The sequence below is a fragment of the Spermophilus citellus genome, assembly GCF_964194105.1.
Source record: "Spermophilus citellus genome assembly, chromosome: 7".
NCBI classification, from domain to species: Eukaryota; Metazoa; Chordata; class Mammalia; order Rodentia; family Sciuridae; genus Spermophilus; species Spermophilus citellus.
Genome location: NC_138188.1, coordinates 140,489,038 through 140,633,216, shown reverse-complemented (window position 1 = coordinate 140,633,216; position 144,179 = coordinate 140,489,038). Strand labels below are relative to the sequence as shown.

At 35.4% G+C, this 144,179-nt stretch overlaps 1 pseudogene across 1 annotated transcript; it reads right to left on the bottom strand.

Moving 5' to 3' along the window:
* Positions 1 to 57,200: 57,200 nt before the first annotated feature.
* On the bottom strand, positions 57,201 to 136,823 carry LOC308653416 (glutamate dehydrogenase 1, mitochondrial-like; annotated as a pseudogene). The gene is made up of 2 exons: positions 136,714 to 136,823; positions 57,201 to 58,861 (listed from the first exon to the last, which is right to left on the bottom strand). The product of its transcript is annotated as a glutamate dehydrogenase 1, mitochondrial-like (transcript).
* Between the last annotated feature and the right edge of the window lie 7,356 nt (positions 136,824 to 144,179).

Below are 144,179 nucleotides of genomic sequence, written 5' to 3'. Positions count from 1 at the left end.
GATAAAATAAAGGCTTAAAAACTGTTGCTTGGACTAAAAATAAATTCCTGTAACAAAAGGGTAACAACATGCTTTGTGAATTTGCTAATTATTCTATTTGTACTTAGGATGAGAATATCTTTTCTGTTTGTCTCAGAGGACTGATATTATCACCTCTCAGAACAATGAGTCATTTTCACGGGAAAGATTTCTCTAAGTATTTACTTCACCTTGTGTTCAAAATTGCCATCCATCTCCAGGGATGATTAATAATTTATGCCATCTGAATAGAAGAGGACTGATTTAGTCAACAATGCAGTTAATGGAAAGCTCAATTTTAAAAACGATCTCAACTTATCTTTTTTTGTTAATTTAAAACAACTGATTTTCATTTTTAGTTGTTTCTTAAAATCATGAGTCACAATTCATAATCGTTGAAGGTAGGTTGTAAATGTAGCAGATGAGGAATAGCTACATTCAGGACAACTTGGACACTTAGATTACATTGAAAGAAAATTTATATTTGTAGAGAAATTCAAGGCAGCCTTATTTAAACAAAGAGTGGATTTATTGCTCTGTGTAACTGGAGTGAGGAAGCTCGAGGCCCAGCTGGCTCAAAGACAAAACAGATTTATAGTAAGTTCTCTCCACACTGTTGCTACCCCATATTGACCAAATGGCCTGGTTTGGTTACAGTAAGAAACTTTGGACCCCAGGAGATATCTATTTTTTACTATTCCAAGTATTTTCCATGGGTCAGTCACATAGGCATCATCTTGTGAGTTTGTTACAAATACAGACTTTCAGATGTACCCCTGTCTACTGAATCATAATCTACACATTAAGAGATCCCTAGGTCATTGGTGTATACATTAATTTGTGATTCTCTATATTAGAAGGCTATGACCAGGCAAATGGTGCTTTTATAATTGTTTGGGCCTCAGTCTCATTGGCACTGAAATGATTATAGAAGCATGAGGGTAAGGGGTAGCAAGATCAGAGTCACATGATTGAAGTGAGAGAACATAATCTGGAAGAAACATACAAATGGACAGCAAAAAAGCAATTCCTTATTGCTGCAACTGGCAAATTACAATTTGGTTTAAGGTTACTTTTATCCCTGAGAAAATATTGAAAACAAGTTGGGGAGTTCCAAGATGGTTTCCAATGGAAAGAAAATGGAAAAAAGAGGGCACCTGTGTGCATCTTTTGTGTATTATACATGTCTGTTACTATCAGCATCTTCAGAGGATAAACTTGTGAATTTTAGGATAAAGATAATAAGTATGTCAAATGTCATTACTTTGATTTGTGCCTGAGAAAATTATTTTATTTTTCTAATGAAATTTGGCATCTTTTATGGCTGTCTAGAATATAACCCTCCTTATTTTGGGAAAATTTAATATTTTCTATGATGTACTGGCAGGTAGAGTCCTAGCAGAAGAGGACTGGCATAAGCACACGGCTTAGACTGTGTTCATCAGTTATCTGCCCTAGAAACTGAATCAGGAGCTGGTGATCCACAGAAATGTAGAAACTAGAGAAAACTTTCTCGTTAGCATTGATGGTAGATGCAATAAAAATTAAACTGTCAATTTATGGTGGCAGTAACTCCAACTATAGCTGGAAGTATTTCGAGGCAGTGGCTATGATGTCTTCAATAGGCTAATCCAGGGTTATTCTTGGCATAATGCTATTACTGTTTTGAAATTCCTAACAATTTTGATAAGAAGTCCACATTTTGGTTATACATCTGGTTCTTCTTGTACCTAACCCTGTTAACTGATTTAATATTTCTTTTTCTGAAGGACAAGTTATTCAGACCAGGAAGTTTGAATGGCTCAGCAGAAATGAGAAGAAATGCCCACCAAATGTCTTCCATGTACTATAGTCATTTGAGTATCTGTCCATTTTGGTCTCTATTCATTGGAAACTTCTGAAAATACAAATTATGTTCCCATAGCACCATGCCCCTCCCTATTGTTTGTCTGTCTCTCTGTCTGCAGCCATTCAGCCACATAATTATTACTGAGCAAATAATATCATCTCATGTGGTCCTCATTTAGCTCGTCAGTGTTGTCATTGCTATTATATTCCAATTATTGCTGAGGACTGTGGTTCAGGAAGATTGTATGTCCTGATTCGCTCATGGCTCTTTAAAACTTTTTAAAAATGGATGCTTTATGTTTTCTAAGGTGCGTTTATTGTCATTTCTGGAAAGATAACTTCCATTGCAAGATGAATAAACAGCCTCAGATTTTGACAGGTTGCCCATGTATAATCATCATGATTAGCAGGCTCAACGTATGATCCAAACCTAACTTTATAGAAAATTCTACAGGGGCAGAAACAAGTACACAAACAATCATTAATGTATATGTACATCAAAGGATTGTAGTTTATATTTCTGGAGTTTTTTTGAAAATGGTGTATTTATACTGGTAAATTTTCTTAAGAGAGAGAAGTAGATTATACCACCTGCTTCTTTTTCTCTTGAGATTTTACTTATTTTGAAAATGTTTCTTCAGGTGCATTCTGGCTGCCACAAAATATCTCCAAACATAGTTAAAATAGTTTTGGTTTCTCCTATAATACAAATGTTTTTAAAAACAAAACCAGCAGGTACGCTTAGTATCTTGAGAATTCATGGGAAACAAAGATAATTATAATAATTATATACATAAGTCAGTTTCTATAAGTATTTAAAAAATATTTGATTATTTCACTACTTTTAAGATAAATATTTCTGAATAATGATTATATTTTTATTTGAGAAATACTAATTTTGGGGAGAAGGAGAGATTTATATTGGAAGTAAACACTGACTCAGTGTCAATTTTTTGAAATTAAGATATAACTTGAAAATTTCTTTGCAATGTACAATGTGATTTACTACTCATTCATTCAGTCTCTACGTGAACGTAGGTAATTGGCTAGTTTCAGAATTCCTTCATAAAAATAACTTTTTTCTATTACCCAATAATGATATTCCCTAATTTCTTGAAATAATTTTGTTCTGTTAAATGAAGTGACTTTTGTTTTAAGAAATACTGTTAATTTTAAGAGTTTATATGCTATTATTACTATGGAGCAATCTGAAAAATAACTTTGGGATAATAAGAATGACTTGTTTATAAATATAACCAACATTTTCCTTTCTGGAAAGAAGAGAATATTTATTTTTTTATTCAGCTATAAAATCAAGAGATGGAAAACTGCATGCGATTAGATGGTGTTCCTCACTACCTGTTTATTCTTTTTTTCTCATGGAGAAAGATTCTGTTAGTAGGATGAATGAATAATCTGGAATGTTCAGGTTCAGGCCACTGCCAGTATAATTCTCTGCTTTCTAAAATTCACTGATTGAATTATTATATATGCATATATCAGCTTTCACAGAAACACAGACCCACAGAAGTGGCTTAGGCTTGGGGCCTTATGTGCCATTTTAACAGAGTGATAAACTGTGAAGACATAAGTAGACAAAGGACATGGGAGTTGGACTCAGGTTTCTAGGGAAGGTAACTTATGGAAAGGTAAATATACATGGGAAATTAATGGAAGATAAAGATTATCTTAGTTCATTCAGGTTGCTATTATGAAAAGATTATAAACCTAGTAGCTTGCAAGCAACAAAAATGTCCTTCTCACTATTCTGGAGACTGGGAAGTCCAAGAGCAAAGCACTGGAAGATCTGGTGTCTGAGGTAGGCCTGCTTCTGGGTTCAGGGACACTGTCTTCCATAACCTCTCTTGGAGGCGGATGTGGCGTAGATCCATCAGGGTACTAATCCCATTCATGAGGGCTCTGTCCTCATGACCTAACATTCTAAGGTCATCATCTTGGGGACCAGGATTTCAACAGATGAATTTGAGAGGGACACAAACACTCAGACCACAGCAGAATTATTTAGCAAAATTTGTGATGCAGATAAGTTGGTGCCTTCTCCATTGGTAAGGGCAGTTTCTGGCAATTAAGAGCATTCTCTTCCTTGTGTGGGACAGAGAGAAACATATATGAATGGTCATTCATGTGACCTTTTCAAAAGGGAGGTTTACACTCTACTTGTAGGCAGAAAGGGAATGTTTCCTGTATCTGCTTTCTCTCAATAGCCTTCAGTTCAGAATGATCCTGATGACACGGACACATATTTTGTGGTATCATCTCTGATCCCCTTTCCCATATTACTCATGACCTATGATCAGGCCAGCTTCATGGACCTGTCAATCTCACAAGATTCCATACTCAGAAAGGTCTGTGCTTCTAATTGTTTCAATGCTTGAGTTTTTGTTATCTTAAAATTCTTAAATATTTCTGAAGAACTCTGCATTTCAGTTTGCATTAGGTCTTAAACTTGTAGCTACAAGCCAAATGACCAGTCCTGCATGTGATGCTGCTGAACCTGTTTAGCAGTCTCTAAGTAGAAACAGAAATTCCAAACTTTCATCACCCCCAAACCACTCCTGACTTTTCACTTTGAGCACAGATTTTTCTTTCTGCTTCCAAAGGTGCAAATCACCCCATTGCCTAACATGCATTTAAAAAGTTACCTGCGTCCCTACCTCTTGTTACTTTCCCTAAGAAAACACTCTTTCATCTAGGTTATGAAAGCTTCATCTTGCTCTAAACCTTGTCCCATCAATGATTCTCCTATCCTCCATCTTTTACTTTCTCTCTTTCCTGGTTCCTTCTCCTAAACCTATAAACATATGTTTAGTGACCTGCCTTCTTAGTGGGTACGGCAGATTGGTATAACCCCAAGACAACTTGATATCTTTCTATTCCAGGGAAACACATCATTGCAGGGCTGAAGGGGGGGATGGTAGTGGTTATGATGGACACCACGGAGCCCACAGACACTTCCCTATTCCAGCTCTGCTAATTTACTGACTGTGTGACCTTGAGCAAGTTACTTCACCTCTCTTTGCCTCTGTTTCCATATGAACAATAAGAGTGTTTATGTCCCTGCATCAAAGTGTTGTTAGGGGAACAAATTCAAATGTGTTTAAAACAGCGTATGACATGTAACAGGCACTGAGTATTTCTACTTTTGTTCTTTCTTTCTCCGGCTCCACTCTCTCTCTTAAGCCCCCTTCTTCATATCAGAGTGACGTGAAGAGGAAAATAGAAGGTTCTATTTGTCAAAGAAATAGTTAGAAATTTGAAAAGAAGCAGAAAAGGTGAGCATTGTATCCTTTCTGGCATCAGACCTTTGGTCCTCAGCTGTGATCTTTAGTTGTTTAATCTGGAAAAAAGGAAGGATACTGAGCAGCATGCCAAACTCTCTTCTTAAGACTCATTACTAAATTAAAAACTAAAGCAACTGGTTTTAAATACTACCAATTACATACTTAACACATTGGTCTGCAGCATCTTCTCTGAGATCTTGGGAATGATTTTGTATCACCCAGAAGACATTCCTGCCCTCTCCCGCTCCACCCTCTGAAGAGATAAGGAAGGTAAGGAACTTTTAGCATACAAAATGCAGAATGTCAGCATTTTCCAAATTCTTAATCTCTCACCAAATAAAGTCAAGATTCCTTGGTTTTCTTCTTAAAACTACTTTTATTTATTTGTTTTTTGAGAAACATCCTACTCCTTGTGTAATGTCTTCCAAAACATCATTATTAAAATAAAAGCCATTAATTCAATGTCATTAAAATAAACCGAGTTGTCAAAGCCAGAAATCTTGTATATATCGGAATTCTACATACATTTCTAACCCTCACCCTTTCACTATCCATCCAACCACCACATGCCATTAACCTTGGTCTTCAGGTTCTCACATCTACCCCTTCTCCTATTCGGGCTTAAGTGTTTCCCTGTCTCAGTGGCTTTCAACACTAGTAAGGTATTAAAATGTTCCTGAACTTAACAGGCCAATTGCTGATCTTAAACCAGGCCAGCTGGACCAGAAACTCTAATAATGAGAACCTACATCAGTATTTTTAAAAACTGCCAAGGTTATTGTTCTCTTGTTCATCCAGGGTTGAGGCCTCTGACTCTTCTGACAATGCAGTGACTGCTTGGCCATCTCCCTGGGTCTGTCCACCCTCCCCAGTGGATTGCAATGTTGACTCAGAGTGAACTGATGATAGATAAATCTCATCACACCCTGCTCTGCTTAATTGCCTCCCTAGCTTCCTTTTCATGTAAGCTCCTTCATGATTCCACCAGAATCTGTGCATTCACTTTCACCCTCACTCCCCTATCAGTATCACTACTCATATTCCTCTCAGTACCAAGCATTCAAGCCTCTGGCTCCTTTTCTTTTGTTTCTTTTGCCTGGGATGCCTAGAACACTCATTCTTTTTAGGGCTATGCCTTCTATAAAGACTTCTTTTAGTTCTTTTTTCTTTTCTTTTCTTTCTTTCTTTCTTTTTTTTTTTTTTTTTTGGTATTGAGGATTAAACCCAGGGCACGTTATCACAGAACTACATCCCAAGTCCTTTTTATTTTGAAATGATCTTACTAAGCTGCTGAGGCTGGCCTCCTGAATAGGTGGGATTACAGGCATGAGCCACCTGCTGTGTTAAGTTTATAGGTACCCCTTCCCATATGCTATCGTTCCACCTTGTACACACACTTCTGAACCCCCACTAACACAATAAGGACAACACTAATTTGAGAATATTATGGATTGTCATGTTTAAATCTGACTATATGATTTGCTGCTCTTCAAGAATTCTTATTCATGCATAAGTGTAGCTAGCACATAACAGGTGCCAAAGCTTGTTGAATAATAGATGTACAAGAAATTACATCAGAAAACCAATTGTGAAAGATGATAATCATAAGGATGAAAAGAAAGACAATGAGCATTCAAAAGCTTCTGATCATTCTTCTAGTTTAGTCTGAAACCCATAAGGCCAAGCAAACCTTGAAAGGGATTTTGATAACAGACAAAGGGGAATGGTAAATATGGAGGCAGAGTAGGCAGGCCTTCTTTAACAAGGTACACTGCTAGTAGCTTTTCCCTTGGGCCCACAACTTCCCATCCAGGGTAGTGTCCAGATCCACCCGAATTTCAATGGCCACCTTGTCTACACATCAAGGATGTCCAGGACTCTCAGTTTATTATATATATTTATGATATAATTACTAATGGTGGTACCTTTTACTCTCAAATATGTCATGGTTTGATTGAAAATTATATATGTACTATAATTCAAATTTAGCTCCTAAAAAAGTTAATTTCCACACAATGTTGACGGCCTCATAATGTGAATGAATAAAAATACAATATTGTAAGTACAAATACTTTAGTCTTCCATCTCAGGGATCAAGAGAATGAATCAAGTTGCCACATAGCTAAATGTTTATACATTTTTTTTGTGGTGACAGTTATTATCATGTTCATGAATAGAGTAGAATAAACCAATAAAAATCAGAAATTAATTTCCTCCTTTTTTGTCCTCACGCCCCCACTCCACCCCCACCTCCATTTTTAGGATTGAACGAACTCAGGGCCTTACACATGCTAGGCAAACATGCTACCACTGACCAACATCCCCAGTCCTCTAATTGCTTTAGAGCTAGCAATAAATTATGTCCACACATACTGAACATTTGGCTTTTTTTCTCATATTTTTCTTCATATTTTAAAATCTTTAATTTATAATTTAAAGTTTATAATTTACAAAGGGGGGACTGAAAGGGGTTGTTTAAGTCATCCTTTATGATTTATTTATTAAGACGTGAGCCCTAGGATACATATTTTAGATTATATAAAGATCAGGAAGAAATACTTGGCCTTACTCAAGGGATCAGCTGAGAATAAGCTGGTAAAAATGCTTAGGACAAGAAAGAAGAATGTAATTGTATATTAAGGGTTTAGTTACTAAAGCTAAAGCATTATTGATTTTAGTATGTTCACCGAAGCCTGGCTTATTCATTTTAATAAAAAGATTTTTTTTCTTTTCTTTTCTGCATGGAATGGAGGGATTTAATGGTTAAGGTTCAATTTGGATGAGTTCAGGAGAGAGCTACCATTTTTAGCTCCAGGCAAATTTCAGCCTTTGAAGATCAGAGGGAGTGACCACAGCAAAATATACTAATCTGGTGGCAGGAAATTACAGGCACAGCTTTTGAAATTACAGAGGAAGTTTTCCAGTGTTTTTGGAGGGAAAATGCAAAAAACAAACAATAGTAGTAGTAGAAGCAGGCTGGTTGTAGCCAATATTAATACGAGCTGACCCTGTGTCAGGCATGGGGCTAAGTATTTTATATGAAATATTTCAGTGATTTCTCATAGCAATCTTATGATGTGAGTCTATGCTTAACTCCTTTTTATGAATGAGTTAGCAAATGGTACAGACTGGAAAGGAACACCTGTCTGAGGCTAGAGCCTGGAGCCCAGGCTTTTAACCAGAGCTGGGCTGCAGCTCTGACAATACAGTACCACAATGAGTGACATTTATTGAGTACATGCTAATGCTGGGTGCTTTAAAACTGTTTTTTAATCCTCACATTACAAATGTATTATTTTCCTTTTTCCCAGAAGAAAAAAAACTAAGAATCCAGGTACTTGGATTAATTTTCTATTATCACAGTAAAAAAGTTACCTCAATTTGGGTGATTTAAAACAACACAAATTTCTCAGCAGCTCAGGAGGCTAAGGCAGGAGGATTGCAAGTTCAAAGCCAGCAACTTAGTGGAGGCCTTAAGCAACTTAGTGAGACCCTGTCTCTAAATAAAATATAAAAAGGATATAAAAAGTTCTGGGGATATGGCTCAGTGGTTAAGCGCCTCTGGAGTCAATCACCGGTACCAAAAAAAAAAAAAAAAAAAAAAAAAAAAGAAAAACCAAAAAACCCAAAGCTCAAATTTGCCCTGTTAGAGTGTTACAGTTCTGGAAGGTCTGAGGGTGTAAAATGTCTTCAGCATGGCTGTGTTCCTCAGTCTCTGCTTGAATGACCATAACTCTTCCTTTGACTCTGACCTTCCTACCTTCCTCTTCTGAGGATCCTGATAATAACTTTGGGTTTAATGGACAATATCTCCATCTCAGGATCCTTAACTGAATTATATCTTCAAAGTCTCTTTTTCTATAGAAGGTAAAGCATTCACAGGTTCCAGGGTTTAGGATGAGGTCATCTTGGTGGGCCATTATTCAGACTATCATGGGGCCTCACTAATTTCCCTTAGTCACAGAGTTGGTAAGTATTCCAGGGGAGATTTGGATCTAGAGATTTCTTTTTTCTGAAGTTCACACTATTTCTGCTCTACCACTTGACTAATGATGTAAGACACCTTTACAACAATCCTGTCGGTCATTGTAAGAGATTTCTTGAGGCCATAAAGATGCCAGACACTGTGTAGGTACTGGGAACATATGAAGTTGTTGGTGATGAGTCGTCTTTGCACAGGTGCCTTATTAATCTCCATATTTTTCAGAAGTACAGGAAGGATTTATCAGCTTAAAAGATTAAGTAAGATAAATAATTCCAAGAATAGGTACTACTAAGCTTCATTGTTCTACATTATTTTTTTTCTTCTTATTTCCTTCCTTCCAGAGACTAACACTAGGATAAATTCTCAGCTACTGTACTTCTCAAAATTTTATTTTTGTTCTCAGGTCTATAAAACAGACATAATATAGATCTGAACGAAAAACATCTGTTTCTATTTTTCAATGTCTGTGAGATTTGCTTCATCCACAACTAAAAAGCAACACAAAGCATGGTGATCTTCTTTGAATTTTATTCCAAACCTTGAACCAAGTAGCTTGTGAGGCCACCAGGTAGCTCAGAGTAGGCTCCAGAGCAAAAGGAAGCACTTTAGTTAGTCCAACAGATCTGGCATGTTTTCTTAACACCCCAGTAGATCCACCTTTCTGGGGCAGATCTGGATGCTGTATAAAGGCTATGGCAGGTATTAGGGGAATTACAACTGAGGTACTCAAAAATTTGGAATAAAGTCACACTTCCTTTACTTTATTTTATTTTATTTTACTTTATTTTATGGCTTTTAAGAAGTAGTTCCAGGTTTTCTCCTTTTTCCTACTAGAGATTGAATTTCTGACCATGGCACCCTAAGGTGTGCCGAGGATCTGCACTGTCCACCAAGAATTGGGCGACATTCGAACCCAAACCATATACTTCGAAGGTTCATCAGTCTTTTAACGTGAAGTTGAAATGGTGTACTTTAACTAAGAAGGGCAAGATCAAGTTGAATAAGCAGGAGCTCCTCACCTACAAGATGCCTATTCTTGCTGCACAGGCTACTACTCTTTCCTGTGATGGAAGAAGGATTTTCCCTAGATCAGATGATTGGGAATGAGGAGAATGATGAGTGTGTTTATTGATGGTATATATCAGACTAAATTGGACTCTGGCTCAACCTTAGACCTTGGAAGTGGCTCTGAAGGAGAGTGAAGAAGCGAAACATCTCTGGTGGGCAAAACAAATACATTCATTTTTTACTTTGCCCTCCCCTGAATAATGTAGTACCTTCCTGTAGTTTTTTGAAGTCTTTAGGTTGAAGAAGTAGACTCTATTTAAACCAAGAGAAGGATTTTGTATGCAGGAACTGGACTGACACATCAAACCTCAGGCTGGTATAACAGGGTCTCAGGACATAGGTCTATAATTAAGGAACCGAAGACCGAAAGGTGTATACTTTGCCTCTTTTCTGATCATCTCACTCTACATTTGCTTAATTCTTTCTTTCTGCCTGCACTCTTGATTCCATTAGTTCTTTACTCTGGAAGAAAAAAAAATTGGTCTCCAGAGCTTAGAGTGCAACTTAGTAGGAGAACATTTGCCTAGCATGTGCAAGGCCTTGGCTTTGGTTCCCAACCCTGTAAGAAAAAAGAATTGGTCCCCCAGAGCTTTCAAATTATATATAAAGTTAAGTTTAGCTACCCAGAGAGAGGTTAAACAGTGTCTTACAATCATGTTAATAGTATATTCTTACAGCTCTGGGGCAACGAAAGCTGCCAATCGCCAAAGCTGGAACACTTGGAGCAATCACGTAATTACTGAATTATAATTCAAAGTATAAAATAAATATCCATTAATTCATGTTGATATAGATAAATAAATGATTAAGTAATAAATGAATGGGGGGGCTGGGGAGGTGGCTCAAGCGGTAGCGCGCTCGCCTAGCATGCGTGCGGCCCGGGTTCGATCCTCAGCACCACATACAAACTAACATGTTGTGTCTGCCGAGAACTAAAAAATAAATATTAAAAATTCTCTCTCTCTCTCTCTCTCTCTCTCTCTCCTCTCTCACTCTGTCTTTAAAAAAAAAAAAATAAATGAATGGGGGAGATAAATCTGTGCAGAAAAATATGAAATAATTTTTGTGGGTACTTTGTTGTGACAGAGATAGAACCTAACTCCCCACTTCTCTGTGTGGACTGCCCATAACATCTTCCTTTCAAATAATGCAGTATGGAAAGGGAGAAAAGAACAACTTTACAGTGAAAAAAACTGAGGAGCACTGTATCAACCATATGATAAAGGTTGACTAACATTAACAACAAGTCATGTTGAAAGTAAATACTCTTTGATAAGTGGTGATAAGAATGACAATTGATCCCTGTGGTATTTCTCCCAAACTCCAAAACCCCAGTCTAATCAGGGAAAAAAAATCTGATAAAGTCCAATTTTACAAAATACCTTATGAGCACTTAAATATCTCAGGGTCATCAAAAACAAAGAAAGTCTTGATATATTGGATCAATATTGGTTCCTTAATGGCAAGATATGTACTATGCTAATATGAAATTATTAATAATGGAGAAATTGGGTGTGGGTGGAGGGTATATATCTTCATAGATTTTCTGCGAATCTCTTACTATTCTAAAATCTTTAAAAAAAAGTTTATTTGGAAATATCATGGGGGAAGGAACTAATGAACTTGTTTTACTCTGATATTAACCTTAAATCAATCAACTGAGGTCAAGGGTGATGATACTAGGCTCCAAGAATATGGCAACTTATTGTGGTGGTAGTCACGTTAGGGAGGGATGGAGGAATGGAAGAGGGAATATGTATGTGTAGAGGAACAGAGAAATCAAAGAATATAGTGCTGTAGAGAAATCAAAGAAAATAGTGCTGGGCATGTAACTTAATATGTGCTTATTAAATTTGAATTCCTGCCTCACCCATCCCTCACATGTTTATTTTGTGTTTGTGGGATTGTATTCTGGTTTTACAAACAGGTCTTTCATTTTCCCACTCTGATTCTCCTTCCATCCTCATACTAGGTTGGTGTCTTTTATCCTCACCATGCAACAATGCTGCTGCGGCTATAGGATCTCTCCAAGGTACTGACCCATATGGTGCCAAAGTTTTGCTAGGAAACAGTTTGATAGAAATGTTGCCAGATAAAGATGAGAAATTCTATAAAGTAGAAAAAAAGCTAAAATGATGAATAATTTAAGAGATAACAGATAGGCTATCTAGAATTCCAGAAAGAGAGAACAAAGAAAATGGCATGGAGAATTAACAAATTAAAACACACACACACACACACACACACACACACACACACACAGTGATTTTTCAGTACTGAAATTCCCACTAAAAGACTACACTGAGTTCCTAGCTCAATGAATAAAGACACATCGTTAGACATATCATCGTGAACATTCAAATTACTAAAGGTAAAGACTCTCAATTTTTTCTTGAGGAAAAAAAGATGTGACCTCAAAAGAAAGAAAAAAAGAAGGCCAAGCCTGATATCACATTTTCTATCAGCAATGTTGAATGGTAGAAGGAAGTGAAAGCTGAATTCAGAAGTATTATGAATGATGTCAAAAGATTCACAAAACAGTTCTTGCAAACTTTCAAGAGAGGTTATTTCAGGTTGGGTGAAGAAGAAAATTAAGATAGAAAAAAATCTTGGCATCCTTGAAATAGTGCAGCCAATTTGTCTCTAAAAGTGCCATAAAGGGAATCCCTGAATTACAAAAATGCAACAGGCATGAAATGCAGCCACTCCAAACAGACATCTGAAGTGGCAAGTCAATAGAATATCTTCTAAATGAAACTGACAAAAAGACAAGGAAAAATGAGTATGATTAGAAAATTAAAGACAAGACTATTAAAACATTTCACAATAATTAACCCATGGGATCTGCAGGAAACCATGTTTATGTTCTTAATGTTTTTAATAACATTCAAATTTTACATCAACTTAAAGACAAAGCATGGAAGAATCGATCAAATATCAATATTATTTAACACTGCAAATATTATGTAGACAACAGAAATCTAGGAGAAGAGGACAGAATGATATTGACATGAAATCTATGGTCATTAACATCATCTTCAAAAGTGAGAAGAAAAATTAGGGTTGCAGCATGTATGGTTCTCTACCTGACAAACTTCTACCATTTTTCCATTGGTAAGGTGGGTGGGGAAAGGTGACAGTAAGATATTAAACAAAACAAAACAAAACAACAGTTGTGGATTTACCAAGGTTGGTGGTTGAGGGTGGGTTTCTAAGACTTTGACTACTGGTATCATGTAACAAAGATGACTGCCTCAGATTCACCAGATTTCAGAACTGACTTGTTGTGCCTACTTAAATTAATTGTCTAATCAATTACAATCAAATGTGGATGTTTTTGTTTCCTAAGAAGCTAGAAAATGACCACAGATTCTGCCATCCATTCTGGCACACTTACAGTAGAGAGATTCAAGGTACAACTTGTACTGGGGATGATGTCTTAGAGAACAAAGGAATTGGGACCTCACTTAATGGATTTACAAGATGGCCAATGCCTCAAACAGAAGATGCATTAACCTAGAAGTTAGTAGCAATCAAACTATCACATAGTCACTAAGTCCTATACCACAAGGATACATATTTGAAAGGAAAAAGACATGTAGAATCTCACCTTGTATGAAGGCTTTTGGATGGAGGGCATAGATAGCTTCAGGTAACCTTGCAAGAAGTACTCTATGGAAAAAAATATATTGACTTTATTCTACCATTTCCTTCAACTTTTTGAGGTCTTTCCATTGATAGGAGCCAAAAGACACAAGGTATAGGAATTTTGGCCTAGGTACACTTCCTGGGGCAAAAAGAAGGGTGGACTGTGGATTAAAAAGGGAATAATAGAAGATTTTTTTAATACATATATATTTTAAACTTTAGGTCCCTTAGAATTCACCCTTTTCCCTTAGGTGGTAAGTTTGTGTTTTAAATGTAATTAGACAAGTACTTTTTAATGGGTTATTATGTCATCACAGGATAATATTAACTTAGTCATACCCCTACTGAAACCTACCTTAGCCACCATGAATGTTACCTCTGTAAAGTAAATGCAGGTAAAGGAGAGAACAAAATATAAGCAAGATAAAATGTAATTGCTACATTCCTGCCTCATTTATAGATCACAATGAAACCTAAATTGACAATTTACATCTACTTTCTTTTACCTCTGATTTTGTTTATCTGCCATCTGCCAACATCTGTATAAGGTTTAGTTAGCTTTTTCACCACTGTCACCAAAAGATGTGACAAGAATAATTTTAGAGCAGGAAAAATTTATTTGGGGCTCACAGTTCCAGAGGTTTCAGTCCACAGACAGTCGACTCCATTGCTCTGGGCCTAAGGTGAGGCAAAATGTTATGGAGAAAAGGTGTGGTGGAGAAGAGCACCTCAGGACATGACAATCAGGAAGCAGAGAGACTCCCCTCACCAGGGACAAAACATATACCCCAAAGTCACACCTCCAATGACCCACCTCCTCTAGCCACACCCTACCTATGGTTACCACCCATTTAATCCACATCAGTGGAGTAACACACTGATTAGGTGAAGGTTCTCATAACCCAGTAATTGTACCTCTGAATGTTCTAGTATTTTCTCACACATGAGCTTTTGGGGTACATCTAATATCTAAACCATAATAGGATATGATTCTTTACCTAGTTCAAAATATCATTCTTGGAGGATTGGCATTCTTGGTGGTCTGATATTTATGGAGTTGTTGCAGTTCTCCATTGATCAGAACTATGAACATGAAATTATTGAGAGATATCCTAGTGTATCCCTGGGGTTTCAGATATTCTTTCTAGACCCTTATATGTATTTGCACCTCAATTTTCTTCAGTTAACTGATATCAATCACATCCTCCAATAAAATTAATTTTTTTTTCTGTCTGGTGGCTCAGAGTTATGAGTAATTCCAAGTTGTCAAGGGTCCAACTCAACAGAACCATTTCGTGTTCTGTGACAAAAGCATCCTTCTATTGGAATATAGACCTTCTAAACACATCAAACTCAAAATAACTTGATGGAAACCATTGGTCAGCTTTTTGTCACTGGGAAAAAATACCTATGATATGATAAACAACTTAGTAAAGGAAAAAAACTTATTTTGCACATCATTTTAGAAGTTTCAGTCCATAGTCAACCAGCTCCAAGGCAGAAAAATCGGTGCAGAATAAAGCTGTCAAATTACGAATCTATCAGTGAATCAACCCACTGCTGAGGTCTGAGCCCTCACTTACAATCACTTCCCCAATGTCCCACCTCTGAACATTGCTGCCTTGGGAATCAGTCCTTTCCTACACGAGCCTTTGGACATTTCCAATCCAAGCCTTAATGGAACCCAAATATTTCTAATATTTTATTTGAATACTTAATAGAATACAAATTTTAATTTATCTCCTAATTTTAAAACCACAACTCTTTGCATTACTGTTTCAGTGGTTGCTTGAGATATTATAACATATAGCATAACTTTTCATATTCTACTTAGAATTAATATTTATTACTTCAAATAAAATATAGACATTTCTACAATTGTATAGATACATTCTCTTCTACTATTCTTCATATTATTACATCTAATATATCTATATACCTTATAAATCTCACAAGACAATGGCATAATTTTGCTTTAAATAGCACATGTATTTAAAAATATTTATAAGGTAAAATAAGCTTTTTTATTTACTTGGATAGTTTACATTTCTGATGCTTTAATGTCTTCTGGAAAATTCAAGTTTCCCTCTAGTGACTGATCTTTTTAGTTTGCAGAAATTCCTTAAACTGTAATTTTTTTTTGGTCTGTAGTTCTACTGATGATAAATTGTTCTAGTTTTCTTTTACTTAAAAGTGTTTTTATTCATCTTTATTCTTTAGTGGTGTTTTCATTAGACATAAAGTTTTGTGTGGAAAGGTTTTTCCCCATCTTTAATCCCTTTGAAGAGGCTATTGCTCTATCTTATTGCCTCTACAGTTTTTGTTGACAAGTGTACAATTATTCTCATCATCTTTCCTTAGTATGCATTGTTTCCTTTTTTCTTGCTTCTTTCAAGATTTGGGATTTATTTATGCTTTTTAGATGTTTGACTATGAGGACTTAATTGTGGTTTTCTTTTCATATGTGTCTCATTTGGTGTTACTGGCATTTTTATGTATGCATATTTCACCCATTTGAGAAGCTTTGGGTTGTTATTATTTCAAATACATTCTTCCACCCATTTTCTCTCTCGTCTACTTATTTATTTATTTATTTATTTTTGGTTCATATTAGTTATGCACAACATTAGGATTTTGTATTAGTCAGAGTTCGATAGAGGAACAGAATCAACAGGAGATATGATTCTAAAAGGGGATTTATTAGATTGGCTTACACAACCAGAACCGAATAGCCCACAATGGCCGTCAGCAGGACGGAGAGCTGGAGAAATCAGTAGCTGTGCAGTCCAAGATGCAGAAGCCTCAGAACAAGAGGGATCAATGGTGCTACTTCTGTGAGAGACTGAAGGCTTCTAGAAACTCCATGGAGAATCACTGACAGAATCTGCTTTGGAAGAATGAAGGATGGAGAGTCTGATGTCCTCAGGTGATCACAGCAGCAATCAAGAACCCGGTCAAGAAGAATTGAACTTGTATCTACTGCTGCCTCCTTGTTCTTCCAACTTTTATTTCATCCAAGACTCTGACCTATTGGATGGTGCTGCCCACACTTATGGAGGGTCTCCAGTTTGTTATCCCACATGTTAATCATTCCTAGACACACCCTCATTGACATACGCAGAAACCTCTTAATCTTCAGCATCTTTTAATCCAATCAAGTTGACAATTCAAATGAACCATTTCAGATTCATTTTGACATAATTATAAAAGCATGAAATATAACATGCTCTAATTCAGTCACCAGTACGACCCCTTTCTATCCTCTCCTCCCACCCCCTATTTCCTTTCCTTTATTCTACTGATCTTTCTGCTATTTACTTATAGTTTTTTAAAAATTAGTGTCTTGTGGATATACATAAAGCTAAGAGTCACTGTGGTAAGAGTCACTGTGGTATAAGAGTCACTGTGGTATGTACATAGGAACATTAAGTTGCATTTATTCTGTTGTTCTTCCCTTATCCTTCCTCCCTCCCCCCTCTATTCCCTTCCTCTACTTCTAGTACTTCAGTAATATATTTCAATTTTTTGGTATTTTCATGAATATCCCCGAGTCTCCATTTATTTTCTGAAAACATTTCTTTCTTCTTTGGATTTTATTATTTATATTTATTTATTTCAAGCTAACTTATTCTTTCTTATGTCATTTGTATTCTGATATTAAACCTAATTCAGCTCACTTTTTTTTGTTATTTGTGTTATTTATTTTCTTTATCTGTTCTGGAATTATTCTTTTATTTTTTTTTAAAATATTTTCCATCTGGTTGCTGAAATCTCGTATATTTTCATTTAGTTAAAGCACATTCTTTATCTCCCTGAGTAGTATTACAATACATATTTCGAGCTCTTGGCTTGATAATAACATCAGGGTCATATTGGTGCTGAAAATTCAGATTGTTTTTGTTTAGGATGGATCTTATTTTCCTGAATTTTTTGATATGTCAACCCATTTCGAAATGTAACTTGTAATTGTTAATATTACTTTTTAGAGAGTCTAAATTTCATTATATTCTTCCAAAGTGCATTGATGATATTGTTTTATCAGGTAATTAGCTAGGTTAGATTAAAATTGTTGCTGTTTCCCCTGTAGTTGGTAAAAACTCAAAACCCAAATCTAAGTTAAATTTGTTTATCCTTAGCTGCAAGTTGCTTTGAATCTCCCCCACTCAAGCATGCCTAAGAGGATATATCTACATCTATATCTATATCTATATCTGTATCTATATCGATAGATATTTCCCTTAGTACTAAGGATTGAACCCAGGACCTCGTACACGCCTCAAAGTTTTGGTGTAAAGTTTTAAAATAATTTGTGACTAGTAGTCTTTGGTTTTCCTCTTTTGGGGATTGTCCTATCAATTTCCAGGGCTATGTTTTCTCCTGGACTCTCTCCTCAGGTTCTTCAGGCCAGAAAGATAGTTCTAGTAGTTTAAATTCTCTGGTCCCTTCTTCCAAATTTTAACTCCTTCTAAAATCCGACTGATATGTTTCTGTTATAATTTCTTCCAGTAGTTGATTTTAAAATTCTGTCTGAAGTTTATAGTTATCTTTAGGAGGGTTGTCAGTTAGAATCCTACTCCATGATACCCAAAGTCTCTTCCTTCAAGCTGTATTATTTTTTTCTTCTAAGTCATTATTATAAATTAACAGCTTGAAGGATAAGTGATAGGAACTGATGTGTCTTATATACTTTGGGCAAAAAAAAATCAACAGCAATTGCTTTAAAAAGTATACTCTAAGTATCAATACAAAGAAGGCATTATTTTAATAGATACTTAGATGCATACTCATATGATAAAATACAGTTTTTTTTTTAAAAAAAGGTTCAAGATACAGAGGAAAAAATTGCCTTTGTCATACCAGTTACATTTTCATTTTTGTTTTAAAATACGTTAGATTCTTTAAAAAATCGAATTATAGTTACTTAGTGAATTAAAACCATAGCTAAAGCCTGTAAGACTTCTGAAATATAATAATGGCATAAATTGAGGCTTGTTTTAGGAAATAAATTGAGATAGCAAAGTATTTTAAAAAGTTGAAAAACAACTTTAAGAGAAGAGTTATGGTTGTATAATGCAGATTTCCTCAACTGGTGTCCCCCAGAATCACTTGGCCTTTCATGAAGAACAAATTCTATGGTCAACAAGAAATTTGGACACAAGATATGGCTTTAGACACCTTTGTCACTTACTTGCTATTTGCACCTCTCCCCCTGGTTATTTTCTTGGTGCTACACCCCTAAGCTGTGTCCCCAGTTTATTTTATTTTTAATTTTGTGACAGGATCTCACTAAGTTGCTGAGGCTGGGCTTGAACTTGCAATTCTCTTTTCTCAGTCTCCAGTATAGATGGAATTTTTTTTTAACTGGTGTGTTCTATATACCTGCCTGCTCTTTTTTTTTCTTTTTACTGATGCATGATAGCTATACATAATAGTGGGATTTATTGTTATATATTCATTCATGCACACATGTATGCAGTATAACGAACAGTATAATTTGGCCAATTTTATTCCCTGGTACCTCCCCATTCTCTTCACTCCTTACTTCCCTTAGTCCTTTTTGTTTCTTCTACTCATTGCAATTTGTTCTTAAGAAAACTGATTAAATACCCTCTCATATTTTCTAATCTCTAAAATGAAATGAGTCAAAATCTTAAATATGAACAAAATCCAGGTAGCATCCTTGGGTGAATAAAGCATATGGCAAAAAATGGCACATTGTGGTAAGGACTTGGAGAGAAATGGAGAACATAGGTATCAGCAGCCATGAGGCTGCAGCTGTCATCGCTACATAGGATTACCAGCCTATTGTTGCCAGACCTTTAAATATTGAGTTGCAATCTCCACACTTTAAAACGCAGTAGATAATTCCATGTGTGGAAAAAGATTGCATGTGCAAACCACATTCACTCTATGGCTGAGCAGTTTGAAACCTCTGATTAGCTGATTTTTAACCAGTCTTCAAATACTGGTATGTTGTGATTCTACAGGGGTAGGTAACAAAGAAGAATGTGAATCATGGGATCCACTGCTAACAACTTTGGTATAATGCTGCTGTCCAAATGACATATTTTAGTACTTTAGTTCACAGCAGAAGTTAGTCATGTTCAGATTTTAAATTATTATTCAAGAATGACAACTATTTTCAGCTTTTGAGAAAGAAAAAGAGCTGTGAAGACTCTAGTCTATATCTGAGAAAGCTTTTAGGATACCTGTAAGCAGAGCTTTTGTGAAACACTAATGCACACGTGTGGCAAGTGGTTGGGGAACAGTAGCATAAACCCCAGTGGGATAGTAGTTCTGGACTAGATTTATTTATGGGCGTCAACTCAATCACCAAGTGTATTACTAAAAGGATGGTAAAAGCCCATGTAAGGATCCAGTTATTGGTCACATGACCTGATATAGGGAAGAGATAAAAGCTTATATGGATCTTATGGAAGCTTGCCAATACTCATCTCCATAATACATGATAAAGCCCTGACAGTAAACCACTCCTGGGAGTTTGGCATTAAATTAGAGAGGCGGCAGCTCTCCTTTCTGATGTTTTCAGACATCCAAGCATAGCTTTCTAATAAACTGCTAATTTAGAAGCCAAAAGATGAAAGCTCTATTTTAATGTCTCTCTAACACCTCATTTTTTCTATTTTTGCTGGAATATAGTTGGGACTTTGGGAACTATTAATGTGTGACATGCCCCATTCATATGCTACACTTTTATAGGATTCATATCACACATACACAGATTGAAGGATGTCTTTCTTAAGAAAGCATACCTCATTGTTTCTAGAAACTATGTGTATAAGTACTTGTGTTTTAGTAAGAAATAATTTTCGCCTCTTAAACTCATAAAGTTAGTCTATCTTGAATTAATAAGGAGGTAATTTTGTTGCAAAAAATCACCAGAATCATTTTTGCATAGAGGTGCCTTTACTTAGGAAAATCATTATCTCTGTAATATAAGAGGTGGAATTTACTGTGCCCCAGGCAATGGCAGAAGAGGGTGAGAGGACCAGAAGTGGAAGAGGGAGACAGAGGAAGGTAGAAGACTGAAATGGCATAAAGTGACTCCTCCTTGAAATCTTCCAAAATCTTCAATAAAACGTAATAAGCTAATGATTGTTTTTCAGATTTAAATTTAATTTGTTTATAATTGTGGTAAAATATATATAATATAAAATATTTTTGTACTGGAGTTTGAACCCAGAGGCACTTTACCACTGAGCTACATTCCATGTCCTTTTTATTTTTTATTTTGCTCTGTTGTTAAGGCTGGCCTTGAACTTATGATCCTCCTGTTCTAGGCTCTCAAGTCTTTGGGATTACAGTGTGTACCACAGTGCCTTGTTATATAACAAAATTTACCATTTAATCATTTTAAATGTTCAGTGGCATGATGGTCATTCATATTGTTGTTCAATTAGCACCATTTCCAGAAGTTTTTTTTTAATCTTTCCAAACTGTATCACCATGCTCATAAAACAATATCTCCTCATTTTCCTTCTCCTCATCCCTTGTTAATCATACATTCTCCTTTCTGTGAATTTGAGAACACTAGGTAACTCATATAAGTGGAATCATATGATATTTATCTTTTTTTAAATGAAAAATCCTTATTGAGATTGTGTTGGATTGAAGAAAGCAAAGAAATGGCTGAACTGCTTATGAAGGATGACATCATTGGGTCAGAGGATGCTTCAGGAAGCACAAAAGACTGGAGGCAGAAGTGGCTCCAGGAGAGTAAGACAGAGCTTCCACCCACTTCAGGATGACAATCTCTTGCCACAAATTTTTATTCTTTGCCCAGGAGCTCCTCTGATGCTAAGGGTGGAGTAGCAAGGGTTTGGGGGCTCACTTTGTCTATGTGTGTTGACTTGTAAGTGTGAGGAATCAACATCTAAGGAAGGTGACATCCAACAAGGACTGGGAGCTGATGCATAAATGCTCTGCTTTCCAAACTTCCAGCAGGTGATTTTAGGAGGTATTCTGTGTACTTTTCTGGAAGTTCAAGCAGAATCATGCCCTTGTGTCCATAGTGGTAATTACAATAAGATACTTTTATAGTGGCTCTTCCTGGTCTCACTCTTCTCTTTCCCTGACTTCTGCTCACTTGGTTTTCTTCCCCATATTTGATTTGCTCACAGGTTCTGCTTTTCAGGGATGCCATTTTGAGGCATTCTGGTTTATGTCAGGTGTTTTATTCTATTTGAATTGTGTTCCCTAAAAAGAAGTATTGAGGTCCTAACTTCTGGTATCTCAGAATGGGAGTTTATTTGGAAATTGGGCTGTTGCAGATGGAAACAGTTAAGATGAGGTTATATGATATTAGATTGGATCCCTAAACCAATATGACTCATGAGGGGTCAATGTTATGTGACCTTAGAGGTAGAAGTCAGAGTGCTATAGTTGTAAGCAAAGCCACAGTGAACTTGACAGCAATAAACAGAAGCTAGTAACAGTCAAGGAAGGGTTTCTGGCAGATTTTAGAGACAGCATGACCATTCCAAAACAAATTTATTTCAGACTTCGAACCTTTAGAGCTGTGAGACAATACATTTCTATTGTTTTAAGCCATCTAGTTTGTGGGTCTTTGTTATTTAGGCTCTAGGAAATGAATACACCCATTGTTACAGCTTGTTACCGGATGATGAACACACCTGTCCTATTGTTCTCTTTTAAAAATGTTTTTATTAGTGCATTATGATTATACATAATAATGGGATTCCTACAGTCCTCTTATTAAAACTTTAATATAGCAGATTCTTTAAAAAGGGGGATTGGGCTAGGGTGGAAACTACAGTTATCTAGAATGTGAGTGGAAATGTTTTAAAAAGGGTAGCATAATGATGATTAATTGAAAAAATGGGGAAACAATATGAATTTTATTTTAAAAAAATTAGCGGATTTTGGATTCTGCCACTTTTACTGAGTTCATTTATTAGTTCTAACAGTGTGTGTACGTGTGAGTGTGTGTGTGTGTGTGTGAATGAATTCTTTAGGATTTTCTATCCATAGGATCATGTCATCTGCAAATGATTATTTTTACTTTTTTCTTTCCAATCTAGATGGCTTTGATTTATCTCTTTTCTGGTTTATTTCATCTGATTGCTCTTGCTAGTCCTTCTAGCACCATGTTGAATAGAATTGGCAAAAACAGACGTCATTGTTTGCATCAGATCTTAGTGGAAAAGCTTTTAATTTCCCCCCATAGATTATGATGTGAACTGTAGACTTTTCAGAAGTGGTAGTATTATTGTAAGAAATTTCTTTTTACACCCATTTTTTGAGAGGTTTTGTTAAACTCTGTGAAATGCTTTTTTGTATCCATTGAGATGATCATGTGGCTTTGAACTTTCATTCTATTAATGTGGCCTATCACATTGATTGATTGGTAAATGTTAAATCAATCTTGCATCATAGAGACAAATTCCATTTGGTCATGGTGTATAATCTTTTTGATATGCTGTTGAATTTGGTTTGCTAGTTTTTATTTTTATTTTTGGGGGCAATGGGATTAAACCCAGGGGAGTTTAACCACTGAGCCACATTCGGAGCCCCTTTAAAAATATTTTATTTAGAGACAGAGTCTTGCTAAGTGCCTTGCTAAGTTGCTGAGGCTGGCTTTGAACTCACAATCCTCCTGCCTCAGCCTCTCAAGCCATGGGATTAAAGGCATGCACCACTGGTTTGCTAGTGTTTTATTAAAGAGTTTTGTCTCAGTGTTCATCAAAGACATTTGATTGTATTTTTTTGTTTGTTTTGTAGTGTCTTTGGCTGGCTTTGGTATCAGGGTGATGATAATCTCATCAAAGGAATTTAGAAGGATTTCCTGTACTTCTAATTTTTGGAAGAATTTTAGAAGCATTGGTATTCTTTTAAAATTTTTGTTAGAATTCAGCTGTGAAGCCATTAGGTCCTGGGTGTTTCTTCTTAGAAGATTTTTGATCAGAGGCATTTCTTTTTTTAAAATATATTTTTAGTTGTCAATGGGTATTTATTTATTTTTTAATTTATTTATATGTGGTGCTGAGATTGAACCCAGTGACTCATACATGCTAGTTAAGCACTCTACCACTGAGCTACAACCCCAGCCTGATCAGAGGCATTTCTTTTAAATTTTTTTTTTATTTCTTACATACATGACAGTAGTGGAATGCATTACAATCATAATTATCCATTCACAGCATAATTTTTCATAACTCTTTATATAAAGTATGTTCACACCAAATTATGCCATTATATATGAACTCTCTTATTATTTTTTTGCATTACAATTATTAATACACCTTTATACCACAATTTATCATATTTGTATATGAGATATGTTGACAAATTCACATCTTCATACATGTATTTTGTATAATGATGGCATTTCTCTTTTTTTTGTTGTTGTTATTGTTGTTTATTCATTCATTCCCCCCACCCTGTTCCAAATATATTTAAAGGGTCTTGCAGCTTTATAGATGACTTAATGTTTTATGCTGTCAGGAATTGAAACTCAATCTAGCAAAAGTTTAGCATTTTTTTTTATTATTAGTTGTTCAAAACATTACATAGCTCTTGACATATCATATTTCATACATTTGATTCAAGTGGGTTATGAACTCCCATTTTTACCCCATATACAGATTGCAGAATCACATTGGTTATACATCCACGTTTTTACATACTGCCATACTAGTGTCTGTTGTATTCTTCTGCCTTTCCTATCATCTACTATCCCCCCTCTCCTCCCCTCCCCTCCCCTCTCCTCCCTTCCCCTCCCCTCCCATCTTCTCTCTCTACCCCATCTATAGTAGTTCATTTCGATCCCTTGTTTTTTTCCCTTTCCCCTGATTTCCTCTTATATGTAAGTTTGTATAACAATGGGGGTCTCCTTCCATTTCCATGCAGTTTCCCTTCTCTCTCCCTTTCCCTCCCACCTCTCATCCCTGTTTAATGTTAATCTTCTCATGCTCTTCCTCCCTGCTCTGTTCTTAGTTGTTCTCCTTATATCAAAGAAGACATTTGGCATTTGTTTTTTAGGGATTGGCTAGCTTCACTTAGCATAATCTGTTCTAGTGATGATGGCATTTCTTTACAACAAAAGCAATCTATCTAAAAACAAACAAAACCAAATCTCATTTATCAGAGCATCACAAAGGATAAAATGATCAGAAATAAATTGAAACAAGGAAGTCAAAGATTTGTCTACCAAAAGCTATAAAGCCTTGATAAAAAAATTGAATGAGACACAAATAAATGCAAATATATCCCATGTTCATGAATTGAAAGAATTAATATTGTTAAAACATCCACATTACACAAAGATTCCTGGAAAAATTCCATTCATGCTTTCACAGAAGCTAGAAAAAAATATTAAAATTTGTGTGGAACTACAAAAGACCCCTAGTAGTTAAAACAATCATGAGAAAGAAAGACAAAGTTGGAGGCATAATACTTTTTGATTTCAAATTATATTACACAGTTATTGTCACCAAAACTATGTGGTGCTGAAAGAAAAATAGATACATATACTAAAGGAGCAGAAGAGAGAGGCCAGAAATAAACCTAGCATATATAGTCAACTGATTCGTGACAAGACAACCAAGAAGATATAATCAATGTGGGATGAATAGTCTTTTAAATATATAGTGTTGGGAAAATTGAATATCCACCTGTGAAAAAATGAAATCGAACCCTTATCTTACAATGTACAAAAAATTAGCATAAATGGATTAAACATCTAAGCATACATGTGAAATTGTAAGATTTATAGAAGCAATATAGGGGAAATTTGGGGGAAATATAGGGATATTGACTTTGGCATTGACTGCATGATTGTCACACAAAAAACTCAGGCAAAAAAGAAAAAAAAAAGAAAAAGAAAAAAGAAAAGAAAAAAAAGTGGAAATATACCACACTCAAAAGCATTTACAGCAAAGGAAGATTATAATCAACCATGCAATTCAGCATGGATTACTCCTGTAAACCCAGCAGCTCCGGAGGCTCAAGCAGGAGGATTGCATGTTCAAAGCCAGCCTCAGCAAAAGCAAGGCACTAAGCAACTCAGTGACACCCTGTATCTAAATAAAATACAAAATAGGGCTGGGGATGTGGCTTAATGGTTGAGTGTCCCTAGGTTCAATCCCCAGTACAGAGAGAGAGAGAGAGAGAGGAGTCAGCAAATATATTGGGAAAAATAATTACAATCATATATCTGGTAAGGGATTAGTATCCAAAATATATAAGAAATTCACTCAATTCAATGGCCAAAAAAGCTCCAAACAAGAAATAAAAATGGGCACTAGGATATGAAAAAGTGCCCAATATCACAAATTATCAGAGAATTACAAATCAAATCCATGATGAGATATCACCCCACACCTCCTAGGATGGTCATCATCAAAAAGATAAGAGATAACAAGTGTGGGTGAGGATGTGGAGAAAAGGAAACCTTATATATTGTTGGTGGGAATGGAAATTAGTACAGCATTATGAAAAACAACAGTATAGAGGTTTCTGAAAAATTTAAAATAGAGCTTCCATACAACTATTAATCCCTCCATGATTATATTTCCAAAGGAAATGAAATCAGTACCTTGTAGAGATATTGGTACTGCTATATTAATTGCAGCCATTATTCACAAAAACAAAATGTGGAATGACCTAGGTGTTCATGCATGAAGGAATGGTAAAGAAATTATGGCATCTATATCCCTATCTATCTATCATCTATGAATATTCATTAAATTTAAAAAAAGAGATTATGCTACTTGTGACAACAAGAACAAAACTAGAGAATGTTATGCTAAGTGAAATAACAGACATATATAGAAAAATACTGTACAATCTTATGTATATGTGGAATCTAAAACAATCAGATATGTAGAAGTAGCATGTAGCTTGGTGGTTAGCAGTGGCCGGGAGCAGGATGAAATGGGGAGAGGTGGATTAAAGTGTACAGACTTGCAGCAATGCAAGATGAATCAGCCTAAAGATCTAATGGACAACATGAATACTACAAAATAATGATGATGATGATGATATTGTAGAATAAACATTTGCTATAGAGCAAATTTTCAGTGCTTTTATCTCTCTCTCTCCCTCTCTCTCTCTCTCTCTCTCTCTCTCTCACACACACACACACACACAGAGAGAGAGAAAGAGAGAGAGAGAGAGAGAGAGAGAGAGAGAGAGAGAGAGAGAGAGCGCGAGAAACAACAAGTTAACTATAAAAAGGTGATGGGTATGTTAGTATGCTTGGTTGGGCTTCCTCAGATTGGCCCACATTATGGAATCACTGGCAAATGAGATCTTTAAAGGAATTTTAGTAGCTGAATTTTTAGGCATTTTAAGCACTCTTAAATTTAATAAGATGAATACAAGCCAAGATTTTGCAAATAATGAATAAGAACTATCACTCTTCATCTTAGATTTTTTTTTAAACAAATCCACAAAATAGTCTGGGATGTATAGAATCAGAAAACAAGATTTAAAAAACGTGGTTGGATAGCAAAAATGAAGAATTTGGTACTGATCAGAATTTATCTTTAAGAGAAATACCATAGTATTAGGCAAGATTAAAATTCCAAAGTCCATGTGGATGGAATTTTGGAATGTATATATGTATGTGTGTGTGTGTGTGTGTGTGTATAATGTATTATACTGGGAACTGAACCAAGGACTTTACCACTGAGTCACATCAATCCTTTTTATTTTTTTGAAACAAGGTCTCACTAAGTTACTTAAGGCCTTGCTAAGTTGCTGAGGCTGGTTTCGAACTTGTGATCTTCTTGCCTAAATCTCCTGAGTTGTTGGGATTATAGGTGTGCACCACAATGCCAGAAGAATTTTGGAATATTTGAGGTGAAATGTAAATTTTAATTTGGATGTCTTATTCTTTGAACTATGAAAAAGTTGTTATCAATGAAATTTTGTAAATAGTACTGAAAATAAAGAGGTTCCCTTAAAAAAGTCATGTTGTACACAATAAAATATATAATAAAAAATTTAAAAAACAAGTAGAGCAAAATTCTTAGTGTTTTATTGGCAATAATGCTGTATTTCCACCTCTCTCTTTTCCAAACATATAGGTAAGAGCTTTATTTAATAGGCTTCTCTCTAGATAAATGAAGTTGTATGACAAAATTTTGCTAGATATTGATTTAACTGAACAAAAGAATATTTCTGGCAAAGGATATAAGTCAATATTGGTAAGAAGGATCATGTTGCAAAAAAATTCAATCAAGTATCTTTAAGTTAATAAGAGCAGTTTCTCAGTCAGAATAAAGGCTCAGATCTTCTAAGGCATTTAACTCTCTTCTGATATTCAAGCCAACTAATCCTCTATGAATCTCAGGCTCAGACAAAGGCTTGTCTGTGGGGCTCGTTGACATTGCAGGATATGTGGAAGATGATGAGGCCTTCAATCATCAGGAAAAAAACCACATGAGCATTCACATAAGCAGGAAGAAGCTTAAAATGGATGCTGCTGTCTGTCTATAATCAAACTATTATTGATTGTTTCTCCACGGTTCCTTGAACAAAGCACTATTGTTTCCATTTAAAGTTTCTTCACAATAATCGTCAACTATAGACATCAGCAGAAGCAGTAAATACCTGTTGAAAAGTTGGGCAGGATGCTGTGCTAGGTATCTGAGTTACGAAGAAATATATTGCCTTCGAGGGTCCTAAAATCTTACAAACCCTGCCTTCAGTGTGGATAAAAATTAGAGAAAATGAAAATGTGGATTTGAGGAGTAAAACATGAATTTATTGCAAATAGTACAGGAGAGATTTTGACAATGTTGGTGGTTGTGGAAATAGAGATAAGTAGTAGACTTGGGAAATATTAGGATATAAAATCTAAGCATCTCAGTGAAGGATTGAATGATAGGAGGCTAGAATTAAAAGTGATTCCTAGGATTGTGGTTCTCTTGGATGGATAGGTGGTGAAACCTTTTGCTATGAGGTAGAGTATTGGGAAGGGATTTTGTTTGTTTTGGGATTGAATCTGGAGTGTATTTTGGCACAGTCTTCAGATCAGAGGAGTGGTCTAACTGGAGATAGAAATATAAGGCATTTGATTACAGCTGGTAATTGAAGCCATCCAATGTGGAAATAAATTTACTATGGTAAGATTGTACAGTGAGAAGACAATCTGCCCTAGAGACGATTTTGGAGAGTCTCTATACCTTAGTGATAGAAGAGAAGAGTGATCTTGCAACAAATTCCTAAACTTAAAACAAGTTCATAGACCTAAGGTCTCTTACATGAATGGGGTGGGGGAAGGCTGGGTCCCATTGAAAAGGAACCTTGCTACACAGCAAAAAGATGTAATGTAAATATCCCTTATAGCCCTCCTGAGAGAGGCCTGTGGCTGTTTATCATGATGATTATGTATGGGGGAAGAGTAATATCACATTTTTCAGGGACTGTTTGACACTGACTCTGGACTGCAGCTAATTTGTGAAGATCCTATTGGAAGATCCCAATCAGAGTTCGGGTTTTGACTTGTGTTCATTGAATAGGGGGTCCAGTGGTTCTCTGGATTCCTTTTATGGTCAGTCCTCAGTTTAGAATGTATAAGCAGCATGGACATATTCAGAAAATGGTAGAATTCTTGCATAGATTCCTTGACCTTTCCTTGACTATAGGTAGGGAAAGCTCTGTTCTGGTCATCTGAGCTGCCTCTTTCTATCAAAATAGTAAATCACAAACAATTCCATATTTCTGGAGGACTACAAAGATTAATACCATCATAAAAGACTTGAACAATGAAGGTGTGGTAATTCCTTCCCTATTCTCATTCAATTCACTTATTCAGCCTGTGCGGAAAATGGACAGAGAGATCTTGAAGAATGACAGTGATTACGCCAAACTTAGACAGGGGGTGATTTCAATTAAAGATGCTGTTCCAAACATAATTTATTGCTGAAACAAAGCAATCCACACTCTGGTACCCGATAAGCACTTGTTAACAGCAAAAGATTTCTCTAGACCTATAATTAAAGCTGTCACAAACTGCTCTCTCTTGACAGAATAACAATATACCTTCACTATCTTCATCCTTATGTCATAACTGGGTCTTCAGGGTTACCTCTCCATCTCACATTTTACTTAGAATCATCATATTAATGATAGCATGATGATTGGATAAAAATATCAGTATTGGATAAAATTATCAGTTTTATTAACCTATTTTCTGTTATATCACAAAATACTTGAGGTTATATAATTAATAAAGAAGAGAGGTTTTTTTAGCTGACAGTTCTGGAGGATTCTGGTAATGGCCTCTTGGCAAACCAGATCATGGTGGGTGCATGTGCAGGAAAGAATCATGACATTGCAAGAGAAGAAAGTGGGGAGGGAGGTGGGGAGGAGAGGGGGAAGGAGGGGGAGGGGAAAGGGAAGGAAAGGAAAGGGAAGAGAAGAGAAGTGAAGTGAGGTGAAGAGAGGGGAGAGAGGAGAGAGGAGAGAGAGACAGACCAGTGTCCCTGAAGAACAACATTAATTCCTTCCAAGGGCATACCTTCAATGATGTAATGTTTTCGCATGCTCCACCCCTTGAAGGTCCTACTGACCTCTTAACATTTTCATACTGGGGACCAATCTTCTGACACATGAACTTTTAGGAGACTAACTGCATCCAAACTATAGCATAAGTAATAATTCCAGACACCTTATTGAAACACATACATATCAGAGTATGGGGGGAAAATACCACAAAATTTAAGTTATCTATTATCACAGTAAAATTTGTAAGGGTCTAGAACTAGGGTATTTTCAGATTTTTCTTTTTTCTTTTTTGGCAGAGTGAAGGTCAAATTTCTGTATTTTGTCTTTTCTACCATGAAGGAAGTGGTACGATGCCTAGTGAGCACCGTTTAACTTGGGAGGTAATGTATACTTCATTCAGGTATGTTATTCTGGTTCATTTACTAGATAACTTGAAAAGCTCCCAGTATTTAAAAATGCCCAAAGTAAGAGAAAGTCCTATAACAAGGCCCGATTGTTATGCAAGCTATTCTGCCACTTGAGAAAATCCAGAGGATATGATGGTGGTTGAAGTGTCAGTGGTGGATAGGATTGCTACATAGTCTTTGGCAGGACCCCATAGTTAAATTATAGCACACTGACTTTTATGATTTTGAAGCAAAGCTACTATCACCTATAGGTAATATTTCTCCTATTGAAAACAGTGTAACTATGGACAGCTAAGTGAGAGTTCATTTATGATGGGAGCTCCCATTTATGATGGGAGCTCAGGTTCCATAGTAACTGGATGGTCCATGGTCAAGCTGATTTTCAAAAGAATAGTCACAAGTTAAACATGCACAGCAACACTCTGTCCTCCAACAGAAGTTTTATATATATATTGTAACTGGGCTTAAATCGGCCAGAGACTGTAAGTTGTATATGAAAGTACTCAGATGGCCATGGTTCAAACTCCTTCTATACTGCCTGTTGATGATCTCATGGAATTTTCCCATTACCAGTTAGCAGAGGAAGATAGTTCTACACATTATGCTGACACCAACCAAAGTAGATGGCCACAGTACTATAGCTCCCCTTTGGGATGGCACTAAATGTCACTAGAGAAGGAAAATATCCCAATTAGAGAACTCCAAGCAGCTTTGCCTAGAAGGGTAGATGGTTGGAGATAAAGACCTCTTAACTTTGCCATCCCTGATTTTGCTGGAGAGCTTATGAATAGAGTAACTATGGTGACAAGGACGGGGATTAAACATGGACTTCCCAGCATAGATTTCATTCACTAAAGTTCATCTGTCTTCAGACACTGTTAAGGGTCCAATTTGTTACAAGGAGGGACCCACTCTGAGCCTCCAATATGACACCTCTCCTGAGAGTTAATTAATTAACCAATTAATTACATGGCGGCAGGTTGGTTACCTAGGATTATATATCATGGAAGAGGTAGTGTTTGTTTTTATTGGAATGGATTTTTACAGTGGACACACATTTACTTTTTCTTCCTGGAATATTTGTGTCAAAACTACCCCCATGAACTTAACAACCCCCCATATTCCATACAATATTGCTTGGAACTCATTTTATACCAAACAAAGTGAGGTACTGAGCTCATGCTCATGTAATTCATTATTCATGTTGCATTCTCTCTCCTTAAAAAAGCTAGACTGGTACAATGGTGGAGTGGTTTTTTGAAGCTTGTTACGATGCTAGCTGGGTGATGATATCTTGTTGGACTATAATTTCCTTTAGGATGCAGTATATGTTTGCAATCAGTTGGTAATACATGGCCTTCATCCTCTCATTGTCAGTGTACACTGTTTAGGGAATCAAAGCATGGAAATGGGAGTGAGATGTACTAATAATTTATTTTTCCAAAACTTTGAGCTCTGCTATATGCGAATTTTTTTATTCCCAAGGGAGGAATGCTTCCACTAGAAAATACAGCAATGGTTCCCTTCACTTGAAAATTGAGCCTGATGCTTGACCACTGTTTAAATCAGTATTTTCACTGCTGTAACCAAAAGACCTGACCAGAACATTTTTTTTCTTGTATTGGGGATTAAACCCAGGGGCACTTAACCACTGAGCTACATTCCTTTTTATTTTGAGACATGACCTTGCTAAGTTGCTGAGGCTGGCCTTGAACTTGCAATTCTGCTTCAGCCTCCCAAGTTGCCTTCTTGAACACAGGCATGTGTCACAGTGCCTGGCCTGATAAGAACAATTTTAAGGAGTAAAAATTTATTTGGGGGCTTGTGGTTTTAGAGGTCTCCGTTCATAGACAGTCCTTTCTGTTCCTTGGGACCTGGTATGAGGCAGAACATCATGGCAGAAGTGTGTGGCAGAGGAAAGCAACTGGGAATAGGGTATCAGTAAGGAGAGAGAGAGAGAGAGAGAGAGAGAGAGAGAGAGAGAGAGAGAGAGAGGAGAGAAGAGAAGGGAGAGATAAAGAGAGTGCTCTGCTCAACAAGGACAAAATATAAACCCCAAAGGCATTCCTCCTGGTTCACCTCCTCCAGCCACACCCTCCTGCTCTTACTACCCAGTTAATCCCTAGCAGGGTATTACTTCACCAATTAGGGTTAAGACTCTTATAACCCAATCATTCCATTTCTAAACCTTCTTGCATTGTCTCAAGCATGAGCTTTTAGGGAACACTTCACATCTAAACCATAACACATCTTGTTTTTATTGGACTGGTAAATTCAACAGGTTAAGAAGGAGTCTCCCTACTGACCCCTTCACCTGGGATGATCGATCATTACCATAAGAGGAAACTAGGTTGTTTCTATCTAATATCAGGAGGGAGGAGTATTTTTGGAATGCAGGAGACCCACTGAAGGGCAACACATTATTCTTAAGTTCTTTGATTAAAGTCATGGAAAACTACCATCCAAAACAGAATGCCAGTTGATCTAGGCCTTTTAGGAATAAGGGTTTGGTAAATTTTCTAGGCAAAAAGCCATGACCATTTGGATATTTAAATATCAACACTCATGTAGGTTTAATATGGCTTATGAGAACAGAATCTGATGGAGCATAATAGAATTCTTTCAACAAACTGCAGGTGTTGGAAAGTTGGCTACTTTCCCCTTTTCCAGCAGTAAAAATAGTGCAATTTTCTCATTAAAAGAAAAAGGGAACAAGAAGATGAATGTGTCCATCATTCAATGAAAGGAAAGAATAATAAAACACTATGCTACATAGAGCCATAGCTGATTGTAGTAACCCTATATTAGAAAGAAAGAAATTTAGAAGAATTTTGTTTTCTTCTTCCAGTTAGAACTTCTTATGATACACTGTCTCAAACAAGTAAAACAGTTTTGATCAAATTATGTGTTTGCTTTTTAAAAAAATTTGAAGGCTTGATCATATAATATGGTAACATCCATATCAAGCAATAGAGTCTTTAAAAAGAACAAAAGACCTTAGAAATTAATCTATTGGACACCTTTTGCAATTTTAAAGGTGGTCTAGCTCCTAGCTTAGGAGGACTAGATGTGGGGCAATTGCAGATGCTACATTTTTAATACTTTTCTAGTAGTTAGTCTCAAATAAAACAGTCAACCAGTTGTTAGACCAGAGGATTCCGGAAAGTTACAGGTATTGATCTATAGCATTTTAGGAATTGAAAGTTAAGAAGGGAAAACCTCAAATATGTGTTGGGTAACACAAGAGTATATTTAAAAATATTTTAGGGCAGCCATGTGTAGCCTGGAATATAGACTCAATTATAGGAAGTCATGTCCAGATTCAGTTTTTATAGCATCACTATAAATACTCCTGGACAGCACTAATGGGATTGAAAATGCTTCCCTCCTGAGAGAGAGCAAAGTGGAGAGTTTCAGTTAGAACTATTGAAGGCAGAAGTGATGACATTAATTTGATATCCAAACTTAAGATGAGGCCTCTGCCTATGTGTATTCTTGTATATCTGTTTACTTTAAAAATAATTTAGAAGTGAGAAGGATGTCACATAAATATATATTTACAATCTGAATTGAAAATTTAGGTTAGATTTTTTGAGCTTAGTTTATTTATCATGTTACCTACTTACTGTACTAAAATTTATGGAGGCCACCAAGAACAAGTTGAAGAAGATAATATTGTATTTTTATGTAATCTAAACAGAATAAACTACTGTACTTTTCAATATCATGTGCTGGCTTCCATATTCTTTCATGTCTAGTAATTGCCATTCTTCTTATCTGGGTTCCTGAATATAGCAGCAATATTATTCTTTTTTTCTTAATCAAAAATTGTTGGGAATAAAGATTTATTAGAATTCTGGGGTAAAAAGAGTCCACAGTTTTTATATGAGGGTTCAAAGGGGCTTTCCTTTAAGTAAGATTAACATGACATATAGTTTCTTTTGGTGTTTTGGTTTTTACCGACCTTATTGAAATCTAATTTACGTAACATGAAACTCACAGTCCAGGTTTGAAACATTTCCATTGCCTCAAAGTTTCTTTGTGCTGTACTGGCGCCAACTCTCACTCATTTCTAACCCCAGGCAAAGTGAAATGGTTGGGTTCTATGGTAAATTTATATTTAATTTTCTTTTCAAAATGATTGCACCATTTTATATTCCTACCAGCAATATAAGAGGGTTCCAATTTCTCTCCATTCTTGCTAACATTTGTTAATTTTTTATCTTTTTGTTTTGTTTTATTTTGTACTGGTGACTGAACCCAGAACCTGGTGCATGCTAGGGAAAACACTCTACCACTAAGGTAGATACTTTGCCCTTTTTGTTGTTTATTTTGAGACTGGGTCTTGTCCAGGCTGGCCTCCAAAACAATAAATAGCCTAATTGATAAATGGGCAAATGAACTAAATACACATTTCTCAACAGAAGAAGCAGAAATGGCTCCATAGTATATGAAAAAGTATTCAACATCATAAGCTATTAGAGAACTGCTAATCAAAACTATACTAAGATTTTATCTTACTCCAGTTAGAATGGCAAGTCAAGAATAAAAATAATAATAAGTGGTGGCAAACACATGGGGGAAAAGGAACATTTACATGGTGTTGGTGGGACTAGAAATTAGTACAACCATTATGGAAATCAGTATGGAGGCTCCTCAATAGACGAATGGAACAACCACCATATGACAGAGTTATACCACTACTTAGCATTGCACCAACACCAAAGCCAGACAAAAACATTACAAAAAAACAAAACCAAAATAAAAAACTACAGATCAAAGTCTTTCATGAATATTAATGTGAAAATCCTAAATAAAACAATTACAGACCAGATTCAGCAACACATTAAAAATATTATACACCATGAAGAGGTAGGATATATTCCTGGAATGCAAGACAGGTCAGCATATGAAAATCAATCAAATATATATAGTTCACCACATTAACAGAACGAAAGCTAAAACCCAGCAATCCTCCTTCTGGGTATATTTACAAAGGAATTGAAATCATTATTGCAGACAGACATTTTCATTCCATGTTCCCTGTAGCAGTATTCACAATAGCCAAAGTCAAGAAACAACCTAAGTATCCATCAAGGGGTCAAAGGAAAAGGAAATGTTATATGCATGTTCATTCACTCATGCACACATACACGGATGTGTATTTGTGTGTGTGTGTGTATGTGTGTGTGTGTGTGTGTGTGTGTGTGTAACAGAAAGAAATTCAGTCCTAAAAAAAAGAGAAGGAAATCCAGCCATTCACAGACACAAGGATAAACCTAGAGGATATCATGCTAAGTGCAATAAGCCAGACACAGAAAGATAAAGACTGCATGATCTCTCTAATATGCATAGCCTGAAGATGTGGAACCCACAGAGACACAGAGTAGAACTGCCAGGAGTGACTGCCAGGGGCTGGGATGGAGGAAACAGGAGGCTTTTGGTCAAAGGGTACAAATTTTTTGTTATGAGATGAATAAGATCTGGAAGTTTAATGTACAATATGGTAACTGTAGTTAATAATAATGTATTGTATACTTGAAATTGCTAAGATGGATTTTAAATGTTCTCATAACAAAACAATAGCATCTATATAAGGTGATGGATGTTAATTTTGGTAATCATAATATATGCATGTATCAAAACACCACATTATACAACTTAGTTATATACAATTTTAGTTTTCAACAATATGAATATATATCTTGACACTGTTGTCAAGATCAGATGACTACATCTATATGGGTTTGTCTCTGTACTTTCCATTCTATCTTATTGGTCTATGGGTCTGTTTTGCCAGTACCATACTCCTTTTGTTACTGTAGCTCAGTAGTATAATTTAAAATTAGGTAGCATAATATCCCTAACATTGCTTTTTTTGGCTTAGAATTGCTTTAGTTATTGTTATGGTTTAGGTATGAGGTGTCCCTCAAAGCTCATAAGAAAAAATGCAAGAAGGTTTAGAGGTGAAATGATTGGGTTACGAAAGACTTAACCTGATCAGTGCATTAATCCCCTGGTAGGGATTAACTGGGTGATAACTGTAGGTAGGTAGAGTGTGGCTGCAGGAGGTGGGAATATATACCCTTTGAGGTATATATTGTCTATATTGTATCTGGCAAGTCGAGTTTTTCTCTCTTGCTTTTTGACCTTGAGCTGCTTTACTCCACCACACTCTTCTGCCACGATGTTCAGCCTCACCTTGATCCTGGAAAAATGGAGTTGGCTGTATGTGGACCGAGACCTCTGAAACTGTGAGCCCCCAAATAAACTTTTCCTCCTTAAAATTTTTCTTTTCAGGTAATTTGGTCACAGCAGTGAAAAAGCTGATTGAAACAGCTATTTTGGGTCTTTGATTCTTCTGTATGAATTTTGGGCTTTTTTTCTATAACTAGACACTTTAGATAATATATTGAAAAAACTCTGGATTCTTCTTTTTGTTTTTGCACATTGTTGGTGTTGATGTTGTTGTTGTTGGTGGTGGTGGTGGTGTGTGTGTGCTGTGTGTGTTTGTAGATGAATGTTTAGTAACTTGCTTGGACTAAATTCATGGAGTGTATTCTTTTGCACAGTGTTCATCCTCTGATATTTTTGCTATTTTTAAAAAACATTGTCTATGTTCTTAAAGATATTCTCCTAGGGATCACCTCTATGACACCATAGCTTAGAGCTCCGTAAATAATTGCTCAAAAAATTGTACTCAAATATCTTGGGCCAGTAAGACTCTCACCCTCTTTGTATTGATCTATGTGTCTGAATATTCAAAATCCAAGCAGTTTACAAGTCTGTCAGTTTTAGATTTCTTTCAGGCCTTCACATCTCTTCTGTGCATGTATAAGGATGAATCAGTGGCCACAGCCCTTTCTGGTTTCTCCTGCACATGTGCATATCTGTATAGCCTACCAAATTTCTAGACTCGAGGGAACGTATCAAGTCCCATTAAAGCCATCTCATTCACTAATCTTGTTAATTTTCTAACTAGTCTGATATTTTGTCACTTCCTTGGACCAGGAATGCCATCTTAGTGTAACTGTGTCATTGGCCTTTCCTTTTTCTTTGTCACAGGTTTGTGTCTGTTTGGGGCAATGTCCCCCTGGTCAGAGAGTTGTTCAATGCTCCACTCCAAACGTGAATCTACTCCAACAGCAAAGATGCTGTTTCTCACAGTTTGCTGTCCTCACAACTACCATGCCAATAAAGCTGAGGGACAGGGGGGAAGGAAGCAACCCCAGATAAAAATACTGCAGATATCACTGTTCTTCTTGAAGGTTTTTTTTAAAAATAATTTCCTCTCAATTTATTGAGTTCCTTTGGACAATTTCTGGAGTTCTGAAATCATTATTTTTGGCAATTTTTTTCTACATTTTTTTTCTGGGAGAGTATTTGCTGAGCTTCTTATATTGGTAGTTTCCTATCTGAAATAATTACAATTCACTTCCTTTTTAGTTTTCAATCATGTGTCAAGTGGTTGAGATGCCAGATAAAAAATAAGCATCTTTTACCTCTGGCTCCATCAATAGTATACAGATGCTCCTCATCTTAAAATGGGATTACATCATGAGTAAACCCACTACAAGTTCAAGATATAGTAATATATCTCACTTATTTAAAATCAATCTTAGCAACACAGTATTCTGCAGGGTATCGGTTGTTTACTCTCATGAGCACATGGCTTACTGGGAACTGCGGCTCTCTGCTGCTGCCCAGCATCATGAGGGAGTATAGTACTAAATGTTGATAGCATGGGATAGATCAACAGTCAGATTTGAAGCACAGGTCTGACAGAAAGCATATTGCTTTGGAATCATAATGTGACAAGCTTGAAAATTAAACCACCATAACTTTTGTACCATTTATATTCTGATTTCTAGAAATATATCTATAATACTGAGATATACCTGAACACAGGTGATTTTCTTCAGATACTGGAATGAATATTTTACATTATTTTAGCTACTTTGTCTTGGAGTATTTTGTGTTGCTATAACAAAAAACTGCAAATTGGATACTTTACATAGAATAGAAATTTATTTCTTGATCTGGAGTCTCCTGAGTCACTGAGATTATAGGTGTGTGCCACCATCCCTTCTTGGGGATTAAGTTTCTACATGAATTTTGGAGAAAACAAAACCATCCAAACCCTAACTCTTCATCTATCTCAGCTCCATGAAGGGGAATAATGGAACAGGAGATAAAACCGAAGGTGTTAGAAATGGTACAGAGAGTAGCATGGGTGTTTGTGACATCCTTTCCATTCTCTTTCTGGGTGAGTACAACATATAGGAGGTCAGACACGACCAACAAAACACATAAACCTGTTTGAAACCAAAAATCCCTGAAGCCTTCCGAGACCTGAACCAACATGTTTTGTAGGTTAAATGTACAACAATCATTTAATGAGAAAAATCTGACAGTTATATTTTACCATGATGGCATATAAAACAGAAATGAATCTAATTTGATAGCTTCAGGGGGTCATATTATCATCTGATGCGTATTCTTTAAAGAAATTGTTATTTCTACTTTTTAGAAACTTATGACCAAATTTATCTTCTTATTTATCTCCTGTGGGGAGTTTGGGGGAAAAAACACGTACAGTTAAAGGGAGAAAAAGACTAAGCAAAGTCCTTCTATTTAGGTAAAATTAAATTTCACTAAAACAATGGAATTTAAAATTCAAATGTTTTCAGAGCAGTTGTAGTTATCATTGTTTCCACTAAGGTGTGCTAGATCTCTAAATATTATTCATACTCTTCTGTTACCAGATTCACTGCACTGAATTCAGCAGTGTTCCCTGCCTTCCCTGGGGCTGCCAAGCCCTTGCTGCACAGGAGATTTTACAGCTGAAATGAAGATATGCTGCACAAATTCATCTAAAACACAAAAGCGAACAAGTGAAAAGGACAAATAGTTGCATTTTGAATTGGTGAATTTTATAAACAGACTCATATATTGGCTTTGATTTTGAGGAAATTGGTTTATCTGAGAAGTTCTAGAAGGTTAACCTGATAGAAAGACATTTTCCAGGCAATTTTTCTTCGAATAAAATCCTTTAATGTCCTATTATTATTTATAACTAGTGCTACAAATGTGAGTTATCTTTGCTTTAATAGCATATCAATGTGACTCTCTCATAATTCCTAATGATTTAAGACCCTAGAGGTTTCCAAGATCATTGAGTGAAATTTGAAAAACAGTTCACACAAAAGAGCAGGAGGTAGTCCTGTGCTGGATGCTTAATTAAAACTTTTCTTGGAGAGAAAGAAAAATTAATTCTTTTCATTTGCAGCAATGAACTTATTTTTCCCCCCAAGTCTTAAAGTCACCAACCAGAAGTGTAGCTATTTTGCTAAAAGCTTTCTACATATTTAGTAACTTAATGATAGACTCTAAAATATTTGCCAGGAGAATATGCCAACTTTTCTCATAGTTCAAATATGGGTGCTTCATAGATGGTACTAGACATTCACCTTAGTCCAGAAGCACTTTTATATGTGGAAATAGCTTCTTTTGGTCATAAAATTTCATTTGGGGTGTGCTTTGGAGTTTGTTTTGTTATCTCACCATGTTTTCAGTTAGAAAGACAAGTTGTTCCTCCCTATCTCCAATCTAGATCCTTAGTTCAGTTGCTAGTCTACTCAGATAATTTGGTGTCATGATTTTGATTATATTGCCTACTTATTATAATCAATCACCTTTGAGTAATATTTTTTTTTAAAAAAAATTAGCTCTAAATTGAAATTAACCTTAAAAAAATCTCAAATAAAATAGCAATTAACTTTAAATTGTTGATAAGGTTTACTTGTGAAGGGAAAAGGCATTTTTATGCAGTTGCATAGTTACTTTATGAAGTAGCAGTTGATAAGTAATTATAGCTTATCTTAAAAATGACAACTTTATTGAGTAGAACTAAAAATTTTCCACCAAAATAGATATTTTTTTCATAGATACTATTGTTGTTTCCTAGTTTGTATCTTTATAAAACACTGAGTTAGAAGTCCAGACCAAATTTCATAATATTAAAAAAAATCTTCTTGAGTCTGTTATGACTCCTTTTGTTTGGAGGAGTTTTCAAAATATTTGCAATTAGAGTGCATAATCAAGTCAGTGAATTTTCATCTATATGAACAATTTCTTTGGAATATTGGAGAAAATGACATGTGTTGTGATTCTCTTACCTTCTCATCTGGTTATTATGTCAATGAGTTGAGCAAATGTGAAATGACATCTCTACTTTTACTGAAATATGTTAAAACAACATATCTCAGTAATGTAGAATAAGGAAACAATTTAGGACAGCAAAGTTTTTACAACATTAACCCAGAAAACCCTTTCATTTGTGATATTATTTGAGGTGATTTATTGCCACAATTGTCTCCATAATTATCGCCTCCTAAGTAATGATGATTAATGATTACTTCCTAAAACCTTATGTAAGGGAATATGATTCATTAAATCCATTTGAACACATCTAGAGGTAGATGGGAGTAGTTTATTCCCCCAAATAGAAGTTTACAGGAATTTTTATTCAATTTAACACAAAAATGAAACAAATAGAACTCTTTATGCCCTATGTTAACAAGTTTTAAAAGAAATACTTTCTAAAAACAAAGAGGAATGAATGTTGAATATCAGCAAGAGTTCAAAGGTAATGAGAAAATTAAGAACATGCAGAAAAGTATCTAAACACACTAATTATTTCTTTAAATGATACAAAGAACAAAATGAAGATCTTCTGCATTTTGAACAGCAGCAGCTACTGCAGAATGAAACCTGCTGGGAAACTGAGAAGGCATTTGAGTGGTGCTCAGCTTGCATTATGAGGCAGCAGTTCATCTGATTTGGTTTAGACTCAGGGCATTAATAGGTGTGCTTTCTAAAAAGTGAAGCCTGTTTGAAATTTAATTAGAAGTGTGGAAACTCTACAAGGAATATTTATATCAGCTAATGCTCTATAATAGATATAAAAGAAAAGAAAAATACTTCATTTCCTTTTTGACAACAAGTGAAAACAAAAATATTCTCTAGGAATGCTTTCCCAGAAATATTTAAAATGAATACAGATAATGCAAATTCAATAGATGGTTCTTTGGGAAATATGAATATATTACAGTAGTAATAATAATCGTGTGAGTGTGTGTGTGTGTGTGTGTGTGTGCGCGCTTAAGTGATTGAGGTAGGGTGCAAACCCTGAGTGAGTGAATTAGAAAGCACTACTCATCTGCATTTGTAGAGAAAAATTGGCTTGGTTCAATGTTAAGGTTATAGTAAGAGACCAACATGAACTAGATAAACCCACTTCAAGCTTTGCAACAAAGCTATTTTGTTACTGAAGTGAGAAATTCCAAACCTGTTTTGGAACAGGAATGAAGTTTGGCTCTACAGAGGACATGGAGCTAAGGAGGGGCAGCAGCTGGGTAGAGGAACAAGGCCTCTGTGTTGGAGGTCCTGGGAGCGTGACCACAAGGACTCCAGGAAGGTCAGAGGGAAATTTTTATTTCACAATTTCATTAGTGTCACTCTGAATTAATTTTTATTCAGGTAGAAGAGAGCTATGTTGCACAAAGAACTAGGGCAGGATACTTCTTCACATGGATTGGTTTTTCATTAATATTCTTTTTTTTTTGTTTTTAAATAATTAGAGTACAAATAAAACTAAGTTTCACTTATAAAGGCTTAAATTTGGAAGGAAGAAAGCTGAAAAGAGGAAACTTCCAAATAGTTGGAGGGCAGGTGAGATTGGGTGGGGAAGACGAATTCTTGGATGACATAGTCTAATTTCCCAGTGAGCAAATCAGCTTATAAAAACTCAGGATTAGAGAGAATATAAATTATAATAGGTTAAGAGTGGGAAAAATATAAGCTTAGGATCTGAAAAAATTAATTAAAAAGGTGGTCTGTAACTTTGGCTGTTTCCTGTTATTCCATGCAACTTACTTGCAGTATCAACAGAGAGAAATGGCTTCAGTTTCTTAGGAGGAGCAATTTCTTTTCACTGTGTTCTGTAGAACATGGGAGAGAGTTTTATGACTAGTAGTTTATTACTTTGTATTAATCTTAATTTTTCTTTTAAAATGCAAATGCCCAAGAAATATATATGTTATATTAAGTCCCATTGGTGGGAGGATGGGCTTAATTTTGCCAAGGATGAGTCATAGAATTAGTAAAAGAATGGTTTATAATTTAGCTTTCCTTTATGCAGATTTTACTAATTCTATTTTCTGCCTATATTGGTTGCTTATATTGGAAAAAGAAATGAAATATATGCAACCCATGAATAAAATTATTTAACTATATTATAATCTTAGATGCTAGGGGCTCTGGGACATGTTTATAGTTACTCATTTAATCCTTACAGTCCACATTATCAATAAACCTTCTCTTTTATCAGGCAAAGACAGATAATTTTTGTGAGCATACTTTTTAACTAGGTCAAGTTCACTATTAGTCCATTCAAGGAAGCCATTTTCAAAGAGATGCAACATCCACAGAGAATCATTTAGTTTGCTCTTTGGCTGGTCTTAAGGTGGGGTAATTGTGTTTATTTAAGATATGGACTCAGAGACACCTGCAGTGAATAGTCTTTAGTTTTGGTAATGGGGATTTATACTTGATGTTGACACCTCACTCATTAAATATTTTTACCTTCTTTGTCTCTCATGTCTATTGCTCCATGTTCTTGAAAGTGCAGCTTGTCTACTTCATTAACATTTGAATTCTTAGAGCCAAAAGAAGCATTTTACTGCAGGACATTACTCATATGTGTTGGTTTTCTTTAATATTCTTTTTTGTTTTTTAATACTTAATGTACAAATAAAAAAACAAATTACTTTAGAAAAACAAACCCCATAAATCCATAGCAAACAGAAGAGTTGGACTGAAATATAATGCGCTTTGACAACACTAAACCATGAGTCAAAATATAATCTGTATTTATTTTTAGTGGTGAATATTACTTTTATATTCATTTTTTTAAAGTTGAGGTCATGTGATATATGTAAAAGAGGAAAAATGTCAGCTTTAATGGGTTATGCATAGTTCATGCTTTTCTGAAGTGGGTTTGAAATTTGTTGAATGCATAGTTTTTTACTGTTATCTCAGAGGACAAAATTACTAGTTCTTCCCTAAGATACCCAAATATTCCAAAAGAACATACAGCATGCCAGTTTGTTTCTTCTGTCTGGTCTTTGTTAGGGATATTTAATGTCCCCGAGAAGCCTTGAAGATGCTCATCAGTTCTCTATTTTATGTTCTACTCAAGCAGTCCTTTGTTGTGACTCTCCTCCAGTTAAAGGAGAGAAGATAGGGTTTCTTATTTTAATTGGTCAATGGGGAAATCCCTGCCGTGTGGCAAATCTCTTTTTCATTGCTGAACACAGTTTTTGCTTTACTGTGTTTCTGTCCTCATGTCTGGAGTGTGAGATATTTTATCTAGGACAGAGAATAAGAAAGACATTCTAACAGTCAACGGAGCAGAGTACTGATTTAACTTGTATTAATTTTTCTAGATACCACATTGGGAGCTGAAAAACCACAGATTCAGGTTTTTAAAAAAGAATAGGAAATACTGTGTATACATAAGATACTCTACCTCCCCAAATCTCTAAAATAATTACAAAAATAAGAAAAGGGAGAGGGGAAGGAGAGCACTGAATGTATAGAATAAAAAGCTTTAGAAGCCTTCTACCTGAGGTGAAATGATATCATGGGTTGCCAAAGTGGTAATTCGTCTACCTCAGCTATAGAGTAGAAACCAAAATTTGATTTTATATGCAACAGAGAGGTTAGTTCCTCTTAAATAAATGCATTTTAGAATTTAAATCAGAAAGTTAAAGGAGCTACCACCCATATAAAATTAAAATATATAGGGGCTGGGGCTCAACGATAGCACACTTGCCTGTCATGTGTGAGAAACTGGGTTCAGTTCTCAGCACCGCATATAAATAAATAAAATAAAGGTCTATCAACAACTAGAAATTAAAAAAAATTAGAATATAAAACAGTTGCATTATTAGCTATCTGCTCCTCTTATCCTATTTTTAAGGCAGAAAAATTTTCCATTGGTGCTTTATTATCAACTATATTATATAAAACAAAATGGTTTCACTTTCAGTAAGACTTGAACATGACTATGGACTGTTTCCAATATTTTAATATAAAGATAAATGCAATATTTTGTATCTAATTTAAAAAAATCTTACATTTGCTAAGAATTTTGGTGATTGAAAACTTAAACTTTCATTCTAAAATGAGAATATAAGTCAAGCTTTATACTTCTAGGCTTGATATACACTTATGCATGACTATAATATTCAAAATCAATTTAATACAAATACCATTTATTGTTATTTGCTTTTTCAGTGGAAGAGTAGTTCTCTTAGGCTCCAGCATATTTTTAGTAGCTATAGATGTATTTAAGACTTCAATTTTTATTTGTTTCTTTCCTTTCTATGTAGTAAAATTCTCTTTTAAGTTTTTCAAGTATTGTTTCTAGATAAAATGTATTCCTTAACTTTCCCTGTGCAGATATGAATTATAACATTATCATCAATGCCCTTGCAACTGAACACAGAAAGTCACACAGGCAAATGTACAAGAAAATAGGCTTGCTTTCTCCCCGTGAAGACAATAAAGGATTTCTATTAGACAGTAAAAACCAAAAGTTAGAAATTTATTGGACAGAGGACAGAGGGCAATCTGTGGTTATGTTGGGATTTTCACAATTTTTTATCTAAAATTTACCACAGTTTTTACGTGGCATTTATAAAGGAAAATATCTTTACTCTATGAAGTCATGAATACTATTTTATAGAGTGTGTTGGGGGAATTATGGTTTGAATTTTGAATTAATGCAGAAAAACTAAGGACAACAAACATAAAACAGTGTTATGTTTATGCAGACTTATTTAGCCAAAATATGGCATTTATCTGAGGTAATATTTACACAGCACAAGCAGTCAGAAGAAAATTTCTTTTCCGTAGGATCTTCATAACATAGTGTCCTAAGAGACAGCTATTAAACTACATACAAGCACTATTTACTTTTAACTTTCTTTCTTATTAACCCACTCCTTAACACTGCTTAGCATTCTAGAGAAGGCAAGAAAATATTTGCTTTGCTCTCATTTTCATTTGAATTATCATAAATAGTCCATTTATAGAACTGAGTAAATGTATTCTTTAACTCTTTTCAGTATTGAATCCTGATCATAACTTTCTTTCAGGGAAGGAGATGTTACATAGGGCCACTAAATAACTGATGCTACATATTAGTTATATAAAAATGAAAGAAAATGGCCAGCAGATGTTTGCTATGAATATCCTTAGAATTCTTAATTTAATGAAATATTTTAAATAACTGAAATAAAGATTAAAGTGTAAAGATTTAAATGTAGTAAGATCATATGCTGTATGTACCACTAAATTTACGTGTCATCTTGTTTGCAAACTTTGAAGTTCAGAGGCTGTCTAAGAAGACATGTGAAATTATATTGCTAGAGTGATTACAGATTTTACAAATGACAATGACACAGGTCAATAGAAATTGGCAAATGCAGCGTACTCCTAACAGTGCTAATAATAATACATGTGTTTTCTAAATCAATTTCTTTTTATGAAGGGTAGTGTAAATAGGTAACTGGAAATTTCAGGCATGTGTATCACAGCACTTTCATGGTAATGCTCAAAAAGATCCGCAAAAAAAAAAAAAAAAAAAAAAAACCCAACTAGTTTCTATATTGGTGCAATATTTTTGTTTTATGCAAACTCCTCAAAATATGCACTAAATCATGTCATTGCAGATAGGAAACAGCTACTAAAAATGGGGGTCGTTGTTGTAAAGATGATGATCAGAGGACATCTACCAGGCATTGTGGACTTACTGAAATTGTATGTTCAAACCTACAAGTTTTTCCTCTCTACAAAACAAGATTTTGCATCTAGAGGTTAAGATACTGCTTTTAAAAAGGCCAAATATTTTGTCTGATATGTGGATGTTGATCCATAATGGCAGGGGGTGGTGGGCCTGGGGAAGAATTGAGAAACTTTGGATTAGGCAGAGGGCAGGGAGGGGAGAGAGGGGGGTGTGAGGGTGGGAAGAATGGTGGAATGAGAGGGACATTGTTACCCTACGTACATGTATGATTGCATGAATGGTGTACACTGCATCATGTACAGCCAGAGAAATGAGAAGTTGTGCTCCATTTGTGTATGATGAGTTGAAATGCATTCTACTGTCATATATAACTAATTAGAACAAATAAAACAATTTTTAAAAAGATGCCACTTTTATATTGGAAGATTGAATTTGATTCAGTAGAAATATACTTTCTACTTTATTTAGATTTTTAGAAGTTCATGAAATAAAAATGATAACATTGTACTTAAGCACTTTCAAAGAATCTTAGGAGAGGAAAGTGTTCAGTTACTAAGTGAGTTATCTATTAAAGTTCAACAACGCGCCTAATTTGGAGCAGTCTACATTTCTTTTTCTTTTTTGCAATGTTGAGGATTGAACCCAGGGCCTCTTGCATCCTAGCTAAATGCTGGAACACTGAGCTACATTTCTAGCCCCTGGACTTGTTTAAATTCATCAGTAGTCTTCTGGGTTTAAAGCAGTTATATTATTTTTATGTGCACAGTCAGGCAAACTAAGTAAACCAAATGTTGCCTTTTAAAAGTTACTTTAACTACTAGTTAAGGATCATTTGCAATTAGTTGAGTGTACAAACATAACAACACTTGTTCTTGCTTATATAGCAATTACTTGTGTGTAACGAGAGACTTGCAAATTTGTAAAATAATGCTTTTCTTCTAGAGGAAAAAATTTCTTTGGAATTAATGTATTTAAGAGACTTCCTTGTCTATAAATAGTGCAATGTGATTGTACCTACTCTTTGACTAAATCAAAATGAATTCTATGTAAATCAACTTTGAAATAATAAACTGCAGAAGCACTAGTACATTCCGAAATAAAAGCAGTTTATTTGTTGCTTGTCCAATGTATTCTTTTGAGAAAATTTTATTTCTTCATAGTTCTGTTTCTGTGATTCCTGTATCTTATGCAACAGGAAGTTCATCTAAAAAAATTTCCCTATTGACACTGAAGATAAATTGGAGATAATTTGTTTTAAAGGGGATTCTTTATCTCATGAAAATATTCATACCAGAATTGCTTTGAATAATAATGTACACTTGATGCCATTTAAACTCAGAAAGCTTACACATTTTGAAGATTAAAAGTTATTTCCAAGATCATTTTAAACAGTGCTTTTCAAACTTTAATGCATATACAGATCCCTGAGGGATATTGTTAAAATGCAAGAATAATTCAGGAGCTCTGGAAGGGGGCTGAAGATTCTGCATTTCTAACCAGCTCCCAGAAGCTGCTGACCTTGAGACCATACTTTGAGTTATGGGACCTAAAACATCTTTACTAATGTAGTGATTCTTAGGGTGATCTGATCATTATAAAGTTCTTTATTGCAGCAAGATACATACTGCCTGTCTCTGACAGCAGATTTCTTTTTCTATATTAATAATTCCTGAAAGGCTCAGAAGAAGGAAACCAGCTATATTAATATCTGGATTTAAAGTGACTTAGTTTTCATACACACAGACTATTCCTTTCTGTCTTTTAGGACAAATTTATCCTGATTTGTGAACCTGGTTAAGACATTGAAAATCTCTGGGTTTCAGTTTTCTCCTCTGTGGGATTAATTGTGGAATACAAGGCTGAGCCTCCGGTGAACATACCAATATAATTGCTGTAAAAATAAGACAATCAATTTCAGCTTTTGATTTTGTGATTTTATAAATCAAGGTGGGTGTTTTGAAAAATGGAGCATAAGTTTTTGACATTATTAATAAAATGTGATTGCATTTGGGACTTGTATATACCAGGTGAAGAGAAACAATTTGGGTCGGAATACATTAAAATTACATTTTCAAATAATGGTATTCTTTCAGGTCATTGATCCTCAAAGTCCTAAGAAGGGCTTCGGTGTTGATTTTGTTCTAACTGACTTATCTTAGGAAAAATATACATTTTCATGCATGGTCTACTTGGGACTGGTTATTTATAGCTGAAAGATAGTTTCCATACCCTTTATTTCATTGACCATTTCCTGAGTAATATACAAAGTACAAAGGAAGTATATTAACCCATTAGATATCATATTTTCTCTCCATGTATTTGTTCTTATTTTTGGCCTTTGTTTTCAGAGACTAAGTACTTTCAAGCTTTATAGAAAACTTACTGTCTGCTCTTAGTTACAGACTACAGTGACTAAACCAGATAATGGAGAACATTATTAAAAAAAAAACAGTGTAAAAATTTCAAAATGCAATGTCCTTGACATAGGATCATGCTAACCATATAACTAAAAATAAAGTCCTTTCCATAAATTGGCAAACTCTATGACTCTTATATTTTTATACCTTCAAGTTATAATTCTGAGAAATTTCTGAGTGTTCTAACTCAAGAGCTTCTGAGGACAAGTTTTCAGGTTGATTTTTTTTTTTTGGCATGGAGATATTTTCAGGGTAAACAGTGTAGGAGGCAAAAGTGTTGGGAGGGCAAAATAATCGGCAATGGAAAGTGACACTGGGCACTTGCTCCATCTCCTGTTTCTAACTGGCCAGAACTGAGCCCTGGGTTATGGATGTGCCATCTCTGGCAGGTTTAGCAAAACTCAAAGAGAAGAGAGTACATGAGAAGCATCTCCTGGGGTTTCACAAATAAGAATTTGGATTTAAGGGGAATCATTTTTAAAGAAAAAGTTTTCTCAGGGTGGAAATTCAGCTAGTTAGAATTCGTAAGAACAAACTTTTTGCTAAATGGCCATCATCTTTGGAATCTCCCAAAGAGCATTCCCAGTTTTTTGGCTCCCTTGGCTTCTCTCCCAGGCCCCAGGTATTTAACTGGTTATAATTTTTTTTTTTGGGGGGGGCGGTGCTTGGGTATTTGAACTCAGGGCCTCATGCATGCCGGGCAAATACTTTACCACTGAGCCACATCCGCAGTCCACTAAATATTTTTAATATTGTCTTTAACTTATAAAACTTATATATCTTTAACTTATATAACTTAACTTATATTTATTTTCATAGTCTAAGGAAAATAAGGAAACACCATTTGAGGAAGAAGATGGTCAAGCCTTTTCAAAGAGAAAATGCAGAGCTGTGTAGAGGCAAATGTAAGTTAGCCGTCTATGGGTCTCTTTGCAACTATTAGTGAAAGGTAACTTCTAGAAAAAGTTGGCAAAGAATTTCCTTTCCAGCCTCAAATAGAAGACCCTGAAATGCAAAAAGACTGTGAGTGGCTACTCCCTTACCTTTCAAATCTTTGTTACCCTCCTGAGCAAAGTGGTTTTGGGATTGGAATAATAGAATCATGCTACGACTTTGAAAAATTCACAGAATAATCTCAAACTGTGCACTCCTAATGCCAATTTTAAGAGAAATTAAATTAGAGGTTTCTATGTGAAATTATTTTAAGGGGTGCTTTTTGCTAAATACATCTGCAATTAAGTACTGTGATCTTTAGAAATACCTTGCCAGGATTACTATTTTCTTTTTTAGTTGATTTGATTTTTTGGTGAGATACTCCTCTGTCCTCAGCAGCCATGACCCTCCAAGCTGGCCCTCAACCCTTTCTCAGGCTGTCATGGGGGCACTGAGTGACAAAAGCGGAAGAACAGGGAAGATTTTGAACAGATGTGGAATTTAGAGAAGGAGCCCACCTTTCCTGAGACTGTCCACACCTTGGAAATTATATTAAGAAAAGGGTGTGTGGTTAAGAGGACTAAGGAGCCGCCACCTGTGGTGGTCCCCCACATCCCTGTCCAGTAAAGGAAAACTCAACTCAGACTAGCTCAAAGACTCACTTTCATGTGATGGTCCTTTCTTAAACTTGAAAAGTGAATTAAAATATAATTATCAGTTTGAAAATTAAGTAAGGCTGACAGATATTGTTAGGAGTAATAAGAGACATACCCGATTGTCTCAGATTGAGAATTCTGAATTATTTCAGACATGATTTCCAAAATCTTGGTGGCCTTTGACAGAGTTGATCACACTGTTCTTAATAAGACTTTTTTTCCCCTTTTTTGAATTCTTTGACATTATCTTGGCTTTTTGGCTCTCTCTGGCCACTAACTTTGCATATCTTCCCTTTGTTGCCTTTTCTTGCTGGGTCTTTTCTTCTTCCCATAATACCCCACATATTCTCATACAGCCATCTCACCTCATGCACAATATGTTTTTATCCACTTCTCACCCTTCAAGATTGCAGCATGTTTTATTGCTTCATGCAAATGACTCCCAGTTCCACAGCTCAGCTCCCTAACTCCACCAAAACTCTAGCTACACTTCCAACTGCCTGCTAGACATCATTATTTGCATGTTCCACAGTTTCTTTTAACTAAAAATTTCTCGAAACAGATTTATCACCTTCCTCCACAAAACAACTTATTATTCCTAAATATCCAATTTCTGCCAAATATAACACTTTTCTCCTATTGACTCAGAATAAAAAATATGGAGGTTTGTTGGAGTCCTTCATCTCTGTTTAATTAGGTATCTTATTCTTCTGTCCCATTGTTTTAATTCTGCCTATCACTTCTTCAGTTCACATCTTTATGCTCCTCCATTTTTGTTCAAGGGCTGTTTGAGGTTCTGCTCATGCACTTCATTTACACACACATCAGGGGATTTAGAATCTATAAAGCAAAAATTGTGCCTTTCCCCTTTTTAAGCTGGGGTAATAAGTATTTGTCTTAAGCTTAGCAGATACTAAATAGATATTTGTTAAATTGATTATTTTACTATTACCAACTCCATATTATAGGGATAATAAAAATAATAAAACATAAAAATAATATCCAAACTTGGTCATTAAAAAAACCACCAAAATAAAATAAATATTTCTTTACTGATTTGATTAGAATGAGTCTTGGCTAGCCAACGGAAGTTCAAATATATAGTGGAATTTCTTTAAATTATTTGCCTTACAGTGAGACAAATCCTGTTTCACAAGATCAACTTTAATAATTTAAATGTTTCTTTGGATTTTAGACTTGAAAGCTAAGTGTATGTGGGTGGAAAAGGATGACTCTGACTGGAGTTGATAGGATTAAGAAACAACCCAGCTGAGTAAGCTTTTGTGTCTGCAATTCACTTAAAATGCAAAGGGTAGACAGTTGTATAACTAATACTAGAGACAGAGACCAATTTTAAATGTAGGAGTGGGGTTTAGACTACTAAATACCACCTTGTTTATGCATTTAGAAATAATTTCACTTGTCTTTGAAACAAGACTTAAAGATAAATTCACTTTGAAGCATTCAATGAAACTAGTGTGATGACCTAGTATCTTTATTCTTCATCTAAATGAAAATTACATGATAACACCAGGATTGGCAAAAATGAATGAAAAGGCCCTTGGGTATTATAATTGCCAAGATGTGGGCTTCTTATTATTCTGGTCATCTTTTGCATCTGGCAGTAGCTTATTGGGCCTCTGCCTTCCCTAGGATGGATCATCTTAAGTCAGAGAGTTCCAGCACTTCGGGTCCAGTGTTATCCAGTTAAGATTCTGGACCAGGGTGGCAGAACATTTAAGCCTCCTTGTCATCCATAGGTGGGAATTAGGCCCAGTCTCCTTTGTGTTATCTCCCTGGTCATTATCCCTCTCTCATCTTTATTTTATTTCCTCTTCAGCTTAGATTCCATGTATTAATTTATTTTTTTGAATGAGAGTAAAATCAAGCCCAGAGAAAAACAAAATACTGTATTTAAAAAAAATTACATATCTATTACCAATTTAAATAGCTCTTAGAAACAGGCAAAATTGATTTGCTTTTCTGTCTTCAATCATGTTTTTCTGGCAAAATACCAACCCTGCATCTACCTAAATATCTCCTTTCTCTAAGCATGTGCCTAAGCACAGCTATAGAAAACCATGAACTCAGCAGATTACTGCTCTCATAAGTTCCTTAGCTGTACCCTTAACATTGTCCCGTGACTAAAGCTACCCTAGAAAGAGGCACTATGGAGAAGTGACTTTTCCTATCCATTTAATACTGTTGATACCCTGTGATCATATTTACTCTGTGTATATATTACATTTGCATTGATAATAAAAGGATGAAACTAGCAATAAAGCATAACATTAGAAGGAAGAGAGAGTAGTTAAGGGTGTCAGTTCATCAACAACTGCTGAGAAGTCAAATAAAATAACTGGAGAACAATCCCTGAATTTAACCAGGTGAAGCATTGGTCATTAACTGAGAAAGGTTTGGGAATGCAAGGGAGTAAACACCAATTTTTCAAGATATTTGACTTTTTCTGATTAATATCTGAAATTTCTCCTTTATGTGGAGAATAGAAATAAGGCTATAAAAATAGAAATAGAATATGGATTTAGAAATAGAAATAGAAGTAGTTAGAATGTGGAGTCAATATGATACTTATAGTCTTTATCATTACTATTTACTATCACACATTTAAATGTACATGTGAAGAATTAAATAAAGGATGCAGGTTGAATGATTTGGAAAAAAGGAAGTTTGCTAATAAATTTCTTGAGAAGAGCAGAAGGAATACGACTGGGAGGCAAGAAGTGGAAGAGTGGACATTTGGAAGAAAGATACTTAATTCATTGTTTCAGGAGAATAGAAGAGAAAATGAATGTAGGTGCATGAATCTATGAGCAAGCACATAGATTTGGTGAAGGTAAGTGGAGAAAATTCATATGGTGATTTCTATATGCTCAGTGGAGCTAACCAACTTACATTCAGAAGTTTGAGGAGAACAGAAACGTTTTTTTTTTTTTTTTAAGAGAGTGTGAGAGAGGAGAGAGAGAGAGAGAGAGAGAGAGAGAGAGAGAGAGAGAGAGAGAGAGAGAGAGAATTTTTTTTAATATTTATTTTTTAGTTCTCGGCGGACACAACATCTTTGTTGGTATGTGGTGCTGAGGATCGAACCCGGGCCGCATGCATGCCAGGCGAGCGTGCTACCGCTTGAGCCACATCCCCAGCCCCCAGAAACGTTTTTTGAAATAATCCTGCACAGAATGGGAGTTGAGAGTTGACCAGTAGTATATCAGGCTATTGGACAATGTTAAGGGTCCAGTTAAGGAACTTCTGATGGTAGTGGTCTGCTGAGCATGAAAGCAGATGTGTTAGATGCAGGGGCAGTGTTTTGTCAGAGAGATGTGATCAAAGACAGAAAAGCAAGACAACTTTGCCTGTTTTTAGAGAGCTAGTAAAATTGGCACAGATACGTCATTTTTGAAAAACAATACAGAATTTTATTTTTCTCTAACTGACCTTGATTTCACTTCCAATCTCCATGTAATCCAGAGGCAGAAAAATTTTATTAAACTATATTTTTTACTATCATTGTGTTTTATGGTGTGTTTGTGCCTCTATTTCTTGCTAAATTAACTTTAAAAGTAGCAAATTTCAAGGCATGAACGTTGAGAAATTTTATCTCACTTATACTTTTTCCCCTTACCCAAGTTTTGCTTTGTATATGAAATGGAATGTCAGATGGTGGCTTCCCCTTGGGCCCAAAGCTCAGAGCCAAAGAAAGGCCTTGAAGTGAAGGAAGGTGTTTTGAATTGAATCTGAATGTGAAGTTCTAATTTAGCCTAAAGTGTATATTTTTAACTTGAAAGTCTATCATTACATTGTTTCCATAGGTGAGAGTGGTGTGAGAACCAGGGATCTACTCCAACATTAGTTATGGAAGGAAAGAGAAATCTCACAGAGCACTATGGACAGCTTTTTCTGAAGTTTCTAGTGTTTAGAGAAAAAGGAGATCATTCCTGTTTGATTCTGACTGGCTCAGACTCCTTAGCTTACCAATTGCATGTCATATTTGGTTTTTCTGTTGGTAGCCCTTATATCTTTAGATACTAAATGCAAATTTCTGATTCTTTTTCACATAAGAAGAGGAAATTAATTCTTTCCAGTTCTCTTCCCATCAGACTTCACTTTCTAAACAGCTGTCAACTACATCTTTACAGTGGAAGTGTAAAGTTGACATCATATTGTGCCAATATAATTATTTTAGGCACTATGTTTGTACACTGATTCTAAACACTAGAAGCAAAGAGTTTTGTAATACTTTGAGGATGTAAATGTTATTTACGATAGAATCAAGTCATGTAATTGACTTTAAGGTGATAAAAATAATCCTGTCACTAAAAGTAGAATGTTCCAAATATCAAAGTTAAATGTATTATATTTCAACATTTGCTCAAATCAATGCTTAATTTTAGTTTATTTCATATTTGGGCCTTTCGCTACTTGCACAGCTTTTTCTGAAATTTCTAGTGGACTTCTGCTTTGTCTTCTTTATCACATAATTATGATCTTTTAGATTAACAAACATGTAATCTGTTATGATTTTTATTTCATTCTTTGTCCAAAAGTTATATTTCTTGGAGTTCTCTAACATCATCTTCTGATCTCTGTTCACTGGTTTCAGAGGTTTTTCTCAGCCACAGTACTAAGTTTCTCCTTTTTAATGAGCTTCCATATTGTTCCACAATTTTTTTGGACTCCTCCCTTTTTTTCCCTTTTGATATTTTCTTACTTATTTTGTTAGGGTGCATCCTGAAATAATTTTCAGGAAGAATGTATGAGAAGTTACATTTCTCAATGAAGCTATGTGTACTTCTTTGCATTCTTTTATCTTTAATTCTGCCTGCTCAGGACTTTAGTTTGGAGACATTTTTCTTTCTTCAGCCTTCAAAGTATTTTTCTATGTTTCTTTGATATTTTCTCCCATTGTATTTTCTCTTCTATTATTATATATGGTGGATGTTAGATAACTAGAGTTGACCCTTTAGAACTCTCAAATTTTCTTTCTTATGATATATTTTTCTTCTAAATATTTTACCATTTATAGTTTTGGATATGAATGAAAATTTTCTTTTATCTCACCTTTGTTCATCTCATGATCATGTTATTCTCAGTTCTTCAAATGGCAGAACTGGTAGAAACTCAATGAATGGATAAATAAATAAAATTTATATATATGCTTGGAATCATAATGCATGGAGAAATTCTCATGGGTTACATTGCTAGAATTAAGCACTCAGTGACCCAGTGCCTGTTATATGTCAGGCATTGTTAGTAAAGCTGGGGATGTAGTGGCAAGCTTCCTGTTCTTTTCTTCTCTTTTCTCCTTTTTATTTTTTTTTGAAATGGTAGACTTTTAATAACTACTTTTATCACCAGGTAAGTCATGCAGTTACAAAGTAGATAGAAATTTTGGAAAGGGCATTATTATTATTATTATTATTATTATTATTATAAAAAAGCACTCATTCTTACATAAATATTTAGCACTTCTTTGGGACACAACTGCTCAAAAGGCCTTGTCCCCCAAAAATCTCTAAACACTAGAACCCATGTTGTTTTCAGCATGCTGTTCGCGAAGCTGCATGCAGAATGCAAAACCTCCACGAGGAGAGGATATATAGTCAGGCTGGGTCAGGGCCACCGGCAGTGCTCAGAGCAGCTGGACTTCAAACAAGGAGCTCAGTGGGTTTTCTTGGGACACTCTACTTGAATTATGGTTCAACTGGTCAACACAATAGATCTTCAAAAGGGAAGGGCAATTAATTAACTTGATAAAGGGGTTACTGCATTCTTTGGACTATGTGTCATAATGGTAATTAGTGAATTCTGATAATCTTAACAAAAAATAGCCTCCAATGTTTCCAGGTATGAAGACAGACCTCCATCAGGCTTTTTATTTTTGCTGGACAATACATGACTGATAAGCTCTAAATGATACTGTTTTATGTTATAAAAATACTAGCTTTATTCATTTACTATGTTTATAGGCATTCACTACTTGAGTCAAGGTTAGGCTTATTAAGTGATTCAAGGCAATTTTATTATAGCAGCGTGTACTAAAGAAATAGCTTTTATTTTTGTTTGTTAACTTGTAAAATTGAGTTATTATGCAGATGTAAAATATCACTAACTCATTTGAGGACCATGCCACCTTCTAAAAATATCATACATTTAATTCTCATATGTGTCAAAGTTACAGCACATACCAGACTTGTCTAGAGCAAAAATGAGTGACTGTTCTTGACTGACTGTTGGGAAGAGCCCTGGTGCAAGGCAACACAGTAAGGTGGAAGAGACTTCTTATTTTAAAGCAAAAGGCCTAAAGGGCTTTTTGGAATAGGTAATTTCTACTTTCACACTCATCAGATTGTACATGATCCTCTAAGCTTAATTCCTTTCTTCTTAAGAGGCTGAATCAGGTTGACTTGTTGAGAACAGTGTCCATTGTTTAATGTGTCATGAGAGAAAGATATCTGCAGTTACATCTAAACTTGTGATAGGTCAGCGGAAGTTACAGGTGAAGAGGGTGGTGAACAAGCTAACAAAGATCTATTTATGTGAAGGTCATGCCAGCTTCATTGTACACTTTGAAGACTTTCTCAATGGCATTGACATAGGTAGCTGTTCTCAGGTCCAAGCCCAGGTTATACTTCATGGTCCAACGCACAGTTTGCATGGCTGAATGCTCCGGGTATAGGCTAAGCCAGAATGCACAAGGTCTTTCTATCATGCACTCACTATCCTATCCTGGAACACTGTGGTGGGTACAACAGGAATTATTCCACCATGCTTTCCAAATTTTCATTCTAAACACTCTTGAACAGACATGAACAAGGGGTAGTTAGAATCCCGTTCATATTTGAAGGTTAATCGGCCATAGCTGACATGATTCAGATTCTTCAGTCTCTCAAAGTAAGATACTGTCACTCCACCAGCATTTAAGTAGAGATCTGGAATAACCATGATGTTCCTCTCCAGGAGAATCTTACCAGCTTCTGGAGTAGTTGGTCCTTTTGCACCTTCAGCCATGATCTTGGCTTTGACTCTGGGTGCATGGGATTTGGTCAACTGCTTCTCACATGCAGCAGGGATCAGTATTTCACAGTCAGCCTCCAAGATACTTTCTTCATATACCTTTGCCTTGGGGAAGCCCAGAATTGATCCATGTGACAATCTGAAATTTTCTAGTTCCTTTGGGTCAATACCATCTGGATTCCATATATCCCATCAGATTCACCAACACCAATACATTTAGCACCAAAACAATGTAAATACCTCATAAAGTGCTGGCCCATGTTACTAAGTCCCTGAACCACAAATGTTTTATCTCCAAATCCTTGTATTATTCCTAAAATGCTCCTGTAAGAAGCTTCATTAATGAAGTTTTCAATCCCATAGAAAACATTCAGGCTAGTAGCAGAGATGACTCTGTGGATGCATTCTTGACTGATGAATTTACCAGTAACACAGGCATGTGCATTAATATTATAGTGCCCTATGGCGCTGGCATAGGTGACAGTGATAGAGGACATCTCCCGATACCTGTGCTCATGTCTGGGGCACACACATCAATGCCAGGACCAGTAAAACCTTTTTCTGCACACTCCATGGTAAACCTTCTTGTGATCTTCTCCAATTCATTATCTGTATAGTTCTTGGGATAGATCTGAACACCTGCTTTAGCACCCTCAAAGAACACACACATCAACCACTGCAAACTTACAAGTCAGCAGAGAAGCCAATGCTTTTACTTCATCTACACTCACATCCATGCTGTAAAGGATACCTCCTTTGCAGAACGTGCGGTGCTGGCTGTGCTGGGGTTCAGTAGCCCTCCATAACCTCCAGGAACGGTGGTTGTGCCAAATGAGGAAGGAGAGGCTCAGCACAGGGTTGCAGGGTGTATCCACCACGATGCTAGTGCCATGGTGGAAGAAGACCTCCATCATCTTGAAGAAGCTGGGGGCGTCTTCAAGGTCAGCTGTACCCTCGCTGTAGTGGCCCTGGGTGGGCTGCGTGAGCCCTGGCTGCAGGGAGGCGGTGGGCTGCCCATGTGACCAACCCAGCAGTGCAGCCCAGATGTCAGCCGCTGAGCCCAGGATAGCGGGTCCAGCGCGCTTCGCCCAGGAAGCACTACACAGCCGAGTAGAGGTCAGAGGCTGCCTGGGAGGCCCAGCTCTGGGGGAACTCCCTGTTCTTATAAATTTAAACTCTCTGGAGTGGATGGAGGGAGTGGAAAAACAAAGAAATAAATACTAAATATGTGCCAACAAGCACATCTATGTTGAAAAATGATTGTATGAAATATTGAACAAGTAAATAAGGAATGAATTACATTGTAATAGTGCACTATAGAGAATTAAAGCAAGAACGTTATGCTGGAGATTGGTTAGGTAGTCCCTTTAGATTGGGTTGTCAGGTTCAGACTGAACAGGTGGCATTTAAGTTGAAATTTCAACAGATGTAGAGAGTTTTTGAGGCAGATGGAACAGTTGGGTAAAGCCCTGTTGCGCAAATAGATGATCAGAATGGTCACTGTAGGGCGTGTGTGAGAGAATGATATGACTAAGATAGAAGCATAGGCAGGTGGCACATTCCTGTAATTCCAGTGACTCAGGAGACAGAGGCAGGAGGATTCAAAGTTCAAAGCCAGCCTCAGCAACTTAGTGAGGCCCTAAGCATCTTAGTGAGATCCTGTCTCAAAAAAAATTAAAAAAAAATGGGTTGGGGCTGGGGGTGCAGGATGTGGCTCTGTGGTGAAGCATTCTTGGGTTCAATGCCTGGTACCAAAAAGGAAAAAAAAAGAAAGAAAAAGAAAGAAGAAAGAAAGAAAGAAAGAAAGAAAGAAAGAAAGAAAGAAAGAAAGAAAGAGAGAAAGAAAGAGGGAGAGAGGAGACAAATTCCCCATGGCTTTGTAGGTCATGGTAGGAATCTGGATTTTCTCCTGATTTCTTCCCTGTGATAGAAAGTCTTTAGGGGATTTTAAGGAGGAATTGGTACAATCTGATTTGTGTTTTAAGATGACTGCTCTTGCCACTGTATGAAGAATGGGTTGAAGGGGATTGGAGAGAGCAGGGGAGCAAGTAAAAAGGTTTTTACAGTAGTTCAGATAAGATATGAAGGTGGCTTTACCAGTCCTAATAAAGATGGAGTAAGTGGTTCATTGAAACCACTGGGCCAGTGTGCATGTGGTTTTCCAATTTTACAAGTTGTTCTTCAAAAAGATTTTTTTGATTTACCCTCTTCCAATGGTGTATGAGAGTATAAAATAATAATATAAAGCTGGAATTTATCTTAGAGATCCATATTTCAGTTTTATAAAAGATGAAAACAAGGCCAACTGATCTTATATGCATTAGTCCAAGACGACAAGTACTTTTCCTAGGAAGGAGTCTCAGGGGTCTTCCAAATTCTGGCAATCTATTAAATATCACAGTACTTTCTCAGATTTCTCTTTTGTCTGACACCCCTCTCTAGCACCTCTACATGTAATTTAGGTACAGGTACATGTTCACCAATGCCTTTAGGTTATGAGTTCTGAAGGCAGGCAGTACCTGTGTCATGGTACTCAGCAAGAATGGTGTTGAAAATGGTGTTTAAAAATGGTACTTGAAAGACCCATCCATGTTCAATTGAATAGACCCTGAAAAAAATAAGAAACTAATCATCATGTCTATTTTCTCTGCCACAATCTAATCACTAAAAGGAGTGAATGACAATCCTACCATAATTATTCAATATCTATGCTTACATTTTACAAACTATTAGGTGAAGTAGCCAAAGAATTCCTTTCAGCTATATGTAGAGGAAAGAATTTGGAATTCAGAAAAAAAAACTTGAATTCAAGTTCTGCCTCTGCTCCTGTCTGGTGGTGTGACCCTGGGCCCTGGTTTCTTCAACCTTCAGTTATCTAATAATATGTACATGTCTTCCTTGGGTCAGGAGATTTTATGAGATTCTGAACATTGTATGTGAAAAGGACTTGTAAACTTTACAGTACAAAGAAAGACTGCTATTTAATAACAGCTGTGATTGATTGGGTTCTGTTATGGACACCGTTCTAAAAGTTTCATGTGCATCAATTCATTGTTCCTTATCACATTTCTGTGAGGACAGGACTGTTATTATACCCATTTTTCAGTTGAAAAAATGAAGAAGAAATTATGTACCAGGAATTGCCAGAAGCAAGACTTAAACTGGGGGTATTTGACTCTATAGTCAAACACAATATACAAAATAGTATAATGTAATACAATATCTATGTTAAGCTATGTTAATGCTTTGTAAAAGTGGAATTATTAGATCATCCAGAGTGCATAAATCAATAGAAAATATGTGCCAGGCATACTGCTAAACATTGATGGCACAATAAAGGAAGGGGCAGGATTACTCTTAAATAATTGTGTAGAGAATTTCTTTTTTTCTTTTTATTTTCAGGAATTGAACCTAGGGCCTGGTACATGCTAGGCAAATACTCAACTGCTTAATTACACACCCAGCCCTAATTTTTCTTTTTTAAAATCAGAAAAAAATCTTCCTGCTTGAACAATATTGTGGAAATATTTTACTTCATTCATAGATAATGTTTCAATATTATAACATAGGCTAGTTTACATTTTATTACATATTTATTTTATCAGGAAATATTAACCTAGCTACATTTTTTTTCAGAAAAAATAACTTTGTCCTTTAATGTTTCAAAAAGATTAATTTTCTTCCAAGTAAACAATTATTTTATTTTTCTTTCTTTATATTTGTGGATATTCAAACACATCCAAGAGTTTAATCATGGTTAAAAATTTGAGCTACTGGAACACCAATTTCATTTTCAATTTAGCGGACAAAGTGACTTTTACTTCAAGAATAATAAAAATAAACAGTCTGTGCAGATGGGTTTACTAACATTAATTTTGACAATTATAGTACCATGGAAATTGGAGTTCTACAGCTTGACAGGACACCCCATCTTACCTGCCAAATGGGGGTGTGATGTCTTTGTATATTTAAAAGAATTCTCTTTAGTTCCCTATTATATAAATTCAATCTTTTCTTGCAAAGAGTTTTCTATGACACCACAGATGATTATCCAAGGCCATTTATGTAAGTGAATTGCTCAGTGATATTATCAGCCAAAATTGTAGGTTGAGGTCAAGTGATGTCAAGTCATTATTTAAAGAAAGAAAGACAAAGGGAAAAAGACAAATTGTGGAGAAGAAATTTAATACATTTTGGCAACATAAGTAGGAAGGTCAATAAAGGACATGAGGCTAGAGTGATGTCATTATAATTGGCTTCAGTTCAGAAGTGGCAGAGTGGCAGTTAGCCAAAAAGGCACTTTGATGTTGTTTGTTTATATATTGCTACTTAGCTATCCACATCGAGAGTGGAGATTGCAGCAGATAATTTTACGGTGGATGACTGAATATTGTGGTTATGCCATTATTTCAAACTTAGTTTCTAAAATGCAATGGCTTTATCTTAGAGCTTCATTTTTAAGAGGCATTTCCTCCATGCATGTAGCCCTGTAGAGATGAAAAGGTCCAACTGCTGCACAGGTATTTTTTGGATGGGGTGATTATGGATATACGTTTTGAGTTCAGATAATACATTTAGGAAGGATTCCCATGATATTTTAAAATTGTGAAATAAAATTATGAAAATTATGAATATGAAATAGGCAAATCTGTGCAGCCTCCATGTCCTGTTTCATGGATGGTGTTTATACTGTTTATACTATTCTCTGAAGAGGGAGAAAGGAATGAGCTTAAGGGATGTTTTTCTTTCTCAGTTTCTCATTAGCTTGCATTGTATACTTTATTTCCCTGAAGCTCATGAGCATCTAAGTAGCTTTTATTCTATGAGCTATATCATATGTATTTAGATATCTAAGGCCCTTTATTGGTTAGAGGTTTTAACCAACAAGGAGTGATTTTTTTTTTGCATGCAAATATTGGAGAGCAAACCTGTCCAAAAGAAATATAATGCAATCCACAAATATGAGCCACATGTTATTTTAACGTTCCAAGTAGACACAATGAAAAAGTTAAAATTATTTTAATAATATATTTTCTTTAAAGATTATATCCAAAATACTATCATTTAAATATATAATAGAAAACAGACCTAATGCTGTTACTGCTCTGGAGGCTACAACAGATGCTGTCTTGCTTCTACCCATTCTATATCCTTATTACCTTTGATTAGTACCTTTCTTAGTCTCAGTGGCTTTGATCCTCACTTTCACCCTGTGGAGCTATGACTGCTGGTTACCATGACCTTCTCAGATCATGCACCAGCCTAACTACTTACTATAAAATCTTGACAGAGGCATACAGTGGGTATCTCAATAATAGCTATTACTTCCAAAGTCAAGCAACTCACCAGGGGTCAGCCTGGGGTCTGCTAACTACCAAGTATATCTATTCTAATGTAACATGAAAGATAGAAATAATGATGACTGGATTGCTCCACCTCCTGTTGCGTGGTGGATTTACTTATTACCCTATGCCGTACTCTGATATGAAGTCCCAAATGACTTTGCGTTCCTGAAAAATCAACATTAACTTGAAATTTCTGAGTACATTTTGAGAGGGCCAAGTGTTGTCTTGAAAGGTAGATGCTTCTGTATCATCTATAAGTAACGCAGGCAACTCTAGTCTCTAAAAAAGGAGAAATGGACCATTTCTTGAGGGTCTGGAACGTTCAAGAAAATCTGGGTATTTAAGATTTTTGAGTGCAAAGACCTGAACATTCCCATTTCAAGTTTACTAATCCTGGTACTAGTCTTGGCATTGTAGAACTGCCTACATTAGAATTTAACCTTCTCTGGAGTTCTGCTACATTTATAATTCAGTTCTGGGAAAGGTCTTAGCTTTCTTTGCCCTTCAGCTATGGTAGAACAAAGATTCTTTATGTACTGCCAGGGAATCCCTCTGGCTTTCACAATTACCTTGAACTAGTGATTAATTATTTCCAACTTTTTGTTGTTTTTCTCTAATGAAGTCATAGCCCTTAGCAACAGATGTCTATTCCACAGTCCCTATAATTACTATTTCCTTAAAATCTCCCAAATAGTTGAGATAGATGTTGCCCCCAGACAGTGTTTTCCCTTCTCACTCCATCCAGCTTAGGTGAAAGTGTTAACAATTGCACTGTTACCAGGTGTGCTGCAGGCTAGCATTGCTCCACCTACCACCCATGAGGCATTACTGAGCGCTAGCCATCAACAGATGACTCACCTCTAAAATCCCATTTCAGAATCTGAATTCAACTGCTTTAGGACAGTATTCTTGGAAACAGACTTTGAGATGGAGATGCAGGAATTTTATTGGAGAATACATGCAGGGATTAGACTTAAGGGATTGATAGAAAGAAACAATTAAGTAGAGGGAGAAAATGAAACTACTTGCAGCAAGGAAGTTCAGGAATTTATGTGTTTTTTCAGAATTGTCCCAAACTGAGGTATGGGAGATTGATCATTTTACATTAATCCCCCCACTCTGCCAGAAAACTTGTCATTGGATGTGTGTGTGTGTGTGTGTGTGTGTGTGTGTTTGTTCATATTAACTGACATACTTTCTTATTTGACGATTGACGTATTTTAATTTCCCAAACATGCTGGTATATTTTATGCCTATTTTACTCATTTATGGTTTTGCTAGAATGCCCCACCTGCCTTCACTGCCGTCTTTACCTGGTAGTTTCTTTCATAGTTTAAATAAAATCTCTTTGGTTATGCTTTTCCCAGTTTCTCCCCAAAAGAGCCAGTGGCTTTGTCCTCTGTGCATCTGTACCACATTCTACAAGCTTTTGCTGTAGACACCATTAATTTGTTTTGTAATTACAGTGGAAAAGCATGAGATGGGCATTTGACTTACACAAATTCAAATACATCTGCTTGTCAATAAGAAGGAAAATGTAAAAGGTGGAGCAAAAGTGTTCAGCTGTGGATGCACTCCTGTCTGCAACAGTCTATGGATACCTAACAAAAGAGAGTTGTGGATTGAGGATTGTCTTTTTTCTACTTTCCCAAGGAAAAATAATGTGGTGTTTAAGTTATTAGGTAGATGGAAGATGATGGATTTCTGAAAGTAGTCTAGGAATAAACATTTTACAGAAAATAGTTCAAAGCATTGGTGAGAGGAAGTATAAAGAAAAAAATTTCCCTATTAGATGAAAATGCATGTGAAAAATAGTGGGATCTAGCAGGTTGATATTTTTATGATTTTGATAAAGTTTTTAAGTAGTTTTCTATAATTTCTAAATATGATCTAAAAAAATAGATGCCTTAGAGTACCATAGCATGTTCAAAGTGAACTTACCAAAATACCTCACATGCAAAGATTTCTCAAAGATTCTGATATGTACTCTTGGAGAGTAGGGGAAGAGTCACAGAAGTCACTTTCTGTAAAGACTGGTATTACTGATGGGATGGTTATTTTACATGTACACTGTGTAACAAACAGTGGTCCCTTCACCTTCTGCATATAGCCCTCATTGCCCTGAGGCTTATTTTTAAAAAAAATATATATTTTTCTCTTTTCTCCTCTCTCCCCTTCCATAACAAGATTAGGGAGACAGTGTTATCTTTTCTTCCTCTAGTTAATTGCCCTTGAACACACCCACTACAGGAAGGAGATGCCTGCTGAGGATCTGGGAAGTGAATGAATATCTCCCAAATGAACAAGTGAATCCAAACACACCATCAGGACACCCACCCTGGGACCCCTTACCAGAGCACATCTGGAATATAACCCTTGAAGAGTTCCTTTTAAACCCCTCTGTCTCTCCTGATAGAGAGTCACAGCCTATGGGACAGGAGTCCCCTGTGTTTCTTCTTTGCTAGCAAAGCAAAAAACCTTATTTTTCCTTTTTCTCAAAACCGTGTCCTTATTATTAAATTGGCATTGATTGGCATTGGGGACAGGGACAGAGCTTTCAGTTACAATTGTATGCAGTAAGAGAGAAAAGGCTGGGTTGGGGTTGTAGCTCAGTGGTAGAATGCTTCCCTAGCACAGTTGAGGCTCTGGGTTCGATCCTTAGCACCCCATAAAAACAAATAAAATAAAGGTTAAATTCTTTAAAAAATAAAAAGAAAGAAATAAAAGGCTGAGACACAGTATCACAGACTTAGCAGGGATTCTAGCTTGTTTTTGGCAATTCTTTTTCCCTAGTATCCACTGTGGTACCTAACATAGAGAAAATATTCAATAATATTTGTTAAGTAATGTCCTTTGGCTCTATTTTTCACAAAACTGCAATTGGGATTGTGTCACCATTTGCTTAGTGGAACATGACTTCTAAATTGGCCTGATGACTTTTGGAGCTGTTCTCTCAGCAGTGAATAGGCTTGTTGGAAAAACTTAATTGGTTATTTAATGGGAGAAGAGCATTTTCAGAATGCTACTTAAAACTTGCATTTTTCTCTTTTCTTTTTCCTTTTTTTGTTTAGTACTGGGGGTTAAAACCAGCGTCTTGTATATGTGAGGCAAGCACTCTACTGGATCTCTGTTCTTTCTTTAATGGAAGTTATCTAGTTAAAATTCTTTTAAAGTTTTTTTTTTTCTTTAAAAAATTTTCCCTTCCCTTCCGTGTCTAGAGCTCTGGTTGAATGTGGTTCTGCCTCTGCTGGTCCTATCCTGTCTCCAGCTTTCCTTGGGGAGGCTCTCCACTATCAGGCCTTTCCTCTAACCTCTAACCATCATGGCGACCATGCCTGGACTCCTGTCTGCCTTTTCCATGTCAGTCTCTGCCTAGAGCATTAATGATGTGGCATTATATCACATAACTTATTTTTAAAATCGATAATATTCTATTATTTCTTATCTATTTTCTCAGTAATTCCCTCATGTAAGTACACAGATCTTCTTTGACTTCTAGAAAAACACATATTATTTCAACCCGTATGTGCAGCTCATTGTATACCTGTAAACATAATGAACATTATTTCTCCCATAACATCTAGACCAGGAGTAGCATACTCATTTGCTGAAAGAGTTAGCCAGGTAACAGTTGGACATAAAGTTGCCAGATAGGAGAAAAATGGGTGATGTCAGGACTTTGGAAAGAGTATCTGCCTTATCTAAAGACACTAAAATTTAGCTTAAAAATGAAAACTCTTCTCTGGCAAAAATCAACTTAAAAATTGTCTACAGGCTTGATTCTGATTCTTGATTTAATTCACAGACAAAAAACATTACTAACATGGAGTGCTAATGACACCTTTGTTCCTTTATCATTTAACACATTTATTTAATACTGACTGCAGAGTTCCTGTTATCCAGTAGTCGCTGTGCCTCTAAATTATCACATAACTACTACTAATACTAATAATAAGTATTTGTCTCTGACCTCCAGATCCTCTGGATCTAGAAAAACAGGTGGCAAAATAAATGCCTACTCAGAGTACTATGGGGTAAATATAAGGAAGTGGTAAGTTTCCAGGGGGCCTGAGAATACAGATCAGGAGGTGGTGATACTTGAGGACTCAGTGCCTAACAGAATAGTGAACCTCTTGCTTAAATGTCAAAAAATAAATTTATGACTTTGGTGTATGGAGAAGAGAAGGTTGGGAAATGAAGGCAGAAAACAGATTTTGAAAATTAACAGGTCACTGAGTGATTTTTTTAAAAAACATTTTTACATAGTTATTCATAATTAAGTGGAATACTGGTTGTTCTGGTGATTTCTGGAAGGCTAGGAAAAACTAACTAGTGGCCCACAGGAAAAAAATAGAAGGAATTCATTCATGTGTTGTTTTGGAGTTTCATAATTCACATTTACATATTAAATACCCTTTCCCCACTCTTTGTCCTTATAACTATCAACATTTGTGGAACAGTGTTATGCAGAATAGTGGATTATAAATTGTTGATCTGTCCTACAACAAAACAATTATTGAAGAGTGAGAAGTCATGGTCATCGAGGGTCCATTTGGGTTGTATTGGCTCAAACAATAGCCCATTTTTAATTCTTTCTTTTTCTTCTGTTATTGGCAAAAACATATTAAGCATTTTATCAGTTAATTCTGTTACTAAGTTAATTTTTTATTGAATAAGCTGAATTGAATAGTAGTTTTTGAACTATAATAGTCTTTGTTTAAGTAAAGCCAAATGAAAGGTACTTGCAAGGATTGCATAATAGTGCTATGATAATGATTAATTCTACTCCAATGCTATTAGAAAACAGGTTATTAGATGTTACAAAAATATAAATAAAAAATAGATATTACTGAGTATTGTTGAGTATCCATTCAATAAAATACGAATTAGATCTCTGCCTGCCAAGAGAAAATGTGCTCAAAGGCAAGGAAACCACTAAGAAAATAATAGGTGAATCTTCAGGATGGTATGGGCTTCCAAACAGAGCTCAATAAATTTCAGAAAGTAGGATTTTAAAAAGGCTTTTTGTTTTGTTTTGTTTTTTAACTTTGGCAACCACATTTTAGTATTTTTGCTGTTACTTGTTACAACATTAAGTCTTGATTGGGGTTGGAGGTTGACCTACGAAGGTCCATTCTGTAAGTGCAACATCTAAACCACAAAATACTTGCTTACCCATATTGTTCTTAATGCTCTGTTTAGAACACCTGCAAAACTCTCTCCAGAGATTACTTTTTCACTAATCTGCATCAAGCAGTAGGCAGGGTCTGTGTGGTATTGAGATGAGCAGCTGGCCCAGAGAAAAGGCAGAACAAAACCAGAACTCAAATGTATGAAAAGTTGCATTCTGCTTTAATTACATATCAAAAAATAAAAGAAATCCTAAAACCTATTGATAGGGAACTGGTTAAATATATTAATACATACATATCAACTGCTAGCTAAACTGCTTATTAAAGAGGTACTGAGGAAAAATGTCCACAGGAAGTTTGCAAAAAGAGAGTTAAGAAATATTGACAGCTATTATCCATGAAGAATGAGACTAGTGTTCAGCTTGGAAATAAAACTCATTTTTCAGTGTATAAATCCTTCTTTTGGTGTGTATGTGTGTGCGTGTGTGTGTGTGTGTTCAACAATGACAACAATGAAAGCAACAACATGAAAACAGTCAGGCCATGACAAACTCAATTTGGTGATGGTGCTCAGCTGGGTGTCAAGAAGTTTTCCTTCTGTATACTCTGGATGTCCACTGCCAAAAATATTGTGAGCATGCATAAAACAGACTGTTGGGAGCAATAGACAATGCATGGACTTGTATGAACATGTTTGAACTTGTTAGAATGTTGACTTTCGTTAATAGTAATTAAGTTAGTACAGCTGAGACTTGGATTCCTCTTCTGTAAAATGGAAATATTCTTGCCTTCTAGATTATTATGAAGGAAGTGTCTGGCAGAGTGCCTGTTATGATTTCTATGTATTAGATAGCCTCCCCCACCTTGACTATTTTAATTTTCATTTTATTATACAGATCTCATGCAATATGCTACTTTTTTTTTCTTTTTGGAAATTTAGGGCATTATTTAGAAGATTTTTTAATGTTCTATTTTTTGGAGGCTCTAAAAATAAATTATTTATTTGACAAATAGAAATTGTATGTGTGTGTATAATATATGGCATACTGCATGATGTTTCAAAATATGTAAACATGTAAGCTAACATAAGCTAATTTAATATGTATTATTTCAAATACTTGTCATTTATTTCCAGTGAAAACACTTTAGCAATTTCCAAGTATATAACATGTTGTTATTGGCAAGAGACTGTACTGTAAATCTTTTGAACTTATTCCTCCTGACTGAAATTTCAATTTGACCAACATCACCCTGTTATTTCCTTCTGACCCCAGCTCCTCATAATCATCATTTCACTCTCTGATTCTATGACTCATTAAGTTCTTAATATGTGATATTTTCTCAAGATTTTCTTCCTCCATGTGAGAAATAAATTTATTATCTTTGTTATTCTCTGTATCTGAACTAGGCCACTAGGTCCAAGAGCACCTTTTGTTATTGAATCATCTAAATTATGAATCCTATGATAACTTCTCTTTCCTCCTCCCCCCACCCCCCGCCACCTCCTTCCCCTCTTTCATCCTTAAAATAATTCTTTCTATTCTTTGCTTTAGTAGAACTATGACCCGGAAACCCATTTTCATTTGAGATTTCTGTCCTGAGAAATATTTAATGTAAAAAACAAATCTGTTCCAGAGATACATTTATGTTCTTCTGTCTCATAACCTAAAAATACAACTTTAATACTTCATACATTTTATAATTTCAATGTATGTAATTGTTAGCTTAATGTGGCAATTTTGCCAGGCCCAGTGTTCAGTTATTCAGTCAAAACAGAGCTAGGTGTTACTGTGATTATACCTTGCAGATATGGTTAATTATAACCAATTGACTTTACATAGAGGGAGTTACCCTTGACAGTGTGGATGGGCCTCATTTAATCAGTTGAAACACTTCAAGAGCAAAACCCGTTTCCCTGAGGAAGAGGAACTTCAATCTGTAGACTGTAGTCTCAGCTCCAGCTTAAAAAGTTCCTGTCCATAGACATCCCTTACAGATTTTGGAATTGCCCAACCCAGAATCCACAATCACAGAAACTAATTCAGTGAAATAAATCTCTTAATGTGTACATATAAATCACACTGGACTGTTCTTCTGTGGAATCCTGGCTTACACATATTTTGGTTTTGAAAATAGTAAAGGTTAGAGGCTGGAAATATTTGATAGAAAAAATCTCAAAGACAATGTTGGTGGAAATATGAATATTAAAACTATTTCTGGTAAGGTCTCAGAAGGAAGCGAGGCACAGATTATCTTCAGAATCTTCAGAGGTACCAACTCTGCCATCACCTTGATCTGATTTTTTGGCTTAGAAGTAATAAGAAGATTCCAACATGGCGGCGGGCACAGAGAGATCAAGTCTCTGACCTCTTCAGCTGTTCGGGCATAGGGAGTCGGAAATAATCTAAATTCTGTTTGCTCAGGATCACAAGGCAATGCTGAACTGATGTGAATCTGGGGCGATCAGTCTGGGCCTCTCAGAACACACACTGAGCCCGGATCGGGTGAATTTAAGCTCCCGTTCGCCTGCTTCCCGCAGACAAACAGCTGTGACTCAGCACTAATCCATCCTGCTGAAACAACTGGTCGGCCCTTCTGATCCTACGGAGGTAAATGCCAACCGAGCCTTCATAGGTAGTGGCCACAGGTTTGAAACGGGGCTTGGGAGAGATAGTAAGGACCCACCCGTTGCATTGGTCACCCGGCAAAGGGAAACAAACTGTCGCCATTTGCAAGAGATACCACCATGGCAGAGAACTGACATCACCAGACTGCAGCACAGGAGATAACTTCATTGAAACCTGCGGCTACAGGTGTGTAATTCCCTAGCCTTCCCTCTCCACACATCAGGGAAACCTTAAGGGCCCCTCCCAGCTCTCCCATAAGGGCCCCTTCCAGCTCTCCCGTGAGCGCGATAGCCAGACCAAGGGAATCAGACATGGTGCGGGACCTGTGGCGCGGAACTCCCGGCTACCGCTCTCACCAGTGCTGACAACTGAGGTCTCTTGCACCAGCTACTGGGGGCGTGGCTACCGGAGGGCAAGTAAAATTCGCGGAGGATTCTCAGCCCCAAGCTCTACAAACTTAGGGTCTGAGGGAATGGCAAACAGGGAGAGTGTGCCCAGTCGTCCATGAAAACAGGGCTCCCGGGAGCAGCAGACCTGGCTTGTAGCCAGTATTGTGGTGAGCGGCACCTGTGAGAGGGGCCTGGCTAGAGGAAAAGTGGGGAAGGGACTAGACACAAGAGGAGGCCCTAGGCACTCAGGATTGGAGACTCGCCCAGTCTGGGAGGAGGAGCTGCTGCACAGTGATTGGTTCCCACGTATTGACAGGAGAAACTTGGCCTGGTGGGCACAGCGCCACCTACTGGAAGAGAAGTTAATCAAACTCTAGGACTGCATTTATTAGTTTTTTTTTTTTATCTTTTTTTTTGATTTGGGTTTTTTCTTTCATTTTCATTTTTCTTTATTGTTTTTTTTTAAAGAGAGAGTGAGAGAGGAGAGAGAGAGAGAGAGAGAAAGAGAGAATTTTTAACATTTATTTTTTAGTTCTGGGCGGACACAACATCTTTATTGGTATGTGGTGCTGAGGATCGAACCCGGGCCGCACGCATGCCAGGCGAGCGCGCTACCACTTGAGCCACATGCCCAGCCCCTCTTTCTTGTTGTTTTTTAAATTTTTTTTTTACAATTTTTAAAAATTATTTTCTTCTAATTTTAATGTTAATTTTTTTATTATTTTTTTAATTATTTTTTTCTTTTTTTATTTCCTATTTTTTTCTTCTTTTGTCTTTTCATTTCTTTTCAATTTTCTTATTTCCCCTTCCTTGAATTCTACCTGAGTACTCTCATTCTCTTTAGTGACTTCTTCCCTTCCCTTCTAATACCTTTCCTCCCAAGCATCAAATAAATTTATAGGAGTAAACAGTAACTCAGCAGTCAAAGAGAACAAGAAGTAACATGAGCAACTTGAAAAAGCAAGGAAGAAAAGGAGTACAAACAATGAAGGGCAGCCTAAATATTCAGGAGGACCTAGAGTCATCAGAAAAATGGTCATATAAAGAACTCAAGGAACACCTTAGACAGATGAAATGGAACCTTAAAGAGGATACGAGACAGCAAATTCAAGCAGTGAAAGAACACATTGAGAATGAATTACATAAACAGATAAAAGAAGAAGTTAAGCATCTTTATCAAGAGATAGAGATTATGAAAAATAATCAAACAATAATTCTAGAAATGAAGGAAACGATAAACCAAATTAAAAACTCAATTGAGAGTATCACTAACAGAGTGGAGCAAGTAGAAGCCAGAATGTCAGATAATGAAGACAAAATATATCATCTTGAAAAGAGTCTAGCCAACTCAGAAAGGCTGGTAAAAAATAATCACGAGAAAAACATCTAAGAGTTATGGGATAACATAAAAAAACCAAACTTACGAGTCATCGGGATAGAAGAAGGTACAGAGATTCAAACCAAGGGAATGAGAAACCTGCTGAATGAAATAATTACAGAAAACTTTCCAGAAATAAAAAAGGAAACAGATATACAAATTGAAGATGCATACAGGACACTGAGCACACAAAATCACAGTAGACCAACGCCAAGACACATTGTTATGAAGATATCCAATATACAGAACAACAAGAAAATATTAAAAGCTACAAGAGAAAGGAAGCAGATTACATTCAGGGGTAAACCAATAAGGTTAACAATGGATTTTTCATCACAGACGCTGAAAGCGAGAAGATCCTGGAACAACGTATTTCAAACACTGAAAGACAATGGATGCCAACCAAGAATTCTGTATCCAGCAAAATTAAGCTTCAGGTATGACAACAAAATAAAAATCTTTCATGATAAACAAAAGTTAAAAGAATTTGCAGCCAGAAAACCAGCATTGCAAAGCATTTTGAGCAAAACACTACACGAGGAAGAAATGAAAAACAATAACCAAAACCATCAGTGGGAAGTGCCTCGATAAAGACAGAGGGCGAGGGGAAAGATAATCATGGAGAAAAAAACTAAATTTTTTTAAAAAAGGATAAATAATGAAACATGGATGGAAGCACAAACCATATATCAATAGAAACTCTGAATGTTAATGGCTTAAACCCTCCAATAAAGCGACATAGGCTGGTATCATGGATTAAAAAAAACTAATCCAACAATATGCTGCCTCCAGGAGACACATCTGATTGGAAAAGACATACACAGGCTGAAGGTGAAAGCATGAGAAAAAATATACCATGCACAAGGTCCTCGTAAGCAAGCAGGGGTGGCCATCCTCATATCGAATAAAATCGACTTCAAGATTAAGTTAGTCAAAAGGGATAAGGAAGGACATTATATACTGTTAAAAGGAACCATTCACCAACAAGACATAACAATTATCAATATTTATGCACCAAATAATCGTGCTGCGACATTCATAAAACAAATTCTCCTCAAGTTCAAGAATCAAATAGACCACAACACAATAATTATGGGTGACTTCAACACACCTCTCTCACCATTGGACAGATCCTCCAAACAAAAGTTGAATAAAGAAACTATAGAACTCAATACCACAATCAATAACCTAGACTTAACTGACATATATAGAATATATCAACCATCATCAAATGGATGTACTTTTTTCTCAGCAGCACATAGATCCTTCTCAAAAATAGACCATATATTATGCCATAGGACAACCCTCAGTAAATATAAAAGGGTGGAGATAATACCATGCATTTTATCTGATCATAATGGAATGAAACTGGAAATCAATGATAAAAGAAGGAAGGAAAAATCCTACATCACATGGAAAATGAACAATATGTTACTGAAAGATCAATGGGTTACAGAAGACATAAAGGAGGAAATCAAAAAATTCTTAGAGATAAATGAAAATACAGACACAACATATCGGAATCTATGGGACACAATGAAAGCAGTTTTAAGAGGGAAATTCATCGCCTGGTGGTCATTCCTCTAAAAAAGAAATAAACAAACAAATAAATGAGCTCACACTTCATCTCAAAGCCCTAGAAAAGGAAGAGCAAAATAACAGCAAATGTAGCAGAAGGCAAGAAATAATTAAAATCAGAGTGGAAATCAATGAAATTGAAACAAAAGAAACTATTGAAAAAATTAGCAAAACTAAAAGTTGGTTCTTCGAAAAAATAAATAAGATCGATAGACCTTTAGCCATGCTAACGAAGAGAAGAAGAGAGAGAACTCAAATTACTAACATGCAGGATGAAAAAGGCAGTATCACAACAGATGCTACAGAAATACAGAAGACAATTAGAAATTATTTTGAAAACCTATATTCCAATAAAATAGAAGATAGTGAAGACATCGATAAATTTCTTACGTCATATGATTTGCCCAGACTGAGTCAGGAGGATACACACAATTTGAACAGACCAATATCAATGGATGAAATTGAAGAAGCCATCAAAAGACTACCAACCAAGAAAAGCCCAGGACCGGATGGGTATACAGCAGAGTTTTACAAAACCTTTAAAGAAGAATTAATACCAATACTTTTCAAGTTATTTCAGGAAATAGAAAAAGAGGGAGCTCTTCCAAATTCATTCTATGAGGCCAACATCACCCTGATTCCAAAACCAGACAAAGACACCTCAAAGAATGAAAACTACAGACCAATATCTCTAATGAACCTAGATGCAAAAATCCTCAATAAAATTCTGGCGAATCAAATACAAAAACACATCAAAAAAATTGTGCACCATGATCAAGTAGGATTCATCCCTGGGATGCAAGGATGGTTCAATATACGGAAATCAATAAATGTTATTCTCCACATCAATAGACTTAAAGATAAGAACCATATGATCATCTCGATAGATGCAGAGAAAGCCTTCGACAAAGTACAGCATCCCTTTATGTTCAAAACATTAGAAAAACTAGGGATAACAGGAACTTACCTTGACATTGTAAAAGCTATCTATGCTAAGCCTCAGGCTAGCATCATTCTGAATGGACAAAAGTTAAAGGCATTCCCTCTAAAATCTGGAACAAGACAGGGATGCCCTCTCTCACCACTTCTATTCAATATAGTTCTCGAAACACTGGCCAGAGCAATTAGACAGATGAAAGAAATTAAAGGCATAAAAATAGAAAAAGAAGAACTTAAATTCTCACTATTTACAGATGACATGATTCTATACCTAGAAGACCCAAAAGGGTCTACAAAGAAACTACTAGAACTAATAAATGAATTCAGCAAAGTGGCAGGATATAAAATCAACACGCATAAATCAAAGGCATTTCTGTATATCAGCGACAAAACTTCTGAAACGGAAATGAGGAAAAACTCTCCATTCACAATATCCTCAAAAAAAAAAAATAAAATACTTGGGAATCAACCTAACAAAAGAGGTGAAAGATTTATACAATGAAAACTACAGAACCCTAAAGAGAGAAGTAGAAGAAGATCTTAGAAGATGGAAAAATATACCCTGTTCATGGATAGGCAGAACTAACATCATCAAAATGGCGATATTACCAAAAGTTCTCTATAGGTTTAATGCAATGCCAATCAAAATCCCAGCGGCATTTCTTGTAGAAATAGATAAAGCAAACATGAAATTCATATGGAAAAATAAAAGACCCAGAATAGCAAAAGCAATTCTAAACAGGAAGTGTGAATCAGGCGGTATAGCGATACCAGATTTCAAACTATATTACAGAGCAATAGTGACAAAAACAGCATGGTACTGGTACCAAAACAGGTGGGTGGACCAATGGTATAGAATAGAGGACACAGAGACTAATCCACAAAGTTACAACTATCTTATATTTGATAAAGGTGCTAAAAGCATGCAATGGAGGAAGGATAGCATCTTCAACAAATGGTGTTGGGAAAACTGGAAATCCATATGCAACAAAATGAAACTTAATCCCTTTCTCTCGCCATGCACAAAAGTTAACTCAAAATGGATCAAGGAGCTTGATATCAAATCAGAGACTCTGTGTCTGATAGAAGAAAAAGTTGGCTCCGATCTACATATTGTGGGGTCGGGCTCCAAATTCCTTAATAGGACACCCATAGCACAAGAGTTAATAACAAGAATCAACAAATGGGACTTAATTAAACTAAAAAGTTTTTTTTCAGCAAGAGAAACAATAAGAGAGGTAAATAGGGAGCCTACATCCTGGGAACAAATTTTTACTCCTCACACTTCAGATAGAGCCCTAATATCCAGAGTATACAAAGAACTCAAAAAATTAGACAATAAGATAACAAATAACCCAATCAACAAATGGGCCAAGGACCTGAACAGACACTTCTCAGAGGAGGATATACAATCAATCAACAAGTACATGAAAAAATGCTCACCATCTCTAGCAGTCAGAGAAATGCAAATCAAAACCACCCTAAGATACCATCTCACTCCAGTAAGATTGGCAGCCACTATGAAGTCAAACAACAACAAGTGCTGGCGAGGATTTGGAGAAAAGGGTACACTTGTACATTGTTGGTGGGACTGCAAATTGGTGAGGCCAATTTGGAAAGCAGTATGGAGATTCCTGGGAAAGCTGGGAATGGAACCACCATTTGACCCTGCTATTGCCCTTTTGGACTATTTCCTGAAGACCTTAAAAGAGCATGCTACAGGGATACTGCCACATCGATGTTCATAGCAGCACAATTCACAATAGCTAGACTGTGGAATCAACCCAGATGCCCTTCAATAGATGAATGGATAAAAAATGTGGCATCTATACACAATGGAGTACTATGCAGCAATAAAAATGACAAAATCATAGAATTTGCAGGGAAATGGATGGCACTACATCAGATTATGCTTAGTGAAGCTAGCCAATCCCTAAAAAACAAATACCAAATGTCTTCTTTGATATAATGAGAGCAACTATGTACAGAGTAGGGAGGAAGAGCAGGAAGAAAAGATTAACTTTAAACAGAGACATGAGATGGGAGGGAAAGAGTGAGAAAAGGGAAATTGCATGGAAATGAAGGGAGACCCTCATTGCTATACAAAATTACATATAAGAAGTTGTGAGGGGAATGGGAAAATTAACAAGGAGAGAAATGAATTACAGTAGATGGGGTAGAGAGAGAAGATGTGAGGGAAGGGGAGGGGGGATAGTATGGGGTAGGAAAGGTAGCAGAATACAACAGTCACTAATATGGCAGTATGTAAAAATGTGGATGTGTAACCGACGTGATTCTGCAATCTGCATTTGGGGTAAAATTGGGAGTTCATAACCCACTTCAATCTAATGTATGAAATATGATATGTCAAGAGCTTTGTAATGTTGTGAACAACCATTAAAAAAATAATAAAAAAGAAGTAATAAGAAAATAAATTCCTGGCATTTTAAGTCATGCTTATGAACCACTAATTCTGTCTCAGAGTTATGTCATGCTTCCGGAAAGTCCTTTTGCTTAAAGTGTGTTTTATCATTTGAACTAAACCATAATTTTGCCATATCTCATGTCTCCTATACTATGCCTATTTTAAGTTGTAATACTTTGCAATGATTTTAATCATTTCTCTAGAGTTTCTGAAAGGGTTTCACTTGCCAAAGTGTGTTTACTTGCAAACTTGTTTGAGACAATTTAGCAGGTTTGCAGCTGAAAAGATCCAAGGAGATGATGTAATTCTGTGGCTCAAACATTTCCTTCATTGGGATAATCACTGAAGACGATCAAGCTTGTATTTCAGAACACTCTCAGAATCTTTTGATGTAAGAAGCTTTTTCTTTTTCTTTTTTTTTATTGATTATTTAAAGCATTACATAGCTCATGATATATCATCTTTCATATATTTGACTCAAATTGTGTTTTGAACTCCCATTTTCACCCCAAATACAGATTGCAGAATCACATCTGTTACATATTCACATTTTTACATAATGCCATATTAGTGACTGTTGTATTCTGCTACCTTTCCTATCCCCTACTATCCCCCCTCCCCTCCCCTCCCCTCTCCTCCCATCTTCCCTTTCTACCTCCCCTGCTGTTGTTCAATTCTCTCCCCTTTTTCCCTCCCCCTTGCCCCTCATAACCTCTTATAATTCTATGTATCATTGAAGGTCTCCTACTATTTCCATGTGCTTTCCCTTCTCTCTCCGTTTCTCTCCCCCCATTCGTCTTTGTTTACTGTAGTCTTTTCCTCATGCTCTTCCTTCCTGTTCTGTTCTTAGTTGTTCTCTTTATATCAAAGCAGACATTTGGCATTTGTTTTTTAGGGCTTGGCTAGATTCGCTTAGCATAATCTGCTCTAATGCCATCCATTTCCCTGCAAATTCAATGATTTTGTCATTTCTTAGTGCTGCATAATACTCCATTGTGTATAGATGCCACTTTTTTTTATCCATTCATCTATTGAGGGGCATCTAGATTGGTTCCACAGTCTAGCTATTGTGAATTGTGCCGCTATAATCATTGATGCAGCCGTATCCCTATAGAGCGCTTTTTTAAGGTCCTCAGGGAATAGTCCGAGAAGTGCGATAGCTGGGTCAAATGGTGGATCCATTCCCAGCTTTCCCAGGAATCTCCATACTGCTTTCCAAATTGGCCTCACCATTTTGCAGCCCCACCAGCAGTGTACAAGTGTACCCTTTTCCCCACATCCCCGCCAACACTTATTATTGTTTGACTTCATAATGGCTGCCAATCTTACTGGAGTGAGATGGTATCTTAGGGTGGTTTTGATTTGCATTTCTCTGATTGCTAGAGATGGTGAGCATTTTTTCATGTACTTGTTGATTGATTGTATGTCCTCCTCTGAGAAGTGTCTGTTCAGGTCCTTGGCCCATTTGTTAATTGGGTTATTTGTTATCTTATTGTTTAATTTTTTGAGTTCTTTGTATACTCTGGATATTAGGGCTCTATCAGAGGTGTGGGGGGTAAAAATTTGTTCCCAGGATGTAGGCTCTCTATTTACCTCTTTTATTGTTTCTCTTGCTGAGAAAAAACTTTTTAGTTTAAGTAAGTCCCATTTGTTTATTCTTGTTGTTAACTCTTGAGCTATGGGTGTCCTATTAAGGAATTTGGAGCCCGACCCCACAATATGTAGATCGTAGCCAACTTTTTCTTCTATTAGACGCAGTGTCTCTGATTTGATATCTAGCTCCCTGATCCATTTGGAGTTAATTTTTGTGGATGGCGAGAGAAGGGGATTCAATTTCATTTTGTTGCATATGGATTTCCAATTTTCCCAGCACCATTTGTTGAAGATGCTATCCTTCCTCCATTGCATGCTTTTAGCCCCTTTATCAAATATAAGATAGTTGTAACTTTGTGGATTAGTCTCTGTGTCTTCTATTCTGTACCATTGGTCCACCTGCCTGTTTTGGTACCAGTACCATGCTGTTTTTGTTACTATTGCTTTGTAGTACAGTTTGACCTCTGGTATCGCTATACCTCCAGATTCACACTTCCTGCTTAGAATTGCTTTTGCTATTCTGGGTCTTTTGTTTTTCCATATGAATTTCATGATTGCTTTGTCTATTTCTACAAGAAATGCCGTTGGGATTTTGATTGGCATTGCATTAAACCTGTAGAGAACTTTGGGTAATATCGCCATTTTGATGATGTTAGTTTTGCCTATCCATGAACAGGGTACATTATTCCATCTTCTGAGATCTTCTTCTATCTCTCTCTTTAGGGTTCTGTAGTTTTCATTGTATAAATCTTTCACCTCTTTTGTTAGGTTGATTCCCAAGTATCTTATTTTCTTTGAGGATATTGTGAATGGAGTGGTTTTCCTTATTTCCATTTCAGAGGTTTTGTTGCTGATATACAGGAATGCCTTTGATTTATGCGTGTTGATTTTATAACCTGCCACTTTGCTGAATTCATTTATTAACTCTAGCAGCTTCTTTGTAGACTCTTTTGGGTCTGTTAAGTATATTATCATGTCATCCGCAAATAGCGATAGTTTAACTTCTTCTTTTCCTATTTTTATGCCTTTAATTTCTTTTGTCTGTCTAATTGCTCTGGCTAGTACTTCGAGAACTAAATTGAATAGAAGTGGTGAGAGAGGGCATCCCTGTCTTGTTCCAGATTTTAGAGGAAATGCCTTCAGTTTTTCTCTGTTTAGGATGATGCTAGCCTGAGGTTTAGCATATATAGCTTTTACAATGTTGAGGTAAGTTCCTGTTATCCCTAGTTTTTCTAGTGTTTTGAACATAAAGGGATGCTGTACTTTGTCAAATGCTTTTTCTGCATCCATTGAGATGATCATGTGGTTCTTGTCTTTAAGTCTATTGATGTGGTGAATAGCATTTATTGATTTCCGTATATTGAACCATCCTTGCATCCCAGGAATGAATCCTACTTGATCATGGTGCACAAGTTTTCTGATATGTTTTTGTATTCGATTCGCCAGAATTTTATTGAGAATTTTTACATCCAAGTTCATTAGAGATATTGGTCTGTAGTTTTCTTTCTTTGAAGTATCTTTGTTTGGTTTTGGAATCAAAGTGATGTTGGCCTCATAGAATGAATTTGGAAGAGCTCCTTCTTTTTCAGTGGTGCAATCGGTTAGCGCGCGGTACTTGTAAGAAGCTTTTTCAAGGAAGTAAAACATATAGAGCAACAGGTATTTTTTTTTTAACCCAAACAAGCTTTATCTTTTTCCCTTTAGAAACATAGGGACAAAGATAAAATTACAAAGATACAATTACTAAGAAATGTCCGGTTGGAAGTATAATTGAGAAACGTAATTCATAATCATCCAGTTATTGATGCACATCAAGGCTATTTCGTGAGGTAGACTGTGCTTTGAGTAACTCCATTTTTGCTGTCGACTTCATTTACTCCACACAAAAGCAAATAGTAGTGCTGGTGACTGATTTTCACATTTTGATAAGGATAAACTTGGGATAATTGTATATTTTTAAAAGAAAATTATTTGTATGTCTTGGTAATTTAATTATTATGAGGCAGAACTACTTGCAAAACATTGCCTGGTTGCTCATGATATAACCATGTGTCATAATACTGGGGCTCTGCATTGTTGAACTAGTTCAGCTGCTTTATTTACAGGAAATAAAAGCTGAGACCTGCACTAATAACAGAATTGGGACTAGGGGAGGGAAGGAAATCAAACTAGAACTTTTTTTGTACCTGATATTGTTCTAATCATTCTACATATTCTCCCAATTTTCATAGCTCTTCAAGGAAGATGTTAATTTTTCCATCATATAGAGGAGATAATGGAGTTCAGAGACTTGAATGATATATGTCAAGTAAGAAAACCAACAGAGATTTAGCCCAGGTCTAGATGTCTTATTACTTCCATGTACTTAAAGGTAGAACTCTGATCTCTTTCTTCAGTTGTGTATACAGCATATACAATTTTCTCCCCTTTAAAGAAGTTATAAAAAAGCAAATATGTGCCTTGTTTAGTGTATTCAAGACATATTACTACTACTTACATTAAATTAGTTTGTCTCTATAATTTGTTACATGTTTTGTTGATTTTCTTCAGAGGAAATATCACTTCTCCTAAATGTTTTTGGGTCAACTTTTGACAAACAAACAAACAAACAAACAAACAAACACAAACAATCTTGGACTCATCAAAAAGGGTCAGAAAGGTTTTACAGTAATAGTGACCAAATCGAATGATTGATCATATCTTCCTTCTTTGAAATAATTGAAAGAACTGATTATTTAAGATTATTTAGGGAAAATTGCTATTAAATAAATTACATAAAGCTTAAGTAAAATTTTAAAAACTTGAATACCTTACCTACTTTGGTATAGTGAATTAGACAATTACTGAACAGCACCCATTGTTTTATCTATACAATCTTTATAATAGGCATGAATTATAATTCCAGTGATATGAGATTTCTTTCTTCTGCTATACCTCTATATAAATAGCCATTATCCAACTTATTTTGGAAGATGAATGGCAAGCTATGATATTTCTAGTTTAACATTGTACTCAGTTATCTTGTTTTTATATAGCAAGTTGTGGCCAAAGCTGTCTACTTAACTGTGCTTATTTCATTTATAAACCTTCTATTGTGCTATTAGCCTCCAAATTTTATTAACACAAATGGCTGAATCATATTATTCTTCAACAGATTCATTTTTCATCTGGAAGTCTGAATTGGCTTAGCTTACTTTTACACTCTAAATCAACAATTATTTTCTCATAAATGTGTTATATTTAACAATCTAACCTAATTTATTCTCCTATCCATAAATAATTGCTGATTTGAAAAAAGCCCCCACCTCCTTTTATTAAGACAGAATCTTGCTATGGTGTTCAGACTGGTCTTAAACTTGTGGGCTTACGTGATCCTCCTACTTCAGCCTCCCATTTAGGTTTATAGATGTTTGCCACTGCACCTGGCTAAATCATCTAATTTCTACTTTCTAAAATTCACTTTAGAAAGTTCAGTAAATCCTAAGAGGCTGCTGCAATTTATTTCAATATAGAATGGAGGAGGGTTACAAGTTAATAGAAAATTCAGTTTTTGCTTAGGAATTATGTTGAGACTGTTGAGTTAACAGAAATAACTTTTTAAGCTAAAATTTTGAGTTCAGCTGCCATAGACCCAGCCAGTTATAGAAAAATATTTTGAATTATAAATAGAATTTACATATTTTTTCAGAATAAAACTATAAATAATTAAAATGAATATTGTTTTTGTTGCAAGGAAGGAAGGACATTATGTCTAACTACTCATGTATTTATTTTCCTATATAAAAGCTACCTCAAATCATTTGTGTATTTGTCTAGTTAGAAGAAATAAAGGAAGGAAGGAAGAATAGAAGGAATGAAAAGGGGTATGGGACATGCTAAGGTACAGCTTCTCAAACACTACTGGTAGTCCACAGGAGTGCTTTTGGAAGCAATTTTGTTGAAGTCTTGAAGGAAGCAGGTTTGGGAGAAAGAAAAGTAAACCCATTAGGTTGCAACAGAGATCTTAGCTGCTACATCAGGATCTAGAATTATGCTCTTCAGAGCATTTCTAACTTGAGTAAGAAGCTGAGTCTTCAATCTTCTGCACCATTCACTGGTTGCAGGCTATCCCTGAGCAAACACTACCTTGGTTCTGGTGACTTAGCTCTACTTCCCGTGGGCTACAACTTCCCTCACTCCTTGCTGCAAATTGAAGTTCTAGGCCAGGCAAGGTGGAAATCATATTCTTAAGAAAAAAAAGAGAAAAATAATTCAATATAAAAAGAGTTGCATATACAGTAGTGTTTCAATAGGACAGCATGTTTAAACACTTTTTAAAAAAGTGTAAATAATAAGAACAAACCAATTGTTCTTTATTTTCTTAAATATATCGATGCAAAATTATTGCCTGTCACAGTCTGATTGTACTGTTTTAACAAAATACTTAAGACAGAGTAATTTATAAAGAACAGAAATGGATTTCCTGTGGTTCTGGAGGCTAGGAAGTCCAAAATCCAGAGGCTGACTTTTCTGGTGAGGGTCCAGTTTCTGTTTCCAAGGTGGTGCTTTACACTCTATGTTCTCACAGGGCAGAAAAGTGAAAGAGAGAAATCAGTCTCCCAAGGGCTCTTCTCTCATGACTTAATCACCTCAAATTTATTATTGGGTTTCATCACATAAATTTTGGAGACACATTTAGATTACAGCACTGTCTTTCATTATTTTTAAGAGTTCTACCTTCTCTTATAAATTCTGATAAAATAAGGCTACCTTTGCTCTCAATTTGAATTGCTTTACTTTTCTTTATTCATGTTTAAATACAAATTCTATAATCTCTACAGTTTCTTCCCAAATTTGGCTATGTCAAAAATTTCTTGCCATATTACCATGGTCTGCTACAGAAAGAATTGTCTTCTATTTTGTCTCTTTCTTTTCCTTTTGTTCATAATCTTTCTCTTCTCCTTTCTGCCTTTTTCCCTTTTACTACCTCTCCTTCTCTCTCTTATTTATTCATAAATTTATTTGTATGCTTCTATCTTTTTCATTATCTTTTTCCCTTTTTCATGTTTTGCATTAATTTTCCTACTTCTTTTTTTAATTAAAAATGAGTCATATAAATGGCACAGTATCTTATAAATCACACAAAGTTGATAAGACAGGATTATGGCCCATATCAACTTATATTCTTGAATAGTAAGTCCCCCCCCCAAACAGCTTTTCTAGAAATAAAAAAAATAAAATTATGTCAAATGAAAATTTCCACCAAGACAACAAAAATGAACAATATTATTCTGAATAATGCTAGATAATTTTTAGAAAAACAAGATTACTAACATTTACTTTTGTATTTTAGATTCCCATGCAAATATTTAAATTCATTTAACAATGTATATGTATTCACCAACTCTAAATTTTGTGTACTGCTTAAAATCAAATGTTCGATTCCACTAGAAGAGTTTTGTTAAGTCAATTTTCTATTTTGCCCTTTCATGTAAAGGAGCCACCTATGAGTATTATCACACACATATTATGTAAAAGACTTTAGTTCTATTTTCTAACATAACAGGTTGTCAAAAACCGTGAAGGGTTTAAGAGTCTACCCTATTTGCAAGCTCAGAATTTAGATTGTAGACACATAAAGAATTTAGACTGTAGACTCATAAAGAATTTGACCTTTGTCCCGAGTTCCTTGAATGGAGTCCTAAAACCCTTAGAATTTCTTGAGTAATAGGAACATTTCTGTTGTGTAAATATGATGACAAACGATGGGGCCCTTTACAGTTTTAGAATGAAGGTCAGCAGAAAAGCCAGCCTGACCTCTCGGGTGAATGAGAATTTGGAGACTGGGTTCATTCATGTGGCCAGTGATTTAACAAATCTTGCATATGTAAATAAAGCCATAATAAAACCTTAGGATGCTGAAAGCTCACTGGAGCTTCCTTATTGGTGAACACATTGATATGCTGGAAAGGTGATATCCTCTGACTATGGGAGATGACACAAAAGCTCCCTGCCAGACCTTGCCATTTAGAGTCTCTTCATTTGTCTTATTGTGAGATTTATATATATAATAAAACTGTTATAAGAACAGGATTTCCCAGCAACTTGGGAGGCTGAGACAGAAAGATTATAAGTTTGAGACCAGCCTTAGCAACTTAGTGAGACCCTGTCTCAAAGTAAATAAATAAATAAATAAATAGATAGATAAATAAATAAATAAGTAAAAAGGGCTGGGAATGTAGCTCAGTGGTAAAGTGCCCTTGGGTTCAATCCTCAGTACAAACAAACAAAAAGAATAGTATAAAAATAGTATTTTCCTGAGTCCTGTGGGTGGTTCTAGCAACACGTTGAACTTGAGGGAGGCAATGGGGACTCCTGGGTTAGTGCCTAGATTAGTACTCCTGGTACTTGTGGGCAACTGGGGACCCCTAAGTCTTGGAGCTGGCCTTAGAGGTAAGAGCAGTCTTGTGGCAAACTAAGCCCCAGACCTGTGGAGTCTGATGCTAACTTACTGTCGAAACTGGATTTCAATATACTCAATTGTTATTAACCATTGTGATGGAAATACAGTAGTACACAATTGAATAAATAAGTAATTTTCATAGACTAAGTTGGAAGGATATTTCTAGCTGCCTTTACTGGGCAAACATAGGAAGCAGTAACTGAGAAATATATTTCTAGTAGAAACAGAAAAAAGTAAAGAGAAATCTAAATTCTTCTCTTTTTAGAAAGCATTATTCCACTTATGTATGATGTGTCAAGTGCATTCTACTGTCATGTATAACTAATTAGTACAAATAAAAAGCATCCTATTAAAATTAAAAAAATACATAAAAATAATAAATTCTATCTTATTCCCATAAGCATTTTCACAGTATTTTCAGTTCAGAAACACAACACGATCTTAGTTGTTTTTTTTTTTTTTTTTTGTGTGTGTGTGTGTGGTTTTACCTCTGTTTCAGCCTCTTAATGACTAATACAACTTGCTAGGAGTGTAAAGCTTTAATTAAAAAAAGAACTTAGGATGTATTTTAAGTATTACAGAACATTTTATAATTGACATAATTTCCCCAGGTATTTCACAGTTAGATGGAGAGAGGAAGAGATGTGTATTCAAAATTCCTAGCAGAATACTGGCAGAGGCTTCAATCACTAGAGGAATTTTACTCCTTTTTACACCTGGAGCTATATAAAGCAGTAGTTCCCTTGCTAATTGAAATAAAATAATATCAAATGGCTAAAGGTGAAATGTTCAAACTGAATACTTAGCAGCTGAAAAAATATCAGCAGTATTTCAGATTTTTAAATTTTATTTCTGTTTCTAATAGAAGAACAAATTTTGCCCATCACAGATAGCAAGAAGAAGAGAAGACAAACATCACCAATCTCTTCCTAGAACATGTATAGAAATTGAAGAATATTTTATATTTATCTTTTGTCATTAGCACAAAAACTGAGAAAACATAGGATGAAACCATCTTCCTTTATTGACTCTTGTGAATATGTATCTCTATTTGTGGAAATGGTTTGAATCCAACATCTAAGTTATTTTCCAGATAGAACAAAACTTGTAAAAAACCTCGTAACTCTTGCCATAATTATTCATTTGTATCACAGAAAGTGTTCCCTGTAAAATGCTGCATGGCTTTACAATTTAATTGTCTTTATCCTTTTATTGCATTGTTTGATGTTTTACTCAGCTTTTTCATCGATGTGACCAAAAGATCTAACAAGAATAATTTTAGAGGAGGACAAGATTTTTTGGTGATCATGGTCTTAGAGGTCTAAGTCCATAGATGGCTGACTCCATTTCTCAGGGCCTGAGGTGAGAAACAACATCATGGTGGAAGAGTGGTGGAGGAAAGTGTCTGAGGACATTGCACAAGGAGCAGAGATTGGGGGGTGGGGAAGGAGAGGGCACTCCTTTCACCACAGACAAAATATACACCCCCAAGTCATGTTCCCATTGACCCAGCTCCTCCAGGTATACCCTACCTGCTCATAGTTGCCTACCAGGTGGTTAATGCACTGATTAGGTTAAGGCTCTCATAACTCAATCATTTTATCTCTAAACTTTCTTGCATTGTCTCACACATGAACTTTTGGGGGCTATCTCATATGCAAACTGTAACATTTAATTTTTTATTATTGAGTTTTAGAGTTCTTTATGTATTCTGGGAATTCTTGCTCCTATCATTTATATATATATATTTCATTATGAAGACTGTATTTTCATTTTTTAATAGTCTGTTAAGAGCAAACATTTTTATTTTGATAAAATAAGGCATAGATATGTTCTTTTATGGATTGTTCTTATATACACAAAATTTTGCTTAACTCTAAGCCTCCTACATTTTCTTTTATGTTTTATCCTAGAGGTACCTGCACTTATAGGTGTTAAACTTAACTCTATAATTCATTTGACTTAATTTTTGTATACATGTGAGATGTAGACCAAATAAAAAATTTGCATATTAAAGAGTAACATGTAATGTTTTGATACATGTATATATTGTGTAATGTTTGAATCAGGTTAAACATATCTATTCTTCAACCATTTGTCATTTTTTTATGGAAAAAAATTTAAATTCTTTCTTCTAGATATTTGTTACTTGTATTCATTCTACTATGCAATAACACACCAGAATTTCTTGTTCCTATCTAACTTAGTACCCATTGATAAACCCTTCCCTTCCTCTCTTTCCCACCCTACTTTCCTGACCTGTGATAACTACCATTCCACTTCCAAATTCAATAAGATCAACTTTTAAGGGTTCACAAATGAGTGAAAGCATGTGGTATTTGTCTTTTTGTGCCCAGTTTATTTCACTCAACATCATCATTTCTAGTTCATTCATGTTGCTTAAATAACATAGTTTTGTTTCTTTTCATGGCTAAAAAGCATTCCACTGTGTAAATATATCACTTTTTCTTCATTTGTTTATAAGTTGATGGATACTTAGATTTTTTTCCCGTTTCTTGGCTATTGTGAATATTGTCGCAAAGAACATGGGAGTGGAGATGTTTCTTTGACATACTGATTTCATTTTCTTTGGCTATATGCCCAGTAGTGGGATTGCTGGATCATATAGTAGGTCTATGTTTAATTTTTTGAGACATTTCCATCTCAATACTTTTATCCATAATGGCTTTACTATTTTACATTCCCAACAAGAGTACAACTATTCCCTTTTTTCTAAATCCTCACCAGTACTTGTTATATTTTGCTTTTTGGTAATAGCCATTCTTACTGGGGAGAGGTAATATCTCACTGTGGTTTAGAATTGGATTTATCTGATGATTGGTAATGTTAAACATTTTTTTTTTCGTGTACCTATTGGCCATTTGTACGTCTTTTTTTCTATTCATATAATTGTCCCTTTTTAAATTTTATTATTTATTTATTCATTAAGTGTTTTGAATTCTTTACATATTCTGGATATTAACCCTCTCTGAGATGAATAGCTGGTATACATTTTCTCTAATTATGTATATTGTAGTTCTTCACAAAATTGTTTCATTTGTTTTCCAGAAACTTTTTAGTTTCATAAAACCACATCTTTCAATTTTTGCTTTTTGTTTCCTGTATTTGGGGGATTATATTCAGAAAACTACATTTGTCTGTACCCATATCCTGAAGTGTTTCCTATGTTTTCTCCTAGTAGTTTCAGAGTTTAAGGATTTACATTACATTTTTTTAAATGTTTTCTCTTGCCTGAATGGTAAATTTCAAAAGACCCTTCTTCAAATTCAGTCTTTCTTCAGTCAATCTTGTCTGCTGTTGAGGCTTTCAACAGAATTTTAAAATTTCACTTATCTTCACTTCCAAGATTTCTGTTTGATTCTTTTTTATTTGTTGAATTTTGCATCCATACCTGCATTGTATTCATAATTTTATTTAACTTTTCATCTATGTTCTCCTGGATCTTATTAAGATTTTAGAAAATCATTATATTAATACTTTGTGAAGCATTTCATTAATTTTTATTTCTTTGGAATCTATTACTAGAGAGTTATGATCTCTTGAAAGTGTCATACCACCTCTTGCTCATATTTCTTGTGTTCCTAAATTCAGATTTGCACATGTGATGGATCAGGCATCTCTACCACTTTTATGTGATGGCCTTCTTAGTAAGTGGCTTTCTTCTGAAGATATCCTGGGGTATTGGTTTTTTTGCAAAGACAATTTTATTTCCAGCTGGATGATGTAGTAGGGTCTCCCTGCAGCTTCTTTGTGATTAGTGAGTTTGGGCACAGTGCATAGCAATGTCAGAGTCTGAAAGACCCAGAGTCTCTGCAGGCCATGCAAGAGTGGGGATATTCTAGCTTTATGTCTTTCTCATTTCAAAGTAAAAAATGGCATCATCTTTGAAATTAGGCTTTTTAATTTCTGAAGAAAAAGTTATGTTCTGTTACAATAGAAGTACATTAAAAGAAAATTGATTATTTGGGAATTTTTTTGTTCATTATTACTATGAAGATGATTTGGTTTATAGGGTTCTATAACTTACTAAAACACTCAAAATATAAGAATATTGAATTTAATCTTTAAACATTAATTTGCAATACCTGGACTTATCCCTTTGAATAGCTCAAATTCTTAATTACTTTTGTCCTGTTTTGTTCCAGGACAGATAAACTAATTTATATAGAGTGGATTTCTACCAATGACCTTTCTAAAGCAAACTTGAAATGCTTTCCCTTTTTGTAAATCAATTTCCTTAGAATTTTTTTTTTATTTTAAAGACAAGCCTTATCCATTTGTGCTAACCTAGTAAAATGTTCTCAGCATTATTTTTTGTAGGGTTGCTTACCTTTTCAAGTGCCAGTCTGATCAAGTTTGCAAAGTTTTGGCATTCTTTGGCGGGAAAACAGCTTTAAAAAGGAACCCCAATAATGTATTGCAAATCCTCCATTTGCAATATTCCTTTTCTCACTTCAAACCCAACTGCAACAGAACACAGTAAGGTTGCTCTTCAGAACTGCAGAGATTGGAACAGTGGAAATTTGTAACTCTTAAAAACTGCATCAATTTTAGTTTAGTTTTGATTGATTTCATAGAAGTTTCAAACTTTTCTTTGATGCAGGGTTTTATTTGGAAAGTTCCACACATGCAGCAATGAGCTTCAGTGGATTTACTACTTTGTCTTCTGGCAGCTGTTTGGCTATTTTCACTGAAATGATGTTGGCATCTTTTTTGGATATTTTTACTAGCTTTTGCCGTGTACAAAAAATAACTCCTATATCATTTGTGAGTCTACTTACATAAAAAAGGTTTTATTTCCTCTCTTTAATTAAAAAAGTAATAGATCTTTCAAAATGAATCTGATTTCTACTGTAATTTTATAATAAAGGAGAAGCTGTGGGAGAGATTTTATGTATGCTTCCTAAAATTAGATTTAGATACAAAAAAGCAATTACTGTCTTTTCTTGAGCACTTGTTAAGTGGAACTTTGTGAGAGTAAGAGACAGTAAGGAATCATAATAAATACAATAATAAATGTGGGGTAGATTAATTTTTTGAGTACTACCATGATTTTCCTGGCTAAGCTAGATGGAGATGTCAAATAATAAACTGAAACCAAACTAGAATTATAACTTACTCACGTAAGGATGCATGTTAAGTTTGAGTGAAATAGTTGTTGCTTTGGTGGACAAGCTGTTCTCATTTTTTTAAAAAATTAGAACAAACATGTTGACATGCACCCAGACATACATATACAGTTTTTCAAGGAAACTCTCCCTAATACTGCAAATTCTTGGCTATTTTCCCATCTAAGGAGAGGTTAGCCAAAGACTAAACTTTACTAAGACCACCCAAAGTATCAGACTCCACCTCTTCTCTGAATCTGTGCCACTGTTCTGCAAATGAAGAAAACTTAAGGGGTGGAGGGAATGAAGCAGAGAGCAAATGGGGGAGATGCAGGACAAAAGGAGACAGAAAAGAAACTGCAACTTTTAAATTAAAGATGAGGTTAAAATTTCTTTTTTTTTCTACTTTCTGGAGGGATGAAAGATACAAAACAGCTACATCAGTCACTTCTTAGCATGTGTTTTTTGTTTGCTGCTTTAGCTACAGCACTTGCAATGTTTTACAATAGTCATAGTTCCAAACTGCAGTAAGTGTTATTTGGTCCATCTTAGATTTTAGATTAAAGTACATACACTATTTTTAGAATGTTCTACAAGATTAATCTAGTTCCAAATTTGTACTGTAGCATTTCATATGGCAGGGAAGTATAAATGTCCACTCTATGACAACCAAAGTTTTATAGAAAATCCTCACTCATTTTAACCAATCTTGTTTGGAGACCTTTGGATTTAGATGCTAGGTCCTGCAGAGATTCACTTGTACTGAGACACTTTAAAAGATTCCCACAAATGTTTATGAGAATTATTCAAATGTTTATGAACATCAAAACTTTCCTTTGAATAATTGATTTTTTTTTTTTTACTGGAGATTGAACCCAGGGGTGCTTAAGCACTCAGCCACATCCCCATCCATTTTTATTTTTTATTTTGAAACAGGGTCTCCCTAAGTTGCTTAGATCCTCAGTAAGTTACTTGCTGAGCCTGGCTTCAAACTTGTGATCCTCCTGCCTCAGCCTCCCATGTTTCTGGGATTACAGGTATCCACTATCATGCCCTACTAAATTATTATTTTAATTGTGCAATTTGACAATATAGTATGATAATTCAATACACGTGAACAGTGTACGATGATTAAATCAGTGGTAAACACTTCCATCTCCTTAAATGCTTAAATTTTTTTGATTAACATGTAATAATAGCTGTGTATTCTTAACTATCCTTACTAAGGTTGTGTGGATTCTTTCCTATAAGACTCCTTAAACATGTTTTATTGGGTTTCATTTTTAATTAAATGTAGGCGCTAGCAGTGCACACATGCTACATCAGGATGCACTGGGTGAGGGTGTCTGCACTTGAAGATGACCTAGTGAGTGTCCAAGAGGGTGTCTGTTCCTGTGTCTGAGTGACATTTGCCAGTCACTCCTTGCAGAAGCAGTTTTCAGAAATGTTGTCACTGATCAACATGTTTCAGATAACTAGGCCATTGACTACACCACTGCTTTAGATTGGAACATTGGCCTGGCCTGGGGCCCAAGAGCTTTGAGCAATCTAAGAAATCATGGCATCAACACAGCCATAAGGGAAGACAGGTTTACCAAAGACTTCACCACATTTGACTATGGGCTGTGTACGGAAGAAGGCAATCTGAGATTTTAATAGAACAAGTAACCAAGTTAAACACTGCAAAGTTAAAATTGAACTACTTGGGAGCTATGATCTACAAAACAACTCATTGAAGATCCCCATCATGAATGACTCTGACTTTGAGATGGTGTACCAGGGATGTGGCAGGTGCTGCAGAGCCTTCCTGGAGATTGTCCCCTGTGGTTGACCATTCCCTACCTTCTCCCCATCAGAACTCTGCCTCTGTCATCCTGTGTTGGGGTGGGATGTCATTTCTGAGTCCCAGACCCCACCTATTCTTATTGTTTCTTATCTTAAATATTAAGGTGAAAATTCATTGTATTTACAAATAAATAGTAAAACAAATAAAAATGTTTGATTCAGTTTGGGATGGCATAGTAAAGCACTTTTAGACTTGTTGAACTTTCCCCTATTTACAAACAGAGGAACAAGTAAAACTAAAACAATGAAATAGACACAGGGAAATAACACAGGGAAGTAAAAATGACCTGAAGGCCCAGATCAGCCTCTGAGCCTAATGAGACTGGGGTACGTGGTCTATCTCCAGCGTGGGCCAACCCCAGACAGGTACCTTGGCTTGCCTGTGCACCTCTTTCTGGCTCTGGCCTCTTGGGAGTCAGAATAGCCTGTCCACAGCAGCTTTCTGTCTATAGTGGAAGTATTTTTAACTCATACACACTTATAATGTGCACTTGTATATTAAAAAGCTAAGAAAGAGAGAAAGATTGGTAGAATTACTCTTTAGCTCTTTTAATACTTTTTTAAAGTTATATCATGAGGAGATTAGCTTATTTCCTCCCATTTGAACTACTTTGCCTCTAAAACTTTAATTGTATCTAGAAAGAAAGATATTTGTATGCAGTTTATCCTAAGTTCTTTTGAGAGATAAGTCTGTTTTATCTGTACATGTAACCCAAATATCAACTATAAATTGGATCAAGTGTGAAAAAACAATTTAAAAACTTGGAAAATGTTCTATAATGTTGGTGGGCTTAAACATTGATCTGTTAACAAGTAGTCTTTCATTAGCTTTTAATAAAATTATAGGCAAATTTTAAGGCAATCTCAAATTCATATGGTAATATGCCAGAAAAGATCACTTTCAAAATAAGTTGGGGAGTTATAAAAATACAACTGATATATTAAAAGAAAGTTAAATGTGAGCACACTGAAAGATTGGGGACAGGTCCCTGTGCTGTGTAGGAACTAACAGTCATTTTTTCAGCTTGCCATGAAATGAAGAGTATATAATTGTGCTTCAGAGCATCAGAAAATATTCCAGAAGATCAAGGCAGATCCCCTCAAAGAGATCAAAGGAAGCAATTAAGTAGGAGATAATGTGAAGAAAGTCTGAGGGGACATCTGAAAGAAAAGACTGATGGAGGGGTCGGGCTTCAGTGTGAGGACTTGGAGAAGAGGACTGGATGGCGATTCACTCCAGAAGCCATGTGCTGTTGTCCATTGCTGGGTGGAAGAAGGATGGGAGGAGGTTGTAAGAGTAATGACAAGAAGAAAGAAATGAAACACAGCGATTAATGTGTCCTGCACATGGTCACATGGTTCTTTTCTTGTTCTCTGTGTGCACACTCCCAAGCTTCTACACTGCCATGTGCATAGAATTGGTTGATTCACTCTTTGGGACTCCTGTTCATTTCATATAAACATTCCCTTAGTGGTTTAAATACTTCTGGGAGCAATTATGTTTTTTAGAAGTAATTCTGTGCTTTCCAGTCAAGATACTGTGAAAAATGTTGCCAGTCTTAAAAGTCAGACATTTTTTACTGTTACTGTGAAGGAACTTTAAAATTTTCATGAAGAAATCACTCTCAAGGACCTAAGGTCTTGGAAACTTCTACTTGAATACATCTAAGTACCTATGTACCTATCTATGTATCCAAGTATCTTTAGATGTTTACATTTTGATACAAGATGGCCTATAATACTCTTCATACGTTCATACTTTAACATCTTAAACTTGGGGAAAAAAATGAGAAATGTGTTATTCTTTTCAAGTACAAGAGGATTGTTTGTAAGATTCTCTACAAACAACAAACATTTCAAGTCTCCATTTCTTAAAATCAAAAGAAAAATCCAGTATTTTAAGTATCTGTCACTTTAAATTTTGCATCTTACAAGAACACAGTTAAATTAAAAATTCTAATCCTCAATTCATTGACAATGCAAATTATTTGCCAGCATTTGGAAGTCAAACAGGGTGAGAGGGGAGAGCCTTTACATATTCCAGGTTTAATATCTAAGCACCAGATGGAAATAATTCTACAATGAAAGAAAGAAATCTGTTAGGATATTTTGGAGATCTGTTCAGTTCAGCAGCACGTCACTGGTTATGGAGGCCAATTTCTCAGAGGACTTATTTGAATTGCAGATACTGAAGTAGTGCACTGATTTAACCCAGAAAGTGCTGAATTTTAGGACTACTTAAATTTTAATATTTCTTCAGTTTAAAAAGTGTTTTGTTTTCAATAACGAATTTATCTACTTGAAACAAAGAATTTTGAGACAGAAAAGGATGAAGGGCATACTTTTTTATGTAAAACTAGAATAGCAAGAAAAAGTTTCACTGCTTGTATCTATAACTCCAGCCATTTTAAGGGGATTTAAAAATTGTTTCCATGCATTTTTGCTATGATTTTTTTTAATCCAGGACAGTTTATGGCACTTAATGTTAAAGGATTAGAATAAATTGAAAACTAAGAATAAATAACTTTGTTTAAATTGGATCTTTCAACTGATGATTTTAAGCAAATCTAAACAGAAACAAAGGACAAAAAAATGTGCTTTGTAAATAATGGATAGTTGAGTTTGACAATGAAAGACGGAGGAATTAATGGGACACTAAGCCAATAAATCTCAGAGGGGGCCTCTTTCATATTCATACCTGTGTTTTCTGGCAAAATAAGTGTCAAAATTTGCAACTGTATGACAGCAAAATTATGCATCACATGGTGAGTTATAGATTTCGGATGAACTCCAACTCAAACACTTTCATAAGAATTTGACATGATAAAACACATTGCTTTTCCAAATTGCATTTATTTTAAAATAAAAACCAAAATGCTACTATATAATAGAGGATTAAAATGTCAGTCCTCCCCACTCCTATTGCTGAATTTTTACTTCATGAGAAATTGTGAGAGGATGTATGACTATTTTATTGTCATCTATACACAAGATACTGAGACATCAAATGGGAACAAAGATAATAGAAAACAGGAAATTGGCTGCAGTTTGTACATGTATTTTGGGTTGGGAGTGTGGGGGTCTTCACAAAGGGGACAGAACATTCAATCTTCAACTCTCTGACTTAGTCCCATCTTTTCTGCTGCATATTTGAGCAGAGAGAAGCAAGCAAGGAGGAAATAGAATGGGATTCAAAAGCAGCAAAAAGGAACAGAAGAAACAAAAAAGAGGGAATAATAATGGGGAAACCATATTCTTTTGAAGTGGAGTTCTTGGTTTCTGGGGAAAGGACCTTGCCCAATGACCTTTGCTGTCTTCTCAAAAACATCTTCGGGGTAGTCTACCTACCTCCATATTACTAATTCGAAGGGATGAACTGAGACTAACTACAAAACACATTGCATAGTGCTGGGATTGACTCTGAGTAACTTAAGGAAGGGGTCAAGAAGAGTAAACCTCCTCATATAGACTTTACCTATAATTTTTACACTTTGTATTGTTAAAGAAGGTGGGACAACTTTTTCTAAGGACAGTAGATGATGGTCCATGAATTACAAAACCTGCATTCAAGTTCCATATCTCCATCTAACTGGGACTAAGTAGAGAGGAACTGAGTCACTAATGACCACATAATAATCTCATATAATAGGTGGGAATTTATTTATTTTTTAAAATGGAATGGTTTCTGAGAACGACTTGTCTAGAAGCATGTTCTCACAATGTATATTCAGAGAGTTAGGTCTTAATTCTGATTTTGAATAAAAGTCACTGAGGTCTGTTCTTCACAATATACGCTTAGTTTTATATTAATAAGGTCTAAACTCACACAATCTTTCTGCATTAAATCATAGAATGGAGGGATTTTAGGGACAGAGTACATCTTACTATTGATCTTTTCCAATTTCCTACCTAAAGATGGCTACAGAACAATAATATGAATATTAAACTGGGACTGACAAGACTAAGTGTATTCCCCAGCTTCTTTGCTTTCTAACTGATGACTTTGGATTTGGAGAATTTATTTTGGGAGGAATTCAGCTTTATTTATTTACCTATTAACAATTTAAATAATATCATATTGAGATAAAATTCACACATTAAGTTTACCCCTTAAAAGTGTATATTTCCAGAGTTGTGCAACCATCATCACTATCTAATTTTAGAATACTGTCATCACTCAAAAGAAAAAGCTCCTGCCCATTAACAGTTCTCTCTATTCTCCTCTACCTCCCAGGTCCTGGGAACTACCTTCTGTTTTAATGAATTGCATACTCTGTACATTTTATATAATTCAGTCGTACAGTATCTGGCTTCTTTCAATTAGCATCAAGTTTTCAAGATCATGCATATTGCAGCATGTCGTGTCACTTGTTTTTATTGCTGAATAGTAGTCCATTATATGGAGAAATGTGGATATGCCACATTTTTAATTTAATCCACATTTTTATTTTTAATACATTCATCAGCTCATGGACATTTGGATTATTTACCTTTTGGCTGTTATGAATTATTCTGCTATGACATTTTTGTGCAAGTTTACATGTGGACATACATTTTCAGTTCACTTGCTTATGAATGTAGAAGGAGAATTTGCTAGGTCCAATGTTAACCCTGTTGAACTTTTTGAGAATATAGCAAACTGTTTTTCTAAAATGGTTGCTGCTATAACTTGAATGTGTTCCTTAAAAGTTCATGTGTTAGAAAACCCAGAGGGTCCTGTGCTCTTGCTTCAGGACTATGCTGGGCAAGGAAGCACTGCCTAGGTTGTGGCCACAAGGAACATATGGGATGTAGTTCCCATATGGGTTTTTGGAAATATGCTTATCATGGTTACAAAGGAATTTTGAACCTGATTCATGGAATCGCTGTAAGGCTCAAATTGAAAACAGGTATACATGTGTATTTGGAGGAAAGATTAGAGGAAAGATGCACTTTCCAAAAGTTCTTTTGCACCAGGTGTAAAAAGCAGGAAGATTGGTCCTTAGCAAGATGGGTAACTAAGGGAACTACTACAGTTCAGTACTGGATAGTAAAAGAAACCATAGAGATCCAGAAAGTTTGAAACTTTGAACATAATATAAGAAATAATATGTTAGAGACATTCCAGTTTGGCTGACATCAGCAGGGCTGAGGCGGAGGAGAGCAGGAAGAGAGAGAGAGGACAGTATATGGGGGGTAAAAATTGGCTGGGAGGAACTTGTGGAATAAAGACCCGGCTGATCTTAATGGGCCCAGAGTTGGTGGGGCTAAGTAGGCGAGCTAAAAGCAACCAAAAGCATTCAGCCATGGATGGATATGGGAACCAAGGTTACTGGCATAGGAACCATTTATAATAGCTGTGCTGTTGGGAGCAGAGGCAGATCAGGAATTTATAAAGGAAGTTGCTAGCTGGACCAAGCGGATTTCCAGTGTGGGTCCCAGAATGTGCTTGGACTAGTGTGACTACACTAAAGGCAAAGAGAATTGTGCCTAGGGCATCCAGGCTCTGGATACTAAGGAGAGAGAGCTTCTGTTATTGCTGGTGCCCCATAAGCTATACCGGAAAGATGTCAATAATAGGCAGACAGGAACATCTGCACTTCAGGGATGATCCTGGGTAATTCATATCTAAAGAAGTGACTGTGAGACCTGTAGAGGTTTGGACTCTGTTTAGAGAGCTATTAAAATCAACTTCTTTGGCTCCTAGCTATAATGACTAGTAGTTAGGTGAGGAACAAAAAGATGATGGACTTAAAAAACCTTCAACCCTTGACCCAAGGGTTACCGAGCCCCAAAGCAAAAGTATAAACAATTAAAACCAATCCTTGTCTACAGTTTTAGCCACCTCAGTGGAAACAAGCCCTTTATTTCTCACTAAGAGTGTTTTTTTCTGTTTTCATAGTCCCATTCTCCATTTTTTACACTTTATTTTAAAATTTAAATTAAAAAATTTTTCAAATATCATTTCATTATATTTGATTATTTTTTACTTTTTTTTCTATTCTGTAAGATTTTCTGTGTGTGATCTCATTGTGCAGATTAGTTGAAAAAATATGTATATCCATATAATTTTACTTTTATTGTAATTGCTTTCTTCTTATCCGTTTATTATTTAGTCTTGGTTTGACTTAGATGTGGTGTAATTATATGTGGGTTTGAGTTGTTTTGATCTTACATTTGCTTGTTTTTACCTTTTTTTCCCTTTTATTGCCCCTTCTTCACTCTCTTTATTCACTAACAAGTTTTCTGTTCCCCTTTCCTTTATTGTTTATTTAAAACTTAATTTTAGTTCTTTTTTTATTCATCCTGCTTTATAGCCATCACCTGCTATTTATCTCTTGCCTCTTCTCTGTTCACTTTTTAAATATTTCAAAATTTCTCTTTCCTTCCTACCCTATTTTTCTTCACTTAAGAAATCATAATCCCACTATCTGATAATATTATGTAGTTTATGTAATTCCTACTCATTCATGTTGTTGTGATTATTAATACAATGAATACCTGTTGTTTAATGTCTGATCTAGTTCACAGTTCTATATTATTGGTACTGATATTAAAAGCTGACTCCGATATTCCTATATAGGTGGCAATTAGTGTTACAGTTGTCAAAGTAGATGCTAGACATTTATCTTAAAGATTGTACACTTGTTCCTAATATGAGTGTTACCCCTGGTACCCTCTTTCTCTAAGAAGAGCTGAAAAGTGATTGGGACACTTGATCACAGAGTAGAGATTCTGTTGCTGAGAAATACAACTCAGCCAAGTAATAGTGAATCTCACTTCACACTTTATATATTTTCACCCAAGCTTCAACAACACATTAATGCATAGAATTGGGGAGAAAAAACTCCAAACCAACAACCAGGCCCCAAGGAAGAACAACCAGAAGAGGACCTCACATCTTACTCCTGGAAATCTATTCCTACATCAAAAACAATGAGAAGTCTCAGAATAAAAAAGATCACAGAAGGATACACATATAAACTAGGAAAGGGAATCATTCTTGATTAATGTGTAAGTTCAAGACTTCTGAAAAAAATGCAGATACAAGCAAACAGATCTCCCTCCAAAATTCATAATCCCCCAACAAAGTATCCCTCAGATATGGAAATAGATGAAATTCCAGAGAGACTAGAAAAAAACCCCAATTATTAAAATGTTCAATAAACTAAAAAAAAGATCTAAGAAATAAATTAAGAGAGCAAATACAGAGATGAAAGAAAAACCAATATAGAAATAGAGATAATGGAAAGAAACCAATCAGAGCTCCTAGAAATGAAAGAGACAATGAATCAAATTAAAAATTCACTTGAGAAAACCACTAATAGACTAAATTACAAAGGAAATAGAACTTCAGGCCTGAAAGACAGAACTTTAGGCCTTGAAAACAGAGTATATAAGCTTGAATACTTAATATGTAATAAAGGAAAAGCAAATAAAAGACCCTGATCAGAATATGCAAAAACTCTGGTACAGAATCAAGAGAACAAACTTGAAAGTCATTGAGACAGAAGAGAACATAAAGATATAGACTAGAAATTTCCCCATATTAGAAATGAGATAGACATCCACATATAGGAACATATGTACCCCAGATATATAAGATCAGAACAGAATCTCTCCAAGACACGTAATCAAAATGCCTAACAGAAAATAAGAAAATAATATTAAAAGTTGTGAGAGAAAAACATCAGGTCACATTTAGAGGTAAATCCATAAGGCTCACTTCTGACTTCTCAATTCAGATCCTAAAATCAAGGAGGGCCTGGAATGACATAATCTAAGCTCTTAAAGAAAACAATTTACAGCTAACATTTTTTTAAAAAATATTTTTTTCAGTTGTAGATGGACACAATACCTTTATTTAATTTATTTATTTTTATGTGGTGCTGAGGATCTAACCCAGTGCCTCATGCGTGCAAGGCAAGCACTCTAAGACTGAGCTACAACCCCAGCCCCTACAGCCAACATTTTTATGTCCAGAAAAGTTATCTTTCAAATTTGATGAAAAAATAAAACATTTCATGACAAGGATAAACTAAAAGAATCCACAACCCTCAAACCAGCACGACAAAGAATACTCAACACACAAAGAAACTCAAAAACAAACTCCAAAGCTCCAAACTAGACAAAGAACACTAGAGGAACAACTAACTACATGAAAACCAAGGCAGAATTAAATGTAAAAAAAAACTAAAATGGCAGGAAACAACAAATCCATAACCATAGTAATACTGAATGTAAATGGTCTCAACTCCCCAATTTAAACACAGATAAACAGTATGGATTAAAAAAAAATCTGACTCTTTGATGTTTTCAAGAGTGTCATTACATAGGCAAAGACATTCAAAGACTGAAAGTAAAAGGATGGGAAAAAAATTTCCATACAAATGAAGTTTGAAAACAAGTAGGAGTAGCTATTCTCATATTTGATAACAGAGATTTCAAGCAAAACTTAACCAGAAGAGACAAAGAAGACCTCTATATCCTGGTAAAGAAAACAATCAAACAAGAAGCTATGATGATTGCAAATATATATGCTCCAAAAGTCAGTGCACCAAATTACAATAAAACAAAATAAAACAGAACAAAATAAAACTTCTTGACATTAAATTCTAGATAGACTACAATATAATAATACTGGGTGGTTTCAACACACACTCATCACCAATAGAGGGCATCAAAACATAAAATCAGTAAAGATATTTCCTACCTGAATAATACTATACATTAAATGAATCTAACAGACATCTATGCAATATTTCATGCCAAAACAACTGAATTTATTTTCTTCTCTTCAGCTCAGGGAACCTTTTTCAAAATAGACCATATTCTAGTTCACATTTTAAGTCTTAATAAATATATTTTTTTTAAAAAAATTAATAAAATCCTATGCATTCTATCCAATTATAAGGAAATTAAAGTATAAATCAACAGCAGGAAAAATAATAAAAACCACATAAACAAATGGAGATTAAGCAAATCTCTTTTAAATAAAAAATGGATAATTGAATAAATTAAGAAATTTTTAGAAACAAATGAGAAGAGAAATACAACATATCAAAATCTCTGGGACAGTATGAAAGCAGTTCTAAGAAGAAAGTTTGTAGCATTCAGTGACTACATTAAAAAATAGAAAGATTTCAAATGAATAAGCTTATGTCTACCTCAAGGCCTTAGCAAAAGAATAATAAACTGGGTTGGGGATGTGGCTCAAGCGGTAACGTGCTTGCCTGGCGTGCGTGCTGCCCGGGTTCGATCCTCAGCACCACATACAAACAAAGATGTTGTGTCTGCTGAAAACTAAAAAATAAATATTTTAAAAATTCTCTCTCTCTCTCTTTAAAAAAAAGAATAGTAAACTAATTAAAAATCAGTAGAAGGAAATAAATAAAATCAGAACCAAAATTAATAAAATTGAGAATAAAAAAATTACACAGGATCAATGCAACAAAGAGCCGATTCCTTGAAAAGATAAATAAGATTGATAAACTCTGAGGTAAACTAAAAAAAAAAACAAAAACAAAAAACAAAGATAAAGAAGACCCTCATCAGTAAAATTAGAGATGAAAAAGTAGATATCACCACAGGCATTTCTGAAATACAGAGTATAATTAGAAACTATTTTGAAAATTTATACTACAATAAACTGGAAAATGTGGAAGATATTGACAAATTTCTAGACATATACGATCTTCCCGGATTGAACCAGGCAGATACAGAAAACCTAAACAGACCAATATTGAATAATGAAATTGAAACGGCAATTAAATGTCTGCCAGCAAAGAAAAGCGCAGAACCAGATGTATTCTCAGTTGAGTTCTACCAGAACTTTAATGAAGAACTAACACCCATCTTTCTCAAATTATTTTATGAAATTGAAAGGGGAGGGAAGACTGCCAGATTCATTCTATGAAGCCAATATAACTCCGATTGCACAATGAGACAAACACACATAAAAGAAAGAAAATTGCAGAACAATATTCTTGAACATAGCTGCAAAAATCCTTAATTAACATATTGGCACATTGAATTAAAAAAACATATCAAGAATATACTGTACCATGATCAAGTGGTTTTATCCCAGGGATGTAAAGTTGTTTTGTACACAAAACAAGGAATGTGATTCACTACAGAAATAGAATTAAGGACAAAAATCACATGATTATCTTAATAGATCAAGGAAAGTCCTTTGATATAATCCATCACCCATTCATGATAAAAATGTGGGAAAAACCAGGGATAGGGGGAAGTTACCTCAACATTATAAAGACTATATATAATGAACTGAAAGTCAACATCATTTTGAATTGGGAGAAACTCAAAGCATTTCCTCTAAAATCAAGAACAATTTAACAATGTCAGTCTGATCACTTTTATTCAATGTAATTTTAAAAACTCTAGCCCCAACAATCAGGCAAGTGAAGAAAATTAAAGAGATACAAAGAGGAAAAGAAGAAGTCAAATTATCTCTGTTTGTTGATGAGAAAATTCTTTATTTAGAAGACATACTCCCCCCAAACAACAACAAAACAAAACAAAAAACAACAACAAAAAACAAACAAACAAACAAAAACACTCCACCAGAAGACTTCTAGAGCTCATAAGTGAATTTCACAAAATAGCAGGATACAACAACAACATTCATTATCTTTTCTGTATTCCAGTAGCAATTCTGCTGAGAAAGAAATTAGGAAAACTATCCCATTTACAATAACCTAAAAAAAGTACTTGGAAATTAATCTAACAAAACAGGTGAAAGATCTCTATAATGATAGCTATAGAACATTGAAGAAAGAAATTGAAAAATATCTTAGAAGATGGAAATACCTTTCATGTTCTTGGATGGGCAGAATTAATAATGTCAAAAGGCCATATTATCAAAGGCCATGTACAGATTCAATGGATTCCTTATCAAAATACCTTGACATTCCATATAGGACTACAAAACAGGGTTGTAAAACTCATTTGGAAGAAAAAAAAGACCCCAAATAGCCAAATCAATCCTGAGCAAGAAGAGGCATCAAAATACATGATTTCAAAATGTACTACAGAGACATAGCAATAAAATAGCATGGTATTGGTATTGGTATTGAAATAGACACAAAGATCAATGGAATAGAAAAAAGACACAGGGACAAGCCCACATATCTACAGTCATATGAAACTTCACAAAGGTTACTAAAATACATGTTGAAGAAAAAATATCCTTTTAAACAAATGGTGCTGGGAAAATTGGTATCCATATGTAGAAGAAAATTTTTTTGACAGTTACTGCCCTGACAGGGGATTAATATTGAGAATATGTAAAGAAATTTTAAAAAAAGAAAGAAACAACAACAACAAATAACCCAATCAATGAATGGACACAAGAACTAAACAAACATCTTTCAAAAGTACAAGTGCAAATGTCCAACCAATACATGAAAAAGCATTCATAATATCAAGCAATCAGGGCAATGCAAATCAAAATTACACTAATATTCATCTCATACCAGTCAGAATAGCAATTATCATGAGTATAAATAGTAATAAATGCTGGTGAGAATGTGGGGAAAAGGTTCACTCATACATTGTTGGGGGGCTGCAAATTAGTACACCCACTTTGGAGAGTGGCGCAGAGATTTCTTAAAAGGTTAGGAATGACTTGGGAGGCTGAGAAAGAAGGATCTCAAGCTCAATCCAACCTCAACAACTTAGTGAGGCCCTAAGCAATTCAGTGTGACCCTGTCTCTAAATAAAAAATAAAAAGATCTGGGGATATGGCTCTTTTTTTATGGCTTAGTAATTGAGTGCCCCTGGGTTCAATCTCTGGGGCTAAGACTGGAATCATCAAATGATCCAAGTATTCTATTTGATATTTGTCCAAAAGAACTCTAGTTTACAACTTTAGCAGCATACTATAGTGATACAGCTACATCAATGTTCACAGCAGCACAATTCGTAATAGCCAAATTATGAAGCCATCCAAGTTATCCATCAGGTACTGAACAGATTAAGAAAGGGTGGTAGAGTTTTACTCAGCCATAAAAAAGAATGAAATTATGGCATTTGATGTTAAATGGATGAAAATGAAATGCAGAACATTGTGCTAAGCAAAATAAGCCAGACTCAAAAATCAACAATAGAATATCTTCTCTCATACCTGGAAACTAGAGTAAAATACAGGGGGAGGGGGAAAGGCAGGAATGGATATCATCAAGATATAGAACTATCAGTGGAGTAGGAAAAGAGATTGAGGGAGAAAGAGGAGAAATAGAAAAGAGGAGAAAATGTGGAATGAATTAAACAAAATCACTATATATATCTCACAGGAATTTTACCTTTATGTACACGTAGATAGCACCAATCAAAAACAAATAAACAAACAAGCAAAAGGAAGGTCAGTGGAGTAGAGGAAGAAGAATAGTGGAAAGGAGGAGGGGAGGGAAAGTGGTGGAGGACAGGGACTGACATTGACTAAATCAAATTCCATGCCTGTAAGAGTTTGTCAAAATGAATCTAACTGATATGTGTAACTACAGTCTCTAATGGAAAAGTTCATATGTTAGAAAATTAATCTCCAAATTCATACACTAGTGTTATTTTTTAAATGGGGTCTGAGATGCAATTAGATGAGTTCATGGTGGAGAGGGCATGATGGCATTAGTGGCTTTATGAGAAGAGGAAGAGAGACCTCAGATAGTGCAATGGCTCTGTGTCACCATTTGAAGCCGTCTACCACGTTACAAAGCAGCAGGTAGTCCCTCACTGGATGCCAAACAGATGCTGGTACCATGTCCTTGAACTTGCTGGTTTCCAAAACAAACAAACAAACAAACAAAAAACATGAGTCAAATAAACTTATATTCTTTATAAATTACTGAATGTCAGTTTTTTTTAATATATATTTTTAGGTGTAGATAGACACAACACAATGCCTTTATTTTTATGTGGTGCTGAGGAACGAACCGGGTCCTGCCCATGTTAGGCAAGTGCTCTACCGCTGAGCCACAATTCCAGCCCCCAGGTATTTTTTATAGCAACAAAAATAGACTAAGACAGCTATATACTATTAAATTTCTATCATCATTTTATGAGGCTCTGATTTTCTTAACTTACACTTGTTTTATATATATATATATATATCTTTTTGATTATGACCATTCTAGTGTGTGAAATTTTACCTTTTGTTTTTGATATACATTTTCCTAATGATGGATGATGTTGTCTATCTTTTATGTACTTATTGGCTATTTGTGTTACTGTAGGACTACCTATTGAAATTTTTGAATATTTAAAAATGGAATTACTTATGTGTTTTGTTGAACTGTAAGAATTCATTAAATTCCCCATGGGGACAAGTCCCTTAACAGATATACAATTGGAAAATAGTTCTCCCATTCTGTGTATTTTTGACTTTCTTGATGGTATCCAGTAAAACAAAAACTAACAAACAAAAAACAAACAAAAAGTTTGATAATGTGTAATTTATCTATTTTTTGTTACTTTTGCTTTTGGTATATTATCTAAAAAAGAATTGTCTAATCTAAGGTCAAAAAGATTTATGCTTACCTCTAAGAGTTTTTTTAGTTTTAGCTCTTTCATGTAATACTATTGTTTTAGTCAGGTTTTTTGCTGCTGTGACCAAAAGACCTGACAAGAACAATTTTCGAGGAGGAAATTTTATTGGGTCTCATGGTTTCAGAGGTCTCAGTCCATAGACAGCCATCTCTGTTGTTCTGAACCTGAGGTGAGGCAGAACATCATGGTGGAAGAGTGTGGTGGAGGAAAGCAGCTCAGGACATGGCACCAGGAAGCAGGGAGGTTTCACGACTTGCGGGATGTTCCCTGGTTTCCCCAAACTAGGGCTGATGAGAGGTTTGGAAATAAGAAATATAAGAAATAAAGACAAAGACTCAATTATAAGTGGAAGCAGGACTCAGTGGGTGAACCAGCCCTGGTGCGGTCTGATTTCTAACAAGTATTGAGCCTGAATATTTTATTAGACAGGCAAAAATATCAAAAGGATTTATTGTGAGAAAGTCTTCATGATAAACAAAAGTGAGGTGGTGTGGAAAACAGCTCTGTTGGGCTTATCAGCTTGCCTGATATTTCTCCCTCCTCCAGGCAGCTGGCATCTGAAGGCTATTAAGCACACCCATATCTTTTCCACCCCCAGGGCAGCTGGTGTTTGAAACTAAGGCTATTTGAACCAATAAATTCTGTGAGACCCAGAACTCTCTTTGAGCAGGGAGCCCCCAGCAACTGAGCAGTCTCCACTCTGCAAGAGAAGGGCATCACCACAGCCTTGGGATGGTCCAAACAAACCTGTAATTAATTCACCACTCCCAGCAGGGAGGGGGTTGGGGAGAGCACTTTCCTCACCAGACACAAAATGTATACTCCAAAGTCATGCCCCTAATGAGCCACCTCTTGCAGCCATACCCTACTTGCCTACACTTACCACCCACTTAATCCCTATTAGTGAATCAATGCAGTGATTAGGTTAAGGTAATAACCCAATAATTTCATCTCTAAACTTTCTTGCATTGTCTCACACATGAACTTTTGGGAGACACAACAACTATGACATAACAACTATGACATAACACTATGACCCATTTTGATTCAAAACTTACATACAATGTGAGATGGGAGTCCAACTGCATTATTATGCATGTAGATCAATAATCAGTCCGCTCAATATCAGTTTTCACCCACTGAATTTCTTTGGCGCCCTTTGAAAATCAATTTACCATAAATTGAAGGGTATATTTCTGGATTCACAATTCTATTCCATTGATTTCTCTATCTCTCACTATGCTAGTACTACATTGTGTTAATTATTATAATTTTGTAGTAAGTTTTGAAATATGAAATGTGAGTCCCCTGACTTTATTTTTTCTCTTAGAGATTATTTTGGCTATTTGGGGTACCTTGCGTTTCATGTAAAATTTAAGATCATCTTGCCAATTTATTTCCTTTGCCTGTTTACCATTGCTAGAACATTCAGTGCAGTGTTGAATAAAGTGCAAGAGTGGACATACTAATCTTGTTACTTATTTTACAAGGGGAATGTTTAGATTTTCACAATTAAGTGTGATATTAGTTGTTTTTTGTAGCTGGACTTGGGTGGCAAAAGGCCTTTTTATTTATTTAAATTTTTTAAAAAATTTATTCTTTTTAGTTATACATGACAGTAGAATGTATTCTGACATATCATACATACATGGAGTATAACTTCCCATTCTTGTGGTTGAACATGATGTGAAGTTACACTGGTTGTTTATTTATATATGAACACAGTAAGTTATGCCTAATTAATTCTACTGTCTTTCCCATTCTCATCCTCCCTCCTGTCCTCCATTCCCCGCTGTCCAATTCAGCCTACACTTCTCCCCCACCACCCACTCTACCCTTGCCTTTTGTGAATCAGCATCCGAATATCAGAGAGAACATTCGACTTTTGGTTTTTGGGGATTGGCTTATTTCATTTAGCATGATAGTGTCTAGTTCCATCCATTTACTGGCAAATGCCATAATTTCACTCTTCTTTATGGCTGAACAATATTCCATTGTGTATATGTACCATATTTTCTTTATTCATTCATCTATTGAGGGGCACCTACATTGGTTCCATAGCTTAGCTATTGTGAACTGAGCTGCTATGAACATCAGTGTGGCCATATCACTGTAGTATGCTGATTTTAAGTCCTTTGGGTATTTGTCAAGAAATGGAATAACTGGGCCAACTGGTAGTTCCATTCCAAGTTTTCTGAGGAATCTCCATACTGCTTTCCAGAGTGGTTGCATCAATTTGCAGTGCCACCAGCAACATATGGAGTACCTTTTCCCCTATATCCTTGCCAACATTTATTGTTACTTGTATTCTTGATAATTGAAAAGGCCTTTTTTAGATGGTCTTTTTCTTGAAAGAGGGTTGGGTTGTGTCAGAGGCCTTTCCTTTTTCTATTGAGATAATTGTATGCTTTTAGTTCTTTATTGTTTTAATATGGCATATCACCTTGAGAGATTTGCACTTGAGGTAAGTTCTAGTTAATTATGGCATATAACTATTTTTTAAAAATATTTCTGCATTTGGTTCACTAGCACTTTCCTGAGGATTTTGCACTGATATTCATCAGGGATTTGGTCTTTAGTTTTCATTTATTATGATTTCTTTGGTTTGGTGTGATAATGCTGTTCAAATGGAATGAGTTGAGAAATATTCTCTCCTCTTCTATTTCTTGGAGAGGAGTTTGTGAAGGATTAATGTTAATTCTTCTTTGCATATATACAATTAACCAGTGAGGACAGCTGAGCTTGGAATTTTCTTTGTGGGTTAAATTGTTAATTCATTCTTTTTACTTGTTATGGATCTTTTTATATTTTCTGCTTTTTAAAGAGTCAGTTTGGGTCATTTGAATTTTTCTAGAAATCTGTTCATTTTATTTGCATTATCCAATTTGTTAGTATACAACTATTTGAATTATTTCTCCATAAGCTTTTACAAAATTCTTATAAGTTTGGCAGTGATGTCCCTTGTTTCATCTTTGATTTTAATAATTTGAATCCTCTCTTTTCCTCTTGGTTAATCTAGCAAAGGACTTGGCATTGATATTCTCAAATATACAAATTTCATTTTGTTGATTTTTAAAAGATGAGGCAAATTACTTTTACTTTCAGATTCCATTCTCCAATGTGAAATATTTCTGCGAAAAAGCCGAACAGCTCACGATATTCCTATTATTGTGCATCTCCTCCATTTTTCTTGCTTAATGCAAATACAAGCCCAGAAAGGTTTTTACTCTGATGATGTAACAAGAGTATGCTCTGTCACATCCAGAGTGACTGGTAAGGCTCAGGCTTATCCATTGCTTTATTGTTATAATAGGGTTTGCTTGTTTTTAAGGTCATTTGAGGTCATTTGAGCTCTAATGTTGTTTTTTCCTTTTTGCTGTTCTGTCATCTCATTTTCACAGATGACTGGTAGAGAAAAAGAGGGATTTGGGGCAGCCTCATTCATGGGCAGACTGACATAGTCACCCATTTCCCTGCAGTCCTGATTCTCCTTGTTAATGATTGATGTGTGTGTGACAGGGGTACTTGGGGGATGTAGAGCTTGGGTTTTACTTTGCATTCAACAATAGGTTTCATTGCTTTTTAAAAATTGTTTTTCTGTTATCCATTTTATTTTTATCTGACCTCATCTACTATTTTCTTCCTTTTGCTTTGGTTTCAGTTTTTCTATTTTTTTCAAGGCAGAAGGCTCCGTTATTGACATGAGGTTCTTTTTTGACTCATTTTTTTTCCTTTAGAAAGATGTTTGATTTCTACATATTTGTGAATCTTCCAAATTTTCTCCTGTTGTTGAGTATAAATTTCACTCTATTGTTGTTGAGGGGAAATAATTTGTATGATTTCAATCACCTTAAATTTGCTGAGGTTTGATTATGACCTAACATACAGTTGATAACGGGGAGAATAGTCCATGCCCATGTAAACATATATTGTAACTGTTGGGCAATGTTTATAGATTTCTATTACATAGAGTTGTTTCATAATGCTGTTCAAGTCTTTATTTCCTTGTTAATATTCTGCCAAATTGTTCTGCCAATTACTGAAAGTGAGAAACCATTATTAAGATCACAAACTTTTTATTGAATTGCCCATTTCTTTTTTCAGTACTGTTACTTTTTACTTCATGTATTTTGTGTTCTTTATTAAGTGCATATATATATACATTTATATGCATATATATACATATATATACACACATATATATACACAATTGTTGATGAATTGCTTCTTTTATCTCGATATAACTTGTCCTTTTTTTTTTTTTGCCTGTAGTTTAGTTTTTTCTCTTAAAGTTCGTCACATTTCTTATTAATACAACCATTCCATCTCTTTTGTTTTATTATCTGCACAGCATGGCTTCCTCCATCTTTTCAACTTATGTCTTTGAATCTACTGTGTGTGTCTTGTACATAGCATATACTTGATCATTTTTTCTATTATCCTTTTGATTGGAGTGTTTTGTCCATTTTCATTTAAGGTCATTGTGATAAGGTTGAATTTATGTCTACCATCTTCGTATTTATGTCTTATTTTTTCCCCTTAATTTTCCCATGACTGCCTTAAAAAATAGACATTTCCTAGTATATCATTTTTATTTCTCTATTTTTTACTATATTTTGAGTTAGTTTCTTATAAGTTGCCCTAAACATTACACTTAATAATATCTTAGTTTTTAAAAACCAACTTTAGATTAATATCTATTTGATTTCATAATTATATCCAAGTTTTGTTCTGCTAGCAATGGTGGTACATGCCTGTATCCCCATGGCTTGGGAGGTTGAGGCAGCAGGAACGAAAGTTCAAAGCCAGCCTCATCAATTTAGTGAAACTCTAAGCAACTTCGTGAGACCCTGTCTTAAAATAAAAAAAATAAAGAGACTGGGGATGTGGCTCAGTGATAAAGTGGTCTTGGGTTCAATCTCTGATACCAGGAGAAACAAAACAAAGCAAAACAGAAACCCACTTTGTTTCATGACAGCTTTAGTTCTTCAACCCTTTTATGTGTTGTTATTGTCATAAAATTATAAAAATATATTATATACCTTGAGAATTTAAAAAATAATAAGTTATAATCTTCAAATGTTTTCATTAGTACTAAATGACCAATCCATATGATGTTATCATAAACACTATCCTTGGTCTTAGTAAAAACTCAAAAAAAATTTTATAAATTGGTGAGGAATGCAGGTAATTAGTTGACCACCTAAAAATCATCCTAAGGGCAGAGAAATTCCCTGCTTATCAGTGAGTTTTCTCAGTTGTTCAACAGCCTTGTTTCCACATTCTTGTTCATATCTTTGTTTCATATTTTTTACCCATTGACTCCAGATTAATCTTATGGAGCTATGTGGATAGTTTTTTGTCCCTTCTACCTGGAAACTGTTCATTCAGCTTGTGCAAAACTCTTGCTCTCAACTTTAATAATATGTTGTTCATAAATTCTTCTGCAAGGTGTAGTCCTTGCACTTCTCAGGATTGTTTTGTCCTCCATGTTTTCTACAATTTTCAATGTTTTCTATAAATACAAAGCCTAAAACTAATTACAAATCTGAATTAAATGAAATTAGAAAATACTAATGAGATTTCATGGTCACCTAACCCCATTTATAATTATATATAACAGGCAATTTCTAGAGCAAGCCTTATTTTGTAAACTTTGAATCTCTATTTGCTTGTTTTTTTTTCTGTCTCTAATTTTCTCCCATTTTTTAAAAAAACCAAAAGGCCTCATAGAATATTAAAAATGTTTTCTGTGAACCTTGGGAGATGGTCATATAGTAGACATTCACATTAGAAGAAAAGAGTACATGTTTCATTGAGGTGTGAAAATTTCTAGTCACTCCCCCTCTTCTGCAGACCCAACTCATTAATCTTGCTTGAAATTTATTATTTTTCACTGTCATGCTTTGTATTTTAGACATAAAATATATTTCTTCCATTTTATTTTTAGCCATAGAAAGTTATACTGAAAAGCTCCACTGCCTCTCTTTTACCTGTAAGAAAAGAAGTTCCTATTTAGTTACATACTGAGTCAAAACACATAGGGTGCTGTGTCCAGCACAGTTGTTAATTCAGAAACTGGTGAGGGGTGTTGGGGGATTAAGAAAATACAAACAAACACATAGAAAAAGAAAGCTGTGACCAGGTGGGACCCTGTCCTCTAATGAAGGCACAGTGACCTAGGTTAGCTCAGCACATTTATTATATAGGTTTTATCATCAAAAGGTTGTTTGTGAGAAAGTTTCAGTAAATCAGACTTGAAAGTTGCAGTGAAACTTGCAAGACATTGAAGTTATCTTGTTATGCCCAGAATTCTCTTTTCCTGGGATTTGATTCCTAAGCTCAAGGTCCAGACTGATATAGCTCTGCATCTTTGCATGGAGACTACCCAGGCTGGGCATCACCATAGCAACTGGGCAATCTTGACCTGCATCTGTACATAGGAAGTTCCCAGCACAAATGCAGCCATGAGGTATTCAGAGATGATCTAAGGCATCACTCTTCATAATAGGGTGTCACCTACCAGAGGAACTTCTCCTCCTACTCTCTGCTAGATCCCTCTCTACCATACTATCTCCATGGTTTACATGAATCATGGAATCCTTTAATCTTGGATACTCAACCAATGTTGGTGCTTTTATCAAGCTGGTAACCAATTCCAGAGACCCCAGTGGTTTCAAAGTTAATGATTCTAATAATCATTCACACTCAGAAAATGGAGAAAGAAGCTGGCACTTTAGCTTTGCCAGTATGGGAGTTAGCTTTGTGTTGCTGTGATTAAAATACTGACAAAAACAACTTAGAGGAGGAATTTTATTTTGTGTCATAATTTCAGAGGATTCAGTCCATAGTTACTGGCTGCAAGGCAGAAACTTCATGGCAGAAGGGCAGGGAAGAGGAAAGCTGCTTAGCTGGGAGAGGGACAGAGGAAGGGAGAGAAGGAGAGAGAGAGAGAGAGAGAGAGAGAGAGAGAGAGAGAGAGAGAGAGAGAGAGAGAGAGAGAAGGAAAGTGGTTGAGGAGAAGATAAACCCTTCCAGGGCACACCCTCCAGTGACCTTCTTCTTCCAACTAGGTCCCATCTCCCAGTAGTCTATGAATTGATTAATTTGATGGGTTAATCCACTGATGACATCAGAGCCCTTGTGTTCCAATCATTGCCTAAAAGCCCCTGAAACTCGCTACATTGGGGAGCATGCTTTCAACATGTGAGCCTTTGGGGTGATTTCACATCCAAATCACAAAAAACCAGGTAGTGAATTTCCCACAAAATCCTAAAATCATTAAGACCAGGAACCCCCTTTGAGTTTCTGGAGATTAAACAATTGTCTGACCTCAAATGTTTGTTAAAAAATGATTATCAACCAAGCCAAGAATGAAGAGCTATGCAGGAACAGCATAAAACTAAGGACACACACAAATATCATCTGTAGCAATTTAAGTTGGCTAAGAATAAGAGAAGGGGTCCAAGAGACAGTCTTCCATAAGATTCTATAATAATCTTTTAATTATCCTTGTTTCATTAAATAGAGGCAGTGTGATGTAAAGAGGAGAACTGCAGTCTCTCTTTTTAAAGTCTTTAAATTTCAACCTTGCCGTTGTCTAGCCGTCTAAACATGGACATTGTAACACAGTCATTAAGAAGTAGTGATTATTATAAATAGGAAGAAATAAGAATCTCCCAGATAAGTCCTGGTAGTCCTCAGCTTATAAAATCCCACACAACAGAATTCCAAATTTATTTCTTAAGTGGAATTCCCTGAAACCACTCTATGTCATAATATACTACTGCTTTTTATAACTCTGGAATTTCAAGTGAATATAGAACTTTGATGCTGAGAAACAGAATGTAGAATCCATTATGGTATTAAACACTAGACCACACTGAAGCCTTTGTAAATATACATATATATCTGTGAGGTTCCTAGTATGCTCAGCTTCAGGAATATGTGTGTGTGTGTGTGTGTGTGTGTGTGTGTGTGTGAGAGAGAGAGAGAGAGAGAGAGAGAGAGAGAGATATCTAGAGTCCTATCCTAAATTGTCATGTGCTTTGGAGTCCCTCTATTTTGTCAGATGCTGCATCCCAACAGAAACAGGACTGGGTAGAGAAATACTACGTGCCTGGTGCTGCTTTTCTGGTTTGCTTACTTAGGGTCATAGTAGGGATCTGATAGTATTGACAATAACTGAAGAGTTTCTTTAATTGTAATTTTTAAAAAATGGCACAAGAAATCCTATATTATGTGATGAAATGAATCCTAATAGCAAACAACAACTATCATTAATATATCTTAAGATTCTGATAATATTCCTAATTTACTTTGTTGACATATGAAAATTCAAACTGGATTCTGGTTTTGTTTGAATACTTCTTATTTTTGATTCTTGATTCTCTTCTGCACTCTGAATTAGTCTTCTTCCCTGCTTTTCACTGTAATGTCACATTTGTGTACTTGGTGTCTAACTCTCAGTATCTTTGTTGGACTTGGGTAAAGTCTAGTCTCTATCATTCATTGGTTAGAGAAGCTCGTCTTCTCCTGTAAGACTGCTGGTTTGTTTTATGTACTCCTGGTTTTGTTTTAAGTGAATTTCTTCAATCTGTTTATGTGGCACCCTCTTTCTTTCTTTCTGCCCAGGTGAGTTTGGTCTTTGCTACACTGAACTTAAGAAGGGTACTTTCAAAGTTTGATAGGGAAAATATCTTCCTTATGGGTGTTCAAGCTGCAAAGATATTTCTTTATTTTCCTCAGGATTACTTCCTTTATTAATACCATTAAATGTCTTATGCATTAAATACAGCAGGTCAGTGGATGCATCTGTGAAAATGTTATATTAAGAGTATTTTAAATGATGTTCCCACAGTGAGTAAGCTGTTGATAATCTAGATTAAACCACATTGAAACAATCCCCAAATGATGTGGCTGAATCTGATTAGAATCCAATTGGATCTTTGTGATCTTGATAAAATAAATTAGAAATTTTATCAAAAACTAAGATATAATAATGATAGTTGTCTACAACTAGGATTCATTTTATCACAAATCCCCCAACCCCAGTGATTTCAAGTAGTACATTTTGCATGTCCATCCTGTTGACTGGGGTGGGGGTGGGGGTGTGTTCTTGGCTCATTTTGATCATGTAGGGAGATAGGCTGAGGGCTCCATTTCTATACATGCTTCCACAATTGCCATGTTAGAAAGAAAGCTTAGTAAATTGCATACTGACAATTAAAATTTCTGTTTTAAAGTATAAAATGCCACTTATCTTAATGTTTTTGGTGAAAACCACTCACTTGGCTATACCTCATGTAGAGGACAAGAAAGTAGGATCTGCTATATGTCCTGTGGGGAGCCACCCCTGAGCTATTTGAGTGTCTTCACTCTGCCTTGGAGCCAAGGAGATTTTGGTCTGGCATTGCAAGCTATTTTGTGGCTCCTCCCACTTAATGGATTGAACAATGCATGTGACCTCTGTGGCTAGGAAGACTGATCTCATAGCTCTAGAGTTGCGTGTGACCCATTGGGAAATGGACAGCCCACACTCTTACCTGAATTGGCTATGAACATTCTGTAGAAAGCCTTTGAAGTTCCCCCATATAAATAAAGCAAACATGGGCTCTCATTCTCTCTTTTTAGAATGGAAGCTTGACTCTTAATGTCGAAGAGCTGTTTGCCCCCTGCTCTTTAAAACTATTTTCTGTGTCCTGTGATTTTTTTTTTTTTTTGCTGTATTTCTCAACCAGCCTACTCCATGCAGGGGAACCCAGCTTCCATCGCCTGTGCAGGCCATGGGTGAGAGTGTCCAGATGTGGGGAAAACAGACACAGACAAAATAACTGTAATAGCAGATAAGACATCTAACGTCTAGTGAGAGTAAGCATATATATTCAAGATCATCTAATCTTATTAAGTCACCAGCAATGACAAGACAGAAACACAAATGAAAATTTACCATGATGTGACTCATATGAACTTCAGCTGAAATGGGCTTTATAAAGAATTAGAACCAAATATCCACATACTCTTTGAAGTGGGAATTAGAAGAGCAATTTCAAGATGAAACAATGGCTTAAGGAATCAGTGATGCATTCGTTCAAATAATGTGCTGAGACTGTGGCTTGCTGGGAAACAAATGGCAGACAGGCAAGTCTGTACACGGTATCCAAGGCTGTGTGCATGGCTCTTTCTTAGCAGAGCTGTGAACTGTCTATAATGCTTAAAGGGAGGAGTCAAGACACAAGTGCTGCAAAAGGCAGGTGGCATGGAGAATCAAGGATCATTTTTCTTGAGTACTAAATATGCAATGACTCTTGATTGAGCCTCTTCATTCCATTGACCCTACCAGTCCCTCCATAGTAATCATGAGCATTTTCCTGCAAGAAGAAGAATTGCCATTTAAATTGATTCTCTTTAATGTGTTGCCAGGAGCACATATTCCTCATAAAAATAAAGCCTTAGAAGATAAAATGTAAAATGAGTGCAACCTTAATTTAAATGCTCTCCTGTTGCTAATTCTGCAGTCAAGATGTAAAATTAATAGCATTTTTTTTCTGTCATTTTTGATGATCTTTGGACTCTTTCCAAACTATCCCATCCCCCCTTTTTTGGGTACTCACTGATGATGATGAATCAGATTAGACTTGCTAAAGTCGAAATGTTTACATTTCCTAAGGAGCCTCATGTTTCCTTCAATATTGGATGTGACATACTTGCTCTGTAATATATTCAGGTGGAATTGAATTCGAATTCAAATGTGTTTATTTTTACATTCATTATACAAGCTTTAAAGGAAATTTGGCATCCAAATGAGTACAGTTTTATCTCACTAAGATGAAAAAAAAGTATTTCTAAAAAATGTTATGTCTTCTGCTTGATTTGAAATTGCATATTTCAGAAGATCAGTTTATCTTATGTTCATATTATCAGTGGAACTCTTTCAAAAATAGCCAGTTGAATTTTGCCAGGGATTAAGTCTTCTTAATTCACTTACTTACTGATTACTATTCTTTCATAAGTTTGAACATTTATAGAAATTGGAGAGTTTTTTTTTTAAATGATACAAAGATTGTTTATATAAACGTGTGGATGTTATACCCAGGTCTATCATTTTTTATCACACTAATAAGTATTTAAAATGCTCTGAAATCTTGCTGTTTTTTTCTAACAACATCAACTAAACAATATTTATATCCATATATTCAAGTTTAGACAAGAAATACTGGGAGGTCTGCTTTCTTTTTTATGTGGAATTTTCTGTGCATATTTTCTTTATGTGTTAATACAAAATGTTCATTATTTCAGACGCAACATTTTTGTAATTTTTTTTTGGTAAAATGATTCCAGTCTATTTCAGAGTCCTCAACATAAATTTCTCTGTTCTTTTAGGAGCAATTTTGAGCTTTCTTTTAGTTATCTGTTGTTGTGTTAGAAACCAAAACTTAGGGATTTAAAAGCAGTGACTCTTATTTGCTCATAATTCTGTGGGTCAAGAATTCAGGCAGAGATCAATAGAGATGACTTTTCTCTGTCTTACCTGATGTAGGATAATGTGGTTCCTTTGGGGCTGAAGGATTCAAGGCAACCTCTCTACAGTACCTGGGGCCTTGGTGCTGAATGCTGGCAAGATATCTTGGTTCCCTTCCAAGTGTCTTATCTCTCTTTATATGGTCTCTTGTCATTCAGTTGTCTCCATTGAGTGTCTTTACATGAAAGGTGAATTCATAAGGAACAAAAGCAAAAGTTGTAAGACATCTTAGGATACAAGCTCAGAACTGCTCATATTTGCATCCATTATCCTCTAAGGGTGCAGCCAGCCATGAGGATATCTTAAGTTCAAGGACAGGGAAATATATTGTTTGATGGGAGGAGGGACACACTCACATTGCAAAAGGTTGCATGGGAAAGTAGGGATTGTTGCAATTGTTTTGGGAAACATTAAACCACAAACATAAATAAGTGAATTACATTTCTAAACCTACTACTATATGCTCCTCACCCAAGTTACAGCCTAAATTCTAGCTGTATGAGTTTATATATTTATATTTCTGTTTGGGAGAATCTGAACTCATCAGTAAACTGAACTCAATGGTTTTTCATCCTGTCTTTCAGGCCTTGGTAGTTTGTTGAAAAACAAACAAACAAACAAACAAAACTTTACTGTGGTCTGGAGTGTGCCACATGGAATGAATGTGTGTGGGGGAACTATTGGCAATATCAGAGGCATTGATACTTCAAATGAGGTCTTTAGTACTCAACTGTGTTAAAGTACAATTCCAGACATAGATCTGAAAATAAAGATGAATAAGAAATGATGTAATCTCAGTGGCTCCGGAGCCTGAGGAAAGAGGATCATGAGTTAAAAGCCAGCCTTAGCAACTTATCGAGGCCTAAGCAACTTACTGAGATCCTGCCTCTACATAAAATATAAAAAGGTCTGAGGATGTGGCTAAGTGGTTAAGCACCCCTGGGTTCAATACCTAGTAGCCCCGCCTCCCCCAATGAATTCTATTCTATGATATATACTTATTTGTCACGATCTCTTCTTTTTAGGTATGGTATCATGTATCCACAGCCTTGTCAGGGGATTATGGATATGGAGGATATTTCCCTGGATCTCTGAGGTTGAGTTTGTCCACATGACTTGCTTTTACCTAAAGGATATTAACAGACACATTGGAAACAATTGCATGAAATTTGCTTGCATAGTGGGGTTTGCTTTATTTATTTCTTCTCCAAAACCATGAGAACTAGGCCCTAGAAGTAATGACCACACCCAGACAAGCAAGGAGCTAAGTCTAGCCTGATCCACAGCTTGATGCAAAGCGGGTCATAGAGTCAGCCTTGATCTGCCAACTACCAGGTTGTTTTTTCTACACACAAAAGCAGCTTGAAGCAAGTTATTTTCTGTCTTGTGCAGAAGAAAGACATAAAAACTGTTGTTTATACTATAGTGCAGACTGTATAGCCATTGAGATCTCTATAGAAGGCACCAACTTCATTCTCTTGGTATGTGTATGTGTAGTTATTAGAGAACAGTGAGGAACATGTTCTAGAAGGAGGTGACAAAAAGCTGAGTCTTAGAATAAATGAAAGGATATGTGAGAGTTTACAAAGGAGGGGAAGTATTACAAGTCAAAACGCAGTGTGAGCAAAGGTATAAGGATAAGCTCCAGCTTGACTTGAAGAAAATCACATAAACAGTTCATTGTTCTTGGAAGTGAATGAAAGGGACTGTCCAGATTTATCAAGAAATGTAAACCTTTAAATTGGTTTTACAATCAATTCTAATTCCAAGAGATTTCTAGGCTGGTAATAACTAGGATTGACATGAACTTTGTTGATCTGACTAAGCATTTTAGAGAATTTGCCCTACAGCTCCATTGTTTCTGCCTTTACAAATAACAAAATTACATTTTAATCAGAGATTTCAGTTGCATAGCTAAAAAAGGCACAAATAGTAATCACAGTCATGATTTAACAGAAAGATGCTTAATTTAAAGTTAACAAGAACTACTATTCCACTGCATGCTATTTTATATAAAAATTCTAGGTGCTCCTCCTTTCAAGTAATATCTGTGCTCCCGAAAAACTGTTTATAAATCAAATGATATTAGATATTATTATAAAAATATTCCAATAGGGAATACTTTCTAGAAATATGGGTGGTTTGTTTCATAGGTATATTGTCTAGGCAAAGTTTTATTTTTGTTAAAAAAGCTTACCTTTTTATGCAGTTATAATTCAGTAGGTGATTTCTATTTTAATCTTAATTTTAGAACATTGGTGATCATGCTTTTGACACATGAGATTTTCAACATCTTTTCTTCCTCATTTAAATCTTAGTTAATTTTCTGGCCCTGCAGCTATGAAAGCTCGGGCAAATTTGCAAATCTCTCTGTATCTCAGTTGTCCCCATCAGTAAAAATGGGTAAATAATTTTTATTGTATATAGAACCCTGTGGTGATGAAATGAAATCTTACAGAGAATAGTGTCCAATTTACTATGCAACATATGGCAAGCACCCAATAAATGTTATTTACTGTTATTTTCATAATAACAGTAAATAGCATAATTACTAATTACTATGCTACTTTATCTTGTAGTTGAAGAAACAAGAGGCAGAGAGAGGCGAAAGGACTTGGACACTGGTGTTTGCTTAGGAGCTCTATAACCTGAAAAAAATTTCAGTTCCTGAATTTTGTGCCAGTGCTTTTACCTGCCTGGGGCCATCTCCCTTACAGAGTTTCTAAGAACTTCATGATGAAAGCAGAGTGTTTGCAGAAATTGCTGCACCTTTGAAACTGCCTTGAAACTGAAAGGACATGAATTACTAAATGAAAATATCAAAGGGTGGGCAATTGTCCCCAAATACAAACATAAGCAATTTAATTCAAATAATTGCACTGGGGTTAAATTTATCTTCCTGGGAATTCTCCATATATGATAAGCAATATTGCTTGTAGGTTTGAAGCTTGTGGTCAAATTCCAACCAAAGAAGTAGAAAGTTTTCATATAAAATGACTGGAACATTTACTAAAGTTAAACGAAAAAGGCTGCTATTTCAGAGAGTATAGCTGATGGCACTTTCAGTTTTATCTAAATGACTGCACACAGCCCTACTTCAATTTCATTATACAGGTAAAATTACGAAAGCTAAACATTAAATCTTATAGAGAATATAATTTAATTTAATGTTATTAGAAGCCAGCTGAAAGTATAGAATATGGAGCTGGCTTAACTGCTTCTATGCTGAATAAAACATCAGCCCTTAAACCATTCACCTCCATGCTCCCAGTTATACCTGTTGGAGCTAATTTCTACTCATTAGCTCAGTCATTTCATGGTATACCATTTTAGGGGCACATATGTATTCTATTAGCAACAATGAATTAATGGGGGACATGTGGTAATATGATAGCAAAATTCAGTAAAAATTCTATTTGAACTTAATTCTTTGGGATACGAACATAACCCACAAAGGAGTACTGTGATCTATAGTGAAGAATAATTTGCCTACTGCTCTGGTTTGCAATTAATGAAACGTCCTCAGGAAATCCCAATTTCTGATTAAAGAGAGTTGATTACAATTAATGTATCCAAATTAACTGCCAAAAAAAGGAAGTTACCTCATAATGATCTACATTGTTCCTCCAATTTTTAAATTCCCAAGGCTACTCATATCTGTGCCCTTTTAAGCCTTAATGATACATATTTGGTTTTAAAATTTTGGTTTTTGGTTAATGAGACAATGATAGTCCTTTATTCCTTCCTGGAGAAAATATTCAAGATCTTGTGAATTTCCTTTTTCTCTTTCTCTAATTTTCTGTCAAAATAGCATCATTGGTGTTTGCCATAAACCTGGGACATCAGCTGCAGCCAGACGTGATCTAGTTCTCCAAGCAGATCCTTCCTCCAAAGGATGTACTCTTAGTCTTCATGATATGCTGTCTGCCATGGCACACAGGCAAAGATTTAAACAAAAGATATATTTTCAGGCAGATATGGCATGGAGAGCTACCCATTTCATTTTTCATTCTGATTACCTTACTACGTAAGTAAGCTCTTGCAGACCAAATCTTTGTAACATTATAAAATTTTGCATTTTCCAGGATATTTGCAAACACTTTTATGGGATATTTAGAAATGTTGCATCAAATTCTGTTAACTTGTATGTCGTTTTAAACTGGAAGTCTCCCACATATAGTGTTTGTTAGAAATTCTTTACTTCTATTGGAATCACATTTGTATTTTAAAAGCAGCAAGAGAGTACTATAATTTATAAGGTATAATAGACTAGGAATTAGTCAAGAGAATTAATGTTTACTTCCTCAAATAATTATTTGCTTATACAATATATTTTCTCTTACAGAAACTTTTTTTGATTTACCAGTTATATTTTTTATTAATATATTTCATGAGTGATCCAGAATTTCAGTAAAAAAATTCAAATCACAGATGAACAAAAAGAAAAAGAAAAAATGAATATCATAAAATCTCATTATCTAGGCCCAGTCATGGTTAACTATTTGTCATTTTGTCACGTGTACTTTCATATTAAAATACATGTGTATAGCTTTTATTATAAAATAAAACTATATTTAAGGTATATATTGGATTTAGCCATATTAATTAAAAATATATACATTCATTTCAGTGGCTGCATAATATTTTGTTGCATAAAAGTACCATCATTTAAGTTGCTTCCACGTGTTTACCTATTTTAAGTAAAGCTGTAAAGGAGGCCAATATAGTTAAACCTTCATGTAATTGTCTAATTGTTTCTTTAGGAAATATTTTAAAAATTCAATTTAATAGGTGTGCTTTTAAGCATTCATAATGCAAAATGCTTTGAAAAATAATGTATCATATGTCAAAATACACTCTATTGCCATGTATATCTAAAAAGAACAAATTTTAAAAAATAATGTATCAATATAAACTATCAACTAGTATATGGGAGTATCCATTTCTTAGTAGGCTTACTAATACTAGAGATTATATCAAGTACTTAGCAACTTTATAGGTTTGATATCTCCTTGTTCTTTCAATTATCATTCATTTGATTACAAGTTTTAAAGAAGTATATTTATTATTTACATTTCTTCTGTAATTTTCTTTTTTAATGTTCTTTGACTATCTTCACAGTGTAGTGTTTATTATTTTCTTATAATTTTGCAAGACTTTTTTGACAAATCCTCATCAATACCACATTTATATCTAAAATTTTTAAAATAATGGCATTCTGGGGACAAAAGAGCAAGCAAGCATCTTGTTGGGTGACGGAGTCACGTCTTCAGGGTATACATTAGCTGTTTCTGACAGTCTTTTGCAAGACATTGTCTAAATATTGTAGACAATTTTTGAGTTAGGTGTTTATTTTTAAACTATTGTTCTGTGGTTTCTGCCCTAAGAATTGAAAAATGCTTTACATGCTCAAAAATCAACCAATTGGCCCAAAGTTATTTGCAAATTTTCATTCCATTATTCCCAAACATACTTACTACTCAGTTATGTGTGCTTCATTCCAAAGATAAACCCTGAATCATGGGTGAAGTATGCAACCTACAGATGGAAACAGTGATAAAAACCACTGCCCTTTAGAGGCACAGAGGGAAGGAGTAATGTGAATGGGAAAGAGTGCAGGGGCAAACTACACAAATTTTCACAGAACACATTTTTAGGATAGGAAATCTTAAAATTTCAGTATTAATTAGTGGATAGAAATGATAAACTTAAAAACAAAGAAAAAAGAAAAAAAAGAAATGATAAAATTAAATGTAAGCTCTGAACATTTATAACCAGAAAAACTCAAAATATTATGTCATTTGAATTAGAAGAGTCCTGACAATGAAAGTTGTATAGCATGCAGGCAATGTGGCACACCAGGAGACGGCTGGAGGAAGAAAGCAAATTTGAACAGGAGGAGAATAGAAACACCATACTTAACTATTCCTGGCAAGCATTTTATTTGTTCGCTGAAGCAAGCCTGAATAAAAAAATTAACAACAGGTCTTTACTATATCATGTGTTAAATCTACTGTATTAAAATAAAATGTTTGTCTTTACTAGTTCATAAACTACTTTATTTTTACTTTAGAACAACTGTCCAGTGATTCTCAGCAAATTATTTTATCTTCATTAATCCTGACTGAAAGAAGGCCTCTGTGTATTGCTACAATATAAATAACTAGAAGGACCTGTTATTAGAACTGAATTCTGGTGCCCAGAGTGTGCTAAATCAGTAAGAACAGTCAATTAGGGAAAGGTGACTTGATAAGGTGTATTCCTGTCTGGGTGTGCTGCTGTGGCACAAGCACAAAGATCCAGCCTCCCAGGAAGAAATGTGAACAATGTTTCATGTTTATTCAGTTCTTTATTTTCCATATTTTTATAATTTGGTGATGCATCATTAAGATTTCTTTAAAATGCTGAAGACTGTCAGAAACAGCTAATGTATACCCTGAAGACGTGACTCCGTCACCCAACAAGATGCTTGCTTGCTCTTCTGTCCCCAGAATGCCATTATTTTTAAAAATTTTAGATATAAATGTGGTATTGATGAGGTTTTGTTAAAAAAAAATTAGTCATAAATAAATAAATTATTCTACTGCTAGAATTAATGAGATGATCATGAATAATGGGTGATTTAAAAGTCTATTTTGTAATGTATTCATCGAATCAGTATTACATCTGTTACTAAAACAAACTAGAAATATCTATTTAATGTAGTCACCTATTTCCCTCTTTTTTTTTCTTTGTTTGAAGGGTGAAAATATTGGGCTGGGGCTGTAGCTTAGTGGCAGAGTGCTTGCTTAGCATTTGTGAGACACTGGGTTCGATCCTTAGCGCCGCATAAAAAACTAAACAAATAAAGGCATGATATCTACAACTATAAAAAATAATTAAAAAAGTGAAAATATCAATAAATAAACATCCATAGCTTCATCAGCATGTCACTGTTGCCAGAACGTATTGAAGAGGAAATGCAGGTAAGCTCTCTCTGCTCTAGTTTCTTCATTTGTAAAATATGAATTATGTATCAAAAAATATTAGTGTATGATGTTCCATTTGTGTCACATGAACTTTGCTTTTTGAGGAGCTACATCATAACTCATTTCTTTTCAGGGCACCTCTAAGCTCAACCTGTTCACATTATATCTACATTTTTTTTCCTAGACAGACTTTTGCTGTATAATATGTAAATTGGTAAACTGTTCAGAGCATTTATCATTTGTACCATTATTTAGCAATCACAGTCTCACTGACTTATGGCATATCTTTTACTATCATCTGAATTTTTATTTTAATATTTCTCTTATATTGAAAATTAATGAACTTAAGTCCTTCCTTCTTCATGGGCAGGGCCTATGACTTTTTAGTGATTCCCACACCACAACACAGTCTCTATATGTCCAATGTGGTATTTCTCATGTCAATGGATTCTAGGCTTTCACAACTGTTGCATTATTGACATTTGGGACTGGATAATTCTTTGTTGTAGGGGGGACTGTTTTGTGTATTATAGTATGTTTAGCAGCATTCTTGGCCCCGTATATGAGATTCCAGTAACACCAAACTTCCTTACCTGTGTTGACAGCTAAAATGTCTCAAAGGCTTTGATTGTCAAATAGCTCTATGGGGTGGGGATTTATGCCTCATTGAGAAACTGTAGATTTCATGAAGAAACAATGAAATTCAACATTTAATGAGAGTAGAGCTCCACAGAAGCTTTATTTATTCCATTTAGAAATGAAATGGGTGTGCTTCTCATGGTCTGACTTTTTTGGAGTAAATGTGTCTTTTCTAGCTTAACAGAAGATTAAATGGTTTTCATCTCGGTGCTTTCTCTAGCTCCTCTTTCTCTCTAGGTCACCTGAGTTTTTGTCATCAAGCTACATTTCGTCCTGATTAAAACTATAACTTACATAAAGTTGTTCACTAGCAGCTATTATTAGAGAAAGGTTAGAAGGAAATATAAAACCAATGTCTAGTAGTGTGAGTTAGATGATCTGTTCTCTCATTTATCTAATCACCAAGTTCTAGCAGTTTTATTTTTGAAATATCTTTCAAGTCTTTTGATGCAATTCGATCCACATTGAGTTGCCCTATTTCAGTCCACCATCATGTCTCACTGAGATTGCTGCCCTACTTACTGGCTCTGGTATTTCTAATGGGAGTAAAAATCAGGTACACTCTAATGGGAAAGAAGAGATGTCTAAGAGATGTATCTTAAACATGCACTTGCTTAAATTTATAATTATATTGAAAATTAGAGGTAAAAATTAGAGATATCAAAGAGTTTTTTTAGTAATTACTAATCAAGAATATGTAACTCTGCATATAGAAGGTTATTAGTGTAGTGATAATGCAGATAATAGTAATGATAGCTTTATTTAGGAGGATAGTGGGAATGAAGGATTGATGGAAATCAGTTACTACTTAGTAGCACCATGATTACCCAGCCTTCCAACAGCTATTTGGACATCCACACCTCCTCTTCTATTCTCCAGTTCTCACTTCTAAGGTTATAGAACACTTAGGGTGGGTTGGAGTTAGAAGATCATTTTGTTAATGAGATAAACAGATTATCTGTCAATCAATCTATGTGTGTGTATATACATATGTCTGTCTGTCTCTTTATATGTAAACACATGCAAGTACACTAACACACATGAATAAAAGAAAACACTATCACACAACCATAAATTTGTGTTTTATTTTTGAATGCAAAAGACCTGTGGTACTCTCTAAATTGTTTTTTGTGTTTTATATTTTGAAGAGCATTATTTTATGCAATTGCTCTCTTTGTAAATGCATTATAGTATCACTATTTCAAATAGAAATGCTTAAAATATACTATTTTTATTAAAATATTTGACATTTTTTAAATTTTAAAAATATTCACTCATATGTGATTAGCATGGGTGCCTACAAAACGGATACATTAATCGACTGACAGAGAATTTTTCTATTAAGATATGCTATTGCCTGTCACAAGGGTGATGGTTCTTTTGGTCTTTTCACATCCCTGAAATCACCATGTGACTCCATCTATAATTTCTTTTGTCTTTGGTCAACCCTCCAGGCTGTTTTAGCCCTTGTTCTCCTTAAGCAGAGCTCTGTATCACAGTTTGCTTATAGGTAGTTTATTCTGAAGAGATGCCCAGTAATAGCTCTAGGGGCTATAAATGGTAAAGCAGGGGATGAGAGGAAATTAATCTAAGTGGGCTTTATCATCACTGTATGGGACTGAAGTTCAATCTTACTAGGGACCTTTGAGGAGCTGTGTGAGGCAAATCTCAGAACTGCCCAGCTGAGAGAGGATTCTTCTTTTCCCCTTTGATCAAGAATTGCCCTTTTAGAGTTAGTTCCCTCCCACCTCACATATTTGTGCATGGGTCAGAATGGCTTAGAAAATTCTAAGGTATTCCCACGAGATAGCAGCAAAGAAGTCCCAGGAATAAAATATCAGAGACATAAGAGGCATCTGAAGCAGCTATTGTCAGGTAACAAATGTATGCAGATAGTTTATCTTTTACAAATGTGCAGATGGTTTTATAGCAATGACTGTGATAATAAGTTGTGAGAATGTGAGATGGGGCCTTACTGTGGGTCATCCTTAGCCATGGATGGATCATCTTTTTCCTAATGTCAAAGAAGGTAAACAAAGTGACCATTATCATTCAGACTTGAAATTCAGATTTGAATGACCATTGTCATTCATTTGCATTACTGTGACTTGTGAAGATCTCTAAAGAGAAAAAAATTGACTGTACTGTTTATCCACATAGAGTTTATAAATCTATGCAAATATATAACTTAATAGGAGACGTTTATTAGGTTATCAGGAATGCAATAATCTGGCATTATTTGGAGATTTACTAAGTGAAATTTACAGTACTGGGAACCTCCTTGAACAGGAAAAAAGATTGAAAAGAACAGGGAGTAAGAACATGGAGAGTTCGACATTCAGATAATTCATAGTAGATTAAGAAAGATCATTGTTCTTCCTATAATGATGTTACAATATTGGCTGAGTTAAAATAATATTTTAAAATAATAAAATAATATTTATTTCCTTAAAACTGTCAATGAGGTGTGGATGCAAAAATGTTGAAATACACTAAAGTATCAAAACGGATGGCCCCTTCTTGGGTGAGAAAAGAGTGGAAGCTACTTTCACCTATGGATGTATTTACTGCATCTGGGTACGCAGGCAGTTGGAGGAATGTGCTTGAAATGAACAGAGAAACTTCAATGGGAGAAGGAAAATCCAGGCCTTTATTAGTTGCACATGGGCTAACATGGTGGGTTGGCATTTGGAAGAGCTCTAGACATGGAACAAATCTTCCACCCACTAATTCTCCCCCACAGGACTTTTGCTGAATAAATGGTGGCTTGGGAACCTTAGGACTGGATGGAAAGGAGAAGAAAAAATCACAGGGTCTTGCAATGCATAGATCAGTTCTGCTACACTACACGTGTATGACCAAACATGAGACATTCATAAAAGCAGGACTATGAGACTCATAATCAAGAGAGAAAAAAATCACTAAGAATAGACTTACAAGGGATCCAGATGTTGGATTTAGCAGACAAGAATTTTAAATAATAATTATAAATAGTTTAAAGAATTTAGAGGAAAAATATTTAGTGTGGATTCAAAAGATGGAGGATTACAGCAAAAAAAAAAAGGATATTGAAAAATAATCAAATGGAAATTATAGAAATGAAAAATACCATGTCTGAAAAAACAGAAATTAACTCACTCTCTTGACCCATTGAGAGTCCCTGGAAAAATGATACTAAGACTATGTTTTCTGTTTTTCTCTATTTCAAATACTTGCACCAAAACTCCAATGCTTGAATTACAATGACCTTTCATATGTGACCCCTTCTTACCTCTTCATGCCCTCACTCACGCTTCTCACCCCAAAGGTGATGAGCTGTCCCCGCAGGCTGTGTGGCATACCCCGGGACGGCACAGGTCAGGGAGGACTGCTTGGCCCATGGTGTCAAAGGTTTACTCAGAAAAGTACAGCAGGAAAGGTCTGGCTGAAGGGGTCTAAAAGTGTCTCTTTTTGCTCTCTCATGGTGACAGTGACTTTATCTGCAACTTGTTACCTACAGGAGTTGGGAATGGATTCATGTTCCATGGAGTCCAAGAATGAACACGGTTAAAACCTCTGAGGTAAGCAAGCAAACTGGGGTTTTATTAAAAAGAAAAGTGAGGGAAACATTCAGAACTCCTGGTGCAGCGCTCCTGGGAGAAAGTCTTACTTCCCTCCTCCTTTTAAAGGCAAGTAAGAAGAAGTTGATAAGCTCCTCTTGGTTTGTTTTTGATATTTCTATTGTCCTGCAGTGGGTGCAGGCTGGATTACAGATTATGCAGTCCTTTTTGGCAAGATGGAAACTTCTGCCCTTTTTGAGAAACAGGAAAATCTTATAACGGGCTGTTCAAATAAACGGCTGTCCTTGAGTTTGCCCTCTTGTGGACCTTTACTGTCCCCTCCCTACTCTCCACTGCCTAGCCTTTTCTATCTCAGACTTGTTACTCATTTTTACCTGGTCAACTCCTATTCATATTTAGGGTAATTTATAAATCACTTCTTCTAGAAAATTTTTAATCTTTTAAGTCAATTAAATATTCCTCCTCTTTCCTTCTTCTTTCCTTTCTCCTTCTTTCACTTCTTTTCCCCTCCTCCTTTCTTTCTTCCATCACCCCCCCCCCCCCAATTTTTCTCATGGTGCAGCTGTATTTGCTGTGAATTAGCATTATCCATCATTGCAAGAAACCCTAAGTTAGATCCATGGGTCATTTTCTATATACCAAATTCTTATTTAATGTACTTTTTTTGTTGAAAAAATTCCATGCAGTATTCTGTTATCCTAAGAAGTGGCTCTAGAGAGAAAGTAACTTAAAAGTTTCCCTTATTGTTTAGGTTTGTATTCTTCCAAAATTTTTGCTTTGTATTTCTATCAGTGAAAAATATTTCAGTAAGCATACACCCTGCAATATGAAAATAGTTGTTTATTCATTTATAACATATATCCTGAAAGTTTAAGTATTAAACATTCTAAAAGTTTAATTCTAATTTTTGGAAAAAATATTATTAGAAGTTCTAATATGTTCTTCACATACCTCCATGATCCCTCTCACATTTTTTTTCTGGGGTGTATGTACCCTACTTTATAGCCCATTGGTTCCAAAACAATTCTGACTGGTGTACTTTCACCACTGATAACATAGTTGTGAATTTTTATTCCAATGAATATTGTGTCTAGGATAAGATTCCCATGTAATTTCCTGTTTTCATTTCATTGTTTACTTAAATCTTTGGTGATATCATTTATCAGATAATTCCAGAGTTGAGGTGAGATTACATGGGGGGGTGGTTGAGTAAAATAATTCTAAGTTGCTTCAATATAAACATATTTTTCTTAACCACGAAGCAGTTAGAAATAGAGGGATATTTAAAATATTCACAATATTGTAGATCCTGTGCTCCCAGGAATACCACTAGGGGGTAGTTGCAACGTATAACTTTGCTTGATAGACACATACTTGTGGTTGGGAAGAATAGAAATAGTCTAGCTTAATGATTTTCAGATATGTAGCATCCATCACTTAATAATTCTAAAGGAATAAGATACAAAAGCATGATTACTATAACACGTGTTTCAGATTTTAAGACAATTAGCTGGAGACCTCAAACTTTCCTTTCTCATTCAGCACACATAAGAAAAATAGTGCTTCATATTGGGTAAGCATTTCGTACTTTATGAGGTACATAAATAGTCATTGTTTCATTTCATGTTTATAACAAAACTGTGAGGAAGCCAAGAATTTTTATCCAATTTTTTTTTTTACTTGAAAGAATTGATAAGGAGCAGATGAGATAAATGGCTTAAAGGTCATACAGCAAATCTGGGTGGAGCACACCAACTCAGTTCTGGGTTTCCCTTTCCTTAATTTTTTTTTTTTTTTTTTGGTTAGGCAGGACTTCAATGATTTATCCAATTCATTTACATATTTATGTAAATAAAGTTTTTGTAATGTCAATTATAATCCTAAAAAAAACCCCTAACATGCAAACCACTCCTTATAACAAAAGTGGAATAAATATTATTTGTAAGTCTGATGCCCCCGTTGATTCTCCATCAGGACAATCAGAGAATTGGAAGGAAACTTATACCATTCTTCCATGGATTTTCCTATGCTTGACATGATGGATGTTCCTATTTTGTTCTTAAACTTTGCTGGGATAAAATCTCCAAGTAGCTCTGCCTAATATTCTTGTTGTCTTTTATAATAATAGAATATAAAGTTAGATGTACCCATTTAGCAACATTTCTTCAATAGAATGATAACACTGTATTTAAAAAAAATGGTGTGAAATTTAACAGGGAAAACTTACATTACTGAAAACTCAAGGCAGGCATTCTGGCTGGCCTGCCTTAGAAAGGTAGGAGCTTCTTTAAAATAAAATTGCTAAGTCAGCTCCCTGAAACACCTACATGTGTCTAATCACTAGAAAAATTGTTATTTATAACTATGCATTTACAATTGCTTTAATTGTCTTCTTATCTTTAGTTATAATCCATTATTTTCTATGGCACCACCCAGAATCTAAGGCCTTTTGCACACTAAACAAGTGATTTACATCCTCCTTTCTTCAGCACTTATTGTAGGACTGACTTTTTTTCTGAGTGCATAAAAAATACGATCTGTCAATTCAGTTAATGAGCTTTTATTTATTATCCAGAGATTGTGAGAGGGATAAAAAATACAGTAAAAACTGATATGGACATAGACATAAGAATTATGTTTAGTGGAATGTCTGCTGGTAGATTGACCTGAGAGGGAGCTGAATTTCAACAAAATCTTGAAAGATTGCCAGGATTTTCTTAAGTCAAAATTGATGAGCACCAACTTTAGGCCAAAGCATGAAAATGAGAAAGAGTTTGTAAGTCAGGTATAATAAGTCATTTTTCTCTTCTAAATTATATTTAAGCTTCTTAAAATAGCCCTAACTATCCAAGTCTAGTTTTTAAACCACAGTTTCACAAAGTTCTTTTGTATTGTCTTTATAAACTATTCATTATGTAAAACATCACTAGTAATTCTCTAAGAGAGGAAAATATGAATTGTTCCTATTATGAAGAATTGCTACAAAACCCCCCAAGTCTGTGTTTTTGTGCAAACCTGGGAACTATTCCCACTGACAGAAACTATTCACTGTACTTAATTCTCTTCTAGCAGCAAGTGCCACGACTTTTTGAACTTCCTGTTCATTTGGTTATAAATATTGCCTTTAAATGTTTTCAGATATTATCCCTGTAAGCTAAAACCATATGTTATATTTTACAAGTTATTTTTTTCTATATAGCACCATATTATTATGTTAAAGTTTTGCAATTATTTCTTTTGACAGGAGATTCTGAAATGGTTGAATGCTATGTATTATGCTTCCTTTTGACAGAAACTATTTTTTTTTATCACAAACACATTTCCACTATTAAAAATATAAAAGAAACCAGATTTATTGTCTGGATTTTATTGAAAGAAATGTGAAAACAACAGTTTTACAGTGTGCTGGTTCATGGGATAGATAGCACATTCCTGAGAGTTCATGGTAGCCAGACATAATAGGGGTCTCAGGACACGACAGAATCATCGTGTGAGCAGTGGGATACTTTAGAGATGTGAGAGGCTTCCTTGCTGATTTTTCACTGGGGAAATTAGTGTCTTAAGAAGAGTTTGATGTTCTTCGCTTATTTTCTTTTTGGGTTTAGAAAACATTAGGGGACAGGAAGTTGGGAAAATTGCAGAAAGACACATGAATAGTTCATCCCTGTATTTTAACTGGAGCCATATAATGTTGGGCAAAAAATTTGACATCCCAGCTCAAAGAAGCATTTCCTCTTCATTTACTGTGTAGCTTATGCATAAGGAAGACCCTGAGATGGGCATTTTATCTTCCATGAACTGTGGTTAGTTAGTAGTATCTAACTTAACCTGATGTGGATTCAGCAGAAAGAATATTTGCATCCTCAGTATACTGTACTGGCTTTCTATAAACCCAGTTTATCCTCTTTTGGGTTCATCTGTGTTACTGTTTTACTCGCTACATGACTAAATGGAAATGTATGCTTGGGTAGAAGGATGGTGAAGAGAAGATGAAAACAGCCTCTGACTCTATTTTCCAAACCTCAACCTGAAAGATGAAAAAGCTTTGGTAATTGTGGTGTGCTTTCCCTTTGGACTGAAGTTCAGATCTGAAGGAGAGTGTCTGCAACGGTTTCATGGTATTCATTTAGGGTGAGGGTGACCTTGTTTGTAGATGGCTTCTGACATGTTCTATTTGACACTGCTTCCTCGGCCTAGCAATCTTTCACCTGCCAAGAAAACTTTGCCTCCACACCAAAGAAGACCTTGAATGTCAAGCCCAGGGGATGATGGTTGGCAGCTGCTAATGAGACAAGTAGATTCTCAGCTTTGCAGAAGCTTGTCCAGCCCACTGATGACTAAGGACTGGCCTAAAAACAACCATGATTGGGCACGAGTTGATTATAGGAGTCTGATTTTGGGGGAATTCCAATGACTGAAGTTTCCCACAAGCATGGTTTTTCCTTTATTGGAGCAAGTCAAGTCAAAAGATATGAGCAAGACCCATGTGATCAATAAGCAGAAAGCAAAACAGGTTAATGTGTAAAACATCCCTGGAAAAAAGTGCTCTTTATCTTTTATAGCACATAAAAATTTTTCCATTTGGCAAACCATGTCCTTTAAAAATAGCATGGACTCATGGTATAAAATGGGAAAAGAGACAGGAAAGTATTATAACATAGTTTTAGAAAGTTATGAATTGGATTTCACCTGTATGCTGAATCTGGTAAAAGTTGCTCTAGAGTTTTTTTAAAAAGTTTTTTTCAGGTAATTGTAATGCTTTATCTTTACTTTTTACAAAAGTTAAATAAAGTGTGCCTTAAAGGAATTTACATAAATTTTGGCAAGAAGTAGCAGTTACTCCACTTGATTGTCTGCTTCTCAGAATATATTGGTTTTGTCTTAGAATAATGTCAACACCACGACTTCAGTAACTTAAATCAATCCCCTTTTGTCATCTCTGCAATGATTTGTTTTTACTGACTTTTTAAATTATCATGAAAGTAAATGTCAATAAAATTAAAAATCCATTTTAATATGGGAAATCTCACGCATAAATAAAAAGTAGAGAGAAGAGTAGAATGAATTTGTCTCATCCACAGTCAAAATTCTCCACTCACAGCCAACCTATTTTCAACTGTTTTTATCCATCCCCTTCATATCCCTCTCTTGGATTATTTTGAAACAATCACAAGACACAATATCATCTATACTTCAGGCACCCACCTCAGTATAGTGTTATCTATAAAAGAATGTCTACTTTAAAATTTAACTATATTTTAATTATACTGTATTATTATCACACTAAAGTTTAATCAGATTTTTAAAAGTATCAGATGTCCATTCCATGTACAAATTTCTCTATTTGTCTTGTAATTCTTAAACTTATTTGCTTGAGTTATTATTTTAGAAAAGGTCCACCACACGCTGCATTTGTAAAAACATAATGTTTCTATGTTCCCCAAGTCTTTTTTATCCTTTGCTTTGCTCTCTGTGTCTTTGTCTGTCTCTTTCTTTAGAGCTTATTTTTTGAAGACAGTGGGTAATTTTGTCCTCTGGAGTTTGCCACATCCTGGATAATGTTAATTTTATCCCTTTTGGGTCACGAAAGCTCTTCTGTCTCCTATAATTTCTGAAAATTTATGGTTATATGTAGAGGCTTGATCTGACTCAGGTTTGATTTACATCAGATGGTGTTGTCTACTTACATCAGGAGACACAGAGTTTTTTTTTTCTCTCTGGTTTTTACCAGCCATCAATGATCATTTATTAGACTCATTGCAGATGGGGAATCTTGTAATACTATCAATTCTTCTTTATTTCTGGTTATACACAAAAGTACCAAACAAAATTTCCAGTTGTTTGGATGTGAGGCAGCTAAGAAAAATTAGGAATCAATGATGAATTTGATGAATTTGGCCAGAGCAATTTGAAGGATGGGGTCACTGAGATGGGAAAGATTTCAAGTTTAGCAATGGAGGTGGGAGTAAAATGTGAAATTTACTTTTGAATTTAAATGGGCTCGATGATATCTGTAAAGGCATCTGAATCAGTCAAAGTTCAAGCTGAGAAGCAGGCCTCCCTCCACACGAATTTCCCTATCAAATCCCTTCATAAATCTCTCTATCTTTACCTACATACGACAGATATATTCAATATAAATACATGAATGGATTTTGTTAGAGACTTGACCTTGTGCAATTGCAGGAGTTGTTTAAACAGTTTCTTCTGTCTTAAACTGTAGCTTGAAGTCCACAGACAGACAGTTGGAAAGACAAAGATGCAAAATGAGAGAGAGAGAGAGAGAGAGAGAGAGAGAGAGAGAGAGAGAGAGAGAGAGAGCAAGAACAGAACGTCCTAGAATACATATGCAATGTCAGATCATGGTGCCTCTGATCTTGCTAGTGTAGTTCTCTTGAAGAATTTGGAGCTTTTTTCCAGACAGATAACACTTGGCCCCAGCTAAAAGATAAGCCAAGAGCAAGTGGAACAACTGCATATCTCGCCCCTGCCTTATGCCAATATAGAGAAGTAGTGGGTAAATGAAAATGGGTAAGAATTACCAAATAGCTGCAGCTTCTTCACTTTGGCTTGCAAATCTCTTACAAGACTCTCTTTCACAGTTTAACCAGGAAAAAAAAAACACATACAAGTAAGGAATTCTGAGAAATGTAGATTAAATCTCATGAAGTTGATAAATGAAAAACCATCACGATATCCAAACAGATGTTGAATAGCTGATTTGCTACATATATACATCTGGTGTGTGGGGAAAATAAATGTGAAAGTTGTTAATAATAGAGATTTTTTCTTAAAGATTCAACTGAATTCAGTATCCAAGGGAATAAGAGTAGGCAGAGAAGTTAAATTTAAAGGACTTAATTCTGGTACTCTCTGATTTCAGATTGAGGAAAAGATGGGAATAAACACTTAGAAATATGGTAAGTATAAGAAAAGTAGTGGAGGAAGATGTCCTGGAAGACTTATTTACAAAGCAACCAAGGGTGAAGCAGAGAATTACCTTCTAAGGAACTGGAGACTAATATTTACCTTGTTAGGAATTGTGGCTGGTAATGCATTAGTTTGCTAGAACTTCCTATAACAAAGTATTACCAAAAGTTCTGAGACCCTTGGTGTTAGGACTTCAATATATGAATTTTGAGTTTCTAATTCTTCTATGTTTCTGATGTATCTTATGCCAGGGCTAAGAAAATCTCTATGGATTGGTGAAAAACCTGTTAGAGAATATCTGCGTGACTCAGCAGGGTCTTCAGGTAGATGCTGTGAGGGTTTGTGGCAATTTTTCACCACAACTGCAGCTGGATTAGAAGCAGGCCAAGGAGATGGATTTGGGGGCACCCATAACATACCATATGTACTCATGTCACTTTAATTTGTGCCCACTAACTTAGCATGGTTTCTTGCTGCCTGACAAAGTTGGCTAATATTTGTACATTTTCTTACCAAGTTTTTTTCCACCTCTGCTGAGCACCTTTGCATGCCTTCTGTTTTCTCTTTCAACCTACAGCACTTTCCTCCCCAGCTTTCATCCCAGTGTATGAACTTGCTTCCAGTTTCACTAAGAAAATGGAAACAATTGGAAGAGCACTTTTATGAGACTTCTCCATCCATACTAGTCCTTGTTGTGATACCCAAACACCACAACTTCTCTCCTGCTGTGTGCAGCCCAGCCACTGTTTCCCATCTCCTTTTGCCCAAAGACATGGCTTTGGTGTTTTACTCCATCTTTGTCATTGTTTAAAGAAGTTTTCCTCTGACAATCCCATTATCATTATTATTGTTATTCCCCCTCCCATTCTCCTACTATCCCATTTTTCTTTCCTTTCACAGCAGAATTTCTTGGGATTGTTATCTTTACTTCCTTTGCCCCATTTCTCCCTGATAGTCTCTTTTGATTCCTTGCCACTCAGCCTACCTGGAGTTACTAAGCCTTGAGTGCATGGTGTTCAATCCATGCTTAATGGTGACTCCTTACTTACCTCCGGCACCTGACATTACTCTCTCCCTTGCAACACTTTCCTGGCTTGGATTTCACATGACCATACTCACCTGTTCTTCTGTCCATCTGGCTGCTTGTCTCTGTTTCCATTGCCGGTTCTTCCTTAATTTCCCCAACATGTCTTCAATCAAACTGTTCCGAATTTGAGACCTGTATGTGGATAATGAACAAACATCTCAAAGTTAACATATCCAAAATGGAGCTCCAGATAATTTCCCACTAAAACTCCTCTTTTGCAGTTTTTCTGCCCCACTTCAATCATCCTGGTTTTCCATATCAGAAGGCTTTGAGTCATCTTTTGACTGGCATTTTCTTACATATACAATAACTCAATCCTTTAGAAAACACTGTTGTCAACTCCAGTATATCTAGAATCCACCACTTCTGACCACTCATGTACTGCCATGCTTCCTGTGGTACAATTATCTGCTGGATTATTGCAATAATCAGGGCCTCCCTACTTTTGCTTGCATCTATAGCTTATTGACAACAAAGAAGTTAGAATGATTTCATTAAATACAGATTAGATCCAATCTTACCATTGCTTGGTCTTTGCGTGGCTTCTCATCTCACCTAAAATAAAAGCCAAGAAATACTATTATGGCCTGGTTTTCCGTTCTTTTTTGACCTCATCTCTTGCCATTCTCTTTATCTTCCTCCACACTTTCTGTATGGCATTCTTGCTTGTACATGCCAGTTATACTTGTGCCTCAGGACCTTTCACTTGTTCCTCAACCCCAGAAACTGTTTTTCCTTAGATAAGACAACTACTTCCTTCAGGATCTTGATCAAAAGTAACCTTTCATTAAAGTCTTTCCTAAACTTCCTATTTAAAAATTCAAGTTCTTTTCATAATATATCTTATTTTCTTTTCTACTTTATATATCTTAACTTTAAGTTTTGAAGAACAAGCTCTTTGGTGATCTTGGCTGAACCAGTTCATCTCCTTTTTATATGCAATTTGTAGGCAGAAAGTACACAAATGCAAAATGCTAAAATAAGGAGAAAATGTCCAGAACAACTTGCATCGTGTCCTCGTTCTTCCCAGAACATGGTGTTTTTTATAAAATTTGTGCACGGTGAGTCCAATTATACCAGGGTATAAAACCCAGGGCAATGTGCTTTTGTGTTCTCTCAACTGTGCTGTAATGTGGGGCCCAAAGACACAAGATTCTATCTTTTATGGGTAGCTTTCTTGAGCTTTAGGAGACTGGCTTATCATTGATCTGAGGTTTTTGTTTATCATTTTGCCTATCTGTGAGCAATAAAGTTGTTTTACTTGACCTGTGGTGTGAGTGTTTTATTTCACCAAATCCTATGGTTGAGATATGAGATGTCCTCCAAAAGCTTATATATGAGACAATGCAAGAATTTTCAGAGGTGAAGTGATTAGATCACAAGAGTTAGTATAACCTGGTCAGTGGTTTAATCCACATTACAGATTTACTGAGCAGTAACTGTAGGCAGGTAGGGTGCAACTGAAGGAAGTAGACCACTGGTAACTGGAGGTATAACTTTAAGGTATGTATTTTGTTCTTGTTGAGTGGAGCTCTCTCTTTGCTTCCTGATTACCATGTCCTGAACAGCTTTCCTTCTCCCTGCCCTTCCTCCATAATGTTCTGTATCACCTTGGACTCAGAGATATATAGTTGGCCATCTGTAACCTGAGATCTTTGAAACTGTGAGTTCTAAATAAGCTTCCCTTCTCTAAGCTGATCTTGTCAGGTCTTTTGGTTGCAGTGATACAAAAGCTGATTAAAACATCGAAGTAGACTAGGACCTTTGCAATTATCATCATCTAACACAGTATATCATTTACTGATTTATATTGATTATTTTTGGTTTCCTATTAGAGTGCAAACTCCAGAGGGGCAGGAGTATTTTGTCTGTTTTTGTGACTTCTGTAACATCAACATTTATTCCAGTATCCTCAGGTAGTAAGTAATCAATACATGTTTGGTAACAATGAATGAAGATGAATGGTAACCTACACCAAACTCTACTGAGAGGTAGTGAAACATGAGTTTGGATTTTGTAAAATGATAGTCATCAATGACTTTGGAAAACACATGTAGAGGGTCAGAGCAGGGAAAAATGCTGATTGGAGTAGGTTGGGGAGAAAGAGATCATGCACCACCAGCCTTTTGTTCACATTCGGAAGAAAAAAGAGAAATCATGTTGTAACCAAGTGGGTCTTGGTCAAGGAAGATAGCTACAGTAGGGCATGGTGGTATGCCACTGGGATACCCTCTATAGAAAGGGAGAAGCTAAGATACAAGAAAGAAAAGTTTGAAGTCTGTATAGGAAAAAAACAGGCACATGTGTCAAAGTTAGCCTTGGGTGGGACAAGGGGACTTTATCAGTTGTAAAAATGTAGAGAAAGGTATTTAGTACTGATAGCAACAAAGTTGATAAGATAAAACCATTCCCATCTGATATTTTTTCCCTCAATTTTGAGGAAAATTAATCACACTCAAGAGAATATTGTACTTGGTGTTAAAGACAGCCTTATGAAAGGAGTTGGATTATGAAGAAATGGGGAAAATTACATAAAAAACAGGCTATCTTAATGATATTGTGAGGGTCCTTTGTTATTATACCACATGATGAATATTTGTGGAGTGCAATAAGCATTTTAGTTGAGGGTAAAATAACAGGGGAAGAGAGGCAAAGTATTTGTCACAGAACTGTTATCTGGACTTAATTTCAATTTTCCATGTATGTTGGTTAAGTTATTTCTAGGCACCTACAATTATTTGAAATTCTATGGTCCTATCTTTTTTTTTTTTTTTAAATTTAGATCATCCAAAGAAAATTGGGTTAAGTTGGTCAGATATACCTGTGAAATCTAGTGCCTGTCCTCCAATCCCTATATACCAAAAATAACCAGCAATCTTTCATGGTATTTTACTTTTATGTGTACAGATTTGACATCATATTGAGACTCAGACTCCTAGAGAAAAATGGTAGGTAAACAAAGAACAGATAATAAAACCTTTCCAACATGTTTTCAACAATTGCTCTAATTGTTTCATTAATTCGTTCATAGTTTTAAAGAAAAACTAAAGAAATTTCAAGCCAATGCCTCCAAAGTAATAGGGCATAATATATAAATAAAAACAATGCCAATTTTGTGTAGTTTTCTTTCAAAGGTTTAATCTGTGGTGATTTCAAATAATTCATAGACTTGGTACACAGACATTGGGAACCAGCATAACAAGGCAAATTCAACTAATTCATTAAAAATAATGAACTTTTGTGTTTTAAAATAGAAAATGGAGCTTACATGATTCTACTCAAAATGTTCTTATTTGAGTGATGTGCTAGTTTTGACACATTGACCCACAAGTCAAGTCAATATGCTCTCCTGTTTCACTATTTTTACTATGGTATAGAAAAAAAGCTCAAATAGAAAAAAAGAAGTTCTTAATAACTTAATTAACACAAGCTCAGATACCTGGGAGACCAGGTAAATAAATTAAGACATTGGCTTTGAATCATGCATGTTGTTAAGCATTTTCTGGGGTACCTTATATGACTTGCCAACATTTTGGGGTCAAATAATAGAACTGAGAATTAAAATTTGTAGAATCATATCTTATTGTCTGGCTTTGCTTTATTTAATATGAAAGAATCCACAAATGAAAAAAATGGGTACAAGATGCATTTTGTCATTGAAAAAAGTGATAAGAGAAAATGAATTATCAATTGTTAATTCTGGAAAAATGACCATGATCTCTTATCTATGTTTTATAAGTTGTTTTTGCAGTTTATGTCACCCACAATTCTTTTCTTCCTTTCCAGTTAATTACTTGGAACTTCCAACCTGCTGTTGTTAGTTCCATTCGTTTTTTTTGAGACATTTTTGTCGTAAATTGTTTAAGAACTCCCATGTTTATGTAAACATAAGAGCATACATTCTGTCTTGAAAAACAGGTATATTTGACTTGCATTTCCCTGAGAAGTTATTATATTGAGCATCTTTTCATGTGTCTGGTTGGCCATTTCTATGTCTTTTTTTGAAACCTTATTCAAACCACCTCACATCAATAGAATCAGCTTGCACCTCTTGGAAAGATGGTAATAGAAACAAAACTAAACCACATCAGTAATGGTGAGGATGTGGAGAAATTGAACTGCTGGTACAAATACCTTTCTCTACATCTTTACAACTGATAAAGTCCCCTTGTCCCAACCAAGGCTAACCTTGTCCCACCCAAGGCTAACCTGGTGTGAATGTAAAATGGGGTAACACCTATGAAAAACATAGCCTTAAAATGAATAAAATCCTGCCATATGCAATAGCATGAATGAACCTTAATGATAACACCGCTCTTTTCCTACTCTAATCACTTTGTAGTGCCATGCATTGAGCTTATATTCACAGCCCAAACTCCCCTTTCTCTATTTTAGAGTCTAATTTTGGAATTGCTGCTTTGATTTATTTTTTCACTACCTGACCTTAGGTCAGTTCTTGTACGTGTCATCAGTTTTACTTTAGTATGAATCTTGAGAAGCAGAGTTGGCTTTTAGTACCTTTCTTTCTTCATGTTGATTCACTCTTTATGGAAATGAGTTCATAACTCCCATGGAGATATTTATGTAGAGTGTAGGGGAGGTGATATAGGCCCAAATTTATATATTTAGAACCAAAGTAGACCAACATATCGAATAATTTTTATCTGTTTGCATTAACTTGGATTAATTAATTTGGTTCACCTAGGTAATACTTCTCTGAGCAAATAAAATCTATTTCATATATTCTGTGTCTATCTTATCAGAAATCAACCTATAGTAATAATCAAAGAGAAATAAGAAAATATGCACGTTGCTAAATATCTTATAAAATGAAGGATATGGGGATATATGATATCCTACTGCTACTAGACAATGGATGGGAACACAAATTGATGAAAATATGTCTATGTGTTTATACTAAACAATGTGGCATTTAGCTCTTGCTGCATGATAATCACAAAATATAATAATCCTTTATTATTTCTCATAAGACAACAACTCAACAGGAAGTTCAAGTCCTGACTATCCTCAATCACATATCTTTGAGTAGCTACAAGTTGGGAGGGGAGCTTCGTTTATCTTGGCTGGGCTCCTCACATGTCTTGAACTGGCTAACTGAAAGCTCTTATAGGGTGGCTTCTCTAGGATGAATGGGCTTTCCTCCATATACCAGCAGGCAAAAAAGGGCTTGTTCCTCTTGGCAAGGATTTCAGGAGAGTGAGAGGAAGCATGCAAGGCCTCCTGAAACCCATGCTTGGAACTTGCAAAATTATATTTACTAGACAATTTAAAAAACCGAACCCAAATTATTCACTGTTCTTTTCTTTCTTTCTTCCCCTTTCTCCTTTTCTCCCTTTCTTTCTTTCTTTGTATGTGCTGGGAATGAAACCCATACCCTCACCCATGCTATGCAAGTGCTGTACCACTGAACTATACCCCAACTCCCCTAAGTTTTACCTTTCAATGACAGAAGCTGCATAATTACATTGTAACAAAGGTTTGATTCATCTTTTGATGTTTGACTGAAGGCAGATTTTAAGCCTCAGCCCTATCTCTTTCCCCTCTATCCCACATCTGGGAAAGCTGGTAAGAAAGCCACCTTTCTCTTTTGAAGGCAAGGAAGCTCAAATCACAGAACACCCTATCTATGCAGGTATCTTTACTCAGTTCTGCACATAAACATCATTAACAGATCTGGGTCAGTCTTCTTTCCTTAATCTCTCAAGGTACCTTTGGACCATCATAGGAAAAAAGTTTCATTATCTAAGTAATAAATATTTTTATATTTTCTTGGTGTGTGTCTGTGGTATTATTAATCTTGATACCAAAATCAAAATTTGAGATCCATCTGGAATAGCATAACAGCATGGATATAGGGTAATGGATATAAGTGCTGCCATTTGTAAACTCTGATAGTCAGTATTTATGGTTATATCAATTACAAAACCCCACAAATCTAAGTAGCTTAGAAATCAACCAAATAATAAGATAAAATAAAAAGATAAAAAGGTATTTTCTTGCTTGCATATGTATTTTCTTTTTATTTATTTGCATGAGTGCTTCATTGGATTCCTACTGGCTATGGTCACAGTTATATCTACCAGTTAGATATCACCATAGCAGGCTGGTACTTCACATAATTCTGGTGCATGAATTTTTTCCTTCTGGAATCCAAGCTAGTGGAACAGCCCTCAACTGGGATTGGCAGTTGTAATATCATAGGGAAAGGAAAAAAGAGCCAGGGCAAAACCACAATGGTTCTTTTTTTTTAAACCATTTTTAAAATTTATTCTTTTTAGATCTATATGACAGTAGAGAGTATACTGACATAATATACTTATGTGGAGTGTAACTTCCCATTCTTATGGTTGTATATGATGTGGAGTTACACTGGTCATATATTCATAGATGAACATGGGAAAATTATGTCAAATTTATTCTACTGTCTTTACTATTCCCATCCTCCCTCCTTTATCTTCATTTCCTTTTTATCTAACCCAATGGATTTCATCTCCTCGCCCTTTGTGAGTTAGCATCTGCTATCAGAGAGAACATTTGCCCTTTGGTTGTTTGGTATTGGCTTATTTCACTTAGCAGGATAGCCTCCACTTCCCACAATGGTTCTTAAAGCTTTTACTTAGATATAGTAGAGTTCACATATTCTCATATGTTAATGACTGAGGCCAGTTGTTATGGTTTGGCTCATTAATGTCACCCCAAAAGCTCATGTTCTGAAAGCATGTTTACTAATACCATGAGGTTCAAAAGTCGTGTTTTTAGTCAATGATTAGATCATGGGGTTTATAACTTCACCAGTGGATTAATCCATTGGATAGATCAATAATTTAAATAGATTTTTGAGTGAGAACTGTGGGTAGTTGGGTAGAGCTGGAGGAGGTGGGTCAATGGGGACATGATCTTGGATATTATATCGTATCCCTCTCTTTCTTTCTGTCTTTTCTTCCTGGCTGCCAGGAACTGAGTACCATGATGTTCTGCTTCACCTCAGGCCTAGAGTGACAGAATTAACTGACCATGAACTGAGATCTCTAAAATCATGAGCCCCACATAAAATTTTCCTCCTCTAACTTGTTCTTATCAGTTATTTTGGTCATTGAAATGAAAAACTGACTAATATACAAGTCATATATCTATATCCAATACCAATGGGACAAGAATAACTACTCCTTCTGATAAAGGCATAGTAAGTCATGTGATGGGGTTAATAATCTTCTTAATAGAATGAAGGAGGTGAATGGGGAAAAATGTCATAATCTACCTAGATTTTAATAAAGTAGTAAAACGATCTAGTTTTCCTGCTTAGTTTATGGCCCAATAATTCTCTATCTAGAAACTTAATAAAAGCAAACAAGATATTTGAAATTATGGAGCTTTAAGGATTATCATTATAACTCTAAAGAAGAGATA